This window comes from Vanellus vanellus, assembly GCF_965231255.1.
Source record: "Vanellus vanellus genome assembly, chromosome: 8".
Lineage (NCBI taxonomy): Eukaryota > Metazoa > Chordata > Aves > Charadriiformes > Charadriidae > Vanellus > Vanellus vanellus.
The window spans coordinates 28222387-28365076 of record NC_138913.1 but is presented as its reverse complement, the minus strand read 5'-3'; the positions used below and the strand labels follow the sequence as shown (position 1 = coordinate 28365076).

The following is a 142690-nucleotide window of genomic DNA, read 5'->3' as shown; positions in this document are numbered from 1 at the left end:
GGCACGGCTCTGCAGAAATCAATACGCCTACGCCAGCTTCTGCTGTTTGATGAGGTGGCCCAGGATCTCTGTATTGGTTTTACCGTCGTCTGCCATCACCTAGATCATCATCATCTACAGCTGCCTAGTTCCCATTGCGGGGCCTCTCACTGAAGTTTCTTTTTGTAAAGAAATTCAACCAGGAGGCACGTATTCAGGCTAAAAAAGCATAAATAGGGCTCAGAAGGAGGAGAAAAGAGAGCAGATGTGGTGAAGCGGAAGGCCGCTTTGGTGGACCCGCTTGGCGCTGAGCCTCGTGCCCAGTCCTCTGCTACCCACCCAGCGACACCCTCAGCATCCCCCGGGCTCTCGGGAGCCGGTCCAGCTCAGAGACATGGGATAACGGGGAGGCTTTGGGAAGCGATAACGAGGACTGAGCTGCTTGCGTAGGTCGAGCAGAGTTGAACCTGGTCGTATTGGGATGGGGCTGAGCGCACGTGAGAGGGCAGCTCCTGCGCTTGCAGCACACCAGGAGGACTTCTGCCCCGCACCATCGCAACGACGGCCCCGGCTCTACCCTTTCCTCCACGGATTAAAAAGCAAAATGCAGTTAATCCATCCATAATTGCTCTAAGCAAACCGCGAGGCTGAACTTTTAGTTAACGAGTTTTGAAAGATACTCGATTCTTTTGGTTTTCAGCTCATTTTAGTTTGGTTCGCAGTGTCCTGGGGAGAGGGTGAACGCCGCAAGCAAAAGAGCGGACCAGGACAGCTTTGCTCGTAACTGAGAAGTTCAGTTGCGTCCGCTGTCTCGGGGAGGGTTTGCTTTCTTTAGGTCTCCCAGCGCTTTGGAGATTCCTCCTTGTTTTCCTGGAGGTCCGACGCTTCCCCTTAATCCCTTCTAAAGAGGTGTCCAGATAAGGGATCGAGCATGGGACCAGCCTGAGATATGGTGGACCACGAGGTGTCCATGCTTTCCCACGTATGTACGGGGTGAAAAGACGTCTGCAAAAAAAAAAAAAAAAAACCAAAACAGGAGGAAAAAAGACCCCTTTATTAGAACAGCCCCTCGCAGAAAGTCAAAAGCAAAGTCATAACAGACATCATTTACAGAGGCAACTGCAGCCGGCAGGGTAAAAGAGAAGGCCACGCTCGGCCGCCGCAGTGGGACTGAACCAGTTTACGTGCTAATCCCAGTGTGAGCAACCAGAGCTGGCACCAGCCGGGGCCAGTTGCCTGACTTCAGCATTTGGCAGGGAGGGACGGATGAACAAAAATATGTAGCGCAGGCGCTGGCCGCCCCGAGCCACGGGTTGTTCGCTGTCAGCAAACGGAGCCAGATGGAAAAATAAATACGGAGAACATCTTGAATTTGGAGACCGATTCCTGCGCTGCTGTGGGGCTCAGCCATGCCCCTGCCTTGGTTTTTTGGTGCCTGCGGTGTGTTTTATGGCGTGGCCAAGGGCAGGGAGAAAGCTCCCATCCCCTCCAGCTCGCACGTGGTCGTGCGATGCCTCCAAGCTCAGGGATGTTTCAACATTTGCTATTTCTGAAAAAAAAAAAAAAAAAGAAGAAAGAAAACAAACCCCAAAACATAATTCTGAGGCCAGAGCAGAGGAGGAACGAGGGCAAAGAAGGGATTTTGGCAGGAGAGCGCCGGAGGATGATGCTGTGAAGGGTTTATATCCTAGGGGACAGTAGCCCGATGCTCCCATGGGGCAGCCAGTCTCGTCCTCGCTGACAGCCCAGGATCCAAGCGTCAGTCCCCACGGATGCTTTTGGAAACGCCACCTGTACACGTGCAACATCACGGTGCTCCGTGCCGCTGTGACAGGGCTGGCAGCGCAGAGGGCACCGAGGTGGCACGGGGAGGGAGGAAGGCATGCCAGACAGCGTGGAGAGCTAAATAAGGCCAACAGAGATAAGGGCAGGATCATTCCAAACAGTCAAAGTTTCATTTTAATGGGTACCACAAGGAGGGAAACACCCTTGATGGGCAAAGGGCAAAGCGTGTACTTTTCTTATTTTATCAGGACAGCCGGTTTTGCAGCCGGCCTCCCTGGGAAATGAAGCAGGTCCGCATCCATGCCCCCTCCCTCCCCACCCCACGATTTTACAACCTGTTGGGTAATTTTAGCCAGCTCGGAGCTGGGGGGGGGGGGGGTGTGTCTCAGGGGAATTCTGCTCCCACGCTTTCTAGGAAGCGGAGACAGCCAGGTCGCGGACAGCCCCGCTAACGAACCCTGCGGGGGAGATGCTGCGGGGCGGGGGGGGGGGGAGGGGGGGGTGTCTGCTACCCCAGGACACAAAGTGCCCTCATCCTCTGTGGCTAGTGGCTGCTCAGCACTTGTCCTTTATATACCCGTATCTATTTCAGGTTCGAAGGAAAACCAAGTAGAAATGGCTAAATACCAAACCTGCTCCCCCCTCCCAGCAAAGCCTCTCCCCGTGTGTTCCCCCCCCCCCGGGAATTAATTAAAAAAATTTCCGCTAATGCAGCAAAGTGGCCAAAGCCCAGCCAAGCGCATTGACTGCACTTCTGATTTGTATCTCAAATTCTACCATTAAGCTTGACCAGCCCAGATCTACAAGCATCTAGGTGTACTCCACCCTCCCCCCCAAAATTTATTATCATTAGCATTTCTGAGGCGGGATCAGACAACTACCTGCGGAAAATAATCAAGGCAGGAGCTGATGGTGCCTTGGCGCACCGGATGCCTCGTCCAGCCCTAGTTTTATGAGTCTGGGCTTTGCATCGGGGTAAACTCACTGCCACTAAAGCAGATTGGCTCAAGGACAGCTAATTAAATAAGGCTGAGCAAATCAGTCATTGGAAATAACAGCTCTAGTGAGCCTCGCATCTTTCTGCCCTTGTGAAGTGATTGTGAGCCGGTCCATTTTCCTCACACGTTCACCGGGAAAAAACAAAATATATTATTTCCCATGCCACAACCTGACCCCAAACCTTCCCCAAGCGTTTGCTGGCAAACCGTGGCTCTCGGCGCGTCTGCTCCAAAACCAGCCGGGAGAACTTTCCTCTTTTTAAAAGGACCCAGTTCAGAGGACGGAAGGGTTTTCTCGCTCCTTCTGAGGCTGGCAGGAGCCTGACACCACCCGCGGGCTCCAGCATCCCACGTTACCGGAGCGAGGAAGACGCGCATCCCTGCGGGGAGAGATGCCGGGTGAAACCCCTGCGTATCACTAAGCAGAACCACAGCAGCGATTGCTTCGTGGCTTGTTTTTTTTTTTTCCCTGGTCTTTTCCGAATCTTGTTTGGATTTGGGGCTGGAGGGGCCACAGCCCGGTCCAGCTCCTGTTGCAGTCCCACCGGCTCTCCCATGGTATGGGGGAATTAAAAATTAAACGTGGGCCAGGTAGGGAGTCGTGGGGCTGGAAGGCAGCTGTAATATTTCCCCTTTAAACGATGGGCAGGGCAGGCGCTGGAAGCTAAGTGGCAATTGATCTTTCTTCTGCAGAACAGCATCGCAAAGTAAATTATTAGGGATGAGGCGGTCATTGCCGTTTACATTTCACATGGCTGATGGCAGGATCCAACCGCCCCAGGGACAGGAGAAACAGCACAGCCCACCTCGCGAAACGCTGAGAGCACAGACGACCCCACCAGCAGTACGTTCGTGAAAGGAAAAAGACCCTTCCCAGGCACCCGGATAGAGCCTCTGCCCCGCCACAGCACCTCGTGGAAGCCTTCGGCAAAAAACAGCTCTAAGCCTCTTAACCGCTCCCTCCGCCACGACAGTGGATTTGCTCCAGCCTAAATTCAGCAGCCCCGGGGCCGGCTGCCGGCAAGAGCTGCAACATATCTGCAAGCGCCGTGGTGGCTCGGATGCCCACCGAGCCACCAGAGCCCTCACTAATATTACTAAACCTGGTGGCTAAGCCCATCACCGTGGCTTCTGACGCCATCCCAGGGTGAGGGTGGGAGTGCTGCTGCCAAAGCCGATGGGTCCCCAGCCATTAGGTGTATAGGATGCTCCCACCCCTCTGTATTTGGACACCAAGTGGAAACTCAGCTAGAAACCACCATGGTTTAAACCTGATGGATCCGAGCCCAGGCGTTGCCCTTCGTGCTTTTAACAGCCCGGCACCTCTCCGAGTGTCTGTGCACAAAGACAGGCAATGTCATCTTCCCGCGGCTCTCTTAACTGCTTATCGATCCCAAAGAGCCTTCGAATGGATTTCTCTGGCTAGCTATCATCCTCCATAGCCTGGGAGATCCCCTCTATATTATAGAGTAGACATCTCAGTTATAGCTTTATTTACTGCGAATGAGCAATTAAGCCATCCCAGTTCGATTTATGGCCAGCACAGATAACTCCTCTTAACACAAGCCAAGGCCAGTTTAACTTTTGAATGTTTTCCTCTTACCAGGTGGAAAAAAAAAAAAAAAAAAAAATCAGCTTCATTTGTGCATTTTTGAAGTCTCTAGCCCAAATTCCAACCTCATCTGTGCTCAGCCCGGCACGAGGTGGGAAATTATCCCCCACAAGTGCATTTAATAGATTTCCATTGCGCTCATTGCAGTCACGAAGTCAAACTTCAACTCACCCGGCTTTACTTTCTGAAAGCCACATCCTGAAGCTGGTATTTGGGATGCCGGTGCTTTCGGTACCCAAAGGGATTTCAACATACAGCTCTGCGTTCAGGACAGCGTGGCAAAAGCCACCAGGCTGTCGGGGACAGCAGGATCCCAGCATCCCAGCACGCAAAGCCCCTCGGCGGGTCTGAGCCTTAGCTGCTATTCCAACAGTTTTCGACGGATAATGTTCATACTTTACGGCTTTACGGGAAATCAACCTAGATTGGTACAGATCTGCACTTTATTAATTTTTCCAGCTACCAGCAGTGAGTTAATCCAGTTGGAGACTGATCTAACTTCCCAATAACGCCCAGATTTTCCACGTTATCAAATTCATTTCTCGTTAGGGCAGGGGGAGTTCGGGTAGCCGGGTGGATCACCTCGCTGTCGCTGCGTAATGCTCCTTCCAGACAGCCGAGCCGCCAAGAGCCCGCTGAGAATACGCCCCGCTGACGGCCGTCCTCTCCGGATCAAAGTCTGTGGTATTTAAAGAAAAACCTCTTTTTAACTAACTTCACGTCTTGGCAGGACAGAGCATTAAGACTGGGGCGAGCAGGGGGAAGCGCTCCCGTTTCTGACTCAAGGAGCTGCCGCACGGCACTGGTTTGTAACACACCTTGTAAGAGCTGCCGCCTTCGCTCTCAGACCTGGTTTGTAGGGTCAGAAACGGGTTTAGTTTTGCATTTCTCCAGCTGAGCTCTTCTGCATTTGGACCGGCAGCGCGTGCTGCCATCCCCGTCGTACCGGGATGTCACCTGCCTCGCCTGCAGCATCGCCCACACCACCTGGGAGCCGCGAGCTCTTGTGCCCAGACAGTTCTCTTCTACTAATTAATTTGACACCCAATTTCTGTCCCAGGCCTCGTTTGTGCCCTGGTGGGAGATGCTTCCCTGGCTGATGGCCTGGAGATCGCTTCTGATGGCCCTACGAGAACGACGCCGGCACCCGCTCAGCCGCTCGCACGCTGACCACCACCCGGCACCCACCAGAGCCCGGGGGGAACGGCGACCATCTCAAGATGCTGCTTTTTTTCTTCATCCCACACTTAGAAAGGTTCTAAATAATACATAAGTAAATAAAAGTACCAACAATTTGAGCTAACCCTTGCGAACACAGACGGGCTGCGCTCTGCGCGCCAGCCCCGCTGCGCCGGTGCTGCCTCCCGTCTCTGTTACCTGACTGAAGCGAGATTAATTTGGTTTTGGATCCGATCAGTGTTCCTGGAGCAGCAGGTCTGGGGTGTGTGCGTGGTGATCACCTGAGAGCGCTTTAAAGGCAGCCCCAGCCCATGTCGGTAAGGATCTCCTCCCTGCACAGCCGCAGGTGCCACCACCCAGCAAACTTACTTTCCCTTTTGCTTTCCATCCCGGCACCCTCCCGGGACAGCCGGGAAGAGGCAGGTAACCCACCCCACCTTGTTTCCCCAATGCCTCTCTGTGCCCTACAGCACCCGCGTGTATCGGCGTTTCCCGATGCGTTCACACATGAGCTTTCAGCCACATAAACCATCTCAGCCCGTGCGCTTGTACCGCACCCGGCCAGGGAAAGGCATCTGCTCCTTTGAGAGTCCACTGTCGCCGTGACTCACGGGTACAAAGATCATCCTCAGTGGGACTATGCTCTTCATCGTATTTCCTCCTTTTGCCGTAACTCATCCTATTTAAGGAAAGCACCGCTGCGACCTGTTTCACAGAGTCCCAGGAGCCCGGAGGTTTCGCTCGCATCCTCTCCCGCATGGGAAACATCAGAAGCTGCTGCATCACCTGGGCAAGGAGGTAATAACAAACCCAGCAGGCTCCTCGCCTGAGGGACCCATGACGTCTTAGCAGCCTTTTAGAAAATATTGCAGTATACATCGGCTCCCCAGAGAAGCGAGATGGGAGCGCTGGGACGGGAGGCGTGCCGGTAGAGGCTGGGAGCACTGGGACAGTCACCGCAATCCCTTGGTGGTGCGGCAGACTTATATGCCTGTTTGGCTGTTTGCTCTCAGACATCATGAAAAACGAGAGGGGAAAAAAGTAAAGATCTATCCCCCTTATATTTTTTCCCTTTCTAGCACTTTGGACAATGTCTGAATGTTAATTTAGCAACACCCAGGCGGGACAGTATCCTTATTTTAGTGTGTGGTGAGAAATTAATTTAGGAGAAAAAAAAAAAGAAAAAAAAACATTCAGCATCTGAGATATAGTATTATTTCCTGCAGCATTAATTGGTGGCATCAGCACTGTGTAATTTGTTACTGGTGGCATATTTCTGTATGGCTTCATTTCCTTAAAAGCATGGGAATTAATGAGGTGTTTGTGGCGGTAAGGGACTGGCAGGCACCAAGCGTAACGCGGCCGATCACCGGAGAGGCTTCCTGGCTGCACGCACGCATTAAAGGTTAGGAAACCGCTGCTGTAAATACCACAGCTCCCCTGATGTACGGGGGTTAATTTACCCCACCCAGGCAGATGCGTTCACGCCAGCTGCGCGCCCACCCCTCGATATTTAAGCGCAGAACAAGAATTCACCTCATCCCAGTAATATATGGCGACGTTTAATCACCGGTATTTGTTTCTAAGTAACTGAGTTACTGAGGGTGCCTTTTCCCAGCTAACTGATCCCCGCGGTAACTTCTGCTGCAAAGGAGGTCAATCAGGCAGCATCCAGCCCCGTGATGTCATTGGCCCCGGGATGTCATTGGCCTCATGAATCACAGCCTTTCTGCTACATCATAATTGTATTTCACCTCCTTTACTCTTATATGCTGAGTAACTCCGGGAAGGAAACCCCCATCCATTGTGAAAACGGTCCCCACGAAATGCTGCTAAGGGGAGAATTTGCTGCTGGGGGTTTGTGCCCCCGGCTCCAGAGGAGCATCACGTGCACTTGCAGGAGAGGAGAAGTGTCACCTCCACGGGCAGCACCGGGGTGACGGAGCAGCCCGAGACATGGCCCAGGCCACCTGCTCCATGGCAGGCTGGAGCCATTCCCAGGAAGGAGAAAGATGGGAGAGGGCTCGAGGAACGGCCAGAGATTGGTGGCCGGGGACGCCCATGCCCGGCCCCGGTGGCTGTGTCAGCCCCATGGTGCTGCATGACGGGCAGCCGCAGCACGGCATCACCACCCTCCCTGCGCGGGACGCCCGGAGCATCCATGGGCTGGAGAGCCGGGGCTTTCCGAGGAGGAGGTTGAGCTGTATCGGTGCTACGAGATGGATGAGGCCAGGGAGGGAGGATAAGATGATCCACGTGAAGCTTCATGCTTCACAAGTCAAAGAACGTTGCAGGGCTTTAAACAAAATGAGAACTGTGAAAAATTACAATAGTGCAATGATGGAGCGTGCCAACACCTACACGTATGCCCCTCTGCTCCGCTCTGGGGAGACCCTCCTGCAGTGCTGCCTCCAGCTCGAGGGGCCACCAACAGCAGAAGGACGTGGACCTGTTGGAGCAGGGCCAGAGGAGGCCCCAGAGATGCTGCGAGGGCTGGAGCCCCTCTGCTGGGAGGACAGACTGGGAGAGTTGGGGGTGTTCAGCCTGGAGAAGAGAAGGCTCCGGGGAGACCCTACAGTCTCTAAAGGGGCTCCAGGAAAAATGGAGAGGGACTCTTGATCAGCGAAGGAAGTGATAAGATGAGTGGGAACCATTTTAAGCTGGAAGAAGGGAGATTTAGATGAGATATCGGGAAGAAATTGTTGCCTGTGAGGGTGGTGAGCCCCTGGCGCAGGTCGCCCCGAGAAGCTGTGGCTGCCCCATCCCTGGAGGTGTTCAAGGCCAGGTTGGACGGGGCTTGGAGCAACCTGGGCTGGGGGGAGGTGTCCCTGCCCAGGGCAGGGGGTTGGAACGAGATGATCTTCAAGGTCCCTTCCAACCCAAACCATTCTATGATTCTATGATACATACACACACACACACACACACACACACAGAGGTCCATATGAAACAACCTAAAGGCAGAAAGCTCCTACCTGACAGCAGAGGTGCTGCACCGCCGGCAGGCTGCCTGCCCTGGTCCTTGACGTAGGGCCGGCGTGGGACATGGGGCCGGGAGGCCACGATGATGGGCACGGCCAGCCCTGCCATGGCTCCGGCAGCTGCACCGCCAGCGCTGTGGCAGAATCAACGCTGCCGGTTTGTTAGCCTAATTCAGAAATACGCTTGGCCTTTTTACTGGAAAAACAAAACTCCTGTTTCCGTCAGCTAAGATCCAGCAGAATTCCCGTGTCTTGGGCCTTTATTGTAAAGCACGGTCAATACTTCTTTACGGTGTCAAAATTAAAACCGACGACAGCTCTGATATCACCAGTGCAATGAGTTACAGCATTTCTTGATGACCCTGTAACCACCTTTTATCATTTTAAGCAGCGCAATATGCGATACAATAGGGCGGGAGTTTTGCTGGGAGCTCGGGAGCTTCTGCAGCGTGTGAGCATTGCTGGGGTCGCATAGCCCAAGGCACGGCTCAAGCACCAATTTCAACTCCTTTTTGACCTCTTGCTAGCAACACCTGGCCAGAAAAGCTTATAAATCAGAATATAGTGTGTCTGAGGGCCCTCTGACCTAGCATTAAAGTGGGTTACCCTAAGAAAACCTTCCCATGTTTTACAGTGGTTCAGAATTTATTCTAAAATGATATATTTTATACATCGGCATTATACATTTATACAAACTTGACCTTTTAAGAGCCGCCCCATGCACTTGTTCAGCGTTACATATAGACCAAATATGAAATATTTCAACCAACAGCTTCAGGATGACGTGTCGGTAAAATGCAGGGCTGGGGGAAGGAGAAAAGAGGCAGGCAAGCTCAGAAAATCAAGTAGTAAAGAGAATCATGCCTCTAACCTCACCTGTGCGGCAGGTTGATGAGATGCTTCACTCCCAGAACTCGGTCCTCACTCTCCGAGATGCAGGCAAGAGCTCAGATGACATCTTCGAGGTGTGCAGAGATCCCTGAGGACAAAAAAAAAACCCAATAGAGGTGCAATGGTGACTTTAGCTGCCCAAATTCTAAAAAAACTAAACACTTTTGGGGCTGGTCAGCATATAGCAGAAATGTTACAGCAATTAGGAAAAAAAATCTCCAGTTTCATACTTCCTCGTGGGCCTTGTCTAAAAAGACCTTTCCTGCAGGTAACTTGATAACTCTGCCATCAAACCGCTGTTGCAGCAGCTCAGAAACAGGCTGAGGCTTCACGTCACAGCTGATAACTAGTGGCAGTGAATTTCCCAACGCAGGGCTTGCGGTATTAATATTTAAAAAAAAAAAAAAAAAGAAATCACGAGACCCTCAAATATCATGACGCTAAGTCTCCTGACCTTTAAGTCAACTCGATTCAGGTTTCTTTTTCTTTGACTCTCGCTGTGCTTTTGGGGTGGAAATAAAAAGCCTCGTTAGGTTTAGGGAACATCACAGGGAGCCGCCATCACCCATTGCTTCCCAATTTTACATTTCTGGTCCCCTAAATTCAGTTTTCGCAAGCGCCGGTTTATTTTTAAGTAGTTCTTTTCAATGTTGACACGTTTTGATAATCCTTGTTTTTAAGCCAATTCGTGAAAGATTTTAAAGCTCGGTTGAAATTAATCTCCCTTTGAAGCTCAGCCTGACCAGAACCAGCATTAAGCAGGTCCTGAAGTTTGTCCAAGTTGGCTCACAAAGAAAATCTCTTTCCACCGAGCCGGGAACGGCCTTATGCGTTTTACAATTTACAAGGAAAGGAGAGGGCTGAGATTCAAAGACGGAATATTAGAAAATTCGCTAATACCGAGGTCCCAAAGCACAGCCCCGCGCTGCACCGTGTCCCCGGGGCACACAATACCCGAGCAGTCCGCATTCAATGCTTTGGCCGCGTTTCTGCCTTTGATAACACATTTTCCTGAAAAATCAAAACCGCGTTCAGCGAAAGCCGTGCGCCGGGCTGCGGTAATTTTGTCGGCTCAAATCAAAATGTAGAGTCAGGTGTTTGACGGCTGCTCTATACACTGAGCAAAAGCCCTGTCCTGCTTTTCTTCTGCACTGACCAGGTGTGCATTTTAGATAAAAGTCCCATTTCTGACCGAGGCACTCGCTGCAGTTCCCCGTAAGCGAGAGGACGGGGTGTGCTCCTGCTCTCCCCCTGCTTTCTCCCCATCACAATGTCCCTCGTGACCCCCAGCTGCCGTGAGCAGGTAGGGACACCCCCCCCCACATCCCCTTCTCCGGGTTGCAAACGGGCACCGAAAAACATCATATCCCGCTGCCCGCGTGTGGCAACCCCAACCTTCTGCCTCGCTGGCCGCTGGCCGCTGCCCTGCCAGCCCCTGGGCCGCTCCACGTCCCACCAAGGCTAGATGGAGCCCACACCGTGGGGACGCTGGCAGCCGGCTCCGGGTGGCCTGGCACAGCTTCGCGATGCCCAACAACCTCGGCCGGCGCTCTCTGTTCGTGCGTACAGATAAATATACACGAGGCAGAGCTGAAAAGACAGAGTCAGCTCCTCTCTGAAGCCCTTCAGCTCCTGTTACCGCCAGATCCCCGGCGCTCCGCGGCACGCACGCTCTTTACAGCAGCCGTCAGCCTGGCACGGCGCGCAGCAGATGGTCATAACGACTTGGCCCCGGGCCGCTGTCAGCCCCCCGGCTCTTTGCCTCACATGATGTCCACCGTGCCACCTGGGCCTCCTGCGCGCTGGGCAGGGCACCGCGCAACCGGGTGGCCAAGCCGGAGCAGTTGCTGGCGTGGCAGGGGTTAATGCCGAGCGCTCCCAAAAATCATGGTGCCCCGGCATCTCCGCCTGCCGCGGGTGACACTGCTCCCGCGCGAGCACCGGGCTGTGGGCAGAAGTCGGCAGGGAGAGGAGCCCCGAGCAAAGCTGAGGGGTGGCAGGGCTTGCAGCCGTAGGCAGGAGAGAAGCCACCTGCAGAGATTAGCAGTGTGCATCGCTCCGGTGTTTACCCCACAAATTTAGCGGTTTTGCACCATCACCCATATGCTGGTTTGGGGATTGGTTTGGTTTTTTTTTTGCTGAGAGCAACAGCCGCCCTGGGCAATTGCAGGAGATCCCCCGTGGCACCGGCACCGCAGGGGCTGGGCGATGCGTGGGTTTGGGAGCGTTGATAGAGCCGTGAGCACGTGAGAACCTGAAGTTCAGCCGGCGGAGCTCCGCGGGCTGCGCAGGTCCATGAGGAGGAGAGGCAGGGCAGGGGGACGGCAGGCAGCCCCGCTCCAACTTCCTGGTGCTCGGGGAATCTTCCCGGATCACGTTACCTTCATGTGTCCTTGGCTCATCTCCGTACAGTTGAAAAACACTGTAAGGGGAGCCAGTTAATTGAGACAGCTGGTCTCGCGGAGCAAAACCCAGGGAAAGAGTTCCTCCCCGTTGTGCTTAATTGGAGACCTGTTGCTTTAACCGAACCGGCCAATTTGCACAGCCCCGCTTTCCGGAGATGCTCTCCGGGTCTCCAGTCATGGTTAGAGGGGGCCGTGCTGCCCAACGAAGCTTCGCATTCGCTCTGCAACACAGCCCCGAGGAGCAGCCAGTTCCCCGTCATTTCGGCCCATCAAATTAACCAGAATCGAGGAAGGCATTAACGGCGGTGGCTGGATGCTCCCCCCACGCTGGCATCGGGGGGATGAGAGGGCGTTATTGCAATGGCACTCAGTATCTACTCCGCTGATGCATGTCACGACGTGTGCGGCGTGCGCATGAAAGGCTGCTGGTCCGCGGGGGGGATGTTCCTAGGCACTGCCACCATACAAATAAATAAGGATAATAATACTCGGGGGGGGGTGCCTGTCATCTGACCCAGCGCCGATGGAAAGAGCAGAGAGCTGGCTGCCCGCGGTGGCCGCCAGCGATTTGAATCCGCTGACATTTGGCGGCCGAGCGGGGAAGGCGCTGACAGTCGTTACGCGGGAGAGCGGCCGTGGGCAGCTCGACAGGGGAACCGCCGGTGACCGGGTGCGCCGCCACCGCCGCTGTCACCGCAAACCGGAGCTGTGCCGGCACCCACACAGCTCCAGGCTTTACTGGTGCAAAGCGTTCACGAGCTCCAAACACCATGCACAGCCCTCACGTGCAACGCCCAGGAGCCCGTATCTTACCTTTTTTATGGATGCTTCTTGAAGGGATGCTTTTAGAGAGATGAAGGTCCTTTGTCTCATCAGTAAAGTGTTTTCCTTCGTTGAACCTAATTTCCTCGGCTCTGCGGGAAGGGGGGGGGGGTGACAGGGGATGGGTCTTCTTTTGCTTGAATAACCCTAAAGTAGACAGGGACACAGGTTAGGAGAGCAAGATGGGCCCTCAGCCCAAAGGCACCGGCCCCTAACCCTAACGCAGCCCCAAGCCGCGGGGCCGGGAGAAGGCAGAAGATGCTGCCACGTGCGTGTCCCCAGTGGCTCCCCCGTGAGATAAACGGGATGAAAGAAGCAAAACACAGATTTGATGGAGAAATACTCGCTTCCAAGAGGGCAGCTTGGTCGCTCAAGACCTGCGAACTGACGGTCGTGTTATCCTTGCAGGCTCTGCTGGAGCTGTAGAAGAGAAGATGATGGCAAAGACGCTGACCTCAGTAAGTCAGTTGTGGGACCGGCACCAGCAGTCGATTAGGTGGCACTGGTGTCTAAAAAAGCAACCTGAAGTACAGCATGCTGGAAGGCTTTGTTCGTGGAGGACACCGCCGTACTCCTCCTGCTCTTCCACTTTCTGGGGGTCTTGCGAAAAATAAAATAGCTTTCACCGATCTTACCAAAAAGGAGGCATAAAGCCCAAGTGGCATTTTATCAGGGAGTGATACACAAACTACCAGTGTAACCTCCCTGGTTCCATAATTTCTAGGGAACTAATAAATAGCATGAATGATTTTAAAAGGTATTTGATTTGGAAGCGATGCTGTGGTACCGCAAAGCTTTGCCGCTTGCGTTCCAGTACAGCGTTGTAGCTCACTTCTGAATTGGCTCTTTTACCTCTCTAGAAGTACGTCGATATTTCATATGACATAGTAAAATATTTCTGGAAAGAAAAAGAAAAGGAAAAAAAAAAAGACTAAACTGGCTAGCAATGAAGTGACTGATACCCCTTCCCGCCCGGTTTGACTGCACTGAGCCTGAGCGCTATTGCCTTTAATCGTGATGCGTGCGCTTGGCTGGATTACCAGGGAAGGGAGGGTGGTTGGTAGTCACCAGCTCATCTTCGAAAGAACCAAATTACGGGCTTTGCTGAGCGCAGTGGCTGTTCCAGCGCTCTGGTAAGCCCGGGACTTCTCTGGGCAATCTGAAGGAGCCGGCAGGAGAGAGAAGGCAAAGCAGAGCATCGTTCCTGGGGTAACGGTCCGTGCACACTTCTCCTCCTCCCCCAAAGCTCAGGCTTAGCGGGAGCCTGCAGGAATTGAGCCCATCACGGCTCTGATAGGAAAGCTGAGCGAACAGCGCCGTCCTTGCAGCCGTCTCAATGACACCAATAATGTGCCGCAGAGCTGAGGGGGACAAATGGTAAATCTCCAGCTAAGAACAATGATAATGAAAGTACAGAAGTGAAAATTCATTACTTGAGTCTGCTCGGGAGCTATCCTGAGGGACCCTCTCTGGCTTTCTGGGTTGCTTTAACCCTTTGGGTCTGGCGCCGGTACTCAGGCCAATGTGCTGTGCCACTGACTGTGCTTTCCTCCCCCTTTCCCCACCCCCCAACCCCCCATTTCTTTATCAAAACAACTTTCTCCTTCTCTGAACAAAGCACCATGCGTCTCTCCAGACCTGCAGCGCGGTGCCATTCGGCGCCCAGCTTCCTGAAACTATGCAAGCAGAGAGAAAAGCATAATGTGATTTTTGGTCAGCTGCTCGAGGAAAAAGTCTAATAACCTTTTTTCCTATTTCCAACAGCTCATGTGGAGGTGGAAGCGGTGACCGGACAAACCAGACAGCCCAGCTCCACAGGTGAGCTCATTCCCTCCCGAGTGGAGGAGTCTTTCCTGAGTACTTTTTGGTCTCCTGGAGCAGAGGGGATCTGTTTCAGCGCTGCAAACGTTGCTTAGGATGCCCCGGCATCCTGCCAGGTCTCTGAAAAGTTAGAGATGCCCATCAGGCATCTCCATGGCAACCCCGGGATGCTCATTCCAGCCGGGGGCAGTGACCGTGTCGGAGCGGCAGGCTGTCAGGTTCATCTTCTACCACCTTTTGGAAGGGCAACGGGAAGCGAGAGGGTGTCTGGTTCCTCTCGAGGCACTCCCAGGCCGCTGGGGAAGCAGCACACCTGGGGGCTTCAAGCCAGGGAACCTGCCAGCTCTTCCAAGCTGGTAGCAAAATACCTGGCAAAGCGTGAAGGTTTGGCCGGTGCAAAAATGATCGGATGTTTTTGGACCGAATGGTGCGGGTGAGCAGCAGCGAGCGCGGGCAGCCCGTGGTTGGCAGGTGTAATGCAGGGAAGGTGTAACGCAAGGAAGGGGCAGCTCCAGGCAGCACTTACCTTCTGGTCCTTGGCCAAAAAATATGAGTTTATACATGGAAGAAACAGTCCTGCTTCCCTGTGGACGCATTCTTCCAGCCAGCTTCACCTGTTGTGAGGGACATAGCAGAACTCCTTCATGTCACTGCTAGTCCTGGGAACACATGGAGTCAGCAGCACACCAGGTTTGTAGCAAAACCAGGCCTGACTTGCCCTGAATTAAGTTTATCCATCTCCTATTGGCACCGTCACAACTCATTCCATCCTGACTAGCACCACATTCTTTGTCCAGGAGCACCTGCGATCACATTTTGGTAGACGTAGTTCAGAGAGGTACCCACTGAAACAGCAGCGTTACTCCTCCAGAGGTCTCACAGCAAATTTGAACTGTTCAGCCCTTCCTGCCGACACTGTGGTACGTCCTACCAGCAGCAGATATGCACAGACCATCTCAAAGACAAGAGATAGTTTCCTCAATAGCTTCTCCGACTCATCAGCGTCCTTGCTTCTGTTGCCACCGTTGTGTCGTCAGCTCATCCAATAGCTCAGGTGTCCGTCACCAGCATGTAGAGCACCCAGCTCCTTCCACGGCATCCCGGTTCCCTGGGTTAAGAAGAAATAACCCCAGTGAGAACTGTTTCATGACATTGTTTCCAAATGACTGTTCAGGTCCTTTAGCTCTATCTCCAGTTAAACACAACCAGGGAGCTTGCCCATCTGCAGACAAAGCTCCCAAGGAACAACAGCTCTTATGGTGTCTCAGGAGGGAAACTTTGGGGGTTTAGTCCCTCCACAGCCACTGTCACTCCGGAAGGGTTGAATACTACAATGTCTGCTTTCCCTCAAACATCGGTACTCTGATGGAGCTGCACGTATTTTTTCCCAAGCGTGCTTTCCATTTACATTTGTCGTTGCATTAGAAAATACCAGGTTGACTGGGCAGAGGACATAACTCATTTGTCTACCGGGTCAACAAGAAGGGCTTTACTCGTCACTGCAGCGGAGAGATGTTGATAAAATGCAAAAGACGATGCTTCGTCTCGCAAAGCACCTTCTGCATCTCCCAGGAAGTGACATGCTGCTTATTTAATTAGAAGGGGCAAGGCTCCCTCCTGAATGAACCAGAAATAGCCTTCCAGGGGAAAAATAAACCTGCCTGGGTATTCTGGAGGACTCTTGGAAAGAACAGCTCTGCAATCTCCACCAGACTTGCACAGTACAAGAGCCGGAATTTCAGAGGAGGGCTGTGTCGAGAAAGCCACTCCGCTCAGCGGGGAGAGACTCCCGACGTATTTAGTGCCGCTGTAAGTAGATACAGCGTGTTTCCTGCCCGCCCCCCTCGTTGCTTCACCTATGTCTCTTAAGCCATTTGTAACCGTGCTACCCGTCTCAGATGCATTGCGCATCGTTCATTAATCGAGCTTGTCTGAGGGCAATTTTATGGTAAGTGGTTAACAATAAAGCACGTCGCCCAAGGGCACGGCTAATGCATAATTCAGGTTACCGGGACACCTTAACAAAAGATCCCTAAACCCTCTGCAGGGTACCCAAAGACTAACACAGACTGTCCCTGGAAAAGGGGAACGAGCCCCTTTGAGAGCTGCTCTCGCGGTGGCTGGGAGAGGACAAAACCTCTTCCAGCCACGGGCAGAAGCCAGGAGAGCTCGCTGGCCTCCCAGCGAGGCCGGGGGGCAAGGGTCCATCGCACTTGCCCTCACCGCCTTCAAAGGATGAGTCATTTGAAGATTATAAAAGGATTAATGTCTTAATGACCGCACGAAGCCCGGCCAGAACCGCTCTCCTTGTCTAGAAAGGCCAGCAGCAAAACGTAAGCCAAGCAGCGCGCTGAAGGTCAGCAGATCCGTGCTCGGACAGACGAGGCAGCACAGCTCTCCAGCCTGGGCAACCTTTGGTGGCAAATGTCCTGCCAGCAGCCCCCCTGCCTCCCTCCCTCCAGCAGCCCTGCCTGCCGGGGACAGATGCTGCCAGTGCTGCAGGCAGAGCCTCATCCCGCTGCCACCATGCCAGAGGAGGAGGAGCGCCCCGCCAAAGGGACCCGAAGTCAACTGGGCGTCAACATCAGTATTTTTCATCTTTAAGAAACCTTAGCAAAACATCTGCTGAAGATTCAGTTGCCGGAAGCTTGCTCTTCAAGGAACAAAGAGCAGCCATCATCCACGGCAATGTTGTTTTTCACTGGGAAAAAAAAAAGGGAAAGTAGCAGAAACCCGCAGAAATATTTGCAGTCCTCTCTCTGAGCACAGAGATGTCACACTCCTCGTATTCCCTGAGCCACGGCGCTGCTCCTCATCCAACTCCGTACCCATTGTACGGCTGCTTCCAGCATCCCTGTGCAGGCAGCCAGGGCAAAGGGGGTCCACGTGCTCCCCCGTGGAAGGAGTGCTGTGCCGTATCACTAGCCAGGGGCCAGCCAGGCTTGGCTTTTATGGACCAGCAATCCCACCCGAGATGCATCACCTCCCGCCTGGGACGGGCTATGTCCCCAAGGCAGGTAGACTCCGGCTTCAAAGCATCACCCCCGCCGTGTCCCTTCCTGGGGGTTGTAGCACTCGACTCAGTTGGGCACCAGCCTTCATTGTCTCCCTGCGATCTAAATAAGTCCTGACCTCTCCTCGCAGGACTATCCCAGCCATCAATTAGCTTCCCGGTTGTGTGGATACCAGGAAACTGAATACACGGGTTTATAGTTCAGTGGAAAGTTCTGCTGCCGTCTTAAATCATAAAGCACAGCTGCTGACACAGCAGAAGCTGCGAAATGAACAGAGCCTCTGAGCAGCCTGTGGTTTGGAAGCTGCTGGGAGGAGAATAAGTGCAGCGTCTTGCAGCTCTGTTGGAGGGAGGAAGAAAGGACAGGCAGGCCAAAAGAGTAGATTAAAACTCATCAGAGTGCAATTGTAATGCGCTATACAACACGAACGCGTCCTGGCGCTCCAAAGTTAACTTGCAATTGAGAGGGAAAATGGCAGCTGAGATTAAACGTCTACAAATGCAAAGTAATGCCTGGGAAAAAAAAAAAAAAAACAACACAACGAACTCCAAATATATACGCACACGCACACAATAATGGGCTCTAATTGAGCAATTCTGAATCAGGAGACGGATCTTGGGAGTCTTTGTGGATAGTTCTGTGAAAACACCCGCTCTGTGGCGGGCGAACAAAGCAGAGCTAATGCTGAGATGGGACTTTAACGGGAAGGGCACGGAGAACAAGACAGAAATCATGGGTACGCCTGCACGTGGAGCAGCACGTCCGGCCCTGGTCCCCCATCTCAAAAGGTAGAGCTTACAAGGGTGCGGAGGAGGAGGAGGAGGAGGAGGAGGAACAAGCCCTGCACAAAGGCGCTAGAGCTTGGAAGGTGACTACTGCTAATGACTTCGTGGATGGCACAGGTGGGAGAAACAGAGATATTATTTCTCATAACACACGAAGCAGTAAGCATCGAATGACAGGCAAACGTTTTAAAGCAAGGAGTATTAGCCAATTACCAAATGTGTCATCAAGGGCATGTTAGTTCCGAGCTAAATTAAAGGGGCCGGCACTCATCTTTAGATGACATCGGCGGCGTCTCCACTGGAGTTACATGCCCAGGCTTCCTCTCCAGAGAGTGGAGAACCACCCCTGCCCCCGGGTGTGAGCCATCTCCCCCAGGGTGGACAGCTAGAGCAGGGCAGGAGAACACAGCCCATGTCTCTGCACCCAGGAGAAGAGCAGCCCTACCACTTTTTCCAGGCGCGGGCATCTACAACAATCATGAAAAAGCATTTGGGCACCCTCAGCCATGGTCCGAGCCAGGACGGACGTCTCCGGCAGCCACCCTTCGGCACGGAGGAGGCAGGGCATCTTCCCACCGCACCTTCTGCTGGAGCCTTTACGGACCGCAGCGAAGGCAAAACACCCGCAGAAGAGTTAAAACGCTTTCTCGGGGAACGCAGCCTGCAATTTTCCTTCCTACCCAATGGGATTGAAATAACCTAATTCTTGCTCTACATTTGTACGGTCGCTCTCTCCCCCGGATCACCCCCGGAGAAATGACAGCCATGTGGTAAATACATGTAATCATGCCACTCTGATAGCTTCTCTTGTTCTCTGGCCATTAATTCATCTCCCTGGGACTTAGGTGAACACTTTAAATCCTGCAGGAAATTCAAAGAGCTGCCTTTATTTTAAAATCAACACAGCAGCAAAAGGGTTTCTCCTTTCCCTCCTCAAAACGTAAAAAAAAATATATTTTTTTTTTAGCTTCAAAAATATCCTGGCGCACAGGCAGATGCTGCTGGTCGCCACCTTATCTCAGGCCAGCGACAGGCTCCCTGGGCACGAGAAATCGCACGGCTATAGAAACCTCTCCGACACGGAGGGCTCGCTGCTGCGGGAGGGGGTTAGCAGCACCCACCTCAAGCAAAGCCTTTGCCTTCGTGTTCATGGCACCGTCATCAAAACACGATCAGAAAATGTCCCTTTCCCCTCCGAAGGTGTGCTTATTATGGGGAAAAAAAAAATAGAAGGAAAGAAAATGCTGAAGAGCCCTCCAAAAACAACTCCCTTCTCCCTGAGGATCGTTATTTCCAGAGAAGCAGAAACTTCCCACAGGTGCTTTCATTGTGCTGGGAACGCATTTTGGTGGAACCCAGCTGAGGCCGTCTGAGGAAAGGCAGCCAGCTCACCCTTCAGAGAAATAAGATGAGATGCTACTAATTTTTACAGCCCGCCAGGAAGGAAAGCGCCAGCGACAACTGAAGCAGCGACCGCCACGTGCTCGGCGGCGCAGGCTCCAGCTCCGAGCTGCCAGGGGAGAAAGGCATCAGCTGAACATCAGCTGGTCACCACCACAACGTTCATTTGGGCGTCTGCGCCGAGGTCAGACCATGTCCCCCGTGGGACTTGGGTCGCACCACTGAAACCTCCATGTCCCCAGCCAGATTTTATTTTTTTTTCCCTTCTTGTTGTCACTGAGCCATCGCCGCTCTGGAGCTGCAGAGGAACGAGGTTAAGAGCAGACCTGGAGGAGGAGCGAGGCCAGGAGGCACAGGGAAATCACCCCTGATGGAAGGCAGCAGTGGAGTGAAGGGGTCGGTGGGAAGATGCATTGGCCGGAGCACAGTTTGGTGCAGGACCTGGACGGCACCAGGATGAGGATTCCGCTGTACCGATGAGTAATTCAGGAGATCAGAGCATCCCACCCAGGAAGATGAGGGAGAAGGGACCCACAGGAACAGGGGCTGCACCTCAGACGAGTGTTCGGGCAATGGGGAGGAAAGGGTGCTCCTCGCCCGCAGCACAGGCAGGAGCGGGCAGGAGCCGGCAGAAGCGTCAGGGCTGGGTGACAGGTGAGAGGGGGGTGCTAAAGGCCACCAGGCAGATGGCAAAACTGTGATTAGAAAGTCACTCCAGCCATAAATCTCAGGGACCTGAACCGGAGACGGGCAAGCCCCAGATGGCTTGGAAAGGCTGCCTGGCAGAGCTCAGCGCCTCTCAGCACGCATCCCTCCGTCCCTCCCTCCTCCTCCTCCTCGCCAGGTTCAACCACCTCCAGCTAGCTCCTTAAAACCAGAGCTGGACCGGGGACCCCGAGCCTGAACCCGCTCCCACACACAAGCTGAAGAGCAAAACCACCACCTGCACCCCAACGACAGCATTACCCATCCCCGGCATGGGACTTTGGCCATGTTACTGGGGGTTACACGCCACGTCCCATCCCTGATGCTCCCCTCTCGGCAGGGATGCTGCGGGCACCCCCCAGGGGGTGACGGACCATGCAAAGGCGTACCAGCAAAGCTGGGTGGAGGAAGGTTCCCCGCAGCCACGCACGCTATTTCTGGACCTGCTGAGGAGCTGCTTAGGGCTGGATTTGCAGGCAAGCACGGAGGCGTATCGGCTGTCTGGGCGTTGGAAGGGGCTCAGGAACAGCAAAGGGGCAGGAGATGAGGAGGGAACAGGATTTATATAGTGATCCACGGGGAAAACCCGTGTCTGCAAGCAGGAGTAACCCAACACCGGGCAGTAGTACCAGCTCCTGCCCACGGATTCGGGACACCAACTTCCCCAACCCGCATGCCAGCGGAGCCCAGCTCTCCCACACTCCTGCCCAAAAAGCGTTCCTGACACCCACAAAAAAAAAAAAAAAAAAAAAAAGGCACCTTGCCCGTGCCAAGCTGCCAAAACCAGTGCCTCCCGTGCCCCCGCAGCCCTTCCTAAGGCTGCCGGAGAGTCCTTCAGCCCACAGGTGCCATCGCTCCCCCGGGACCACTGGCCAAGCCGGCCGGGACGGGGGCCAGCGGTAAAATTAGCAAACGTCTCCCTGCCAGCCCTGTCTCCGAGCGGCAGGGACCAGCTGAGCCCAGCTGCTCACCCGCACTGTAACCCTTCTCATCCCCCATTTCGCAGCCCGGGAGAGTTTCTAGAAAGCCGGGGATCCGCACAGCTTGCCTGTTTGATTAGCGGTCTGCAGCCACCCCGGCGAGCCGGGCTCGCAGGCTGATGGGGGGCAGAGGGAGGGTGATTGTTTTAATTTTTTTTTTCCCCCCTTTTTTTTTTTTTTTGGCTCCTTTGGGGACAGCCGGGCTTGCACCCTGCCATCCCCTTCGCTGCTGTCGCTTTGCACGCCGGGCAGCCCTGCGACGGCCGATCCTCCCTGCTGCAAACGGCTGCTCCTGCCCCGTTTTTAGCCCCTTTCTCCCCTGCCGCAGCTCCTGCACCAGTTATTGTTATTATTTATACTCCTAAGCATCCTTTAAGTTTTTGCCGGGGGAGAGAGGATCAGGAGAGAAAGCCTTTTAAGGATTTCTGCCAGCACTGGGAAGCGAATCCCCCGTAGCAAAGAGTGCTGCCGGGGGGATTTGAGCGTAGACGAGCGCTTAAAACCCAAAAGGGCAGAGAGGTGGGAGGGGGAGCCGGGAGCACGCTCTGAAACCAGAACCACCACCGCCACCACCCCCCCGCCCTGCGTTGGCCGAAACGCAGCTCCTTCCTCTGCTTTGGGAAACGGATCCCTCCTGCGATTTCCTTTCAAAGGTGACTCGTAACCTCTTCATTAGGGTCGGCTTTGGCAGAGCGCTCACGGTGCAGTTGGCAGGGCCAGCCCGCCCGGTGCTGCGGCGTGGGGAAGGAAAGGGGGGGTGGGGGGGTTGTAAGCGCGTTTGCCTTTCCAAGGGTGGAAAATAAACACGGCAGCTCGCCGCCGCAGCAGCTCCGCGGGAGGAGCGGCGCCCCGGCCATGCTCTGATGGGTACCATGGACTTTAAAGCAGACCCCGGTGCCGTAACGATCAATTTGCTGCTTATCGTCCGCCCCGAGGAGGCGGCGAGCAAGCAGAAAGGGCAGAGAGGGAGGCAGACGGACGGCGGCCGAGGCGCAGGTAACGTCCCGTCCCTCCGTGCGAGGGAGGGGAGGGCTGCAGGTGCAGCTCCCGCTGCCCAAGAGATGGCCAAGCGATGCAGCATGGAGCATGGTTTGGGCTTTTCTTCCCCCCCCCCACCTCCCTCCCTTCCTTTCTCCTCTTTTCCTTTGCAGACGTGCTGCAAAACCCCAAACTTGAGGCTTTTTTGGGGGGGAAAAACCCAGCGCACCTTCGACGGTCCTCCTGGTGCAGGAGAGCCCTTGCTCCTGCAACGCTGCATGCTGCATGGTGCCTGGCGCTGGTGCATGCGCCCCAGGGTGCGGGAGGAGGTGACATACACACAGATACTGATCTGAGGACCGTGTTTGCACCGGGCTCTGTCCCGCGGTGGCTCTGAGACGCCTCCACGGGCTCTCCGGGTTGCGCAAGGGGAGCAGGGCGAGAGCTCGGCAGTTTCACCCCGGACCAGCGCCTACTACAACGGGGCGCAGGGGCAAAACTGTTTTGTTTGAAGCGTGTCTAGGCTTTGTCTCCAAGGATGACTACCCCGAGCCATTTATAGCTACAGTTTGGGACAGTCTCCCTGGCCGGGCTCCTATCCTTCAGGGGATATTCCAAAAAGCCAAGGCTGCGCTCTGTAACTGTAAGGGGACACTCCCTGCAGAATTAAAAGGAGGAAAAGGAGTATTCCTGCTCTAAAGCCTTTGGGGAAAAGCTAGATTTTCAGACAACCAGTTCCAGGCTAACGAGGGTAGGCAGAACTAACACAGAAGTGGTGTTCCTGCTTCATCTAACAGGGCATCCCTAATACAAGCAAGCCCTATGGAAGCAACTTGCAATAGTCCATGTCTGACTATTGCACTTTCTTCCTCCTGCTATTTTATGCTCTAGCAACATGGGCTGCAACAGGCGAGATGGAGAAGGTGGATCCCAATGACACCCAGGTTCAGCTGGAAGGATGGGTTACATGGAAGGCTTTGGGGTGGTTGGCCTCCGGGCAGTGCCGGGACCTCACGGGACAGCCTGCCAATCTCACGTTTATATTCCATAGGTTTGCAGGACGATGGGAACGGAAACAGCAGATCACAGCCACCTCAGGGGAGAGACCTTAACGGTATGTCATCTTCTCACTCCACCGATAAACTAACCACGGTACACAAAACCCATTTGCAAGCTTTTAGCACCCCGCTGTGCCTCTCGAGCAACACCCTGCTCGAAACAACCCATCCCTTTCCAGCGCTTTGCGGGGCTTCAGAAGGGACGTGCAGAGGCCATGTGCCACAGGAAGCGTCCCCTCCGTGCTCTCCTCTGCCCGGTGGCCGGGATGCACCTCGGTGGCACTGCAGAGCCCGCGCACAGCCATCGGCGGGGGACTCTCCTGCAAGCTGCCGTGGAGCTCGGTCATATTTCAGGTGCACCGAGAGCTCTTAACGTTTCACAGCCAGCTGAGGGCAGGGGAAATCCAGTGCCACAAATCGCTCCGGTTGCTGACAGAGCTTCCAGAGATTTCCCCAGCTCTCACACAGCTTCAGGGGAGGCTGGGGCGTGCAGGGAAACTTTGGGATTCCAACCTGTCCATCCACCAAGTCCTTTCTTCATCTCCCCCGCTCAGAGATTGCTGAGTGCAAGGCAGGTGTGATTGCTATGCGGGAACGAGGTGGTCGCTAGTCTTGAGTGTCCCCCTGCCGATTCCTCGCCCCTCTGCCCTGAATCCATTCAGAAGCGACATCTGAAGGGGTTACCAGCAGCCAGGCTGCAGGACTGCGATGCAACAGGACGGAGCAGTTCCCGGGGGAGGGAATCAGCCCATCCGACTTGTTTTCCCGGTAGTCTAAGCCTAACGTGGTGTCCAGCAGAGAAAGGCAAAGGAAAGCAAGACAACACGTAGTTCTCGTGGTACCAAATGGTGGATTCTAGTGACACCAGCCAGGAGCTTTGCCTCCACAGGGCAAGCGATAGCAGTATACAAAAGCCACTATGATGCTTGATAGAAGCCCCAATCCAAGCCCCTCTGAAATCAGTGGTGGCTGGATGGCGCTCTCAGGCTGTGAGCGAGCAATATTTCATGGCAAGATACAACTTTGGGGTGGTTTTGTTGGGTTTGTTTTGTTGGTTTTTTTTTTTTTTTCCACAAATCTGACTGTCCCAGACACCAGATAACATAAGCCTCTGCTCCGGGGAAGCAGATAAATATTCAACACTCTCTTGCTCCTCCATCATGCTCAAGAGGCTCTGCAACCGGAGCTGCAGAGCACAAGTCAGAGCCACCATTACGAGTGAGATGACGGTATCGATCATTTACCAGCCCGAACTAATGGCAAGAATATTTAGTATGCACATGGGAAACCTTTCCTTGCAGGCACAATTTAAATCCCCGTATGGATTACCAAGGAATTCAGCCACCAGAGGAGCAGGCAGAGCTCTCCCTCCTCTAGTGCCGCAGGGGTTAATGAATTCCCCTTTAATCAGCTGCGTTAGCATCTCGGCGAAGCCTCTGACACCAGCGAGCAGCTGGTGCGACCGCAATATTTACAAACTGAATTAGATAAGCCTCGCCCCAACCCCACCGAGGCAAACAGGCTGTGGCCCCATGCCGCGCCACGAAATCCCATCGTTCACGGGCCTGATCCTTGTCACAGCCACGAGGTACGACTGGTATCTGGCCCTGCAGGACGAGCCGTGAAAACCAGGTTCCTTGCGCCAGTCCCCGGTGGCTGGCAGGACTGTGAGCCCGTGACGCTTTGAAAAAAAATAGTGAGGGGTCGCCCTGGGCGTGCTGGCCAACGTCCACCCCGCTTCCAGCAAGGGTCGAGCATCCAAACCCAAGCCGCATGGGAGCTAGGGCTCAGCGTCGCCTGGCATTTGCTGACCGCCCTGGCTAACCATCAGCGCAGCCCCGGGGAGCGGATTTACGCTGCCGGCAATTCCCCGGGTGCTCCCCACGCCTCCCTCCGCCCCAAGGACCAGCGGCATCACCGAGAGAGACAGGGGGGTCCCAGAGCACAGAAGGGAGAGGTGGAGATAGGGACGAGATGCTGAGAACCTCACCACGCTCCCGCTGAGGGACCATATCTCCTCCAAGCTCCTCGCGCTGCCCCTCCCTCCCACCCACCTCTCCAAACACGCACCCGCTGGTCCAAGCACCTTAACCCCCACACCCTGAGCAGCAGCACCCGCTCCAGCCCTTCCCCAGGCTGCAGCATCCCTACGGAGCGGGGCCGAGTGCCCCTGGACTGCGAGAAACTGGGCATCCAAGCCAGAGAATGGGTTCAGGCTTCTTGTGTCATTACTTACTTCGCTGCCAAGCAAAGGCACAGATTTAATCCGCCTCCATGCCGGGCACCTCCACTCTTTTCAAAGCGCTGAGACGTTTTTCTTTGTTCAACCAGGCCGGCGAACCTCCAGGGAGTCCTGCAAGCAGACGCAAGCCGTTACTTCATACTCTAACGACGGTAAGAGGTGACCCAAGGGATAACGTTTTTCCAGAGCAGGGCTTCAGTGAGCTCCCACTCAAGCTTTTTTTGTAATAAAATGACCTCAGAACACCCCAAAAGAGCAAAAAAAAAGCCCCATCCTGCCCATTTGGTGATCTTGAGCATGAAGAATTAAAAATCCCAGGGGAGCCTGGAGAGTCCTTGGGTTTTCCAGCGTGAGTGCGTGGAGGTGGATCCTGGAGCATCTGGGTTCCCACCATCCCCCTGACCACCAGGACATAGCCCAGACGCAATCGGAAAGCGTGGTAGGAACATACTCCTGCTGCCGTCAGATATCCCAGTGCTGATGGAAGGGTGTGAGGGCTGGAAGAAATGATATTGGCAGGAGTTTAGCTTAAGACAGTTGGTTGCAGAAGTCCTTTCATTGGGTAGCTCCTTGGAAGGAGCCATCCCCGCACCGGAGCCAGGGCAGTGCCGGGCCAGCTGCGCCCCAAAGCACTCACTGGCCAAGGACTGGTCTGGCCACAGAGAACGAGCAAGCAGTTCTTTATGAAGGATGTCTTGATTAGGAATAGTTAAAAAAAAAGTCAGAAAAACATCAGTAACCATTTCATAACATCAGTTTTTAAAGCTTTGAAAAATTTCTGTGGAATTACGTTTCTTTCACTTGTTAAATGCCTTTTAGACTTACTGGCAGAAGGCATTCCTCATTAAATTTGTTTCTTGCAAATAAAGAATTTTAATTTATGGGGAGAAACTGAGGAAGTGGAAGTTGGCAAGGAAACTCACAACAACCCAAAGAGAAAAATAATCTTGAGAAATGAAAAAGGACCCCCTCACGGTTATAAAAATGGCATCCCTTGGAGAAACAACTTCATTTTACCTTCGAATTAACTGGCAAAATACACCAACCAGCTCTTGACAGCCTGATATCTGCAGTCATCCCAGAACTGGAGTCAAGTTCTAGGGGGAGTTTTTACAGTTTTTACAGCTTTTCTTACCTTCTGCTTTTGAGGCTTTGAAGGACATCAAACTTTTCTGCATAATCACAGGAGGTGAAAAACTTTTTTTAAAGTTAAGTGCTGAGGAAGAACTTATTCTTTGATGAACGTGCAGATTCCCAACTAATTAGCTGGTTCCAAGAGCTGGCTTTCAAGGAAAACCCCAAATGTCACGAGACTCTCGATAAAGCTGTCGGAGGTGGCACGTGCGGTTGGATGGCAGCCCTGAGGTACATTAACATTTTGACCTTCAGTCTCCAAACTAACCCGTCTGATGCGAAATGGGGAGCCCACAAGCGCGCTGAGGTCCTCCAGGGAACCTCGGTGGTTGCAAAACCTGAAATACTTGCCAAAAAAAAAAAATAAAAAAAATAATGCAGTGTCTTTCAAAAAGTTCAGGTAATTCTTGGAAGACCGTCCCTAACTTTTTTCCTTGTTCTTCCCTCTATGAAACTTTACACACAAGAGCCCCAGGTTTCCATCTGGGGTTGTTCTGGAGCATCACGGCGTGCAGAGGGGGCCAGGACCGCAGCCGGCTCTGCCAGGACGCTGCCTTTTACAGGCAACAGCCTTTGCCAAAGGCTTTATTATCACGAGTCAAACCATTTTCATAGCTCTGAGCCTTTTTCTGTTTGATTCCAAGAAAAATCAATGAAAGAAATTGATTCCCTGCTTACCGTATCTCCATCAAGAGCTATTTAATATGGTGATAAACCTTCTTTTTTTAAGCTGCCACATAATCTTCACTGAGGACCTCTGCTTTATTTATGCTCCGCTTTATCACCTGTTAGGCTATAACAGGCTGTCTTATTTTTTGAGAATTACAAATCCCACCAGAGGTGACCAGAGGCTTTCTGACCACGCAGTTTATCTTAAGGGTGCTTTGTTTCGCCCGAAACGCCATGTGTTTCCATACCTTTGCAATTGCCAGAGCTGCTGTTTCTTTCACAAAAGTTAAGGATTGCCGTCAGCGCTGCCTCGGCAGGCAATCCTGCCCTGCTCCTCTGCGTGCCACTTAGTTTTCCCGTTCTTAGGGAGTTTGTCATTATTTCTTGCAGGAACCCAAGTGACAGTGGAGGTTCATCCCAAGAACACCACCCCAAAACTCCTCAAGAAACTCTCCTTTGGAAAAGGTAAAGTGTCGTGGTTCAGGCTGGGCTGGCCACTAAAACGAATGAGAGATGCTCTGTTTTACCCCTGGCAGAGCAGGTCGAGGGTGGGAGGGAGGAGGGACCACATCCTTCCCTCCGCAGAAGTACGGAGGGCGAGAAACCCTCCAGGAGCTTGAGGAGCTGCTGCCCGCCTCGAGCCAGGGCAGGGGCTGTGATGATTGCACTAACCATGCTGGGCTTGTTGCAGGTCCTCAGAGGCTGCCCAGCCTGAGAGCTCAGTTCAACAAAGGTGAGGCTCTGCTCCACCACGCCGCGTGCCTCCAAGTGAGAACCTTGCCCCGGAGGTCGCTCCCAGGAGGACACAGCCTCCCTTCTCCAAACGGGGGGCTCGAGGCTCTTGAGAGGATCCCAACCCCTGTGCCCACTCGCCCTGCCAGGCAGATGCTGCTGGACCCCACCAGCACCTGGAGCAAGGGGGGGTCTCCTCCTCCACGGGCTCTGCGATAAGGCAGGTGGTGGCCGTCCGGGGGCTGCAGTGTCCCTCAGAAACTCTCCAGCTGCCACAGAGCTCTCCGGAGGGTTATCATTTAACAGCTTTGGAGCTCGGCTCTCCCTTCTTCCACGCCTGGGGGCTTTGGCCGGGTGGCGGGCAGGGGTTAGATGTCCCCAGCCCTCAGGGTAGAACAGGAGATGCCTGACTGCTGGGGAATGTGGCCTCCGCAGAGCCGCGGGACAGCAGGGAGGGGACACAGAGCACCCCGCGGTCCAGGCGGCTCGCTTCACCCCTCCGCAGGGTGCTGACATCCGTGTCCCAGCACACGGGAAGGGGCAAAGAAAAGCCTCAAATTCAATTTCCCCCCCCCCCACTCCTGCTCCCCAGAATCGCTTATTTCTCTTTGTCTTTATTTCTCCTGCCAACAACAGCTCACCTCACGCTCCCTCCCCCAATTTTCTAGGTTTCCAGGGGACTGAAGCCCCGCGGCCGCCAGAAGGAAAAGACCTGCACGGTAACTATCGCCTGTCCCCTCGCCCCAACGCCGGTGGCACGGCGGGACACAACGCAGGGCAGCCCCAGATAGGGAAGTCCTAGAAACAGGGTTTGCCCCACTCCAGGTCTAGACAAAAGGGCAGGGACAAGGGATTTAATTCCTATTACCACGAGTGACGTTCAGCTTCCCAACGCCCTGTTCATGGGGGCAGCAGACCGGGACTGCTTTGGGAATGCCACTCGCGCCCGAGACCTTCCCAAGGCTCCGTACCCGAGGCAGGCGACCCCGCAAACATGCGCCATGCACGCTCCCCAGCCGCCCAGGGCTACGTGAGATAGCGCGGGTCCCACATCGGCAGGGAGCTTTTGCAGCCACAACCTGACAAAGACAAAAAATGATAACCAATTTAAAAAAAATAAAAATAAAAATAAAAAAAATCCCCGTTCCCAAAAGGCAAAAAGTAATTTTCAGAGCTGGAGAGAGTGGGAACCTTGAAACGCGTAAATCTGCTTTATCTCTCTTTAGGTCAGCGTAATAGTCCTTTTCAGGGAAAAAACGAGATAAACAAACAAGACCGTTAAAGAAACAGATGCCGTGTGCCCACATGCTGATATTAGCAGACAGACGCCTGCCCAGCACAGGGATGTGCCTGCATCCCGCCTGGCAGCCTGCACCCTCACCGGGATGGGGGCTCATGCCCCATAACCCCTCCCTGTGGCAGAGGTTTCCAAGAAGAGCAGGGCTCACGTCAGCAAAACGCCTTTGCAAGTCAGGAATAGATCTTCTGGCCACCTCCCTGGCAGGCTGGAGCTGGTGGCAAAGGGGCCAGAGCACCGTTTGGGGGAGATGGAGAGGGAGAAGGTGATGAATACAGATTTCAGAAGCACTGCCGGCTTCTCAGCTGGGATAGGATGCTCTCGAGCATCCCAGCCCCACCAGCACTCGCTGAGCGGGCAGCGGAGGGGTGTCCCGCTTGCGTAGCAAGGGTCACGAATAAAGCAGAACACCACCAGCCAAAGCCTCTGTGCCCCCACGCGCAGCCCAAGGCAACGCACTCCTCCTTGTCACCTCTCTCCAGCCAAACAGCAGCTCTACAGCATCATTCCTTCACCTCTCCCTGCAACTGGGAGCCCCCACAACAGCATTTTCACTTTGTGATCTCTTTTAAATCCTTTTTTCCAGAGAAATAACAATCCCACAGAGATAGCTAGAAGAGTCTCTTTAGTCCTGAATGGCTTTGGCAGCACATGACAGGGGCAGAGATTGCTGTAGAGCTCAATTCTCCTCTCACCAGCTCAGAAGAAAAGGGAGGGCTGAGCAGACGGTGGTCCAGGGGAGATGTCCATCCGATCCGTCTGTGCACTGAGCTATAGCTGGATCACTCGGGTGGCTCACTGATGAGAGAGAACAGCGTCAGCTCATTCAGAGCCTGTTAAAAAATAAGTTATCTGATTAATTGGGGCACGTTATTAACCCTTTATTCACACTAAGTAGAACCAGGAGCCTAGAGCCTCCGAAGATGCAGGCAGAGGAGCAGGCACACCAGTTTCGGTCCAACCCCTCCCCACGTAATATTCCTCATGTGCTTGATTCGTGCAGAATCGTGGCCCTTGACCATGCAAAACTGTCATCACTTGCAGCAAAACTGCTGAAGAAATGCAGCTCTTTGCTGAGTTTTTAAAATAGTGTTTTCACCAGGGTTTCCACAGCACAGATTGTTCCCCGATACTCCCGTGTTATATCTCCTGCACATCCGTATAACATCCTGGGGTTTTTCTATGCTCTTGTACAGCGCTAAAGGGGCAGGAGCACCTCCCGCTCCAGCATTGCCCAAATTATACCAGACTAGACAGGATGGCTCCTGCTTTGAGCGCAGCTGGCAGGGACCTTCTGCGAGCGCCCTCATGTCCTCTGCTCCCTAAGCACCCGCTGATGGATGCCTCTGTGGGTCCAGCAGGAGCTCGGCAGTGTCCCCTCATTGGAGCGTACGGCCAGGAAAAATATCCCCTCCCTTCCCGAGACAATGACAACTACTCGTTTCTTCCCAGCATATCCATGGGACAAATCCTCTTTGAAATCCATGCCAGTAGATCTGCAGCAATTTGAGAAGCTGGATGCCTACGCATTAAAAGTAAGTCTTGCTTTTGCCCCTGTCCTCCTCCCAGCTCCCCTGCGGGGATGTTCCTTGCATCCTAGCTACCAGCACTAACACCAGCTGAGGCTGAGCTCTCGCAGCAAGCGCCTCAAAATCTCCCAAACAAGTGAAAAGCCATTTCCCTGCAAACATCAGCAACAGCAGTCCCACTCTAGGAGGGAAACTAGGACCAAAAATCCTTGCTCAAAACATGGAACTACAGCTTTGTATTTCTATTTTTAATGAAGCTCAAGTTGGAGCAGTATCCTGGCAGATGGGGTCTCACTAGCTTTAGAAGAACAAGGGAGTGGGGAGGAAGGGAGATCTACCATGGCAATTTCTTCACCACCATCTTGCAATGCTTCCTCCTCCTCCCAAACAGGTGAATGTCAAGAACAGCGTAGAGGAACTCGTTAAAGCCCTGCTTAAACAAGCCCAGACTGATCTGGAGAAAGTCCGAGCCATATGGATGTGGATATGCCATCACATAGGTAGGTTGAGATCTTCCATTGAGAAGATGAGGCTGGTGCTGTCACCCCTGTCACGTTGCCATTGCAGTTTACTATACATCTTGTGGGTTAGTTTCACGTGGTGGGTGGGAGGAAGGCTTTTTGGGTGCATTTACCCAGAAATGTATTCAGAGGTTCTCTCACCATCTCTGTTTCCATACTTGCTTCTCCTAGCACCCTACAAGGTCTGGGTATAAACGATTTCTTTCCCCATGATGAATCTGTAACTCCTACCTGACCTATTCGAAGGTGTAACCATACAAGTCCCAATCATCTAAGCAGCTGGAACATGAAGCCAGGCTACCAAGCACCAGCGGCTTGGTTGTCACATTCAGAGCCATCCAATGCCACCAGAACTTTCATCTCCACCACTGTCCTGAATCCCCACACCCCCCCTGCACCCCTTCCCAGCACACTGGTGCCTTTGCTCCGGGGGGGTCTCGGCACAGCATGGGTACCACCAGGAACCATTAAGCTGCCTTGCCCACCTCGGTGCCATCACAGCTGCTTCTATAGCTCCTCTGCTCTCCCTCTTTGGGCAGGTCCCTTGCAAGGAGCAGCCTGGACCCAGTGCTGAGCACAGCCAGTCCCCACTGAGGTGCCCTTGGACAGTCTCCTGGCTGGTTTCACGGCCAGCTTTGCCCCTCTGCATGGTGCATACATCCCGCATGCCAGTCTCTAGCTGGTACCTAACTGTGATTGTCCTACGGATACGTCCACCAGCCACACCAGCAGCTCACCAGAGCAGCCAGCTTTCACGAAACACGCTGGCACCTGCTCCATCGCCTTTCCTGCCTGTGCCTGCACCCTTCCAGCCTTCCTAAGAGCTGCAATCACCCCATTCCCCTGTCCCTTCCTACCCAACCCCAACCCAGGTGGCACCGGCGTTTTGGAAATAATCAAGAGATGCGAAGGGAGCAGGGAAGGAGGAGGAGGTGGCAGCATTTGTAGCCTCTCCAGTCTGCACACCAGAGAGGGTAAAAGGCTTCGTGCCACCCCAAGCTCCTTGGTGGGGGGAAAACTGGATGTGCAACGGGATTGCATTTTGCATAGCAGGTGGGAAAATGTTTCTTTCCCATTAACTCTTGGGGGTAGAGGGTAGAAGTAGAGCTATTTTTGCCCTCCCACTAGTGTCCTGACGGGCCCTAGTGCAGTTAGCCGGCTGAACGGGCCGGCTGTCAGAGAGGAGAAGAGCAATTTGGGAAGCACTGGCCTAATCTCACGCCCACGGAGATCAGCAGAGCTTTGCCAGCAACTGCATGGTTAGCAGAGTCAGGTCAACCCCAAGCAGCTTTAATCTTGCCCTGAAACATGCAGACTGCTGATTTCGCTGCATTTCCCGAAACTGAGCATTTGACTCATGCCAGCGCCGAGCTCCCGTCAGCCGCTGATCATTCAGTCTTTACGCTATTAACTCATTTCTGCCTGCCACTGCCCGGGCCAGATCCTGCTTGGGATGGCCGGTCTGGTTTGAGTCGGTCCATTTACCTTTTACACGCGTTCATGGGATGCCTCTGAGCCCCAACAGGTATGCTGCCATCTCCTCACCAGATTGGCCTTGGCCCCGGTCCTCCTTCCTTCCTGCAGAGACTGACCCTTATTTATATGCACAGGAAATAAAGACGGCACTAGGAATTTTAATTGGCTCCCAAAAATGCAGTGTATCTATCCTGGAAGAGCACTGGCGGTATAAACTCCTTCCTTGTTTGGATTTTAAGCGAGAGCACTGCTCCCTGGGTTATCTCTGCCCACCCAATTCAGCTCCCCGCCTGCGATGGACTTCTGCCTCCATGCAGCAGTAGTACTAAAAGAAGTCATTTTACCCATAATTTCTAGCATAAATAGAGAGCCACGTGCAGCCAGGTAGCCCCCCAAACCAGGTAGCCCCTCTCGAACCGGCCAGGTCAAGAAGCCAGCCCTTGCCTATGGCCCCCCGAGCCGAACCCGGGGCGCCCGTCAGCACAGCCCCCGAGAGGAAAGCCAAAGCGGCTGCAGCATTTCATCAAAGCCCAAATGCAGCACGTTGCCAGCTTTTTTCCCCCCTCTCCCGCAGCATTAAAGGGAGGATGAACCAGCTGATGCAGCATTCCTTAGAGCTTTGTCAGAAAAACGCGTTGGTATTTTAAGAAGAAGGTTACGGGCATGACCAAGGTTGGCCGGTATTGAATTAACCTTCCCAGACCAGTCCCTCTAGCTCTGTCTGAAGGGACCCTGCCGTGCCGCTTTTCTGCATTCATTCAAAGAAATTAAGATTTCCTTCGCTTCCAGGTATTAATAGACTCCCTTGCAACGAACCATTTCAGGTATTTCCCAACAAGCTACTTTCCAGATATTTTTAATACAAATTGCTTGTAAAGAGTGCAAAAAGCCCAACGATTTGCTTTGACAGTAACACGAGTCCAACTCCTTCAAATGCAGAGCCCTCTGGTTTTCACTGGGAGCTTGGGAGACTGCAGGTCCCCCTGCACAAGGCCCACCTTCTCTAAAACAGCAGATTTAGAGAAACATGACATCCTTGTGCAGCTCACGGCGTGGCTCGTTTCTCTTTGCTCGCGCTCGCGGAGATGCAAAGCAATCCAAGCGTCGCTCCCGCTGCCCGTCGATCCCGTTGCCTCAGGCTTTTGGATGAACTTTCGCCTGTGTTCCTTCCCGCAGAATACGACGTAGTGGGCTACCATAACAAAAGCCAGCTGTCCAGCAAACCCATAGATGTGCTTCAGACGGGGAAGAGCATTTGTGAGGGATACGCCGGGCTCTTTGAACAAATGTGCAGGTAAATTAAGCTCAGAAACATTCAATGCCAGGGAGAGTTAACGTTCATCGTCAGCTCTGTGCCTGTTCTGCCTGCCTTTGCGTTGACTGATGTGACTTTAAACAGGACGTGGAACTTTAGCTTTCGAACCACGCTGTGGAAAAACAGCTAGTCCTAGAAAGGTCAATTTTGCTTCCTCCTCCACCCCCTCCACCACCACCACCCCCCTCCCCAGCATAATTTACTTTGTGCCATCTGCTGAGCTTCGCATTGCATTAACATAATGGCAGATGAAAACACAGAGCTAATTTGGTTAGAAGAGGTTAGGTTTTTCCTTCGAGTATCTGCATGTGAAGGTTAAAAGCATGGCAAGACTTAAACAAGAAGGAGTGTTTTCTCCAACACACTCCCGTGCAAGAGGTAAGCACGGTCCCGGAAGGAGCTTTCCCAAAACCTTCTGGAGATGCCCTCTCCCCTCCGCTCCGCAATTACCAGAGGGACACTGCCTCACGTTTACCGCAGTCAATCTCAAAGCGCATCATCATTGAGGCCAAGACTGTCATCCCCATTTTATAGCTACGTCGGCATTCAATAACTAAAATCCATTCTCTGCCTACAAAACCTTGTTGACTTCACTGGGGATTAGTTGCACAAACGAGGGGGATTTCCCCCACGAAGCAGGGCTTTACAGTCACAGAGCCATCGCATAGAAGAGGCAGCCCCTTCCTTGGCAGGGAGCACAAGCACCTTGCATATGAAGGCGGCGCAAATCCCTTCTCCTTCCCATTTCTCCAACCCAGTGAAGGAAGGAGGTGGCCATTGTGCCAGGCAACCCTCAAGCACCACAGCAAGGAGCAGCATCTCGCCTCTCACGGCTGTACGCAACAGCTTGGCTTAGAATAGGGAAGGCAATGAAGGTGCCTGGTAGGTTTGGGACCAGCCTTACCTAGGAGGGTTGTCCAAGAGGAGAAAACTGGACCTGATGACTCAGGGACACAAAATTGGAAGGGGCTTCCGACCGCCAGAAAGCAACGGTGTGCTTTCCTAAGAGTGCGGGCTTGCCAAGGTGGCTCTCCCAGGGTGTACCTTCTCAGCGGAGCTGCTTCCATTTACAAGACAGCTTTGGAGAAAAAAATTAAAGACCAGTTATTAATTGGCATGCATAAGTAACAATTGGCTTTCCACACCATGCAAAAAGATTTGGGGCGGTTTTCACCGTGAAACAAACAAAATCTACAGGGAAAGGGACAGATTTTTTTTTTTTTTTTAATAATAATACTGTGCCAGATGCTAATGTGGTGCATGCTTCCAACCAATAGCATATCCCACGATATCTGATCTCGCTTTCTAAAGAGTAAAACGCAGAAATAGGATGATGAAGTATGAATTTATAACTGCATCTTATGGAACAGTTATTAGCAGTTAGAAGTGGGGGAAATTTGCATCTGTTCATTAAAAAGCATATGTTTAGTTCATTAAAACATTAATCTTTCCAAGCATATCTTTTACTATTTAAAGGCTCTGTTGATTTACTCTTAATTCCTCAGTTCCAGGCTGATTATTCATTTTGTGATTCAGGAGACCTCCCAGTCATCCAGCCTATTACTTCTGTCAAATATTAGCTAGATGTTTAGCTCCTTTCCTGAAAAACTATAACCAAAGACACCTCTTTCTTTTAAGGGGATCTCCTAATCACTGCTTCTTGTGTGTCATTCAAGTCTTATGCTGAGTCTAAGCATAAAGGCAAGAGGCAAAGAGCAGTCTTCTTATATCAAGGTTTTTCAGAGATAAGTTTCAGGGGGGAAAAAAGGTCTTTTAACATTCCTTTTTTCCCTTGCTCCCATTGAGGCAACTTTAACAACCCAATTTGCCAGTCACCAGGATTGCCCCCAAAGTTCCCGCTGAAGTCAACGGCTGACAGTGATTGAGTCCTGCTTGTCCCAGTGCCAGCAGAGAGAAGAGTTCCCGTTGCAGACGCAACACTGTCAGCTCCGACCACAGCTCTGGCAGCCAGGCTTCTTCCCAGTCGCTGAGACTCCCACATGTACCGGGAAGCTGGCCACAAAACATCAGTTTTCAAACATCAGGTGTAATAGCAATGAATATAAACAACGGCCTCTGACCAATATTTTAGCAGCATTTATCAAGAATTGGCTTGTCAGCTGACAACCAAACTCGAGGAGGTTGCGTGGCCAAGCGAATCGGGGGGTGTAAATTCATGAATTCAATTTAGGGCAAAACCTAGCAGTCCACACTTGGGGAGAAACTCCCTTACCAGGATTAACAATGAAGGCAAAACAACTATTTGCACTTGAGAGGTTTCAGCACCACATTTGGGAGCAAGGCTGACCACACTCCCTACAGTGGATCTGACCACTTAGCTGCTCCTTAGTCATACTTAGTCTGCAAATAATCCAGCTTTCACATCCTCTTGCTTTTTCCTGTTTTCTACAGTCAGTAGCTTTCCTTCTTTTCAGGCACAGGAGTATACACCCATCTACCACAAGTATAAATCATTCTGTCTCCCTCTGAAGGAGCCAGGTTTGCTTCTTTGTTAGATTAAATCATCAAAGTCAACCTGAAAACAAAGGGAATAATGTGCCATTGAATTCCAGCGACACCTGTAGAAAGATCTGGATTACTCTCCTACTCTTTTTGAAGCAGAACAGCAACTTAGCTTTTAATTTCCTTGCTGCACCAAGCAGATTTTGCCAACTGTTCCTTAATTCAGTCCTTCCAGTCCACCTTGTACTTAGGTCCTCTTCTGCCATCACACTGCCACTTCAAGCATTTCTGGAGATCTTCTCAATCTTCTCTCTGCTTGGTTAATTTATCTGTATAAAGGCATTTACACAAGAACAGAGACATGATCGCTCTTTTCACCAATATAGGATTGCTCTTTTACAGGATGTTTTAGCCTGGCTTTTTGTCTGTCCATTATTAGCGAGACCACTGCTTAAATGCTCTGACCTTTCTTTTGGGGACTTCGAATACATCCAAGCACAAATTCTTCTTGCTGCTCTTCTAATGTCCACCGTAAGTGAGAGCAGAGAGAGAACGAAGGGCAGAACTTGTCCCTTAATGTTCTCGCTGAATATCCCAGCTAACAAGGACGTCTAGAGAAGCCTAGAAGAATTAGGCGCCAATCCCCATGAAATTAGTGGGAATTTGGTACTTATCTCCTGTTAGGCCCCTTTGAAACTCCCAGGATCAAATCTTCCTGAAAGTTCCCGGGCCAGCTCCTAGTCTCAGTTACACCATGTAAATCCAAGCTCTCACCAGTCTTGTCAGTGGAGTTGCTCCAGATTTACTGCCCGGCTCCACGTTAGAAATTGGCTCACAGGCGACTGCGGGCTGGCAAAGGCTTTACAGGCCACCTGCGACACCAGGTTTCTCAAGGGCATTCCTTTCAGTCGTGCCATGTTCGCTCTGAATACCTCGTGTGACAGGCAGCGCCTCGCTATCACCGCATAAGAGCTCACACTAAATGAGAGCTGGCTTGCCTGCTCCCTTCCCCTCTTTGCTAGCCATCTTTAGTAGGACGGGGTACTGCCACGGTTCTCCTCTCCATATAACTTGGTCTTCTCTCTGCAGGCTACCCAATGTGAGCTCCCAGCTGGCTCTCAATCAGCCCTTTGCAGCTGTGATTTCTATTTTTCATACTCTTTCTTATAGAATTTAAGAAAGAATTTCATTTGATGCTCTTAAAGAAAGAGTATCAAATAACTACGTAACTCAAAGCCGTCCAGGTTTGAGTTCAGTAAGCCTGTACAAGAAGCTGAAGTGACCACCTCCCCTTTAAACCAGCATCACCTGCATGAAAAAAGCGCTCCTCCCTATCAGCACTACTGCACTGCCAATTACCAGCCAGGATCTGCTATCAGACCCCTACTTCTTAACAACCATGCTAATTATCTTCCCCATAAATATCGCTTCTCTTCTGAGTTAAACCCACATTATGCAGACAATCTTGCTCTCGAAGCATGCACAGTTTATTATTTAAGGTATCTGTTCCATTTAATGTACTTTTCAATGAAGAGGAAAAATGTCAGTACCATCCTACACAAAAGACAATCCTCTAAGTGAAGCAATTTTAGATCGATGCTGAAATAAGATGCCAATGTTAGAATCCACTGCTATCAACAGCAGAGAGCTTATTAACACAGTGCTTAATTAAATCTTATTTACACATCAACACAGGTACTCATTATTTCTTATAAAGAGACTAATCATTTGTACCCTGGACAAGCACAAGCTCACTCTTTAAGGCAACTAAAACAGCATCCACAATCCCGTGAGGTCTAAGATATCTTAGTTGGTGTCAAACACCGGTCCTACCATTGCAGAGAGAACACAAGCACGAACAGACACACTTTTAATTTATAATTACATGGGCTAATTGTGGACAGCATGAAAGGGATTCCACTGAGTAACAAGACAGAGAGCAATTATGCACGCTTCATCTTTGTCATCCTCCTCTAACAGTGTTTAATTGATGGTGCATCAGACAAAAAGAGAGGGCATATGCAAAAACTGGAAGAGAAAAGCCCCTTCCTGCAGTGGGATGCTCTCTCCAAGTGCCTGTGCAAAGGCTACAAGAAAAAACGGCCCCTACACCACACCTCGGGCATCACTACCTTGGGTTGCTCTCACATGCCCACCCCATATGAAGCCATTCACTAGCACAGCCCAGAAAAATACAGTCTCTACGTGAGGTCAGTGGTCAAAGGGGGGAACTTGCCCATCTCCAGATGTAATAACCTGGACATTTACCACAGCAGTCTGTCACCAGGTTGAGAGGTTCAAGTTTTCAAAGAGAGGTACACTTGCACACTTAGACATTTAAAACCCCTAACTCTACTGGGACTCAACTGCAAGGAGGCACCTAAGGAGCTGGTCCACAGGACTGAAGTTCTGCAGACATGCTGGACTTTGCTCCTCCTTTTGTCTTTCCGCAAAAGTATGCTGACTGGTTTAAAACAGAATTCTCCTGCTACGTCCTATTGTTTCCTTTCAGTATTGCAGGAATCCAGTGCATGAAGCTATCGGGATACTCTAAGGGGTACGGGTACAAGATGGGGCAGACTTTCACAGGGGACTCTGACCACGCCTGGAACGCTGTTTACCTTGATGGAAGGTGGCATTTACTCGATAGCACCTGGGGAAGTGGTACTGTTGACAATTCTTTCACAAAGTTTACCTTCAGGTAAAGAAACCATTCTCTATGTTAATAGATAAACCTGCCCCAAAGGTAGAAGAAAGCTGATGGGTGTGATAAGAAACACCAAACATGACAAATTGGAGGTCCCACAGCAAGACCCAAAGCCCTGAGCAAGGTATTTGGGCTGCCTAGACAAGGGGCAGAGCATGCACGCTGTAGAGGGCAACAGTCCTGAGCAGCCAGCCGCATAACTGCTAAAAGTGAACTTGTTTTGCTTATCACATCTTCAGTTTATGCAATACTACGTGACACGCGAGTCACAGCTTTCAGCTGCCTGAGAGGTGGTGCCTCCACACTTTCAAACAACGAGCAGTGCCTCCCCCTTTCTTAAGGAGCCCATGGTTGCAGGGGACAGCGCAAATACCCCGGTTTGATAAAATATCCCGATAAGGGTACTCATCAGCTCAGCGTTTGCCCTGGAAAAGGCAGACCAAAGCTCAGGTTCCTTCTCTGCCTGGAGAATTTTGTGCCCACCGACCTCAGTTTCTCAGCAGCCCAAAACACCCCGTCTTCCTCCTGCTGAAACCACCACCACTGTGCAGGGGAAGAATTAACTATTTCTAATTACTCATTTTCCTTTAATCTCTTCCTTCTTCTTCCAGGTACAATGAGTTTTATTTTCTGACTCACCCAGCTCTGTTCATTAACAATCACTTCCCAGATAACAGTAACTGGCAGCTTCTTAAACCAACCCTGACGCTGAAAGATTTTGAAAAGAACACGCTGCACAACAGTGATTTTTACATGTTGGGCCTGCTGACCGCACAGCCGGAGACAGCTGTCATCCAAACAGGTAACACCCCGGGGGGGGGGGGGGGGGGGGAAGCTGCAGAACATCTTTCCTTCTGCAGCCCTGCATCCCCCACACGCTGCCGTGCGTGTAGTGAATTACATTTCCAGCTTGGTTCTGGCAAGCAGAGTGCACTCAAAGCTCTCGGGGCAGAGAAGGGTCTTTTTTCTTTCTCTTCTTTTCTTTCTTTTTTATATTCAAGCTGTGAAAAAAAATTGTTGTAGAGGTCTAAACGAAAGCCTCAGTCAGAAGCTGAGGATGAGTTACTCCATCAGCCAGCATCCGTGGTGCAAAATTAGAAGTATAACTATATATTTATTAGCAACTTGTGGTTGAAAATGAGATTAACACCTTTTATGATGTTCCAAACATTTGACTTACTGAGTGATGGGCAAACAGGCACTTCTTTATGCAGTACTCAGCACCCCACGTAAGTCCAGCAGCTCTTTTAACACAAAACTCTTCAGGTAACACCACTGACCTACAGGGCCCACATTTAACATCACCTTCCTCAGATTTTAGAAGAGCTGCAGGTATTCAGCTAGATAGCTAACTTATGAACGCTAAGAACACAGAGTTAAAACTTAAAGGCAACAATAGTTTAGGACTTAATGTTGCCTCCAAGCTGTTTGGGAACACGCTTATAGAGAGGTAGATTATCTCACATCTACGTACTGGAGGGTTCCTGCACTTTTCTCTGGAGCTTCGTGGAACAGCTACCGGACTAGCAATCAGGTCTAATCACATCTAATTAAGCCTTTCTCGAGCACACGGGCTGACAGTCCTTTCAGTTATATTTCACACAGGCTTTCATGTTCTGTAGTACCACAGCTCCATTTCAGTGTATATGAAAATAGGATAAATGCACATCTCCAAAACAAAGGCCACTCTTCACCTCATTCTTTTTGAGGGACATTGGTCTAAGCAGACAGCTGACAAGCTGTGACCTGTCAATTGCAGCTCTTTGTTTTACTGTTAGAGAAGCAGCAATTTATTGGGACAGATTAGTCTTCCCAGAACAGGGTGTACATACAAAAAATGTACTGAAACTCCTATGCGGTTTCTTTCCTTTTGTATTTCATAGTAAATGGAAAAGCCTCGGTATCAGTGGATTGCCGTTCTGCCACATTATTTATGTTTAAGCTAAAGGGAACAGATGAGCACGGTTTAATGACTTTGAAAAAACACGGAATGAAGCTGGATATCTACCCACAGAAGACAGGGAGTCACAAGCTGCAGATCTTTGCCAAGCCCTCCAAAGCCTCAGAAGACATCTACAAATGCGTGTTAGAATATGTCGTAGAGTGCAAGTCTGTGGACAAGGCCATGCGCTTCCCAAAGGACCTGCATCAGCCTGTTGGACCAAGCTGGTTCACGGAGCGGAACGGGTTCCTGAGGCCATCACACCCCGACCCCATCATTCACACCAACGATGGGCGGTGTTCTGTCACCTTCACCCTGGGCAAAGACATAAGCGTCTTAGCCTCGCTGCACTCTGATAACAGCAGCCTGACAGAGGATATGAGAAGGCGGCACATCATGCAAATCCACCGTGGGAACCAAATTGAGTTGAAGATCCATCTCCCCCACGCAGGGAACTTTGTTCTGAAAATCTATGCCAAGAAGAAGTCAGATCCTGGCAGTTATGACTACATCTTCAACTACCTCATCACTTGCCTGAACACTGAAGTGAAGTGGCCAGCTTTCCCTCAGACTTACAGCAAGTGGGCGGAAGACTACGAAATACTGGAGCCGCTCTCCGGCTTGCTGCCGGCGAATCGCAACGTTCAGTTTAAACTCAAAATGCACGGGATAGCAAAGGTGCTAGTTCAAGCTGACAACACTGACCCCCTCACCCAGAACAGAGGCTACTGGGAGGGAACCTGCAACACTTCGGGATGCAGAGAGGTGTTTGTGATGGTGCAAGAGAATGCTAACCACTCCTATTACTCACACGTTCTGAAATACGAAGTTGAGACCCAGTAACACCCCTTCTTTGTTCTTTCACTCACCTGCATGAGCCAACCTTTCCAACGTGCCCAAAACCAATAGAGCTTTAGGAGGTCGCTCATTCTCTCGATTAGATCTGTTCTTTCAACAAACGCAGGACAACGCTTGCAGGCTTTTGCAAGACCAAGGGCTCAGAGAAGCAGAAAATCCTGTTATGAAGGGAGCAGCGGTGGAAGAAATGAAATAAACCCCTCACCTATGTTTCAGCAACACTGTCCAGACAAACATTTTGAAGAAAACAATGGACTGTCTGGCCGTAGGTCATTTGGTATCAGCAGCAATTGCTCATTTCCAAGTTATGGACCACAAGAAAAGTCTTACAATGGCTACTCCGAGAAGAACGCACCTAGTTATGGGGCAGGATGCAGAAAGTACACCCTGGTTTTGAGCAGCAATATTGGAAAACCGAGTTTCTGGGTATCATAAGTTGCAAAATACATCCCAGGAGAGAGAAGCGTTAGGAAGAAGAACGTGAAGTTTTCTTGTGCACTTGATTGTCTTACAAATTTACCTTTTACACTGATTCTTAAATACAATAAACAAAATCATTTTTACCTTTTTATATTAGAGTATTTGAATTGTAAACTCTTTTTCTGCAATATCTACATTGTAATCATATCTCAAGCATATAGGTGTTTCCATAACTAAAACCACAGTAAAATGAAGAGTAAAGTTCTCAAAAAAGCACTCCTTATTCCAACTTGTCTATGCGATACTGCAACTAAAGAACTGAAGGGGTTATGTGGAATAGCAGGCTGAGTGACATTACTATCATGTAAAAAACTATTTGGTGCTGTACTCTTGGAAAACCCCTACATGCACAAGGCAAAGGTGGTCTTCTAGTGATTCTCACAAATACACATCATAAGATGAACCAATATTTTCATAAATGATTCAGATGTCCATAAATGTTAGCATGACCCAAGAAGTATTATGTTTGAACTTGAATTTAAAATAAACCTGTTATGATTTTGCATTCTGTTTCATTGACAAACCATAAGAATCCCTATCGCAAAGCTGCTGTATTTTCCACACAAAATACATGGGTTGTTGCTACACTCCCGTCCTCCTCCGCGACCGGGTGGCAGAAGTTACACACGGTAGTGAAGGGCTGCCCATCTGCAGCAGGCTTGCTGCCTCCCATCCCTCCTACATTATTCCCTCTACCCCAGCAGCCAGGGTTAAGGCCCCATTTACAGCCAGTCGAGTGAGCACGCAGGTACCCGGAGCTGTATTCAAGTAGCAGAACTCTCAGCAAGGATGCAGGCTACTGCAGACAGCAGTTGCACATATAAACACAACGTGTAAGCTAACCAAGCTTACTTTAGGAGCACAACAATGCTTTGGGGTCCTTTTTGTACTTGGAGACAAGGAGGCTCCACACGTGACATCAAAGCAGGTTTTAAGTCCTCCTCCAAACTGTTAAGTGTTGCCCTCAAAAACTGGTAGCGGCAGCTCCTCCCTGCAGGAGGACTAACAAGCCTTGTAGCCCAGCAGGCATCCGCTCCCTGGACAGCAACGCGTACTGAACAGCACAGATGCAGATGCAAGAAAGACTCGAGGATTTTTTGATTGCCTAGGACATTGAAGGCTAAAGCACGCCTTGTCTGTAAGCACAGACAGCCCTGGTTTATTCTTGGTGCCTAGCAGAAGAATTCTTTTTTCTTAGATCCCATTTGTCAGATCAAGGAGGACACATTTCAGTAGCTTTCATGTTACAGGTCAAGCCAAGCCAGTCAAATACGTCACTTCTGCAATGGGAGGATAAGGAGGCATCCCAGGGAGCTTAGCAACTAAAGAAAACTACTTTTTTCTACATAACAGGGTCAAGGATACCAAACTACGCACACCCTTTGTGTAACCAAATACTGGCTGTTCACTTAGATACATACAAACAGGCACAACCCGTGGGCAGCCACGGTGAAGCCCCTTTTCACAGTGCTACGCAAGTATGAATGCGGTCCCTGCTCCTTGTCTCAAAGACTCCCTTTCACAAGGTCTCTCTCTAACCCCAGACGCTCTATTTCTGTCTCAAGATGGCAGGGGGAAAAAAAGTTATCCCAAGGGAGTAGAGAAGCCAGTTTATACACTCTTGCCCCCTACCTGGCAAGATCTCAGGGGACATTCCCTCCTCCCCCTGCACAACACTGCAAACCCCAGACACCCGCAGCTATACACATGTATACAGGCGCAAACTGACTCACTTAACCCCTCAAACTAAAGACTGACCAAAGGCACTGTCAAACCCACGGAAGAACATCTGTAGCACACTAAAGACAGGCAGAGCCTGAAACAGCTTTCCACTTTCAAGATGCTAGGCTGCTACAAACAGAAGCACTGCAAATAAATTTCCACATTTTTGTTTCAAACAGAAAACAAACATCTGGCTCTGCCCTGAAAATACGTAAGAAATTCTTTGGTGCTATCGAAGGCATGAGTTCAAAGACACAAAAAAAAAAAAAAAAAACCAAAAAAAAAAACAACACCTCTCTAGCTTCATTAATTATAAAGCTGCCAGGGCCAGGTGATTATTCCAAGGGATGTCTGACACTGCAAAGGCAAAGAAGAACGCCTGAGAAACCCTGCAGCCCCAGATAAAAGCACCTCAGAAATCTGTACTTGCTGTGACATCCCCCTCCAGGATAAACAAGTCTTTTTCTCCTCCCCCTCATAAAAAATGCACATTCTTCAGCACAGCCAAGAGTCTAACACCAGGAGAACATCTCTGGAACAGACTTCTCAGTTATCTCAGGACCACCAGCTCTCCCATTTCAGTCAGCATTCTCCCTTGGCAGGCCTTAGGACTGAACAGTTTTTGTAATCCCTACACCACCGAGAGGCACGATGACTTAGCACTATGAATTCAGATCACTCGGTTTTGCAAACACCTTGTTTCTCAGTGAAGGTAAATTAAACGTGTAGAACAAGTTTTTATCTCTGGCAAGTGCATCTCTGCGCTTCCATCTACTCACGAGCTAGCTTCCTCACCCATGCAACAAGTACCGTTAGTATACGATCAGATGCTCTGCTAGTTCCACACCGGCCGTGAGAAAGGCACGTGCTTAAAAAATGAGGAGTGAAGTGAGAGCAGGAAACTCATCATTCTGCCTTGTTCAGCCTCTGTCCTCCTCTCCTCTTGTCCGTGCACAGGCACACAAGACTCCGTGGCACTGTATGCCTGCAAAGGGAGAAGGTGGGAAAGACAGAGCACATACACCAGCACAGAGAAGTAACTCAGCAGTTCCCCTGTTGCAAATTTTCCTCTTTAGATCACTCTAGATCAAATTTTTACAGCCTACTCCCTGAATGAAGGTGCTTATTGCATGTATTAGAAATTGATAAATACTGTAGGATTATAGCTGCTAATTAAACAAATAGATCATCTTCAGTTTCACTCCTCACTTCTGCCAACATGAAGATTAACTGCCAAATATCACTGAAGGAAAGGGATATGGAGGCAAACATCACTAATGAGCCAAAATGTCTTCTGAACTTCTGAAAACACTTATTTAGTGCATGACGTAACTTAACAAGTCTTCAGGAAATATAAAATGGTTTTTAAAGTATCATTTAAAAAATGGTATTGCCGTTACCACTGAAGGACATGAGGAATCCCCAAGAGCTCTGGTATAGCACACAGTGGATCTATAGGTTCACGCAGGAAGGGAAAACAAGTTTGTTCTATTTAGCCATTAAGTTTTTGTCGAAATGCCCCATGACCAACAAGTCCTTACTTGAGATCTGGATAGTTCAGGTGGAAGTTCCAAAAATGCTCACCTACCTGCAGGCAGGAACCGAGACCAATGCTGACTATGTACAAAATGCACAACCACAGTTTATCACCAGCTGTGGGCCGTTCAACAGCTCATTACAAAGACTGCACAATAAGAATCCAGAATGGATTTAAAGGTTTAATCCTTGTTCAAAGAACTCCAGAAGAAAGCCCAAATAAAAGGACCTGTTGGTTCAAATGTTTTTCAACTCTGGAATGCTGAATTGCTTGACCAAGTGCAGTCCCATTTGATGGCATGTCAAAGAGGCCGCATTCTGCAGACAGGCATCGCCTTTGCTGAACTTATCTGCCTAATCTGTTGGTTGGGTTTTGCATGCCTATGTTGCTTTTGAATTCCTGTTTCTTGACAGCCTTAAGCTGCTCTAGCACAAGGTGAAGCTGGTGGAAAGGAACGGGAAGCTTACAGACACGGACAAGGGTTGCCTCCGTCCCTAGGTTTGCCTGTACAAAGGTTCTGAAGGCTCAGCCACAGGAAGAACTGCAGAATGCCCAAGGAAGAAAGGCAAGTCCATAGGAAACAGCTTCTGCTCACTCATTAGTAACTTACTTTCCTTAAGGTCAGACGGAATACATTCCTCAAAACAGGTCACAGATGTATTTGAATGCAGCAGTTCAACTGGACTGGACAGTGTGCGAGACTGCTTAGATTCAAAACAGGCTCATACCAGCTTACACAGCAGCTGCAATTACGTCTGCCGTACAGATCAATCTCACTTGTTTGTGGGTTCTCCTCCCATTCAATTTCCTTTCCAGTTCCAGCTACTCCCCTTTCTTTTGTAAGAGCTGTGACCACAATCAGGATTCAGCCATTCATTCCTCAGCTATTTTGCAGTACTTCAAGCAACAGTGCAAGGCAAGATAAAGACACCAGATACTATACAAACAGTAAAAGGCAGAAGTTGCAAGAACCAGGAAATATTAAGAAATTCCACTAAAGGGAAATTAACTGGAGAAAATACAGATAGCCTAAAGGAAAGAGGAATTACATTCCTTGTTCCTTGAAGAAGATAGCTACTCTGGGAGGGAAAGGATGTTGATCAAAGTTCCTGATGAGAAGGCAAGATAAACCACAAGAGATTTACTCTGCATATTTGTATGAACAAGAAGAGAGGCATTTTTCCATTCTGTTTTATTTTAGTGCTTTTACATGTATAAAATAATACTTAAAATACTTTACATTAAAATTAGCAAATGGCTTGCTTCTAAAAACAGCGTAATCTCTTTGTGAGTGCACAAACACACCTCTGATGCAGCTTTCTGACCTACAGCAAGCTGACTAAAGTGTTTGTGGTGTAACACCCTCCATCAGATCAAACATGTTAGAGAGGAGTTTCCTTTCCTCAATATCCATCCTGCTGATTCAGCTCAAAGTGGGAGATATGGACTCTCACTCAATGGCAATTCGTTTATAGGTACCTCCCCAGTCACAGTCTGGAATGACAGAAGGAAACCAGCATTCAAATTCAGTGAGAAACATTACTCCTGGTGTCCAAACTGTCTCACTATCTTGTCACTCTCTTTTTTCAGTTCCTCAATGTGAGCATTTAGGCACTCCAGGATGTGCTGGGATCTCAGTTCTTCTTCTTCCAGGTATCTTGCAGCTATCGATCCAACTGAAGCTGTAGGCAGTGGGCACTAAAGGGAAACAAAGGGATATTGGGCATTCTTTCATTCCAAGTTTCAGCCAGAAATACTACCAATCCGCAAACCACACAACTAAAGATGTTTCTAAAGGGCTCTTGTGTAATTTCTGTCCTACTGGACAGACTAAGCACTCAAGCTCTCATGCTCGTATCACAGGTAAATGTCCCTCCCAACAGCCTCCAATCAACAGTGAAAGCCTCCCAAGACTTTGCCAAAACCGCAGGGAGAAAAATCAGTACCTCAGCACATGCAACTTTTCCACTCCAGCAGTTCCCCTCCAAGGCACCGGAGGGCTAGCTCTGAACAGAAACAAGCTCTCCATGTGCCTACATAACTGTTGCACTTCACAGGCGGGAACCCTGACCCCAGAGGTATCAACAGGAATCAACTGTTTACTTCGGGGAACTGGAGTTTCATTTCAATTACCAGCCCTTCCACTTCAAATAATGAGAGGGAATGACATGGCATGTGCAATCATAGCATAAGTCTAGAGAAGGTCAATACCAAATACCAAGGGTTTTGTCCTGGGTGTGTTAGTGCAGCCTCACACTTAAGGTCTACATCTTGCTCCTTGTCTTCATAAAAATCACAGTGAGCAGTATCATCTCAGAATATGGGTTCCAGGGAAGGGAAAGAACTGCCAGACTGGACCAGCACTGGGGATATCTCTGCTTTCTTTTACATACCTCCTCTTCTTCCCTGAAATAATTGGTTCCTGCTACAGTCCCACAGGGGAAGCACAGACCCAACTCCCATCACAGCTCACTGAACACCACTTCAGTTCAGCTAGCAGTGGTCAATAAACTACCCCAGATTTTTACCTTTACAGTCAAAAACTATTCCTGTTACTCACATCACTTATCCACAAGTTCTTAACTTACAAAAAACATTGGAAACCACACTTAATTTACGAGTTGATGAAGAGAAGCTTCCTGCACAGGGGCTGGCAGGTGAATTATAAAGTTACTAAGGGGCTGCTTCCCATTACAGAAAACTTGCCTCGGTGTCTTGGCAAGAAAATGTAACTGGTTACTTCCAAATCCGGGAGTCTCGTGGTTTTCTGGTCTTCTATCAACAGCCGGGAACAAAGGGAAGCAGACAAAAGGCTGCAGATAACAAGCAAATCTCTCCTACCCTACTTCTGCCTACTGATGAGAATTCCCCTCTCTTAATCAGGAACTGATTTAAAGACACTGGAGCCTGACCATGAGCAGGAAGTCCCAGCCAACACCAGGAGAAATATTTGCATTTCCTTAAAAACATTATTTCAACCTCTCAGAAGAAAAAGCAGCACATTCTCTTCTACTAAACATCAAGCCCTAGAGCTTCTCAGACCCTGAAGTGGAACTGTTCACACTTCAGTTCCAACCCTGCAATCTGGAGTTTCCATTTAGAATATCACAGTTCCCTAAGCTCCTAACGTTTGTTTTCCGGACATGCCCACAAGCTACTTTAGTTTTGAAACAATCAAGACCTATTCTTGGTAGTAAACCTCACCAAGATGTACAAACCTGACGAGTCTCTGCTTATCCGTGCATCAGCCTTAGAGACTCTTCCCTGGGCTGCCCAAAAAATAAAAATAGCTGTTGTCACTGCTAACACACAACCAGAGGAGAAAATACTCTGAAGACCGCTAGTGGCAACACACCTGGAGCAAGGATCAGCACCCAGGACTCTCCCCTCCCTGAACTACTACAGCCCTGTCTGACCCAGGGTACAACAATTACTCTCAGTGTCCATCTTCTATTCCCCTCCCTGCTCAAGTCAGTCTACAGCCAGGTCATTACAGTGGGTACTGGGACATATGGTCTTAAATACCAAAGGAAGAAGTGATTGAGTCTGTTTCCTGTATCTTGGGCAAGTGGTCCAGCAGCTGAGCTGAGGTAAGAGGACAGAGAAGGTGCCAACAGGGCTTCCTACTAAAAAAGTGCGATCTAGGTAAAGCAACTAGGTAAAATAATAGCCTCCTCTGTGCACCGAAGCATCAATTTCAGGCTTTCCTATCAGCTATCACAAGTGGCTCTAAGTTCAGTATGCTGACTACTGCAGTCCCGTCCAGAGGGGTCAAACTCACCCTGTGCATTACAGTGAATGCAGATGTGCAGCACCAGCTTTCAGATTCACCCAGAAACTGTATGTTGAAATACTCATCGCTCTACATCCACTCTGAGTCTCTACTACAGACCCAACCCAAAAGCTGAAGCAGAATTCTGACATGACAGAAGCAGTTCACGGTACACACCAATGTATATCACCAGTATAGAGAGAACCACAAGCTTTTGGAATTAGCTTAGCATTTATACCAAACAAAGCCCTTCCCCAGAGAATTCTGAAGAATAACCACACAGCTCCCATCGTCCAAGTATTAACCATCCAGCAGGTTTTTTTCCTCCCTGTTTAACATTTGATGTATGCCTACATAATCACACACATACCAGTCAGATCATACATGCAAAAATCTGGCTCCTTTTTCCAGATGAGAACCCAGCTATATCCTCAGCTGTTGAATAGCAACCAGCTTCTATACAGCTGCTTACCAAAGGCACAGATTCTCTGTGATGATTTGAGATGGACTGCTTAGATGCTTCATCTGCAAAATCTTTGTTTACATCCAGCATATGGAGCAAAGAATCCGTTCCCAGTGAGGCAAGTGACTCCACAGAGTTCTTCCTGCTGGTCTGGGTGGGTAGCTCGCCCGTCTCAGGGGTCACAGTTCCTGTTTCAGCAGCCCCCCATCTCTGGGGCTCCCCTTGATGCTGCTGAACAGTCCCGTCAGGCTTGTGGTGTATTTTCTCTGCTTGTTCATCATGTTTGTGTTGTGTTTCCCGAGTTGTCCTGGAAGGCAGGTTTGAACACAAAACTCTTTGACAGTTTGCCTCTTAGCAGCTGAACTTCAGCAAAAACTTGCGCAGAGATAGCAATTAACATACAGGTCACTAATAGCCCTGGCAATCCAAACTGGTTCTTGTTTCCATAGGACTTCCAGATGCACATTCAGTCTCTAGGGAGTTCTCTCTCACTCTTCTGCTATTGCAGATACCAAAAACTACAGTCTGCACATCTTAGTACTGCAAAAGAAAGGAGCACAGCCACCTGGGCCAAATCTAATCCCTTCACTGAAAAGAGCACATACTGCTTCTCAATCAAAGAAGAAGGCAAAGGCAGTCAAGAGACAGTCAAATACTAGCTGGCTTTGCAGAACACAAACCAGCTGGGACTAAAAGCTACTGCACTACTTCAAACATAAAGACAGATTCCGAAACAGTCCTTGTGTACTCCCATACATACTATGTGCTGGAGATAAATAATATACATAAAGCATGTCATTAAAAGCCAACACCTCCCCACGTCTTCTGTTCCCCTTCATAATAAGGAAACAGCATCCTTGGGGTCACGCAACACTCACCTGTACTGCACATCCCTGGCCTCAGGCTCTTGGTCTTGCATCTGCTGAGCAGTGCCCTCGGGTTCATCCTGGCAGACCTGCTGGGTGAGCTCCAGTTTTGCTCTGGCCTCTGCTAGATCCTTCCGCAATTGCTGGTTCTCAGATTGTAGTTTATTTAGTTCAATAGCATAGTCTTCACTGAGTGCTCCTGGGGTGACATCTTTTCCCTAACAGACAGAAAAGGGCAGAAGTCAAAACTTCTGATTTGCAAGACACCATAGTCAAATCCAGAGCAAAGGCCAGCAAGCAATTCCTTGGGGCATATCCTCTGATCTCAATTTTGACTGGCAAAATTTTCAAGGCTTTCATAAAAGCAAATCAATTATCTATGCCTTATTGTGTCTGCATCCAGACAAGCTGTGCTGATCTGCCTAGGATATGAAGCCTCTCTCACCACTGGGTGCTTTTGAAAACAGTGAAATACAGACCAAGAATAGTTCAGATGTATCTGCCTCTGGCCTTGGGATAATGAGAAGGACTACATGACCTCGAGTTTTCCTCCAGCTGTATAATCTAGGTTTCCCTCACTTAGCTAAGATGCGAGCCTCTCAGCCAAAACTGGGAAGACTCAGGTGGCACCCCCATAAACTGTCTCAGCCTGAGCAACTCTCCAGGTATCAGAGCAGCAGGCTCTGACAGACACTTCCTACCCATGTGAAGAAACACATATCCTGCAGCTCAGCTGTTGATAAGAAGTAGCCATGCTCTGTGAGAAACCACCTTCCATGTGAGCTACCAGCAAAGCTGTTTGCAGGAACACTTCTACATCCCCTCACTCAAATTAGCAAAGGCCTATGGTAATAATTACAAATGGCTGTGCAAACACCTCCCCACCTGGCATGACCCATAGCCCTTTAGAAACTTTCACTGGTAAAAGTGAATTGTTTTTTTTTCTTTTTGTAACTCTGAATAACTTGCTTCTCCCCATCTTCTCCTCACTAGGTGGATAGAATTTCCAGTTTCCATTGTTTCTACTCCTGTGACATTCACACTTTCTTTTTGCCAATACTATTAAATTTAGATGCTTAATTCATTCTCATCACTGCTGTAACTAGGGACTTTCCAACTGCGCATTAGAAGAACCTGTCCAAGATTGGCAGCTTCTGTGCCATGGGGCTGTGGGGCTTTTTTTCTTTTTTTTTTTTTTAACCCAACATGCAACAGGTATCTTGCTTCACACTTTGCTATCAAGTTTTTGGTGAATCAGGCAGGCAGAAGCCCACCAGGCACTTCAAGCAGAAAGCAACGAGCCTTAAGTCATCTCAGTCTCAACTCAGCCCTCCAGAAAGCTTTGTTTTTTCTCCATCTCACCAGCCACAAGCTTCTGTTCAACACTTTCCAAAGAATTTGACATGTTTAATAATCACTCCAAACTAACATTAAGAACTGAGTATTTCCTTCCCACAGATCTGACAGGATAAAAGCTCTGATGATATATTCCCATCAGGTTTTCAGCTGTCTGAATCCAGTCCTTGCCCCTGTGAGGCATCCATTCTGGATTATGTGAGACAGAACTTGCAAACCAGCCATTTCTTCCTTCCTGCAAGCGCTAAAATCAACTACTTTTAAGGAATTATTCCCGCCAAGATTGCGCCTCTTCCATGCAGGCTCCCTTTCTCCCCTCTGGATGAGGTGGCCTCACCTAACCTCCAGAGTGCCACACTGGGCAGAGCCCACCAGACTGCCCCTTCCCAAGGTTGTCCCAAGGTGTCCAGCCCGTATCCCCAGGCTGCAACCTGCTCGCGGAGTGCAAGGGACAGCCCTGCTGAATGGCTCCTCACCAGGAGGGGAACGTGCTCTCACCCCAGAAATTGCAAGGACCAGAGTAGTTACAGCTCTGAAACAGGTCAAAAGGACATCACAGATTTAGAAGCAGAGGTTTGAGGTAAACTGGCATAAAACAGAAATGTAACAAAATGTACTAAAAACCGTGGGCCAGACCCCATGGAAAAGAAACTGAGATGAGGGCTGTTTCCGCCGTTCTCCACACTACCCTATGACTGAACAAGATGCTCAGTATTTCTGGGCCTGTTTCCTCACAAATTACCCCTTTTGCTTGGGTTTTAAGTTCACTCAACTCTAGCAAGCATTTTGAGAGGCCTGGGCAAAGACTACTACTGTTCCCAGGTAGGGGACACGCAACACTAGCCCCTTTCCATCTCTGGTCCCTAATGCATACCTCTAGCATACCGCACTCCATTTTTTCCAGCATCTCTGAGAGATGACGATTTTCCAGCCTCAAGGTTTCCAGCTGGACCAGAATTACCTGAAGAAACAGAGGCAAACAACAAGCTCAGAAAAAAGAACACGATGCAACACATGCCCACGATACCCTACAGGCATTTTCCACTCTCAATTCAAGCATGAGTACAAAGGAAGTCTTGAGCCGTTAGTTCTGCAGGGACCCTATAGAGAAGACCATACAAATAACCATGCACAGTCAGTGACTTTTTTTTTTTTTAAGATGTCATCATCCAGGCCTAGTTAGCATGAGTGATCTCAAAGAATTCTGTGGGACTGCCAGTTACAGGTTTGAAAAGAAGCAGCAAGACAAATTCAGTGAACACCATAAATTAGGTTTCATCAGAACATTCTCAAAGTCTTTGTTCAAAGGCTGAAGAGAGAAGGAAACTATTAACATAGCTAAAAACTAGGGTGGTAGTCCAAGCCTTCAGATCCCTTAAAGAGACAGCATAAGAGTCTTCTGCCTTTTTTACCCTGTGCTCCACCGCTTTCCTCTCTGCTCTTTCGATCTCTGTTCTCAGCCGTTGTTCTAGGTCTGATGTGGAGCCACTTGCAGATGCAATTGTGATGTCCCGCTGGTGTAACTCTTGCATCAACCTGGAGATTTCCCGTTTCATCCCTTCTAGCTCACTGCTGTGAGCTTGCTCAGCTTGAGAGAGCTGCTCTTTCAGCTGGAGGAAGATATGCACACATCACCCATGAGCTTTTAAAAGATGTTTCAGCAAAAAAGCACATGGTAATGTGACACCTAAGTACAGGAAAACAAAAAGCTTTGTGTAACAAGCCCTCTGTGCATGCTTGCCCCTCTTGATTGAAAACCACCTCATCCCAATCCTTTTCCACACCATAAACTGCCAACTGGGACAAGACATAAGTTACATGCTGTGGAGTACTCAAGACGACCCATAATTGATCAAATCAGTCTCTTTAGCTCACCATTGTACCTCTGTGGCCAACAACAGTTACCCAAGGTTTTACCATAACTAGGGAAGCACAGTAACACTTTCACAATATAACCTTGCCATTTGCCATTCTGCCTTTCTGAGGCAGAGATGGTATCTTTAAGTAGCTCTAGTCTGACTTTTCTTCCACGAATTTGTCCTAAGTCTTTTGAATCGATATTAGCTTGTAGCAACTAAAGCTACCCATGGCAAACTTCCACAAGCTAGCTATTCACAGGGTAAAAATATACCTCTTTGTTTTCATAACTCCATTTGATGACCACTAGTCCCTGCATTATGAGAGAATAATCATTCCCTATTTGCTTTCCACATGACAGGCATGATTTTATTTTTAGTACGGTCAATGTCATTTATCTCTTTTCCAGTTTGGTAAGTCCTATTCCATTCAGCTGTTCCTTGTATAAAAAAACACTCCATCCTGTTGGTCATCTTTTTCCATATCTCATCTTGTTTTATTCAATCCTTTTTGAGATGGCAGACCTGAACTGCATACAATATTCTGGTAGACACACTGTATATTTATTCAGTGACATAAGAGAACAACAACATAGCATAATTTCTTCCCTAGTACTCCATTCCATTAGCCAAAAATATTAACACCACCCACACCTCCAGGATTTTTCTGAGAATTACAAGCATTTTAGAAAACTGAACCAGATGATCTCTGCCTAGCCATGTAAATACCATACATATGGTGATTTATCTCCACGTCACCTCAATGCCTCCCAAGTATATAAAATAGAAACAACCATAATAAATCTTTCTTTCCTCCCCAGCAGCCTCTAGGAGACTCATTTATTGTGTGGCTGTTTAGATGTGTAACCAAGCACGCATCTCTGGCAAGATCTGCATTTCTGTACATTCAGAATAAAGGATGAAAGACTTTCATGGAGGCGAGGTTTTTCACTCAAGTCCAGTAAGGTTTCTACTCTAACCCATGCTCCAGTGAAAGCTCTCACACTAACTAATCTGGACGATTTATTAGAAGTCAAGCCTTTTGGAGGGCTTGCCTCCCTCAGGTGCACAGAGTACAAGGGTGAGGTCCTTGTGGCAGACAACCTACTCTGTTTCCTCCAGCCCCTGAGTTCATGTCTCGCTACCAAGTCTGAAACAAACCGCCTTACTCACCTACAGACTAGAACATATTTGAAGCCCTGTCTCAAGTGTGATAGGATATATTACAGCAAAACCCATTTCCTCCCTGTTCTTCATCCTGTTGGGAGCCTGCCCTAGGCTTAAGCTCAGGATTCCAGGCCTTAATTTCTTTGCATATTTGGCCCTCCGGCACTAATTCAGGTATCTCTACGCTGTAGAGAAGTCCTGCGTGCAGTGGGGGTAGGCCCAAGAGATGCTCACAAAGTAAACCACAGAGCCATGGACAGAAACCTCCAACCCACCCTCTCAACTCCTCCTTTGTCAGATCTGCTCCTTACCCTGCAGCACACTATTGCCTCCACAACGCTCCTGGCCTTTGATCCCACTTGGAGCTTTGCTAACTGTGCGCTGCAGCCTCCGCTGAGGCACATGACATGCACGGAACAGCTGACTCCACAAGTGCCTTTCCCACTCTCCAGGAACAAAGCAACATTACCTTTTTAATCTCTGCCTTTGACTCAGTATGGTGTTCTTCCATTGACTGCAACTCTTTGATATTCTCATCCAGCTCTTCACTCAGCTGTACACACCTTGCATTTGAAGACACCAGGCTGGGTGCCAAATGTAAAACTACAGATTAGAATACCCCAAGGAGGAGGACATGGTCAAAGAAACTTTGATCTTCCAAGCAGTCTCCTACATCCATCCTAACAGAAACCGGACTCTTAACTGAGAAGTTCCTTACCAATCCTTTGGTTTTGTTTACCAAAATAATTTCAAAAGAGATCAGGAAACTGATCTGACAGATAATAACTGTTTCTTGTTTGTTTCTTTACCATAGTAAGATTACAAACTTCCCATGCAAACATTAGTCTGAAAACCACAAACTCCCAGAGGAAGACTTGTTTATAATCCTTATTTCACAGTAAGGTCTAGATCTGGTTCTTACTAGGTGACCAACAAAGGCTCCTTAACCTATTACCAATGAAGGAGCTAAGCCTAAGCAAGTTAAAACACTGAAAACACCCACAGTGTGTGGTGAAAAGCAGCCAACCAATTAGCAAAACAGTCTCACTATTAAACTGCAAAATGAATAGCGTTTGATTTCTTCAGCCCTTTGATATTTAAAATAAGCCTACAAAAATCAGTGGGACTGGTTAACTTGGTGAATACAATATATTAGGTATTATATTATTTTCTGAGTTTCACTGCACATCCAGGGAAAGCAAGCAGTCAGCTACCTGTTCTCAAGATGAGTCACCTCTGACTGTAAGTGCTGTTCCTTCTTCTGAGCAACATCCAGCTGCAGTAGTATATGCTCCAGCTCTAGCCCCGGGGAAGACAACTGCTTCTCCTGCAAGCGTTCCTCCAAAGCCCTAAGCAGAAACATGAACTTTAATCTCAGTACAAAAAAGTCATGCCCAAGTTCACTAATACAGGAAACATAACCACCATTTTCTTGGAATTTTCTGAAAAATACATAAAACCCAACACTAGGCGACACCTGCGTGCATTGTGAATGCGCAAACATGCCAGCTGGATGACAGCCCCCCGTTTCAGCTCAGGCTGATTGGAAAAGACAACATCCTATTTTGCTGCTGCCCTCCCTGATCCAGTCTCTTTGTCATTAGCAGACATCCAGCTTGCAAGAAACGGTGTGGCTGTTAGGTAACATACGCGAAAACCTTTTGACATGGCCACCAGAACCCTATAGCTTTTGCACACTGACTGTGCAGCAGGGGAAGGCCAAGATGATTTTGTCACATACATAGTTACCTTACCAAGGTAACTCATTAAATCGGTGAGAACTTTCACCTACATTAATAAGCACATTATCAAATCCTGAAAGGCCTTCAGCATTTGACTGAAAATGCCTGGGGGAAAAGCAAAAAAGCCCCATACTGCCTCCAGAAACCTAGCTGAGTAGAAAGCTGATTCCTTCCACACTCTTCATCGAGCACCATTTGATTTCAAAAGCAATGCAATTCGGCAATTGGTTCAAGGAAGCACAGCACTTGTGAGAAACTACAGTGTACCATTCTATATATCAACCAATACAGATGCAGCTGGATGAAAATGCTTCTACCATCCTCAGTGGAAGAACCTGAAATATAGATCTGGATTCAAGGGCCTAAGCATCAGTGAGGCACAAATGCTACCTTATGAGGAGTTCTTTTGAGCGAAGAGTTTCAGTCACCCTGGCCAGCTCTCTCTGTAACTGTTCCTGGTGCAGCTTGGAGCTGTCAATGAAGTCTTCTTGAGACTGTAAGGTGGCTCTAAGTTCCATCTTTTCATCCTGCAGAACCTGCATGGGAGGGAGAAGGAATGACTGTTGCAAGATGGAAAAAATCGGTTTGTTGTAATGCCATGAGAGGTTGATCAGATTTCTAAGGCACCCTAGGAAGTACTGCAGAGCACCACATGGGTACAAATCCAGCTTTGAGGCCAACCAGGAACTTTACAATGGCTCTAGAAAGAGACAGGAGCTCTGGGATGAAGAGCCTTCCTCCTACTTCTCACAAGCACTGCTTTACATTCAGTTTCCAGCAGTTTCTCCACTGACCTCTAACATTTTCTTGGATTGCCTTAATTCTTCTTGCACTCTTTGCTGATCTTCCAGGATCATCCTGTTGTTTTCAGTCAGGTCGTCCACTCTCATGTTAAGCCTCTCCACCTCCAACTCGTTGGCACAGATAGCATCATTGGCCCTCTCCAGCTTACTGGTTAAGTGCTGGATTTCTGATCGGCTGGCCAGCTCCACGGACTCCAGAATCTGCTTCCGATTGGCAAGTTGAGTCTGCCAGGAGCAAGTGGTTTGCATTAAAGCTATATTATAGAAAACACAGTGTATCAAAACTACATTCAAAACAACTACTGATTTCTTAGCGTAACAAGCCACATTCTCAAAGTAAGCAACACTACCTTTCAGGAAATTATGGAAAGTATTGTTATTGTTCCATGTTCACACAATGGGTAAAACTTCTGAAGGAAAACAGAATAAAGAAAACCTGAGGGGGCCCTCTGATTCCAAAAGGGGTTCAAAGAGAATCTGAGAAAAGAGGATCTCAAACCACTCAAGTTGTCTGAGTATGAACTGTCTAACAAAGCTGCCTACTATTTTTTTGCTCATTAACCTAAGGCAAGACCACGAGAAATGGCAACATGTAAGAAGGTTTGCTATAACCAAGCTAGAGATTACCCAATTGTTAATTCCCCACCAGGACAGGTGTGGAAGCAGGTCGTGGTGCACAATGAAAAAAAATCACAACCACCAAGGAGATGAAAAAACAAACTGGATGTAAGAGACAATTATGTTTTGCTTTATGCAGTAAATATCTGGTTCTAACAGCTTGCAAGAATGCTCACTTTGAATGTTTCATTGTTTTAATGGCAGACAAAAAAAATTATAAGGAACATATGACTAACAAACAATACATGCTCTGTTATTTATAGGCACAATACTTTATTTCATAGCATTTCTTTCCACATAGCTAGCTGGTGAAATTCAACAAGCCAGCTCCCATATAAGCTTCTAAGAATATTCACTTCATGTATTCCCTTTTTGTATAGTACCTTGTAATTTTTAAAGGCTGAAACAAAATATTTGAGTAGTCCTTTACTCCCAATTTCTAAGAGTAGCAATTCCTGCCAGCTTCAGAATCACCACATGCCTTGATTTACTGCCTGACACATAATGCCTCATAACTGAGACAACTATAGGAACTGTGCATTTGGAAGACTATGGTATAATTTTGATTACAGCCTTTTCATTGTTTGAATAGTCATGACAGAAAACGTAATCAGGAGGGGCAAGAGTTTAAAGTACAGCCTTTCTCCACCCAAGAAATCGGAGTACCAGACTACCTGAATATTTGTTTCTGCATTAGGGAAGCATTTAAGCTATCTCTTATTTCCAGCCACAGAGCATGCAGGACAACACAGAATTCCAAGTTTCACTTGTTGAATTTAAAGGCTGCCAGCATTACAGGAAGGTGCTCATCACCAGGTAAGAATGCCAGGCTTCCCTAAGCTGCACTGAGAGATATGAGTGGAGGCCAGCTGAAAGAAGGGAAAAGGGAAGTACTCCGTGGTGACAGATCTCAGCTCGACCTTGTGCCAGAAAAACAACCAAGCATAAAAAAATGCATAGAAACATTCAAGGCAAAAATTTAGCCCTTTCACGCTGGGCTTTTCAAAGAAACTGAGGACTCAGGCAGTCTGTTCACAGTACCTATGCACCTAAGTCATCTCTACCGCTTAAGAAAAATTTCCCAAAATTCCTGTTTTTCTGCTGCACAGTAAGAAGAGTTCCTCTGCGCTCCAGTATACCAGCCTGCACTCCAAGGACACATCTGTTCTCAGACAATTGAGCTATCAATGATACAAAGACAGCAGAGCAGCAAGACCTTCTGCTCAATGGCGCTCTCTGCATTTGCAGATCTCCTAGTGTCAGCCTCTCACAAAGCCCCTGTCAGAGCCAGCTTCAATCCTGTCATCACAAACCTCCTCCTTGCAGGAGCTTCCACTCAAGAGCAACTCAGGAGCCCATTAAGTGCAAAGCCCCCAGCAAGAGCTTCTTATCAGTGTCTGCTGTGATTGTGTCAGTGTGACTTCACAGCTGCGCTCTAGGTCAATTCATCTTGCTCTGCTGCAGCACCACTAACTCACCGAGCGATTAGCTTTTCAGGAACAGCAGCCCCGCTACTTCTTGCCTTTAAGAGACTTTAACACAAAGAAGAGGGGGGCTGAAAACTCCTATTACTTCAGTAGTTTGCAGAAGTATCTGTCGTAGAGGAAGACTATTTTCCAACATCATCCCCTGAGCTGGACCTACAAGGTACATATTTAGCTACTGGCAGGTACGCAGCTTTGAACTAGACAACACGATGTAACAGCTATTTTAAAGCGTCATGTGCTGTGGTCTCTGCCTCCTAGGGAAAGCTTCATCCTACTATCTTCTCTACAAATGGGAGGGGTGGCAGGGAGAGCTGCTCGAGGTTTATCTAACCTCTGTTGACAGACTCCAGATCTTTTTTCCATACAGTACTTATACAAGTAAACCTTATTCCACCGGGACATTAAAAGCCATTTCAATGGCAACTTAAACTGGATTCAAGCCTGAGAGATTTCATTAGTCTCTCCCCCTTCTCCCCTCCCTCCCCCTCCCACCTGCTGCCACAAACAAAACAAAAACTTTCAGCACGTATTAATTGTACCTGAATGAGCTCAGACTGCTCAGCCAAAGCCTTCCTCTGTGCTTCCAGCGATGCCACCTGCTGCTGGTAAAGCAAGCGCTGCTTCTCCCAGTCAAGTGATTTTTGACGAAACTCCTGCAAGGACAGCAGGGGTGGCTTGGAGCAGCACATCCATGCAGTTGACAAGAAGGCCCCCTTCTAGTTCGTATCCATGTTTGCTTTCTCTCTCCACCATACCCTCATGCACCTTTCCCCACAGCAGGGAAACCATTAGCCAGTTATTTGATGCACCAACTCAGCAGTATAAAACCCCTCACATACTGTGCTTGCTGTATTTCGTTCCCTCCTGAGTTAAAACGTCAGTGTCAATTACTGCTGTTTACAAATGTTAAGTGCTAACAGATTCACGGCTAGTTTCATGGATTTGCTGTCAGAGGTTTAAGAATTCAGACTGTCTTTAGCTTCCAAAACATGCTGCTATTGAAATCACTAAGATGGCAAGTATGAACTACAGAATGTTAATGCTAATCTCTGCTCCAGAAATTGGACACTACATCAGTCAGATGTGTTTGTTAGCTACATCTTCAGGGTGCAGTAGAAGAAAATTGAGCGCGGTTGAGCTCAGCATAGCAGAAAGATTAAAAGATGAGACGGGGTTGAGAAGAAGTTTGACATGTAGCTCTCTCCTCCTGAAAGAAGTGAGGTGACAACCTCACCACACTGGAATTCATTCCATTCACATAATTAATTACCCTTCCAGCACCTTCTTCCTTTTATTTAGCCTAAGAATAAGAACAGCAGCATAGTTTATCCTGTGTACTCAGAGGTCCCATTGCAGGAAACTGCCTTTATTAAACAAGCAGTTGAGAAGAGCTACATCTGGAGAGTGGATGGAGAGTACTTTTTAAGCAGGATTCACAGTCCACTTCCTAGTTGACTATTCAGTCACCACTGAAGCCCAGAAAGTCAGTTAATACATACAAACTCCAGTTAGCACTTCCTTTTTTCACTATATACCTCCAGCTTCCTGGTCAGTCGGCTCATTTCAAACTGGTCCTCCCCTTGTCTCTTGTTAGCTTCTTCTCTAGTTTCTCTTAGTTGTTTCTTCTGCAGCTTCTCATAGCTCCTCCTCAGCCTGGACAACTGCAAGGAATTCAGTGAACAAGACAACTTTGTTCAAGCCCCACAGCAAGAATTAAACAGCACTTTGAAAGAAGGCACATAAAATGGCTTCACACAAACAATTCCCCTAATCAAGGCCACACAGCTTGCAAGTGAAGACTTCTATTTGTATAATGAGCCTATTATATAAACAGGATTGCAAAACATGCTGCATTGTATAAGATGCCACTGAAGTCGTGACATCAACAGCTCTAATTAGACCTCTGTCTTACCACTATTAAAACACGACTAAAATATTGATAAGATGGAGGTTTACATGTAGCCGTTAATGCAGCAAGAGCATGGCACTCCTCTCTACATCACACCACACACAGGGTGGGGGGTAATTCTACACAGAATTACAATTTCTTAAGTGATTAAAATACTCTCGTGAAGCTGAGGTGGGAACTGGAACTCTTCCGCTTAGTGGGAGAAGGAAGACTTGAGAATTGCCATTATACATAATATCAACACTACTTCATCTGTCATTTTCTGCTTAGATACGCTACGTATTTCACAATGAGTGGAGAATGCCAACAGAAAATATCACTCCTACGCCTACTGCTAGAATGCTAAAGTCGTATCGGAAGCAAGAATGAGGAAAAAACTCTTGACATTTAAATGACCCTCTGAGCAAATAATCTCTTGCAACTTGCACAGGATTTTCCACCTCATGAGCTCCCCCCCAACTCAGCTATTAAATATATTTAAGTATCCAAACGGCCACATGAATTTGAGAAGTCATCATTCCCATTTTACTGACAGAGAAAGCTAAGCCCATGGATGAACAGAAGACTGTGAGAAGAAAAAACATATGAATCAAGACCTCATGCGCTGGTCACAAAAGGTTCTCCAAAGCCCTGAGTCAGCAAAATACTTAGGCATGTTCAATGGGAATGGTCAGATGTACAGGCGTAGAGTTAATGTATGAACAGCTTTTGCCAAACACATCAGGAGATTACAGGTTTATTTTTTCAACAATCTCAGTGAGTTACACACCATACCTGCAATTTTACTGTTAACAGTGGTAAACCGAGACAGAAAGACTTTCCCCAAACAGTGCTAAGAACAGAAGACTGAGGAATATTGGAGCTTAATGTCATCTACCTTAATACTGCGTGGGTAAAATACCAACACATTGCAATTTTGGCCACAACACACACACTTTATTTTAGCCTTAGCAATTTAGGCAGATCTGCCAATGCACCCCAGCTTTGCTTTGCAGCTTATCCACAATTCCAGTGGGAACATCTAGTGAACGAAGACTGTTAGTCATACTGAATAGTAAGGGGTTTTAAATGAGGACAGATGCCTTCTGTCGTCAAAGCAGAGACTACCAAATTAATTTAACTTATGGCTTGCAGCGAGCATGAACTAGGCCCAAGCCTCCAGAGAAAACAGGTCAATGCTCTACTAGCATTGTTCGTGCCATTTAACCCACTGCTATTGACAAGCAAGTGGAGACAGGAAAAGAGTTAAGGCATAAACATGGAATGCTGTTATACCACCTGCAGGACATTCCACATGTACCACCTTGCGGTGAATAAGAAGCTTTTTGAGATGAAAGCCCTGCAATTATTTCAAAAAAATATTTTCTAAGTATACTTAGTTTTCATTAAGTGTATTAAGACTAATACACCTTGAGAGAACAAAATCCTTACCAACAAAATCAGAGTCAATGGAGGCAAAAAGAAGATGAGACTACATACCATTCTCATCTCTTGATCTCGTACGATCAAGGCCAGTTACACCACCACCCTTTTTTAATTTCACAAAATGCTGAAGGAGCAAACTGCTGCTGCCTATACCCATGGCAACTTCAGAATAAGCACTATGGTGACTGGGATGGGTGAACGCAGGACAATTTTGCAGTAAACTTCTGTAGATGTCTAACACATGAAAACTGCAACAATACATCTACTAGACATTTCTACTCCAAACAGTTTTCTGTTCGTTACCAAGTTCCTCCGAAGTGCAAAAAACAGGCCTAATGAAGCATAAAAATATTACTTTGTTTAGGCCCAATGCTGTTTTTTGTAAGAACATAAACATTAAAAGAATGGGGAGTTTTAAAAGCATGGCATTTAAACAAAAGCAATGACATGAAATATTTAACCTATCAGATCATATATAAAACTGGGAACTAAAACCCAATCTTCTCTTTTTGCAACTTACCTCCTCTTGAAATTTCTTCAGCTGTTGTTCATATTCTCTGACCATGTCCTGTTTGGCTTTTTCCATGTCTGCTACCTGGTGACGCAACATGCCAACCTGAATGAAGAGATAAAAAGCAAATAAATAAAACAATAGAAGTGGGCTTTATTGTCAGTAGGTACTGGGATTAGTTTTCATTTCATAAATATACATTATAGTGGGAGTGGTAAACGACCATTAAAAGATCCTAATTCTGTTAACAAACTGCATGTTTCAATGGGGTCATTCGCTATGAATGAGACTAAGCTTATCCCTAAATCTTTGGTAGGCTGAGGCCAGAACTGTTTCTGTTCTGGCTTCTTGTTTTGAGCCAGTTTCTGGCTTTCGTTTTTTCGGGATGAAACTGACAGTTTGGGCTTGTGTCAAAAGGCTATTTTTATCTGGTATTTTCATCAAATTCTTCATAAACACGCACTATGATTTCAAGCTATCTACCAAAAGAAAAGGTGGCCATGTCATTATCTTACTACACTCAGGTGAAGCACAGATTGAAAATAATGCATGGAGATGAGAGGGACAAAGAAAGAAATGGGGCTTTGAAACTTAAGGGGAAGACTTCCCTTACATTGATTCAACTTTTCCCATGACTGATTTTTGTCTTTCCTCTTTTTTTTTTTTTTTTTCCCACCTTTTTCCCACCCACAACCCCGAGTGGCCACCTCTGTGTTGGACAGCAAGCCAACAAATTAAAATTAAAAGAAATCACCACAGACAATTCATATGAGTAAACCAAAAGCATACAAAAGCAGTAGTGACTTTAACCACAGTTTACAGTTCAGTTTTGAAATCAACGTTCACTTTTGGTGGTAAGAAATATTTCAAAAGTGTCTTGAGAAAACACACACTAACGTATACGATAAAAATCACTGTTCTTGCAAATTAAAATCCTGTGGCGTGACTTCATATTTAATAACCCTGTAACAAAGACATTCATTCCAAAACTTGCCATGCGGACCAGTCGAAGCATCTGACCATATTAACAAGAAACTACAGAGTTCTTAACCCACCACTGCTACAACCTGTCACATTTCTCTTTCCACTAGATTCCACACAAAATTACTAAAAGCCACAGCAGTACTTGGGTAATTCTGAAGATGTAGTATATTTGCACCCAAAAAACCCAACTGCTTGTGCAGTTGTCAGCTGGCTTTCCACCCAAGAAGACAAAGCAACTTCCTCAGAAAGCTGCCAAAACACAACTTGCAGTAAAGAGTCTGCCGAAAGATAGAACACAGCAACTATAAATATAAGGACAAATTTTAAACACTTTCAGAAAAAGTTAGTGTGGCTAGATCTTAACATACAGCCACCCAGACTCCTACCAGTTTCCTCTGATCCAAGAAAAGACACATCAGTTCATTCGCACAAGAGAAAGTTTATGGTCCACATCCTATGCAAAAATTTCACTTACTGATACTTCTCCATCAATACAGATTTTTTTTGCACTTCCCCCAGGCCTTTAATTAAAGGCTACAAAACCTTGGCTGCATAAAACAGCCCTTGGAGAATCTCTCAGTAATATCTTGGTGTAGTTTTTTCTACAAATGTTCAAATGTTTTTTCTGCCAATGACTGGAGGTTGCTGGGCCGTCTACTGCTGTTGTATCCAGATTCAGTGTCTCTGGGCTCTCTCTAGAAACCCTGACAATTCAATCTGTGGTCTTCCACCAACCCTTAGAGAGTTGATCACTTGACTCTGATTGAATTACGAATCCAACAGGATCCTTTGTAAATTCTATTCCTGACTTCCAACTATGAGACAGGCTCCTGTTCTGCTTAGTACAGCTATTTACTAAAGTTAACCCCTTGCTTTGGCTTAGCATTTAAACATTTAAAAAAAAAAAATCAAAACTGATGAAACAATACCCAAAACACACATCCATGCAAAGTCAAACTCTGAAATTCAGGTTCAGTCTTTATATTATATTGTAACCTACAAAACACACAGGTCAACACCAATCAGAAAACAGTGTGAACCTGAGCTACCTCCTTATATTTCTCCTGCAGAGCAGCCTTGGCAGAGGAAAGTTCCTGCTCTCGAACACTCAGGCAAGCTTCCAAAGCCTGTGTCTGTCCTTCCCATTCAGATTTCTTGTGAGCCACCATAATGTCAATCTGCTTCATCAGCTCCTGCAGCTCAGCCTCACAGGAAGTCAAGAACCCACCGCTGGAAGGGAAAGACCTTGTAGTTACAAAGCAGGCACCACCCAACACAGGTACAGTGTCCCATACCAACACAGTCAGCAGAACAAACTGATTTGCACCAAGGGAACAACTCTGTACGTGCAATCTTTGAACTCTATGCAAATTAGCTTGTGGAGAAATATACTTAATACTTAATGCGTTTACCCCATTCTCTAATGCAATATCTCACAAGTGGTATGCTCGTATTATCACCAGGCAGAGACCTAAATTTGGCAATGACCAATGCAGAATACTTGTGAAATCCCAATGAGAACAAATGACCTACACACTTTAAATGCAGGGGGTTTGTCTTCTATTCAGAGAACCATTACAAGCACCTATAAACACACCCCTTTGTCTTGGTACAATGCATTATCTAAGTAAACTGGAGCATGTTTTATCCGTATTTTGTATTTGCCTTAATTGCTCTCCAGGCAGAAGCATTTTATACCAAGTTTCAGACACCAGAGAAATCTTACAGCCAAGCTATCAGCTCCTGAAAACAGAAGTTTATCACAAATGGAGACAAACCCCGAAGTAGAGGGGGTTGGATGACAACATGATAATGAATAATAAAACATTTGCAATCCATTGGGGAGAGCATGCTCCCTAGCGACGCTGCAATTTCTAATTTGGTGCAGTAATTATTGAAGCCAATTCAACTAACTCCTCTAAAACTTCACAAGCTGCTAAACCAGGGACAATATTAAGGCTTGCAAGATACAGCCCTAGAGGGCGGTGAACTCCATGATGATCTTTACCCCTTTAATTTGCCTGTCAAACAGGAAGCACTGAAAAGAAATGGAAATCAATAGGTTAAGGGATTGAAATTTCTCTGTTCCCCCAGAGCATATGCACACTTCACAACTTGGCAGTTTTTCTATAGGGAAAGAAATACTTCTTAAAGGAGCCAACATCAGTTAAATTTGAAGTTCACCCTGTCCTGCAAGTTAACCAAAAATTAGCAGCTATTACGCAAAGCAAGAACATTTCCTTCGCAGCATCTGCTAACATAAAGCTAAGTCTAAACTTGATTTCTGCAACCAGTTATCTGCAGAAGATATGGTATCAGTAAACTTGAGTCACATTCTCAAAGATGACTATGAAAATGGCATCAGGGACTTTTGCTTCATGCTTGTTTAACACATAAAACATTTTTTTTTCCATTATTGGCACTACAGTTTCTCCCTGGGATCCAAAAGTCTAGATACTTTCACCTAAGACAGAGCATTAAGGATTCTTCAGAAACGAATGGGACTCTGCAGTTTCAACAAGCAGGAAATAATCAGATGTTTTCAATAAAAACAGATAACAAAGTCATGTCTCATTAACCTTGCAAGGCTGTTACAAAAAAATATTTATTCACACTTTTAACTACTGCTCCTGATGTCAGAAGGCAAGAAGGGTTTACAACAACAACAACAACAAAAAAGAGGTAAGGTTTTCAGGAAGATGTAAAATTAAATTTCTAACAATTAAGACTATAATATCTGATAAGGGATTATTGCAAAGCCATCTTACCCAGTGACTTTGCTTCTACACCAGCTGAAGGCCACTGCACACTGTATTTCTCCACCAGCATGCGCTAGTGGACAAACTCCAAAGCCCTTATTTAAGCAATGCAAGCTTTGTCTGATACCAGAGGATTTGACTCTGAATGAGAGGGAAGGTTAATACTTAAATGATTTTGAATGACTGTTGTACACTGTGGCATACATACCTCCCCTGCCCATTTCTCTGCATTCCTTCCAGTAAAGCCTCCATCACCAAATCCTGGTGGCTTTAGCAGCTAGGAAAGTACACAAAAGCAGCGGTCACCCATAGCAATGTACAAACAAGGCTACTTCTCCATCCAACTGCAGAACAAGAAGTCTACTGAGGAAAGAAGTTAAAAAAATTACAATTAGCGCACAATTACAGGTGAGGAGAACAGTGATCACCTTCATGAACTTACAAGCCAAATATCTGCAAAATAAAGGAAAACAGATTTTACTACCACAGAAAAAAAAAAAAAAGAAAAAAGCCCCAATGCAACTATTCAGCACTACCAAATTGCAGTGATATAATCATGGGATCTAATGAATGGAATAACTCAAACAGCAGCACTAGTGAAAGAGAATCTGCACTTCAGCAAAGGGGCGAACTCAACACACTGGGAGTAGCAGATCCCCTGGCTCCTGTGTGCACCAAACTGTGGAACAGCAGTGACAATCGGGGACTTCCAAACAGGACAGCCCAAGATCCACCTCTGACAGAGGTATCTGTCACTTCAGAGGAAAAAAAACATAAGCACCCTGTATCAAGCAGCAGTAAGAATCTATCCATAAATCAGGTCTCTCCCAGGTCTCTGTTACAGCCTAGGTTAAACAGACTACACAGTTTACAACTGCATTCAAGACACATTGCTTGTTCATGTCGTTGTGAGAATTTTCTTTTAAGATAGAACTAACTTTAAAAACTCTTCTGGTGCCTTAAGCTATGAAAACACGTTGCAAAGGTTTACAGTAGCAGCAGTACATTGTCTTAGTTAAAAACGGCATCAAGTCATGAACGCATGTATGTATGCACACACATAGAAGTTTCATGTATTTGTGAAGCAAGAAAGGTTTACATTAAAAGCAAAAATAGTGAATGGAAAAAAAAAAGAGAAAGTTACCATGGAACCACACCCACAAGGCTAGAATTTATTTCAGTGCCTCTTCCATGAAACTGTGGCACTCTCACAGAAAAATGGTTAAACTCATTCTGAGGATACAAAACTACGTGTCAGTTTCACTCTTTGCAGGTATTTACACAATCTTCTGTTTCCAAAATATCTATACACTTTCACAAGTATTTAGAGAGGGCTCCTCACAACACCTTTCCTCAAAGATTACTATGGCATTAAGCAATCAACAGAAGGGGGAGCAGGTCACAGAAAGCTAGACTCTCAGAAACGCAGACTCAGCTTTGCCCTCTTTCACTTCCATCAGAGCTTCTATCCCACTCCTACAGCATTTTAAAACTCCATCCAGAGATTAAAGCCTGTCCTTGGGAATTCAGCTCTATTTTAAACCATGCACATACAAAAAATATGTATTTCACTGGGGGGGGGGGGGGGGGGGGAGCGGAAATCCTGTCCCTATTCTGATACAGTGTTTTGTTTCTCTTTGGTCCTGGCTGTGCTTAACAAAATTCAATCAGTATGCAGAACATCTTTGTTGTAGTGTTGATGGCAGAGTTGCTGAGGAGAGCAGATGAGCAAATCCCCAGAGCTGCTGACAGCACTCTGAGAGTTCTCTAGGTGGCAAGAGCGGACAGTAGCAGCTCTTCTGTTTCATTCTAATCACACTCACAGAATTGATTTTCAGTGGGTAGCAGAGAGATTTCATTGTCCACCACAGAGAACAGCTGCTACAGTTCACACAGAAAACCCCAAGAGCAATCCAGGCTTTTTATCAGCAGCTCCTTCCATGAGAAGTTGGGATCAGTTCAATGCTGAAGGGTCTAGTGCCATGAGGAGCCAGACAGCATCTAATCCTGCTTCTGTTAGGCTTTATGCAGGGCCCCCAAGGTAAGATGCCTGACTGCCAGCTTTGCATCCTTGCCAGCTTACCCCGGTTTGGGGGAAGAGCCTTCAGACACCTCTATTGATGCTACACCAGGTTTGTTGACTTAGTATTATATTTTAGCCTATCAAGCTTGCAACTCATAATGTGCAAGTTACAGGCAATGAGTAAAGATCCATAGGGACACAACAACAAGAAACAATCTCTGCCATTGACTACAGCTGAAGCAACCAGAGCTGGCCTGCTGCTTCTGAAATTGAAGAAAAATGAAGTATTTTTTTTAAGAGATAAAACATTTAAAAATCAACAAGGTTTTGCATCACAACTGAAGCCGTTAAGTCAAGTGGAGAAAATTTGACAACATGCAGGATTTAGGAACACTGCCCATGAGAAACGGCTAGGATTATTTAGCATGAAAACCCACAGCAGGATGTAAATTTCAAGTGCTGCTGGAAACAAGCTTACAACGGGCAGAAAAGCGGGACCCTCGCTGCAGCAAGAGCTCCCCAAACTATCGGCAAACAGGCCCCCAGCCGCCGGCAACGCACCTCCGACTGAGCAACACCGGGAAGCAGCGGGAGCTCCGCCGGGGCCAGGCGTGCCCCGGGGGTCCCCTCAGCACCCCCCGAAGGGCGGCGTGTCGGCCCCCAGCCCCGCTGCCTGGGGAGAAGCTCCCAATCCCGCCCCTACCGGGGCCGGTCTGCGCTCCGGGCTCCCCGCGCCGCCCCGGTCGGCCGTTACCGACGGTGGGTAGCGCCCCGGCCGGCAGCGAGCGAAGCCAGGCCGGGCCGGGCTTGGCTGGCCTCCCCGCAAACACCCCCGCCACCGATCGATCGGTCGGTCGGTCGGTCGGTTGTTCCACCCGTCCACCCCCCACCGTCGCCAACCTACGGACGGAACAACGCCGGTGCCGCCGCGGCGGGCGTCCGCTGCGCCTGCGCGGGGATTGCGCCTGCGCACTGCCGGCGCCGAGGCCGCCTCCCGGAGATGGGCAGGGTAGGGCGCGAGCAGGGGGCACTGGGAGGGACCGGGGGCCGCGTTTGTTCCGTTACCGGGGCTGGGATGCGCTTGGGTCCGTTCGCCGCTGGCCTGCGCCCCACGCCTCTGGGGGTAAAGGCGAGGCGCGTTGAAGGCGCAGCTCAGTAGTCAGGCGTGGCCAGCCGGTTACTGCGGCCTGCCGAGAGCCCCGAGCCCGGTTTGGTTGTCTCCAGCCCGGGCTGCCGTCCCGCTGGGGTGAGCTCCGAGGGGAGGCGTCAAGGAGGGCCGTGCTCACCAAACCGACCCCTTGCAATGGGTGTCGCGGCTTGAGGGTGGCAGGCAGGCCTTGCTTTTCTGCTGTGTTACCGGTTTCCTGGGCTTCGGGGTTTGGCAGCTCTTTGCGGGGTGTTCAGTGCTTGGTTCTGGCTCTCTCTGAGGCCGGTGCGGGCACGGTGCAGCACCCATCCGGTACCGAGATCCCGTAGGCAGCAAACAACCAGCAACGGGGCTGGGCAGAGTTGGAGGGGACGGAGGAGCCGTGGGTCACAAGCTCATCTAGACTTCTAAAGGTCAGTAGCTATAAACACACGTACATGTCTGCAATTAATAATAACAGGGTAGTTTTATATATTCATCAATCTGCAATTCTGCTTGGTAGTGTTCTTTTCAGGTGAAGTAGTTCTCCCTTTTTGAGTGGATTAGGAAAATCAAGGGTTTTCATAAAAGTTTTAGATTAATAGAAATTGGATCAAAACTGGAGCAAGCCTGTAGTCCAAACACCAGCCACATGTTTGGGGACACAGATGTGAGAAACAGCATCTGCTTTGTGTCACAGATTTAGCTGTACTTGCCTGCTACGAGGATGGACAGCGAAGTGCAAAGGGATGGCAGGATCCTGGATTTGATCGATGATGCATGGAGGGAAGATAAATTGCCGTACGAGGATGTGGCTATCCCTCTGGTAGGTGAATTGCTATTTATCAATCTGAGTTAAGACCGGTGTGTTTATCACAGCCCCTTCCACAAAACAGCAGAGCCTGTATTGCTTGTGGTGCAGTTCATGTGTACTAAAGGTTCCCGGGATTGAGCTGACTCGCTCTTTTTCTCTCCTATACGCCAGTCATTCCTGCGTGCATCCTGACGCAGATGTTTCTCTCCCCATTCCCCTGACCAGTTGCCAAATCTCCTTGGAACTGGAGTGTCCTTCCCATCACCCAGTTCTGGGTTTGGCATCAGGGAGAAGTATAATGGTCTGTGCTTTCCCTTCATGTTATTAGTGTTTGAGTGGCTTCCCAGTTAATTTGTAGAACAGAGAGCATCAGTCTTATGCTGACAGTTGCAGTCTTGGTGACACGTTATTTCCACTTTCTGAAATTCCCTTAAAAGAAGCTGAAATTTTTTCAAATGTCTTCCTAATCAGTCTTTTCTGAATACACTGTTGCCAGTTCAAGGATAGTAGTGAACTGGCATCTGCAGTGGGACTTTAGCTTGTAGCGCTGCGTCCAATGCGTGGCAGCTATCTTTCCATCCACTGTACAGCTTGTTGTACAGCCAAGAGGCCAGAGAGGTGCCGCTGGGGAAAAGCCACCCGCCAAGTCCAGAGCTGAAGCTTCAGATCTCCCACACTGACGCCTGCCTTAGCCATTTTGAAACTAGCAGGGAAGTGAGAGGTATCTGAGGATTTTCCCTTTCCTTGTTCTCTCTGGTACGCAAGCTTTACCCTGGCTAGCACTGACAAAGCAGTCGTGCTAAGATCATGGGGACTGATAGGCTGCCGGTTTCTTTTAGCACAGAGACGTTTCCAAATTGCGAGTGACGTGGCTCAAGCTTTATCCCTCACACCACTGTATTTTCAGAGAGGGCAAGGAGCAGCTACACACCTCCAAAATCCATATATATGGCACACAAGTTTTCCTGCCAAGATTTGGGGTTGAGGGAATGATCTTGCAGAACTGTGATCCTTTGATATGAGAGCCTAAACCCCACTTTGTTTGAGATAACCTTTATTAGGCAGGTCAAATATTATAAACTACTTCCTTGCTGACATTTGCCTTTACCCTGAGTCAAGTCAAGCAACATTACTGTTTCTTTCCTTACAGCCATCTCTTGAGCTACTTGCAGGCACATACAGATGGCAGCCTCAGAGCAGGAAGCCTCACCCAACTAACAAAAGAAAGAAAGGCCTGGCTGTGGATATAAAGGTCCCCAGAGATGGGATTGGCTCTGATCACATAGAAAAAACAGCACAAATTCACAGGAGGCTTATTCAGTGGGACTGTAAAGGAGCAACCGGAATGGCTGTACAGTGGTATTTGAGCCTGTCCTGAGCATCTGATCCAGTGCTCACTTGAGAGATTCCCATGAACTCAAATGGGCTCGAATCATATGCTGTTTTCAAAACTGAAACATTTAGCTCAGCTCATGCTGGGATTTCCAGAAATCTAGAACTCAGAATTCTTGCCCAAATGATACCTGGCAGAATAACGCACACGCTGTGCGACTGCACCAATGCAGCAATACAGAAAACAAATAATCTAAGGAGAGAAAATTAAATCCCAGTTAAACTATACTTCCTCCTTACTGTGTCATGAGCAGCTCTGTGTTGCACCTGGTAGGGGTTTCAGACTTCTGCTGTTGATAGAGCACAGCCACGCCTGAGTTCAGCATGTAGAAGGAGGAAGGATTTCTCCCCTGCCATAGGAAAGTAACATGTTACCCAACCAGTTGTCTTAATAACAGCTATAATAAATGCAGTGTCTGTATTCTTGGCAACAGCAAAAGAAACACATTGCAAACAAGCCATGGAATAATTGCACCGTACTATTATTTACTTATTTTGCTTTTGCTATATATTCTCCGTCTTCACTGCGTGTGCAGTCTGAGTGTATAGCAAGGCCCCAGGGTCCTGGAAAACCAATTTACCTTTCAGATTAAGCACCATATTCATGTGAAAAGAAGACTGTTCATAACAGGGCTTAGTAATATTTTTAAGTGGATCAGTATGTATGATACATATTGTACAGATGCACCCTCTGGTCTCCTTTGTGGTTTTTTGTATTTATCCATATGAAGTCTTAGTGACCTGCTCCTTTCAGGTAGCCTATTATGTGTGGAATGCATTGTACCTCTGTTTTGTTCTCAGAATGAGCTTCCTGAACCAGAGCAAGACAATGGTGGCACAACCGAGTCTGTTAAAGAGCAAGAAATGAAGTGGTCAGATTTGGCTCTCCAGTATCTCCATGAAAATGTTCCGCCCACGGGAAACTAGTGAATCAGTGAGATCTCATGCAGTGGATGCATGAATGCAATATAAAAAATATTTTTCAGCTGACCATCGTTGTCATAAGCTTCTCTAAGGAGAAAACAACTTTTCTGAAAAAGGCCTGGATTCAAACAATGGTTCTACTCCCAGTGACCAAATGCAGTATAATGAATGTGAAATAACAATGGCTATCTGACACCTCAGAGCTAATATCAGAATGTTTCTCTTGGGGAAAATTATTTCATACCTTCTGTTAAATTGTTCTTAAATTGGTACCAATTCTGATCTTAAATGTTTTCTACCTGTGATAAAAGAACTATTTTTTACTGTCTCAAGTTGTTATTGATTTCAAAGCTTATGATGGGATCATTTCTGACCCTGAAGGCTTATGTCCCAAGAAGTATTCCCGTGTTTTCTGTGGTTAGAGTTCAATATACATAAATCAAGTAACCCTAAGTCAATTGTTTAACTAGTGTGTGGCTGAGGAAGGTTGTGCGAGGCAGGCACAAAAGATTCATCAACAGGATTTAAGAGCTGGAAGTAATCTGTAAACACAGGGGGTTATTTGAATGCCTCATCTCAGGATTCAGTGGTGGCGGTGGACATTTCCAGTGCCGAAATCCTGGGTATGTTTGCCAATACACATACCATAAACAGACAGTCTAATTTATGGTAAAATGGTGGTTACTCAAAATCATTCTTTCCACGGGTGATTGAAAGTTACAAGGATGAGCCTGACAGTCCCCGTGTACCACCTGTTGAACTGATAGCTGCTTGGATGAGCTGTCTCAGATGGGAAATGGAAATCTGAGGAAAGTGATGGGGAAAAGAAACAAGCAGTGCTTAGCTTCAGGCAATAAACTGTTACTTCTTTTTATGCTGAGAAGAAAGGCAAGGCCCTTTGGATTTCTTTATCTCATTTTATCTCTGATTCTCAAATGTCTTTTGCAATAGGTAAAAGCCTTCTGTTCATCTTGCATGTTTCACTGTTGGACCGATTCCTTTGCACCATTGGCAGAACTTGCTAAGGAGAAAATATTTTGACAGAGTTTAGGATTACTGGTAGAGGTGAGAAAGGAACTGGAAGGAAAACAATGTTTCAAATTATTTTCTTTTCCCAGTGCATCAGAAAAAGCACTTTCCTGGAGCTTGCGGCTTCCAGGCTCCACAGAAGATTTTTGGTGTTTTTTCTCAATGCTTATCCTCTTCAAAATAACAAACCCCAACTTTTGCCTGTGTGATTACTGAATGGAATCACAGCGCGGCACATGTCCTGTGAGACTGTGATTGCTGAGCTGCATGAGGATGGAGAGCTCAAGGTGCTTGCGAAAAAAAAAACAGGTGTGTTGCTGGGTGCACTCCTCTGTCTGAGGTGTAAGCCCTGCCCACACCAGACAAGCAGCACGCACTTGTCTGAACAAGAAGGAGCTGCACACAGCCAGCAGGCAAGAGTTAAGGATTAACCCAAGAAGTAGCACAGTCGAAAAGCTTAATATGTACAGTATGGACCAGAGAAACAGCTATGCAGCTGGGAGCTGTAATAGTTCAGCTCCTCACTGGATCATCACCTAGGGGAAAAAACAGAGCCTGTACTTAATGAGGTGTTTCTGATCCTCCCCATGTTCCCTTTCCCTGACCTATGTTAGGGAATTTGCTAAGAAAACATTAGGCAAAGCTATGACACAGCTTCTATCCAGCAGCCATCCCTGTTGTCTTTTCCCCTCCCCTCTCTCATCCCTTTACAACCTTCCCATCACCCTCATCTTTCCAATTTTGCCACTAGATCTTCCAGCTCCAATTTCAGACTTCCTTTCCAGCCCCTCACAGTTGTCTTTGCATCTGCCATCTTCTTCCTCCTGTCTAGCAGGGAAAAAAAAAAAAAAGCCTTTTTACTTGAATTACAGCTGGATTCATGAGTTTCCAGCAGGGCTGCAATAAAATGTGGAGGGGATGCCAGATGTATGAGTCTCATCTAAAACAGCAGTTGCTTGGCAGCCTGATGGAGACCCAGATTGACTGGAACTGTTACGTTCCCTTTGCAACAACATAGCATTTGTGCATCCACTTCCTGCCTGAGATGACAAGGGTCATCAGGTTAGAAGGGATGCTGGACCACAGTTCTCAGGAGCGCTGAAGGGACATGGGAGAGTAGGGATTGTCATGAACGCTACCAATAGGTAAGGCCCTGTGAAACCAAGTGCTGGCCCTGCCCAGATGCTTATCAGACTTGCAGTGACACCTACGTTCTTTGCTGCCTTTTGACATTCTTTGTAAAAGACAAACAGACGTGCAAAAAATTCATTAGTTTCAACACGTGTAGTCAAATTGCTGCTTACAGCGTGATACCAAACCATTTGTGTCTTTGATTAGTCATTCCCCAGGGCAAGCTATATTTAAAATAAGGAAACCTAGTAGAATAGAAGGTGCCCCACCTTTTTAAGAAGAAGCTTTAGTTGTATAACTGAAGACTGGTCTTCATTTCTTAGCTAACTTCCTCCTTTCACCACACCTACTGTTACTGGCAGAAAAAGAGAGCAAACTCTTGTCAGAGACAGCAAACACATGCCAAAGAAATTGTGGGAACCTTAAAATCTTTTACCTGTAGAAGTTCCATGTGGAAGTCCATATGCTGCGGCTGTGTGTCGTGTTCGTCTACCTTTTGTATGGGGTGAAAACAGGTAAGAAATCAACCATTTGTTTTGAATGTTTTTGTCAAATGTAACACACTTTCTGTGCTTTGCAGAAACGTGAATATATCTACCCTCTGCCTTATAGTTACTGCGTAGGGTTTTTCACTAGCATTATTTATTTTGGCAAAGCAAATTACACTGGTTACATGAATATAGTCAGCTCTAAGAGTTCCAAATGCAAAACCAGAAGTCATTTTTATTATCTTTTCTTCACTTTGCAAACATTTCTCTTATATAAGTACTATCCATCGACACTGAAAATGTCATTCGAAATCTTCAGAGAAGAATGATTTCTTTTCAGCAGTGTCTTATATGACAGACGCGAACGATGAATTACCATTTATGAGCAATAAGCTTCATTTGATAGCCTCACAGCCCTATGAAGAATCAACCTGTGTAACAATAAACAAATGTACTGCCTTGTGTTAGCATACACATGGGAGCAAGTCAAGTTATAGCTCTCTGCCTTGTAGGGAAAACAAACAGGATTAAAAAAACCACAGTAGTAGTATAAATACTAACTTGTATTTCATAAGGTTCTCTGGAGTAATCTTGGGGTCGCATTTTGATTAATTTGTTAAATATGCTGTAGGAAATGTAGTCATAAGAAGTGGAAAAAGAGAATTGTGTGAAAGGGCACCAAGGAAGCCCAGTGAGATACTGAAGACCAGTTAAAGAGGTAGAGGGCACACTCTCTCTGTGGAAAAGTGATGGAAACATTCACTAATACTACTGAGATTTGCTGTATGGTAGTGAAGTGTGCTTAAAGCTGAAGACTCATTCTTAACGCATAAGACCAGTCTGTTGAAACACCCTAAAACGCCCAGGCAATGTGACAGTGTTTTGAGTGTCGGTGAAACTGCAGACACACAGAAACAGCAACATGCTTATCTGAGGTCCACACAAGGTGTTGACTGGGTGAGCAGCCCCTTTTATGGGCTCTGCGTGGCAAGAGTCTCCCAACGGCCACAGCTAGGACAACTACAAATCTGACCAACTGACCACTGACCCACTGAAGTGAAAATCTGTTGGAACTACACTTTGCAAGAGAACAGACTGGCAGAGTTAAAAAGTTCAGCATGACAGCCTCAAGATCACAGCCCCAAAATGCAACTACTGCAAACCCTGCCTGTCTATAGGATGAATATCCAGGAAGAAAAAGCCTCCAAACACTGTCTCCAAGAAAGGAATGAGAGAGACCAGGGGAATGCAGGCCTTAAGTAGCACTGATTACAGTAAATACCATGGAGTCTGCCTGGGATCATTCTCATGACCGCAACACTCCCACCTGGGAGTATATAACTTCAGAATGAATATATATACACACACACATATATATATGTAACTTTGGAACCAAGTTATTCTGAAAATGCTGCTCCTGCTGCAATAGCACCTCAGAGGCTGATCTCAAGCTCAAGACAAAAGATGTCCAGCACCCATGTAGGAAACAGATTGGTATGTCCCCTGCTACAGGTGCCAAGATGTCAGAGAACCTTGCCTGGGAAACTGCTGTTTGCTGTCCTATTTTACACATCAGGAAACTGAGCAGAGGGAGAAAAGTGAACGGCCCCAGACTGTTCAGCAAGCTAATGGCCAAGACAGGGGTGGGAGCAAGTTAATGGGACACTGGGTTAATTGCCACATTTATTCACCTTTCCTGGAGGGAAGTGGTCTGTTGGACACAGGTTAAGTACAGTGCTAGGCTGTGAGTTTCCACCTCGCTTATTTGCTTGCAGAGTTAATCTCAATAAGCCTCTTGCCCCATCAGAGAAATCTTGTTGGAGTTTCAAAGACACTTCCAGCCATTGGGGTAGGATTCACTGTGCTTACCAGAATGAAGAGCAAAGCCAGGATAACTGGCTGTCCTCATGTGTCAGCTTTTGTAACACATGGTGGATGAGTCTGGGATATGCACCAGCCTGCCAGAAGAGAAGCTGGCAGGTTTTCCCCCTGCTATTAGCACTGATTTGATTTTGTTAATCAAAATAGAACAAATCTAACAGACTTGGTGCAGCTATAACAACGCTTTTTAAACAGTTCCTCTGTTAGGTACTAGCAAATGGTGATCAGCTCTTTTAAAAGCTCTCCTTTACTGAAAGGTTTGGGCTGTTCTGGTGACAAACATAGTGCTCCTCTGGGCAAGTCTCAGCACAATGCAGAAGATACAGAAACAAATTAAGCAATCAGTGCAGACTTGCACCATATAGAAGTAATTCTTGCCTGGCATTTCTGCCTGAGTTATTACAGCTTCAGTGGCGGTAAAGATGATTAACAATACTATATAATAATACTTTACAATAACTAAAAAAATTTCGAGTTATTAGTAAAAATTAAATATAGTTGTATTTTTTTATGTTGCAGTAGCACCTAGAGGACAGTCATTGAGTATCACTGTGTACGCTGGTGTATACCAGCAAAAAAATGCTAACTTTTCTCCGCTTGTTACCTTGAGATCTCCACATGAGCAGTGTCATAGGAGAACTCTCGCTGCTGTTTCTCTGGAACATCTTGGCACTGTAAGAAGGAGGTGAGAGCAAGCTGGTCAGGAGACAGCCACCCAGGTGACCTTTACTCTTGCAAGCAGGGCCCAGAGTCACACTGCCCCTGGGAGCCCTGACTGAAGCATTACGGGGCAGAACACCCTCTATTCAAAGGCCACTGCTTTCAACTGATGTTCATTGGGCCTGCCTGAGGGCTCATTTTCCACCACTCCTGTCATGCTATTCATATTTTATCATAGGCTTTATACAGGAAGGACTCCCTGGATTTCAAATGTTAAAATTTATTTCTGAATTTATGGTAGCAATTTAAAATATCCAGTCGGACTTAACTGCAACATCCTTTTAGCCTATTAACTTTTATTTCTGGAGCTCCTGGGGCTTCTACAAAGTAATTAGCAGAGCTGTGGCAACTGAGCAGATCATTTTATGTGCTGGGCACACAGCATTTATTTCACTCTCATGCTCCTGATTTCCATAGGAGGAGAAAAGGGAAAGTTGCTCACAGAAACTGTGAGAGTTTCATCATTTAGAAATTAAAATGCAGAGTATTGGAGATGTGCTAAAGCACAATTAGCTTACAGTAGCTGCAGGTTTTCTAAACCATTCTACCTACTGCACAGCCCTTTAAGCAGCAAAGATCAGGAAGATTTCTCTAGCAACTGCAGCCTGAACAATTATTGCAGCCCAGGGCGTATGTGTGAGAGAGACACTCTCTCCCACAAGGTTCTTCAATAAGATTAAGGGGATTTGAGGAAAAAAGATTGTGAGCCAGCAAGAGGCTACAAAACCCGGGAGGGCCTTCATAAGCAGTGTCTGGAGACAGTTATTCCATTCCCTGCCAGTGGCCTGTTGGAGATTGTATTGGATTCTGAAGGCTCAGCTGGTGTTCTGCTGGAAAAGCAAGGAACAAAGACAGGCTTTCAAATGGCAGAGACTGCCCCATAAAGCAGCACTTACATAAAATTCAGTTACTCTTCAGCTGTGTATAAAGCCATATCAGTAATGTATCTCATGCAGTCAAAGGGTGTCCCATTTTGCAGTCTGAAATAGCAGGCTGCATCTGCAAATACAAATGAAGCACTGAGCTGACCCTCACAACAGCAAGAACCTCTGCAGCTTGTCAGCTTCAGACTGGAGTTACTAGCAAACCATGAGGGTATCTCTTTACCCTAGAACCTGTCCAGAACATCTGCATGTACTCTCAAACCAATACAGCGATCATCCTAGTTGTCAGTCTCTAATACTTTCCTCACACTAGTGGGATTTTTGGAGAAAGTCCATGCCACCTCCCAGCTGCTAGTGGAAGCAGGACTGTGCTGTTTCAGGGAATGCTGCTCCGCAAAGGTACATTTGCTGTCTTTGTTCTAACACGGCAAGAAAACCTAAGTTTCAGGGTAACTCCAGTCATGAACATGATGGGAAAGGAAAGGAGCAGCCCCGGCTCAGACAGCTCACAACGTTATGTACCTGTGCCTGGGCAGGGCTGGCAGGTAGACAAGGTCAAAGCAAACGCATTGGTACTAACCTCAGGATTGCCACACTGTGCTCTTTTCAGACCCTGGGGAGACATGCCCTGCATTCACAGCTCTCAGCTTCGGCAACGCTTTAATAGGGACAGACCTGAAAGTGAAGCTGCTGCTCTACACCAGACAGAACCCAAACTGTGCTGAAGAGCTCGATTCAACAGCTTCCAAGTATCTAGATGTGACCAAGAAAACTACCTTCATCATCCACGGATACCGACTCACAGGCTCTGCCCCAGTCTGGATGCCTGAGTTGGTAGATCTCCTGCTTACTGTAGAAGACATGAACGTCATCCTTGTGGACTGGAACCAGGGGGCAACAACTCTCATTTACAGTAATGCTTCCAGAAACTGCAAGAAAGTTGCTGAGATTCTGAAGAAACTTATTGATGAAATGTTGGTAAGTTGAACGCGCACACTAGGATATAGTCATTAACGTGCAGTATGTAAAGGGCACAAAGGAACTGTTTAAACACAGCAGGATGTATGGAAAAAAGGAACTCCTAAAAAGGAACGCATTCATTTTTGGAAGTGCAGCTATACTGCAGTGCCAAATTCTGCCCTTGGACTTGGTACAACAGAATTTTATTGCAATACTCAGTTTACACTCTAAGTCTCTACATTTCTGCATACAAAACTCTACAGATATGTTTTCCCATACACAGAAACTCCATTTCCACTTGCTGGATGTCCAAAAGTCAGCTTATGAGGATCAGCTACAGTTTGCAGCTCCTCTAAGCTGTTGCACAGGCACAGGCAATGATGATGCTAGAGCATGAGGATCACTGTGTCTGCTAATGCCTTGCAGGAACCACATGTGAGCAACTGGAGTTGTATTCACAGGGCCCATGAATACTTATTCCTACCCACACCTATAGTCACTGCCCCAGGAAAATACAACCATTGCCTGAACTGTTCTCATCACAGCTCTTAGATACGAGCCTCAAACATGAGTGCTGGTTGTACTGTGGGTCTACCAAAGGGTCTCCCAAATATTTACACAGAGTGGAACACATAAGGGGAAAAGTAGGGAGATGCATTTACGTTCCTCCTCCTGGTATTTTTATGCCTTTCCTGTACCTAAAATCTGTGATCACGAGTACTTTTAAATCTCAGGTTGATGGAGCATCACTTGACTCCTTGCACATGATAGGAGTGAGCCTGGGAGCACACATCTCTGGCTTTGTGGGACAGATGTTTGATGGTACACTTGGAAGAATCACAGGTAAGCCCTTCCTCCCATCAGTCCTTTAGCTTCAAGGCTAGCTGTCCACCATGAGTGGAGTGAGCTGCACAGCACTGAAGTGATGCCAAACACATGGATCTGTGTTGCAGGCCTTGACCCAGCAGGCCCCTTGTACAGAGGAAAGCCACCTAGTGAGAGGCTGGATCCTACAGACGCACAGTTTGTTGATGTCATTCATTCGGACACCGATGGTAGGTGCCATTTCTCCTCTTTTACCATTATGAAGAAACCTAGAGACTGATGGAAGAGTGGGGGCTCTGGTAGGCAGCAGTGCTGGGGGATCCTTGGTCCTTTGGCCCAGGAGAACAGCAGTCTCCTTCACTGGTGCTGTGAAGGATTCCATGGTGCTGTGTTGCCCCCACTGTGCTCAGCGCTCACTTGGGAGCTGCTATTTTATTTGCATTTCAAAACACGCTGCTGTTTTATAGCAATAATAGCCTGGTGGCCCATGAAGTACAAGGATGTAGGCACTGATGCAGGAGTGCCCTGTTGCTACCGCAGCACACAGTCCTGCCGGAGCAGTTCCACAGTAACGTCACACTGTGGGGTCAGGCTGCCACCAAGGTGCAGCATCTCAAAAGCTAGTCAATGCACAGCAGATCAGTTATCCCCAACCCCGTGGCTCCCTGCGTGATGCTTCCAGTCTTCATACCACCTCCCGTGGGCTAAACCTTCCTCTGGGGCAAATCTGACATCTCCCTTGGCCTTCTCCTTTCCCAGCCAGTGCACAGCACGGCTTCACGTCCCCCAGCCAGGCCAGCAGACTGATGCAAACCCTCCGCTCTGCTCCCACTGGCACCCTACCCCCAGTGCTTGGCTTTCCCACCTCATCGCTGCCTCTTGTCTTCTCACAGTCCCACCAAGAACTCAGACTTCAGCAGCACAGCAACACCCAGTGTTTCACACGCCTTTCCCTCTCCCGCAGGCAGCGACACAAAAAGCCAAATTTTGTACTGTCACACACACAGACTTATTTTAGGTATTTGATACCATTGCTAAAATGACACAGCTGGGTCACAACCAGTTGGCCTGCTGCCTAGAGATGAATGACATTAATATTCCTGCACAGGCAGGCATCCTAGAGCTAAGTAACAATTACTTTTTCAATTTAGTTATTATGTTTCCTTCTTCTGCCTTTTACGATTTAATATTCCCTCCCCTCACCCCCAATATTTCCTTTTGTCAGGACTAGGTTACACAGAAGCACTAGGCCACATAGACTTCTACCCCAACGGCGGGACCGACCAGCCTGGCTGTCCACTGACAATATTTTCTGGTAATTAATTCTGCCTTGAATTACACAAACACTGACAAAATTATTCCAAACAGAAAAGAGGAGAAGGCCAGAGAAACATCATCACCGCTTAGAACATACATGAAAAACATATTCTGGGAAAGCCATGACAGCAGTCTCTTCCCAGCACTGATGTGGCACACTGACGTAACAAGAGCTTAGCTGATGTGTACCAGGCAGACATGAGTCAGATGTGATCCTTCTGCTCTCTGTCACAAATGCAAATAGGATTGATTTTCCATGCCAAAAGTTATCAGGTAGATTTGCCCCTTCATTTTGTGCTACGTTTAGAAAACTCGTGGGATTTTTTTTTTTAATTACTTAGAACACTTAGAACACTCAAAACCCCAAGCACTAGCAATGGCAAGAACCTGTTCAGAAAACAGGTTCAAGATGAGAATGTGGGGTAGGCTGTTATACCGAATCCAATGCACCTTTCTTGCCAGTCTGGCAAATAGAGCCCTGGTCTTGAATGCAAGAAAACTTTTTTCCTTTCCAGTCCCGCAGCAGAATTGGTTTTGTGAAAGCTGGGTGAAGAAGAAAAAGAAAGGCAGTAATGTGAACTCAACCCACATCAGGCCCAAGAGAATCTATATAGGAAACCAGTCTGAAACAAAAATCCATAGGAAACAAGGCTTCACTCATTTTGCTGCTCATGCAACAACTCATTTTATTAGTTATGTCCTTCTAAAGAGTTTTTTACACCAAAATGGAAGGCCATGTGCAAAAAATATCCAGCTGTCGGACCTGAACTCAGAGAGAAGAGGAGAACACCTGAGACTGAGTAGGATCTATAGCTGGATCCTCTGGAACTGCAGGAGCAAAACAAACAAATATGTTTTAGCAAAACAAACAAATATGTTTTTAAAACCAAAAAAGACAAGAAGAAAAGTAAAGTAGACAGGCAGAGCTGAGCGCACACAGTAAGCGGGCACTAGCCTCTCCCTCCTCTGTTCAGCCACAGCCCCGTGCCACCCAGTGCAATCCGTAGTGTTCAGACTGGTCAGTGACTGTCCGCTGGTGTGTCCTTATTTGCTAGTGAATTAATGCTTTTTTCCTGAGAATGAGCATTGCTAACAAAATATTTCTTCCCTGTGTATGATTAAGGATTGCAGTATTTTAAATGTGACCACCAGAGGTCTGTTTTCCTGTTCCTGTCATCCCTGAAACAGAGCTGCAATATCACTGCATACCCGTGTGACTCCTACAGGAATTACAGGAATGGCAAATGTACAAGCTGTGAAACTTTTTGGCCTATGCCATGCCCCATCGTAGGTAAGGATCCAGGGAATGTAAATACATACTGAATACATATGTCTGACAGGGCTGCCCACCATTCCTCTAACTTGGTGTGTGATAAATGTTTTGCTAAAGGACTAACACAACACGGTGCTTTGCAAAAGCATGCCAGTTATTTCCACTGAGGTTTTTGAGATAGTCTCTTCTTGGCTTCTGATGAGGTACAAGCCTCTGCTGCAGGCAAAAGAGGGCTGAGAAATTTCCCTGCTCTTTGTACGGTCACATCACATTATGATCTAGAACGGAAATACACATGTAAAGGATCCAGAACTAGAAAAGCCAAAACAAGACTTGGGATCTTTACACTACAGTCACAGAAAGAATGAATTAAAGTCTGTTAGTTTCAGAGTTTGAGGGATAGGGTCACGTTCTTGCTAAACCAGAATCTTTTCTAAGAAATTTTCAGCACCGCAAACCCCTCTTGTCTCTAAAAGGAATGGCAGAGGGGTGAACAAAGGCTATTCTGTTTTTTTGTAACTGACCCACAGAGGTGTCCCAGCCTGGATGTGACAGCCCAGCTTCAAGCTGCCATTTCTGAAACATTGCTGCTAAAAAACCCAACACTTCCAGAACTTGCAAAGCTAAGGGGATGATTTCCATGCTGCGCTGCAAAATTAAATCCTTCTTGACCATGGATATCAGATGTGGAAAAAGATCAATCTTAAAATAAGCGCTGAACAGTAACCAGTCATATTTAGACACTCAGTTGGCTTCAGTTACACATGTAAAACTAAACCCTGGTGTAAGTCTACAGAGTATGGAAGGACGTGTCACAGTACTACCTTGCAGCTGGCAAGCAATATACTATTTCTTAAATACTTGGTTTGTTACTTTCAGCAACTTAGTTGCTTATATACCTGTGCAGTAACTCTCTGTTTCGTTTTCAAACTGTCACCTATAGGTTACTATGCCCATAAGTGGAAAAGCTATTTAACGCAACAGAGCCATCCAGTGACAAGTATGTTTTTTGATACAGCGGACAAAGAGCCATTTTGCAGTAAGTGACTACGATTTCCAAGATGATTTTTCTTTGTGTATTGCCTCTTTCAGCAACAGCCAAGCAGAGATGGTTAGCTGCTATTGGCATTGTAGCCAGCATTTTAGAAACAAAGCCAGTGGCTGCTGGATAGAATTGTGTCCATCTGCAGTCTTACATTCCTTAGCTGCAAAACTGCCTGGTGCTGTGAAAGTCAACTGCTTGCTAGAGATGTGCGAGAACAGGCTCATCTTGCTCACAGTGCTAGGAAATGTGTTGAGAACACGCAAACGAAACATGAAAGGGTAGTTCCCACATTGTGTTTCAAAACAACACACCACTGTTGTGTGCAAGTAAGAGGTATGTGGGAACAATGAGAGTCAAAGATGTGCTCTGAGCTGAAGAGGTGAAAAACCTACCCTGGACAAACGGGAAAGGCACAGGGAAAGGGTCCAGGCAAGGGGGAACTGGTGAAAAAAGGTTTCACCCTCATGATCACCACCACCATACCAAGCCATAGGCAGGGATTATGGCCTGTGGTCCAGTGCTAGTCAGCAAGTGAATTCAGTGAGTTACAGATCAGAGTAAAGAGCAGATGGTTCTGCTCTGTGACAGAGAAGACAAATGATAGATGCTGAGATCAGAAATGAAAGGGATCAGAGTCAGACAGCAGACAGAAAAGGCAATCCGAAAATGAACAGGGAAGACGGGGAGTGAAAGGCAGCATGCTGAAAGCCACACAGAGAGGCCATCTTGCATGCCACTTGTATAACTGTTGCTGTAGTGCTTTCCCAGACATCTCTTAATATTTCTGTTAGAAATCTCTGCAAAGGACAAAGAAAGAGTTTTTAGAGATAAACTGAATGGGTTGTGTCAGATAAGCAACTGGAGAAAGACATCCCCAACTTGCAGCTCAGCTCCCTGACAGGCATACAGCCGAGCTGGAAAGCAGAGTGTGCAGAGTCTAACAAACTCTCTCTCTCCCCCCTCAGTTTATCACTACTTTGTGGATATCATTACATGGAACACAGACACCAGAAGAGGCACCTTCAGCATTGTACTAGCCGACAAAACTGGGAAGAAGGCAGAATCTAAAGTTAATCCGTAAGTCTTACTGATCTGACCATCTGTAAATGTTGGCAAATCACTTGGTACAACTGCATCTGGGAGGAGGTAAGATTTCCTCCTCTAATTTCTCTGCTGACACTTGATAGTGTACATGCCTTAGGGCTTTCCTGGCACTATGCAATTTTCACAGGCTCCCCCGAGTGCACACCAGTTGACTGCTCAGCACTTTGGTTTGGGCCCTTCTCTGCCACCTTAAGGACTGAAGTGGACAATCTCAGCCAGCGGTACGGCTGTCCTAGGCTTGCACTAAAGCAGGAGGAAAAATGCATCCCCCCGTCTTCCCTTTTCTGGGAGTGTTCCAGGCCAGCTCCAGGTGCCCAAGACAATGATGAGAATTGTCCGAGGATGAACCTCGGACTGAATATGTAACATCCAAATCAATTCATTCCACTTGGAGAGGCAAAGTAATGACTGATGTTTATGTGGACATGCAAATTCCTGATTGATCTAAACACACTTCAGCCAAACAAGTCCTGCTCAACTAGTTCTCCCAAGCGTCTCTAACTGCGTATTCTCCCAGCCATATCTTCTTGCACAGCAGCAATCTGCATAGCTCCCTGGGGCTGCACAACAGGACCACCCCGCTCTGCCAAGCGCTTGACAGCCCACCAGGCAGCACACCTACACACACACATCATAAACACCTTTGACAGGTTAAAACTTGTCCTATTTGTCAGGCCTCCTACAGCTTCTAAACAAGGCCAGTCATTTTGAATGTTGCAACCAGGATACACTTCCAGTCACATCTGCGCACTTCACCTTCATAAGGGAAACCTTAAACCATAGCCATACAACCAGCTACATAAAGCATGTGTTGCGTGGCCACAGCGTTCTTGTAAGCAGCTCTGCTACTTTTGCCCCAAGACTGGTGCAGTTTTCACAGACATCTCAAAGCGGGACTGGCCATTCTGTCAAAAAGGACCGAGATCAAACCACAGCCCTGCAAGACTTCATGTCTCTGCTATTTTCCTATCCTGAGAAGCTGGATTACTCTCTGTTAATTGTGGTCAAGGTTTCATTGTTTCACAGATGCTTCTGCTGCATTTGCCAGAACAGAACTATCAGCAATTTAGTTTGGGGCCTTAATACCCCCAAGGTACAGTCTTCCGTTTGTAGAGCTACCTCAGCTATACAGCATTGTTACAGATTTTTATATACACCAACCTATTCTGTAGACTCCACGGATGACTCGGTGCTCAGGTCTGCACAGCCAGCCAGGTATGAACATCATTTGGGTCTAGTCCACACAAGTTCAAAGCAGAATCACAGTGAGGATTCTGCTTTGGGACCAGAATAAACAGCACCAGACCTCTGTGTCCCCACTCCCACACCAAATAACTGAGTACAAAAGTGGCTGAGGAGGTTCACACATGGAGACCTGAATCCATATCCATTTCCTGTAAATCAGAAACTAATTGTAAGTTCAGTCATCCTCCTCCTGTAGCACTGTTTCTAATATTACACTGAATATATTAAAAATGGTGCTATTCCCTTGGTGACTCTCTGACACGTTGTCTGCTTTATCTTTAGAGAAGCTGCAGCCTTTCAGCAGTACAACCAAATCACTTTGCTAATTGGATTCGACCAGGACTTTGAAAATGTAGAAAGAATTTCCTTGACATTTTCCACAGGATCTGTCATTGGCCCAAAATTCAAACTCAGAATTCTCCAAATGAGGTTCCGGTCACTTACAAATCCAGAAAGGTAAGCAGATATTTACAAACCATTTCTGTTGTTGCAAACTGGACAGAAGTAAATAAATGTCCCAGATGACTGACCTAGCTGACTTCATCCAGAAGAACTATATTTATTTCACATTTAATAAGTCTTGCACACATATCTTGGGAATAAATTCTGCCTTTAGTGCGTGCATACAAATCCCATAGCTGAACTAGAACACAGAGGTTGTCTTACTCTACTGAAAACATGTAATTAGCGGTCTGACTCTGACGTGGCCTGACATTCTAACCTTTGGTGAGGAAAATGACCTTTGAGTAGCTACAGAGAAGCTGCACAGGCCTGAACTCTGGGCTGAAAGTAAATGCGGCTCACAGGGAAATACAGATGTCCAGCCCCAAATACACATTTTATATCCCAGTCAATTTCTATGACCAGTCAAACTGGGAGATTCATTTACTCCTGGAATTCCAGTAACTGGGAGCTGCTGTGCCCCAAAGCACTGACTACTACCCCCAACATCATCAGGCACCTACCAGGTCATTTGCTGATGAGACTTCTACAGCTGCCTTAGTCACCTTGTTAACTTCTGTCTGCTCTATGGTCCTACCCTTAAACTTCCCTGATTTTTAGGGCACCTTTGGAGGAGGGGATCTCTGCCTGAGCCCAGCGATTAGAGAATCTCTTAGGTTGACCTTGTGTGCAAGGACAGCATGTGGACATCGAGCCACACATGCTTTAAATTTGGGTCAAAACAAGGATTGCACATCACAGAGTGAGAAGGGTGGAGCAACAACAACAACAACAAAAAAGATAGAGCTGCAGAACACGTTTCTTTGCAGTTCATGAAGGTCTGCTACCTTTACCTGAGTCTTAGAATAAGGAAAAGATTGTGCATGTCTAATAAGCAAAGTCCTTCTCCAGCTCCCCCTCACAGACACTCATTCCCCTTCTCCTGTCCTACATCTCCACAGTCACTTCCAGCCCCAGATCCACATTTAATCTTTTAAAAAGTAGATGCAAATGCCCAAACATTTCACCAGAGGTTGTCCACTCTCCCCTAGGAGGTGCTGCCACAGGCTTTGAGTCCAGTTTTATGACTATTTTAACACCATTAAATCATCAGTCAGTGCAACAGGGAGGGATGTCCTGCTCCCTCTCCTTCCCTGTGCCAGGGCTGATGCTCACGTGGCTGCAGGTGAAAGCCTGGTATTTCCTCTGTTTCTCGGCTGGGCTAGCTCTAAGCCAGCTCAACGCCTGGTCTCGGCTCAGAGTGGCGGCACACTCCCTAACGCCGACACCAGGGAATGGGCAGGAACTCGCAGGTGGGCAAGGGGAGATGGAAGGACGACCCCTTCAGTGGCCATGCCACTGCAAACGGGCTTAGAGGGAACCCTGAACTCTGTAGCCAACACCTCAGTTCGCTTGCTGTTTTGTTCTTCCATGAGGCCAAGCAGAAGATAATGTAAAACAGAATGAAAATACGCTCAAGGTATCTCTGACCTTGGTCAGGCTTGAAGGCCATCTCCTTTTAGGTGGACTTCAAACCAGTTGTCTTGAGAATGTGACTTATTTTACATAAGCTTCCCCACAGGCTGGGAGACTTACCCAGGGGACGATGCCAGAAGGGCCAATTTTTCACTTTTGGCTGGCATGGGCTGTGTTTGGTTTTTTGGTTTGTTTTTTTTTTTACACAGACCACAGCTGTGCAGATACGACCTCGTCCTGAGGGAGAACACCAAAAAAACCTTCAAGCCCATCCCGTGCTGGAGCAGGAGCTAAGGCCCGCAGGCACTATTACTTCTGAACCTTCTGCCTGAGCGTGGCGGACATTTCCACGGGGGACTCACCTGGAAGTTCCTCGGCCGCCTTCTGCCCGAGCCGCGGCGGGGCCCTTTTGTCAACGCAGAGATTTATAAACGGGGCTGCAGAAGTGACAAAGAAAGAAAGAAAGAAAGAAAAAAAAAAAAAAAGATAAAAACGATGGCGCTGTGTGGTTTTTGGGGGGCCGCCTGTGCGCTGAGGGGAGCGGCCTCGCGCGCCGCCCTACTCTCAGGGGCCGCGCGCACCGCCCTGAGGGCCGCGCCCCGCCCTCAGCACCGCTCCGCACATGCGCAGTCCGGCGGCGGCGGGACCCGGCGGCGGCGGAGCCCATCGCGGGATGTGGCGGCGGCTGGCGGGGCTGCTGCTCGCCTTCGCGGCCGCCACGGCCGCCCTGTGGCTGCTGTCGGCCCGGCTGAGCGCGGGGCAGGCGCGCAGGTGGGTACGGAGGGGGCGGTCGTGAGGCGGGGGTGAGGCGGGTGGATGCTCCGGTGCTCTCCGCGCGTTCTTCCCCTCCCTCCCCTCAGGCCGCTGCGGTTCCCGTCGGACCTGGAGGAGCTGCGGGAGCTGGCCGAGGCGCTGCGGGACTACGAGAGGCAGCACCGGGGCGCGGCGCTGGCCCTTTTCTGCGCCGCCTACCTCTACAAGCAGAGCTTCGCCATCCCCGGCTCCAGCCTGCTGGTACGGGGGGGCGGCGGGGCCGGGCCGGGGCCGGGGACAGGGCCGGAGTGGGGGGGGATGCGGGGCGGGAGCTGGTCGGAACCCCTCAGAGAGGCCCTTTGTCCCCGGTGCTGGCTGCTGGGACAAGGTGCAAGGTCGGTGCCTTGCTGGGTGAGTCACGGCTCCGCCGATCTGTCCGACGCCCTCGAAGCCAGAGCGACCGAGGCTGAAGGTAGCCGAGCTGAGGAGGCACGCGTGTCTGTGGGTGTGGGGGGGTGCGTGTGTGTGTGTGTGTCCCCTCACTCGGTGTTGTGCCCTGGCAGAACGTCCTGGCCGGAGCACTCTTTGGGCCGTGGACCGGGCTGGTGCTGTGCTCGGTCCTGACGTCGGTAGGAGCGACCTTCTGCTACCTGCTCTCGGGGGCGTTCGGAAAGCAGTTCGTCGTCTACTACTTCCCTGATAAAGTGGCTCTGCTGCAAAGAAAGGTAAGAACCGGCTTGGTTCTGCACACACCCAGAATGGCCCCTGGATGAAGCTGCTTTTTGGGTTGACTTAGTAAAAAAAAAGAATACGTGCAGGGGATGCATCAGGTCGGTTAAGGGCCTCCTCTGACACAATCTAGGAGCAGACTGGTCTGCTGGGAGAAAGCCTGTTTTCAAAGGGGGAGCATGGAAAATCCCCGATCCCAAGAAAAATCAGAAGTGAGATAATGGATTAATCGGGAAGCCCCAGAACTGCCTCCACCCATCCTGTGCTGTGTTGTACAGCTGGAGGTGCTCTGCTGTTGACTTCCCAATCTCTCATTCAGGTTAGATCCCATTTTCACCACTTGCATGAAAGGGGCTGGCTCACCATTAGTGTCCCATACATAAATAAGCTTGCCACTTGTCATCAGTTCTGAACTGATGTTACATTGCGGCATGTTAGAAAGAAACTTAAATTCACTTTAGTATTATGGACATTTCAGGTGTTAGTGCTGTCTGAAGAGCAGAAATAATTTGGAACGTTTCTCTTGGTAGGTAGAAGAGAACAGGAGCTGCTTATTTTTCTTCTTGTTGTTCCTGAGGCTGTTCCCCATGACACCAAACTGGTTTCTGAATCTCTCAGCTCCCATTTTAAACATCCCTGTGTCCCAGTTCTTCTTCTCCGTTCTCATCGGTAAGGCCTGGGAGACTGTCTGAGGGGGCAGCATGACATTGCCTTTCTGCTCAGCACCGAGCTTTGGGGTGGTATGCTGAGCTGGGGAAGGCAGAGTGGCAGGGTCATAGCTGTGATTCTGCCCCATTTAACTGTTTGCCTTTGTCCTACTCTTATACTCAGAAGTCTTGGAGCATTTTGCAAATATGTGTGCATCACCAATGCAGCAAAGTTTTGAATCACACCCCATTCTTTCTGTTATGAACACAGACCCCTGCGTCTGGACTTGGGCAAGGGCATGTTTGAGCTAATTTTACTTGGGGGGGATGCTAACAGGCTTTTCTTCTGCTCTGATTCTTTCAGGTCTTACACCATATAATTTCATCTGTGTGCAGACAGGAGCCATTCTCTCACAAATCACCTCTTTGGATGCCATTTTCTCCTGGGCCACACTGCTCAAACTGCTTGCGATGGCTGTGGTAGCATTGATACCAGGGACCCTCATCAAGAAATATAGCAGGAAGCACTTGAAACTGGACGAAGACAAGCATGCTCAGTTACTCAATGGCAAAAAGAGCTCATGATGGCGCAGGTGCCCCAGATGTCGGGGGGGCTGCCTCACAAAAGCTGCAGGCCTCTGTTCCTGTGGGTTATATTCTGCATGCACTGTGCCACCGTGGACCAAGGACAATTGCAGTTTTTAATCATTCCTCTCATCTAAGAGGAGGTGTAAGGTTTTTATTTTTAATGAATGTATAACTGTGCGTGTATCTGCACGGAGAGCGCTATACAGGGGCTTTGTGAACACTTGAAGTTAATGTACCTGTTTCCTTTAAATCAGCCTGTCTCCAGTGTGCCTGAGGGTGTTCCCAGCCCACTGTGAATGTATTAGCAATGGAAATAAAATATCTGGAGTATTAGCATCCCATGAGGAAGGCAAATCAGAGCCCCTTAGTCCCTCTCAGCTCTTGAACACAGGGGCCGAGCAGCGCACTCTCTCCCTGCCTGTGAAAATCACAGGCTTCCTTTAGGCTCCTGCATTTCCCACCCCAGTCCAGCTCTGTGAGCCCAGCTAGTCCTTGCTGGTCTAAGAGCTGCTGCCCGCTCAGAGAGGAAGGCAGGCTGGTTTTCTGCCCAGCCTCATCCTTGGCACTGAGAGTCTGCAGCAACAGCAGCTCTTGTTCACCACCACTCTAGGAACAGTGTTTCCCAGCTCTAAGCAGGCCCTCCTGCCCTCTCCAAACCCATATTTGTTTAGAATTTTTGGCCTAAAATGACAAACCATGCACTTCTGTGCTGTTAGGTACAGTAGTATAAGTACCAAGTTGAGAAAAAAGTAATGATGTTTTAGGGTCCCTGCCCCTTCTGTAGGAGAGCTTGCACAGACGTACAATACTCTTCCTCTGTCATTCAGATGTTAAGCTCATCCTGCAGCAAAATCGTTCAGGATTTGGGGCCAGCTATGAGCTGCCTGTTTGTGTCATTCATATGTCACAACATGCGAGATTGCTGCTACTCCCCACAAAGACTAAAGGGGGGGGGGGGGGGGAAGGAACAGACATGTCTGGCTTGTCCTTGAGAAGCACCATTAAACCTACACGTTTGCTCATGTGTAACTAAAAGGTTTCCAAATAAGCTGGTAGGCTCTGTCCCAGTTGCTGGAGAACAGTAGCCCCCAGGGATGACACCGTGCTCCTGGGTTTTTGGTACTTGCACCTCCTTGCTCTACTACCCTCAAGTGGAGGGATAACTCATGGAGAAAGTAAACTTTCTGGCATGGAAGGGGGCAGATGGGAGAGCCCAGAGCACTCGGGAAGCTGACACAGTGAATGCTTCATCCTTTTTAGCACCTTCCCTGCCAGCAGGGATGGAACTGAGTGGCACAGCAAGGTTCCCAGGACAAGAAGTCATGGTTGGAGCTATGCCCCAGCTCACAGTGCAAAAATCGCCCATTTGACAAGAGCAGAGACAGTTGGGTGCTTAGTGGGCTATGTGTGTCTGACCAAGCCTCTGCCCTGCTACTTGGAGCTCCCAGGAGTTGCAGTTTAGCTGTGTTCAGACACAGGGAAGAACAAGCTGCTCGCTAACATTGTGTTAGTTATTAAAAGGCTTCATGATGTTATCCCAGAGTACACAAGAAACCATTCCCAGATCACCAGACCAGCCTGAGAAGCATTGAAGTACACTGGCTTTTTATTCCATGCATTGTTTGCTTTGATAGTCATTCTTGTTTCCATCACTGTACACTGTTCAATACAAAAAAAAAAAAAAAATCAAGTTTGTATCAGGAATCCGCAGAGCAGGGAGGAGAGAGATGAACACTACTGGACAGGGCCAAGATGAAATGGTTACTTAACACGACAGTGGGGAAGGCAACATTCAGCTCTGGGAGAAAATCTAGGCTAGCGTTCAGGAGCTGTCAGCAGCCATGAGAACTGTATCGGGGTAGTGGGGATGCTGAAAAGGGAACCCACGGTTTACTTGTGTCCTGCAAACGCGGTGTTACTGCAGGGAGGAAGCGGGCCAATTTATGCCTCCCAGTCCCATACCCTGCGAGGAGACAAAGTGCAAGGAACCGCAGCAGAGGTGCCCATACAGCAACGTGGAGATCACCTCCCTGTGCAGTTCTGGGGAGGCTTCCCTATGGAAAACACCTGTATTGCCTCCTGCAGAACTGACAGCAACCGTGCCAGGAAGGCAGGGGGCTGCTGAGCCACCCATGCCCATAGGCAGGCAAGGGCAGGAGCTGTGTGGGCAGGGGGAGGCTGGGACTACATCTCCATAGGTACAGGGTGACGCGTTTAGGCAAGGCGGGGGCAGCCCTAGTGGCGGTCCCAGAGGTACACTGCGTAGTAGGTAGCAGTTAGGAGAAGCGATGCTGGACCATAACAGTGTATAGAAACTAGAACTAAGTGTGGCAGCAGGCAACCTACGTTGCATTACGGTTGGACTCAATGATCTTAAAGATCCCTTCCAACCTAGGCAATTCTATAACCTGAAGGGTTCAGCTCCGCTTTTCCAGGCTGCAGAATGGGCCAGTGCATCCCCAGGCAAGGACAGGGAGGAATCAGCAAACACCCAGGACAGCTGGCCCAGAAGGGTCTCAAAATCCCACACGTCAAAACTTCTACGCCTCTCTGCAAGCCCAGAGGAGCTTCATCACATGGTGGAGGAGCTCTAAGGCAGAGCGTCTCCAGAGGCGCAAGGCCTGGCATCTGCTGCTGGGGGGGACACTTGAGGGTAGTTCTCAACCTCTCTTTAGTTTAGTCTTCCTCTTTGCGTGCGTGTGTTATGTGCACACAGTTCTCCACTGCTAAATTCCTGCATCCCAGCCTCCAGCCTCCTGAGTAGCCATCTGTCCCACCTCTTCCACACCAAAACCCCTCTCACACCACACCAGCAAAGCCATCTCTGGCCCTGCCACCTCTTCCTGCCACTGGCCGAGAGACAGAGAACATTCGGGAGAAGAAATGAGGGATGGGAAGAGAGAAGAAACAAGAAAAAAAAGCCAGGAAAGAGCTTCACTCCCCACAGCATGCTGCCTCCACCCAGAGCTGAGCATTGGGGCTGCAGGCAGGGGTGAGCCGGTCGCTCCCTCTCCAGCAGCCTGTTTGGTCCTGCACGGGTGATCCACCATGTGGATCCACTGCTGGCCACCCCTGATCTCATACCTACTGCCCACAGCAACTGCCCTCCTCTCCGCTTGTCCTTTCTGGATGCTCTTGCCAGGGGATCTGGTGAGAGTTATTCCCTTTGTGATCAATTCAAAAGCCCCTCACTCCCAGATCACCATTCCCCACCAGCTGAAGGGCTGCCAACTCTACCGGCAACACAAGCAAATTGCAGCATTGACCACGAGGCATATCAACAGGGCCCACGGGGCTGACTGCCTCCATCCCTCTCAGACCAGTCTTGACAGGTTCTCTGCGCCGGTATAACAGCATCCTTGGAAATCACAAGAGGCAGCAACTACTGACAGCCACTGAGACCAGCTCGTCTCCCATCCCCACCAGCGACCGGGGAGAAGGTAACATCACACAAACAGATTACAATTGTGCTAGCGGTGAAGCCAACCTTCTGATCTACAGAAATGATAATAAATAATAAAATAACATCATAACTTAAGATCTGTGTGTAGTCCAGCTACAAAAATTTAAAAATATGGGATAATTTAACTCATACAATACTGCTCTCTGTATAAGTAAGACATTTTCCTTCATTTTGCCATGAGGCTATAAATTACCACAGTTAAATTCAAACCAATATTTTAACATAAAATGTAAACAAACAAAGCAACAGAAGTACCTGTCCACGGTGCATTCCTGCCATTCATCTCAGGCTGGCGTGCCAGGCTGCGGAGCAGCGCCCGGCGCCAGCCAGCACGCTAGGAAGGGCAGAGTGAAAGCTCTTGCAGGGGGACATCAACTAAGGGGCAGGGGGGAGGAGGAAACGAACGTGCTCTTATCGTTTTGTTCTCTTTAAATAGTGATTTAGAAGAGTAGTGTTTGAAGGGAAGGCACTATGAGTTCTATCAGAAAACAAATTTTTCTCATCTGCCAATGCCTCGGCCTGTCACGTACAAGGACTGTCCTCACTTGCACCTGCAGAGTTTCAGCTTGAGGGAGAGACAGAGGCCCCAGGGTACACCCGAGACACAGCTGTGCCACAGCCGCCACCAAGATTCCCTGTGCACCCTGGTTTGCACAAAGCCTGACATGAAGGGCAGGCAGCTGTTAATGCTTTCAAGAACGTACAGTGAATAAGGAGACAGAGCAGGGCTGATGCTCTTATCTAGGCCAGTGATTCCCAGTCTTCCCCCTCAACACACAGCTCTCTGCTGGTTATCGACGCTGTCGTGGGTGAGAGACTGCTGCTCCAAGTCCAGTACAGGCATCTCCAGTTTCCTCCCCAGAAGAGTGCTCGGGCTCTGCAGAATGTGCTTTCCACGGTTTGCAAGTTCTTGCTTTCCCAACACTGATTTGATTGATTTCTTTGACTGACTGAAACAGACAGGAGGTAAGAGGAGGAAATAAACTGGGAAATGGCACACTGCATCTGGAAGAGGTTTCCCTGCTCAACTGGAGATCGACACTGCCAGAGTGAAGCAAGGACGATGGTAAGAAGTGCTCTTATACCAATTCTCGAGAGGACGAGGTTAGAATACATTTGCAGGATCTCACAACAAAATGCTGATTAAAAAAAGAAACTAAAAATCCGTAAAATAAAACCCACTATTACATTCCTGGGGATGTATCGACTCAGAAGACCCTGGATGTTAGCACCTTGGTACCAATTTTCTCCAGGAACATGTCCACATTCTGATTAAAAATGACCCAGCTGGTTATACTGAATACGCTTTGTTCACAGGTTACCCTACAGTAAGGTCTTTTTACGCTTCCTCATTTGATAAGACTGAGTGGTTTAGTTTTCTTGATCTGTTCTCCAATCTTCAGGGCCACGAGGCCTGGTCCCCTGTGAAAGCAGCAAGAGAATCCCCCGGCGTCTGTACGCAAAGCTGTCCAGGCAGGACTCCCAGGATGTTTCTCTGTAATGTGCTTGCTTTCTGAACTTTTGTGGTTTTTTGCAACAAGTCTGTGTGTCTATAAATACAATCCACTCTTTACAGTAAAAAGTGTTAAAATGTCAAAAAAATAAATATCCATGTTACAGTAACTAGATTATTCAATAAAATACATCCCTGCCATTCTTGATTGAAATGCTCAAAGAGAATTAATTTCATTTGGACATTTTCCAGAGATTCGGGTTATTGCAAATCACTCCTGGGGTGGGAAGGAGAAGCATCTTCTCTTCCTGTAAAGTGTGATGAAGGGGAATGAAGTGGAATCTCAGGGAAATCAAAATGCCAGTACCAGGAAGCTTTGGGGGAGATCTGTATTACCAAGTAGCAGAGCTGCAGGGCTTATTGGTCCTGACCGTGGCATCAGAACACTCCCCTTCAGAAGAGTCACAGTCTGATTCTCCAAACTGTGCTGGGTTCTGCAAAGCAAAAGGAAAGGGGAAGACTTGAGCAACATTCCTGCACTGCAGATCAACCACACCATCCTAATCTGTAACAGCAGACAGGCAAAGGAGGAGAGACTGGCAGCACACAGGAGACAGCCACAACACCCAAGCACCCTACCAAAGGTCACGTCTCCCCTCAACAAGGGAACAGCAGAATAATATCTGGTCAGAGCACCACCAAACACAGACGGAGTTACAAGAAGGTGGTGCAGCAGGCTCTGCCCTACCCCTCCCAAACACTTGAAAGACAGTAAGAGGAAGAAAATCGTTCTAGCTTCGTCAGCAAGGCTGCCAATGCATAAGTTTCTGGCAGACAGTTTATAACCCTTCCGTTTCATTATCTACTTTACATGCTATTTTTTATCCCACTTAATGTAACTGAAAATCTGATGGCCTCCCAATATCACACTCATCTTGACCGGCAAATTATGTTCAGCTTTCTTTGCACTACTTTCCCCTGTCTACTAATACGGCCAAGCGTGAGAAAGACTGGGTATGGAAGCAGTTGCTTCGCTGTAGTACATCTACCACAGCATTTCCTATGCAGTCATCCAACTTTTTGGCCCTTGGATTCTTTTACATAACATTTTTTTTTTTTTTAACTCAAAAGGAGGGGGATTGCTGAACTTACAACTCACCTCACAGCTGTGTTCATCCGCACAAAGTTTGCCCAGAGACATCTGAGTCTTGACTCTCCGCACCGCACACTCTTTGTCTGAAAGCCCATCGGACTGGGTGGAGATTTCAATGGGGATCTCTGGCGTCTGGGACAACATGTCCTCCAGCTTCTCAGCCAGCTCATCTTCTAGTTTGGTGGCCAGCTCATCCGGGCTGTTCGAATGATCGCTTGTGTTCCCCTCCTCTCCGTCTGACACAGAGAAGTTTTCCGAGCTGAAGGTTGAGTAGGACTGGCAGCTACTAATGCAGCGGTGAGGTCTGCAAACCAGAATAGTAGTTCAGTTTTTATCACAGTGCCTCTCATTGCAGAGGAAAAGCAATTTCCTGGGTGCCGTGTTTGGCTACTCTGCTACAACTGGCCTCGACTCCGGGTGCCCACTCAGCCCTGGGTGAGCCTGTCCCCAGGAGCCCACTGCCAGCTAGAAAAGTTGCAGCTTCTCAGTGGACAGGTTTCTGCGCGTTCTCTCACTGCCCAGAGTAAGAACAAGCTGGCGAGCCAGCGCAGCGTTACAGTCTGAGCACAAGGAACTCTGTTTCTGACACACAGCAAGGGTACCAGGCAGCTTGCTTTGGAGACGTATACTACAATTCAAACATTAGTAGTGCAGTGAATGCCGAGCGGCTGCTATGCATCCTTACACAGGTTCCCCCGGCAAACCTCCCATCTTCCTTTGTGAAACGTGCCATGCAGAGCGGATTTTTCCACCTGCACTTTTAACTGGCACCTTCAGCACACCAAGAATAGAGCCCACTCACTGGAACAGGCAGCCCAGGGCGCTCAGTCCTGCTCTACCCAGCAGATACCGCTCAGACAGTGCACACAATACTGCCCGGCTGCTCCTTTGCACTGGGCTACAGGCTTGATCCTTCCAAAAATGTCTTTGGGCAAAACAGTTCCTTAGCCCTAGAAAAGGCTTTACATCAACTCTCCAAGAGCCTCTTCCCACAAGATGAACACATCTCCAGCTGAGTCACCACTGATCTGCAAGGCTGGCAGCAAGAGCTCTGCAAAGTGTCGGGCTGCCTTTCACACCTTGGAGCTATGGAAATCTACCACCTTTTAAATGATTTCGTTCAAGAGCCACATCTTTAAATTCATCTGTTCTTATTTGTTCTTGTCTGCTACATGTTCATAGTAGCTGATCTGCCCTGGAGCACATTTTTTCTCTAATAGTCCTTTTTCCTAAAGAAAGGCTGTACTGTAGGGTTCAAGCTAAATTCAGCTGGGAATATCTGCACTACCTGGCAGTGATCCCGACAGCCAAGCTAGAATTTAGGTACGTGAGCTCACGGTTACTTGAATGTGGAAATTGCCTCATGTCAGGATTCAACAGTAATGGTACAAAATACCAGTTGACTGAACATGCCAGGAGACCCACAACAGGTCATCACATCGAATTCAGGAAAGGCAATTTGTCTTCCAAGTTAGTATATCACAGAAGAAGCAACGATCACACAAGAACTGTTTAAGTCAGAAAACTTATATAGCCTAGTATTCCATCTCCAACCCAAGGCAGGAAGAAATAACCTGGGAAAAGTATGAGAACAGGGTGTGCAGGAAGAGCCTGCTTTCTCCTGGCATATCCTCCTGGTTTGTATCGTTCAGCAGATCACATTTCCAAGCTGAAGATCAAACGTGGCTGACAGTGCTTAACAGCCACTGATGGATCTATACACCATAAATTTAACACATACAACTTGTTTATGTTTTGATTTCCACAGCATACCTTGACAACGAGCTCCACATCTGAAAATGTTTCCAATGGAAAAAGCACTTCCTTCTGTTCATTTTAAACCCCGTTTGCTTCGCTAGGTGTCCCTAACACGAATGTGAGTAATCATTCCTTCTCTATTTTCTCCACATAACTCACAATTTCACACTCCTCCAGTACTGCTTCTCCTCCTGCTAGACAAAGATTTCTCATGGATTTAATCCCTTCTTCTATGGAAACCATCTCTAACCCTTCTCGTCACACTTCTCAGTACCTTTTCAAATCCTACCATGGTCTTTGAGCTGGGGCAATGAAGGCGGCATTTAGGATTCGAGCTGCAGGTGTGCTGTGGATGCATACAATGGCAGAGTAGCTTTTATTTTCTTCTCTGCTCCTTCCCTAACCACCCTTAGCCTATTTACCCACTGGATCACTGCTGCACTTCAAGCAGCTGCTTTCATAAAGCTACAGCACCAATTCCATGATCTCTTTCTCCAGGACTGTAAAGCCCACTATTACAGAGGCTTAGGTAGGAACGCCCCCTCAGGCTTATTTTACAGGCGACACCATGAAATTTGATGGACCGTATTATCACCTAGCTCTTCAATCCCATTTGAATTCCACTACAAAGATGCTGGAGTCAGCCCCACTGCAGCAACAGTTAATAAACAACATTTGAATGATTCCACCAAGGGTCCCAACATTCAGCAAGTCTGATTCTGGTGAAACAGATGCGGCAGCTTATTTTCATAGGCTGAATAATGTTATCAAGTGTGGTCAAGTTGTGCTACAAACAGCCTGCAGCAGAAAAGCTGTGCTGGAGAAAACATCTCCCAACAGGCTGAAAGCAGCGAGTGAACAACTGAGGGTGGATGGGACGCGCTGAATGCAATTCTGCTCTTTTGCCAGGACCTTCCACAGTTTCAATGCTGGCGTGCAGCTGCTATGACAGTTCTCCTCCTGAGTTTTGTCCCACCAAAGACAGATTAGAGTGAATTCACCTTTTACCTTTGTCTACGAGGAAACTCCACTTCACTGTCTACTTCGCCCTCTTCCTCTTCTGAAGAGTCATCACCGCTCTGGCAGAAAACAAGGACAAGAATGATATCGCATTTGTGAAAGAACAAACATGCAACTACACGGTTGCCCCTTGGCCCTCCAGGACAAAGTCACTGTGTCAACGGGCTGCAACAGTCTAAACAAGAAAATAATCTGCATATCAGTGAAAACTGACTCAGACATCTTCATATAATAAAATAATCATCAGATTATTTCAGGCAGTCTTAGTGCTGCCATTTCTGAATTTGAAGTGATTGACTTTGAAATACACTGGAGTACTTTAGCAGGCACTGAGTACATAACGTTCCAGATTTTTACAGAAGCAAATCAAGTAATTAGTATCACACTTAAATCCACATAAATTATTGAGCTGATCTGGCACTCTTGGCTTTACGACTTCAACCCTTTTCTATACGAGCTCATTATAGAGCAGGATGGGGGATGACACAGCCTTTGCTGGTGGGTTTCACCAACTAGAAAACTTGAGTTTTGTTCCATTATCTACTTCAGTGAGCACAGAACCTTTTATTCACCTTTTCCCATCCAAATCTACCTCCTGCACTCTTGTTTTTTTTCACAGCCTCCTCCTATCCTATCTAAACTGCCTTTATCTCATCCCATCCCCTTGTAATACGAGGTCCTCCTCCTCCCTTTGTTCTGGGCCCAAACCACACTCTTGGGTCTGGTACCCATCCTCTTTTCCTCCACTTTTCCACCCAGCCCCAGTTTTCCTGCTCTTTGAATTCCACTCAGACTGGTTTGTACTTCTCTCACCACCTGGATGGAAGCAGGAGAATAAAGAACAACTCCATTTCTGTACAACTGTGCTGTAACATCTTTTTGACTCTTGCAAAAGCTTCACAAAATACATGAGAACTACGACTTTTGGTCAAAAAGGGACAGTTTCTGGCAGGTACAGCAAAAGACCATGGCAAATGTTGAATTTCTGTTCCAAGACACAGAAGTGCTACAGACTCTCAGTGAATCTGATCCATGATATTTAACATCACCAAAAGAATGCTTTTACCCCTTCCTTTGTTTTGAGAAAGGCTTGAAAACATTGAGTCTGTTTCAACAACAAAAATTCAGTAGACCAAGTTTCAGCGCAAACAAAAACTGGCTAAATTGCACGTAACAGAGAACTAAGCCCTATGAAAACCACATGTGACAACCCTCGTTATTAGCAATATACTCTGATATGCCTACAGTACTTTGCTCTGAAACTGACTTTAAAAGTATGTCCAGATCACAAAGCAAAGTTCAGATAGGCCTGATTTCTTTAAGTTGAAGTTGTACACATAACTCTACCGCTATATGCATGGGAAACACAGCTTTGCTACTATCCTATATCCAGACACCAACCTATGCTCCACACCTTCTTTTGGTGGAGAGGGAAAAGAGGAGCAAGCTTTGGGTTTTTTGTCAAATTACTTTGCTTTTTCCGTACCTTTTGAAGGGGTCTCGCTTTGCAAGGCAGCACTGAGGAAGCCATGTGCTGGGGAGTGCCTCGGGCGGATGCTGACTGACAGTTGCTGAAGCCCTCTTCCTCCATCTTCTCGATGAACTGCGCGTTTTCATATAGGGAAACAGATGTTGGTGACTGAGAATGGCTCATCCCTGTTTCAACTGATGACATCTGTACCTGACCACTGTCCTCTTCCCTGCACTGAAGACAAGAATTATATGGATCTGTTTTGCAACACTCCCAATGATCAGCTTTGCTTTCTTTGCTCTCCAGGTTCCTTCGGCAATCTGCTTCCATGGCAGCGGAGATGAGATCGGGGCTGGAACCAGACATCCGCCTTTGCGCGTGGTTACTGAGAGGGCTCCGCAGCGCTGCTGCAGGGCCAAAGTACCTTAAGTTGTTTGCGCAGTTGGCAATATCTTGTCCGTGGGCGTGAAGGCGTGAGTGATGGCCGTGGGGATGGCTGTGGCCAGGTTGCTGCGGGAGGCCGGGATGATGAGAATGACTATGAGGTGGAGGTGGGGGTGCATCATCTTGCACTGGCTGGTTTTTCAAGATCCCTGCAAAATCATTGTAGCTGCCTTTGCTGTTCCCTCGGCGGTGACGTGGCTTACTGCGGTAGCGGCTTTTGCCACTCAGTGTTGACATTTTGGGACTTCCTGAGACTGGTGAGCCATTGGATGCTGCTTCTGTGCTGGGTATGCCCTCTGACTTCAGCAGATCTGGCCTGAAAGATAGTCAGCAGAAGTTACACATTAAACCACACACTAAGAAAAGACATCAGCTCAGAGCCAGGATGAAGAGGCAGCTGTAGCCATAAGCACACTCTGCTTTCTAAAACCTACAGGCTTCCCTTCCCTTCAGCTGTTTGACTTCTGCATTTAGTTTCCTTTGATTCTCTCCACTCAATGTCCTTTCCATTCAGCTCATCATGCTCTATGCTCCTTTCTTGCTGCTTTTTCCGATATCTGCCACATACTCTTCTTTTTCTGCTCTTATTTGGATGTTCTGCTCCCAAAATAGCTCCCTCCTAAGACCTTGGTGTAGGGCATGTCTCTCACTATGTGCATATACAATGCTCAGCACAATAGGCTCCCAATCTGCTGATGGCCATCAGGCTGCTTATTTCAGAAGCATATGTGGGTATTAATTTAGAAGTGATTATTCACTGTTAATCAGGGCTCTCTAACTCCTGGAAATCCCAGAAAAAGAATAAAATAGGCAGCGCCTCTGAAAAAAAAAAATAAGATCTCACTTTCTGAAAGTCATGCAGAAGAGCTGAAAGGACAGCACGAATTCCCAAATCTCAAATCCCAATTTAATTCCTCAACAGTGAATCCATCCTCCCTGAGGACTGGCTGATTTCCACAATCCCTCACCGTGCTTATTACCAATCAAGTCAAGGATGACCTAACTGCTCTCTGCTTGAACAGTTAGGAATTTGAGACAACACATTAGATATCTCATGTCAAAGCACCATCATCTCTGAAAAAAAACATATGGACCAAATGGTTCCAGAGAGCTACCGAGGTAGAAGGGATGGCAGAATTCATCCCTTTTACCTTAAGATAATTAAACTGTGGTTCTGAGGATCAGACCAGGCCCAAGAGTGAATACCCCTTTGTCCTGTCCTGTGATCAGACTCCAAGGGAAGCAAGCTGCCTGCTCGTCTCAATGGGGTTCTACTGCTGGATCTCGGCACAGAACTAGGTTGTTACTTCTTACCGTTTAGTCTGGCTGCCTGGTTTATGCGAGACCCCTTTCCTCTTCATCAGCTTCTCCACTGTATTAGGGTGGATTATTGGTCTGACTGGGTGGCGTTTGTAAGTCCCAGGATATTTCTTTTCCACTGCTTGTTCTCTCCTAAAACATTGGGGAAGAGAAAAACCAAACAGATCAGTTCTCTCTTTATCCAACTGCAGCTCCTGCTGGACAGAAACACAGTTTCACTGGGAGCACAGTGCGTGCCTGTTTCTCAGCCATGGCTGGGCGCAACACAACATGCTGTTCTGGGAAAAGACATAGTCATTTTCTAAATTCTCTCTGCAGAGATCAGGCAGTTGGAACAGGGCCCTGGCACGCATTCCAGAAACAGCACTGCTTTTTCTCTTTACAAAGGGGCCAAAGGATGCCAACATCGAGTGGGAAAGGTGCCTTTCTCCCAGTCAGTAAACACTGGGTAGAGATACGTGCACAAAGTGGTCCGCAGTAATCTATTCTTAAGGGGCCTCTCTCTGCTTGCCAGCTCTTTCTTTACTCTGAAATTCTGTTAGGGGACACTAAATCTACAAGTACCACTATGCAGTTTAGAAATGAAGCATTGGTTTTTTTCTTCTCCTGTACATACTGCCACGTGCATGGCACACCGTTATGTCCAGAGATACATACTTTATGAGCTCCTTCTCACGGACCTCCAGCTGCAGCATAATAGCACTGAGCTCCATGTATAAGTTATTGGCTCGTTCCAGCTTCCTCTCATAGTGTTCACGGATATCCAATGCATGTCTGAAAAACAGAAAAGTCATTATTCCACAATCTAATGTCGACAGACCAAGGGAGGAGAATAAGGAAAAGTACAGGCGCTTTAGGAAAAGGCCTTCTAAAAGTCAACTTTGCCAGCTGTGTTGCACTTAACCCCAAACAGAGCTAACAGTGAATGATGATTAAGAGCTTGATACAGCAAAGAATCATGACATGATTTAGAAAGCGTTTAAGAGTCTTGAAAGAGTGGCAATGCTTCTGACTAGCGAAGCTGCAAATGCCTCACAGGCATCCACAAGCCCTTTGGCCAAGCCCTGATGATCCTGTTTGCACAGAGAAGGGACTAAGTCACTAAGTCAGCTTCTAAAGAAACAGGGGAAGAAGTCATCTGTTTGTATTTCATAAAAAGCAATATGTGCCTATAGCTGCAGGATGGTTGCAGAAGACATTTTGAACCACAGCTGACTAATGTGACCATCAAAAGCTCCCTAGGGCTCGGGAACACTGATCGACAACTACATCAAACTGGCTGAACAAGGTTTCCTTTGGTTTTTCAGGTTTGACACAGAACTGCTACTTGCTGGTTTACGTTTCTCTGTCATAATTGTATTTGCAAATTTGTATCACAGAAGATAACACTTCCCTTTCTTAAACATTCTGCTTTCATTTTTAAGTTGGTCTAATGTTCAAAATTAATTTCAGCGGGCTGACAGGGCGTTCATTCCCAGTGGGCTGGGAGTGTGTTCGCTTCTCTGGAAACAACTAACCCAAAGAAAGTATCGGGGCAGAGAAAACTCACAGCAAACTGCAAGATGCATTTTCCACTGAGATGGATGTACCTGCTTCAGTGCTGTTACCACAAACACCAAAGCTCAGGCAGAAATACTCCCAGGTAAACACACAAGCCCTTGCCCCTCTTGCTTGGAGCAGACTGTTCAGAGCGCCCAAGAGCAGGGACAGTTTCCACTGTTTCTGTCTCTCTAGCTTTCCCCCAGCCAAGCAGTGCTCAAGGTGTAGGGCGTGCCTGTGGGAACTTCAGTTTCTGGACTCACAAGGAATTTAGGCTGCCCGAATTTATGCCACCAGGAATACCGAGCTCTGTTTTGGGGTCCTCAGTACAAGAGGAGCATGAAAACAGTCAAGGGCTGGAGCACATGCCCTGTGAAGAGAAGCTAAGGGAGCTGGGCTTATTTAGCTGGAGAAGTGAAGGCTGAATGGGAAAAGTGAGCAGTAAACATAAAAGACTGTCAACAGACCTCAGCTCTTCTCTTCGACGACGAATCAATTCTTCATCTAGCCGGTGGATACAAGTGCCTTCACTTTTAATTTTCTCAAAGTGTTTCTTCACTTCTTCTCTCCATTCAGCCTAGGGAAGCAATTTAATTTCAGGTATTTACAGAGGATTGGGATCCCTGGTTGTACCAAAGAAAAACTCTCGGGCAACGTTCTTTGCGTCTGCAGAAAATTATAGGTTTGGGTTGAAAACACGTTTCTGTCATCTGAATTATTTTGGGTAACAATATTGCAGCATGGTTGGTTTCAGCATTTTCAAATGGTATTTCCAATTCTGTGCTCCAATTAGATCATTTAAAACATATCTGCATTTTCTAAAAAATATTCTTAAAAATTCCTAGAGCTCTTTTCATCCTAAGACATTTTCTTCCCTTTTGGCATTTAAAGTAAACAGAAAGGCTTATGATTTGGAAACCTATATTCATGACAATGATGATTGTCACCAGGGTGATACTAACTCTATTTGCCCCTTGAAACCCTGGTTCTTGCAGCTTTAATAAACGCACCCACTTCCTCACATACACCCCAATACTGTATAGATCCTCTACACTGGAGGCAAGGTTTCATTCTCATTCCCTCCTGGGGAGCAGACAATAGCTCGCTGGGTAGGGCTCAGAGGAATCTCTAAGAACGTACTTTTAGCTCTTCCCTGAAAAAGTGAGTCCCTTTGCTGCCCTGCAATAGCTCTTTGTCTCACTGGCTGCCCTGCTCACCTTCACCATAAACACAGCCATTCCTCTCTCTGCAGTCTCATGCCCAGCTGTACAACAGTACTGGGAGAACAGCTGGGAGCAGAACATCTGAAGTCAGTAGCATGAGGGAGAAGTGAATGAGACAACGTTGAGTTTCTGACTAAAGTCTGCATATGTCTCAGTTTGTGAAAGCATGGGTAAAAGATTTTAAAATACCCATCAGTTTGCTTCTCCCCGGGAATCAAATTGAAATCACGGATCTGGGCTTCTGCTGTACTCAGTGCAACCTCTGAAATCAGATCCTTGGAGCTGACTCTAGGACTCATGGGCTACAGCCATCCTTCCGTTACCTGTGATTTGAAATAGGTTTCCTGAGGAGTAGCCAGCACGTCAGCAGATGCGATATCCAGGTGCATCAGCGTCTGCCGGAAGGAGGGACGGTTCCGGGGCTTGCTCTGCCTGCAGCAAAACAGATAAATACCCAAGCATGAGATGAGGTTAACATTGCTAGCTTCTCCTACCCTTCCAAAAGGCTTTCTCAATAGAACATATTCTCTGAATTGTGTAGCTGACAGATTAGAGCAAAGGAGCTTTTCTGGTTTTCTGTTTTGCCGAGTATGAGTTTATTGTGCTAGAGGTGTTGTGTGTTCAGCTTTTGGTTTGTGATGATCTACTCTGAAGAAACAAAAAGAGAGGAAAACCATTTAAAATAGGAAAATGTGATCACAAAGTGAAAGACAGAATACAAACTGAAACTGTTCCTAACTTGTTTGCCAAGAAGAAACAGATCTCAGTTCATTATCCCATTTATTTCCAAATTTTATAATGGGAATATTAAATCTAGTGGAAATGATAATTTACACTCAACAAAACAGGGTGTATATAAACACCAAGCGTATCTATATTGCCACATAGCACGTGCCTGAGCCTACACCGAATTGTAATGCACTGAACAGCTCTCAGGTCACATTCAAGTACAAAAACATTTGTATCTTTGAGAAAAGAGAGCAGCACTCGTGCTTCAGGACTGAACCCACCAGACTTGCTGCGTGAATGCAGCGCTCAGGACAAGAAACAACTTTCTGCAGCCACCTCTCCCCTACAAACCACTTATTTCCACTAGGTGGGGATACAAGTGTATGTACTGGGTGTTCAGAGCTGCGCAAACTGCCTTCTGCCTTTTGCAGCCAGGCAGAGGAGTGCAGACACTGCAACAACACGACCCGTTGCAGCTCAGGGTCAGGGGGGGTAAACGGCCACTTGAGAAAATCCACAGATGCTCTACCCTTTTTCTGCCTTTGCGCCATCAGGAGGATGGCTGGCAAAACTCATGGAGCAGGAAAACGCCGGAAGACCACTTACACTCTGTGTCAAGATCACAAAGATAAAGCATTAATGCATAACCCAAGACAAAGAACTGCAACTCTAATCTGGTGTGTGGAGGAAACTAAAAGAGTTTTCCATCTCTGTATCTGTAAAATCTTGGTTTTATACAGAAAGCTCGAATTTCTCTTTGTCTGGTTCAAAAGCCAGTCATTTACAAGGGGGTTTCAGAGTAAAAAATAATTTCCTTTCACTCTGGAGCCAGCCTCAAGAAACATTACCCCTACTTTCCTTCCAGCTCCTTTTCTCACAGAGCTACCTTTTATCACCTGCTTTGCTACAAAAAAACAACCACCTCTGTGAAGGCTACTGAAGATGACCTTCGTGCTGCCTGCTCCTGATTCACACTGAACTCACGGGTAACTGTCACCCTACTGGGGCTCCCATCAAGCTCTACTCCCCCACTTCTCTCCTGTTCAACTCCTTCCCCCCTCACTAGCCCGTCTCAACAGTCTGCCCACTCCCACCCTGCCCAGTCCACCCAGCTAAACCAGACAGGTCTCCTCCTACTTCCTCTAAGCTCCAAATGTCCTTCTGGGGCCCGAGGCCTCCTGCCACAAGGAAGCAGAATCCAAAACGTTAAAACTTATTGCTCTCTTGACAAGTGTGAGAGTGTTTAAGAGCCCTCTGCTCTGGGCTCAACACTCCCACCTTGAATTGGTTTTACTGGGCATCTGGCAAGAGCTGGGAGGCAGCCCGAGGTCTATGTGGGGTTCAGGCTCTTACCAGGTCTGCTTCATGAGGATTTTGAAGCCATCTGGGCACGTGGAAGGGACAGGAAGGTGCAGGCTGTTACTGCCCACTCCCCAAATGATGGCTGAAGAGTCCACGTCCTTGTAGGGAATCTCTCCTGTAAGCAGCTCCCACAAAACGACCCCAAATGACCTGATAAAAAAATAAAGCAGGAAAAAATCTTCTGTGAACAGAAACATCTGAAGCTTGGAAAAAAAAAAAAAATAAAATCACTGGTTTTGTCAGGTATGTCAGGAAATTGCAAGTAGGTGCAACAGTGTTTACATACTTGTTTTTAACCAAGAATAGCTATTTCATACATGAGGTAACTCTTCCTCCTCTGCCCCAGCACAGGGCTGAACACCAAGCCACCCTGGTTTTCACCCACCCTTTGCTGTTTCTTTGTGAGACTTAAAAAATCCTGAAAGCACATTAGAAGCTCTTCTGTACAGGTGAAATCTTACTCCTGTTAAATGAAGAAGATAGACAGTTTTCCTGAGACAGTAGATGATCTGTTCTTACCAACAAGAACAGTCAAAAGACTACAGGACAGACAGAACTGGTAAGTGTCTTAGAAACAACAGAACAAAGATTGTGTTTTGGTGGGCTTTTCACATTTCATTTAATTTTATTTTCTCCAGCCAAAAGCTCCCTCTCCTGTTATGTGTACTCCTAGGTAAGAGTTTCGTAGGTTTGAGGCTCATCGCTACAACTACCACAACATAGAAATGAAGAAACAAATGCAACGTGCGTAAGTGTCAGTATCAAAAGCACATGCAGTCTCATCTGATATTCCTTTTGTGCTGAAGAAAGGAAGGCAAAGGAAAGAAAAAATTCATTAAGAGAACTTTGCCTGGAAAAGAACTTCCTGTTACAAGAACTGAAAGATATAGGTAAGAAAACTCACTTTACTTATCTCCCTTATTGAAATGATCAGAGACGACCAAAACCTTAACTTGTAACAGCAAACAGTTATTTGTTTATTTACAGTCTTCACCCAATAAAACACCAAAGCAATAACAAACCAGTCAACACAGAGGTAAACAAAATGCTGCTGAGAACCAACACCGCTCTTACCGCACTCGAACAAGCAGGCTGCGATACGGGGTGAGGTACAACCATCTCAGTTTCAAACCCAGACGTATCACCTTACTCACATGCCCCATCCATCTGCGGGACGCCCACCCTGCCAAGCTCGCTGGCAAGCGAAACCAGGTGAAAAGTGAGAAGCGTGTTTCTGGCTTGTACTAATATCACGTTGCTTTTATTAAGTACAGAAGAACATCTAAGGAACAAACTGCCTGGGTCTGAACAAGCATCAGTCAGGAAACAAAATTCATGTGAAAACCATTGCCGTTTCAAAGCCCATTGGCTTCAAATCACAGAGCAGGAGGGGAGGGGGGAGCAGCATGTGAACATTTTTTCTCTCAATTTTTTTTTTCCGTGGGCTGCAGGAAAGCTGAGATCCAGGTGGTTCAACAAACTACGGGGAAACCCCATCTGGTTTCAGCTTTGTTATGATTAAGAACTGACAAAGGATTTTCAAGACTCCTGATAAGATTATAGATTTCTTTTTTTATTTTAGCATGCTGTTAAAGATGAGAGAGAGCAGACTTATAAGCAGCTTAGGAACTGTTCTCATTTGTTGTCGGCATTCACGAACATGGGTTTTACTCATCTTGGGGGAGGAACGGATGTCAAGGAGGAGTCTGAGCAATCACCACTGCAGCAGACTGAAGAAGAACTTGCACCAAAGGCACCTCTAGGTTTGCACTGAAGAGCAACACCTCTTGTCACTGGAGAAAGGAGTAAAGGAGTGCCCACAGTCCCCAGCAGAGCTAGCAGCTGGGGTTTATCGGACAGGGTGCTCCACACAAAAGAGTGGCTTCAGTTCGGGAATAAAGGACAGAAAGCTGAGGGTGGAAATCCAGCACCATTCCTCCTCGTGAACCTGTGACTCAAAGGGAAGAGCTCAGGACACAAGTAGTGAGAGTATTTTCTTTCCAAAACAATCCAAGAGTTTCTCCCAGAAGAGCTGTCTGTGCTACGGCCTGCTACATCCACACAAAATGAACACGCAAAACACTGCAGGCACAAGAGCAGCTGTATACCATGTGTTACAAGACCTTCCCTTTCCCTACAGGAAATCTTGACTTAAAGTCACAATCCAGCTCCGAGCTAAGACACGAGCAGCAGGCTGCTGTCTGACTCCACTTGCAGTACCAACCACCCGCAGCTTTGACTTTTGACTGCATAAGGGAGGTGACAGCATTCGAAGCTGAAAAACCACAAGAAGGAAAATTCATCCTGGCTGTAAGGCAGGGAGAAGGGCGTTTGTCCTGGTTCCTGACATTTAATATGCAGAAGTAACAAGGCAGAAACAGAGATGTCGTTCCCTAGAGGACCCTGGAACCTGTGGATAGGCATCCCAAAGGAGCTCCAAGGCTGAGCCCTCTCTCAAGGATTTCTAATAGCGTGGAGATCTGAATCTTTCCTTGTGTTCCTTTGGACACAGAGTATATCTCACATGAGATGGAAATAGGTGTTCAAAACTCTTACAACGTAGCCCGGTTTCCTCCCTCTTGGATCTGGGGTTAGATTCACTGGACTATAACCCTGTGGCTGCAGGTATAACAGCCAAGCCCAGTATGCAGAAAGCAGAAGCTGGTCAGACCCTCCAAGCCAGCAGAGTGGAGGCCTCCCTACAGCTCAAGCACGGAGCGCAGAAAGCAAGTGAAAAATGCGCTGGCTGAATAATGACACGGGGAAGAACCGCTGCATTTGCTTACTGCAAGACACAAATAGTCTGCACCAAGTCTCATTAGATACCTTCAGATATCAACACAGGGCTTTTACACATGTATGTCACTTCTCTTTCCATTATAGCCCAGTAACAAAGTTCAGGGCACTAGGCAGATGGAGAAAGGAATAGTCCACTACAGAGCAAACTATCCCCATGCCTAGAATGAGAAAAGAGTGCTAATTATGTCAAGTGTTGGGAAACCAAGTGGCTAAACAGAAGATGAAGATACTTAAACATTAAATAGTACTCACCAGATATCCACTTTTTCAGAGACGGGCTCATTGCGTATCACCTCGGGGGCCATCCAAGCTACAGTTCCCGCAAAAGACATTTTGGTACTTTTATCACTGAGCTCTTTAGATGTACCAAAATCTGAAATTTTTACCGCATCTGTGTGTGTAACTAAAACACTGGATGAAAAAAAAAAAAAAAGAAAAGAAAGAAATCAGCATTTGGCAGTTTTTCTTGTACAACAACAGCCACTGGGAGCAAATCCCTTCTTAACCAACACGACCGGTTGATGAGGCCATGCTGTTCACAATTGAAGTAGAAGCAAAAAGATTCTGCATTTTCACCACTGAAAGCACTCGCTTTCTTTGGGGTGGTTGTGTGTTGTGCCTCAAATGCACTTCTAAATGCTACCAGTCAAAAATCAATTTTGATAAAACTGGAAATGAACACGTCACTAATGATTCAATATATCTGGGGATGTTCCAAAGTTTTAATAAAGCTGTGCCTTAAACCATGCTGTGCCGTAAAAGTATTATCTTAATGTACTGTCACAGTCATGTCACAGGCTAAAAAAAGTTATAAACATCGAGGGAATGAGAATGTAAGCAGCCAGATAGTTTTAGTCAGAAAGCAACAGAGAAATGAGGAATATTGCATTTCAGAAAACAAGGGAAATAACAAAAGAACTAATAAGAAGGAAAAATAAAAAAGCAGAAGGCAACAGAATATCCCACTTTCAAAAAGGACCAGACATCATCAAATCATTCGAAATATTTCCTGACTTCTATTTATCATGTAAGATACTGGTAACGTTTCCAGTCTTGTTACACTGCAGCACAGGAGGGGAGCGCCAACAAGTTTCCTCAGTGTCATTCTCATTAGTTCTGAGGCAACATGGATAAAAAAATAATGGGGATTTTGATCTAATTTTAAACTACTCCTCAAGAGAAAAAAAAAAAAAAAAATGACAACCACAACTGGAGTACGTTTAAGTAGCCAGTGACTCACTTTGGTGACTTGAGGTCTCGATGGATGATTTTGTGAAGGTGCAGATAATTCATCCCACTTGCAATCCCCGTGGACCAATCCACAAGAAGCCGAGGGGTGACTTTCCGCCCTGCTCGCAGGACTTCGTAGAGCTGCCCATGTGCACAGTACTCCATGATAATACAGTAGCACGGGGCTTGAGTGCAAACTCCCCTGTCAAAGAAAACACACAGTTAGCGAGGATCAGTAGAGTAAAAGTCCCTGAGCAACTCTCAAAGGTGGCAACCAAGGGGCAGGAGAGTAACCTGTCTACTCTGCCTGGGCAAGCCTCTGCCAATACTGCCTTACAGAACAGGAAGGGGAGTGTTTCCTGCATCCTTTGTGCAGGAGGAACCCCACTGATGACAGGGGTGGGTTTCCTTCAACTTCCACACCTGCAGATTTGTAGGGTTCACAGCAGGTGTTTTGTGAGCCTGCGTGCAAAAAGCAGCATTGGGTGGGAATGGCATCCATAGCTTGGTTTTCACGAGAACGTACAATGGAAGGAGGACCACCTATTTTTTCATAGAGTTTACTCCCTGGATTTTTAAAAATGTGGCCAGCGTAGATATGCTAATGGGTCTTCCCTGGATAAAAGTGTGTTTCTAACAAGTTTCACAACCTACTTGAAAGCAATGATGTTAGGATGTTTGAGTTTCCGCAAGTGCTTGATATCCGTTTCGTTCTGATCTCTCACTTTCTTGATGGCCACCTCCTCCGCCCGGAATTTGCCAAGGAAGACGGCTCCCTGCGCACCACTGCCCAGCCACTGCAGCTCCGAGATCTCCTCGAATGGGACCTCCCAGGTATCTAGGCACAGACAAGCAAAGGAAACAACATAAGACTGAGACCACAAAAATGTTCTGCTGCAGGATCACACCAGGACACATCTCGAGGTGGATTTTTCTGGGGGTGGTAGATGGCATCTCTTCCCAAAAGAGGCGCAGCTGAGGCACATGCGGCATACGCTCAGCCCCAGCTTCCCTTTCATCCAGCTCCTCTCCCCCATCACAGTCGCCTCCAGCCTGCTCCTTCCCATCCTCCCAGCTGCTTTTTCAGCAGAGCTCACCACCACTGCTAACCACTCGGGTGAGCCACTTCAACTTGGCAGCCAGCAGTTTAACAAACCAGGGACACTGGATTGGCAATTTAGGGAGCAGGTCCTGTACTCCAAAACAGAACGATGACGGTATCTCTTACAAAGCACACAACTCCATTGAAATCATAGATGAGAAAAAAAAAAAAAAAAAAAAAACACACACACCCAAACATTTAACATTGACAACTGACCAAAAAACAAAATTGAATTTTTATTTTTTTTTCATCCCGGGAAAATGGCAAAAATAGGAAATTAAGGGCAAAGTCAGAGGTGGCAGGTTGTAAAATGCAGATCAGCAACCACCAAGTTACCCAACACAAAGCACATTAATCACCACCACCAGATACAGAAGCAGGTCCTTCCCACACTGACATTGTGTAAATCAGTGTCAAATGGGAAAAAAAAAAAATCTTATGTGATTCCTCCTTTTAGGTACCTGCGTGCATCTTGTAGGGATACTGCCAGAGTGGTCCAGTAGCACTGTATAAACTGTTTCAAGATGGTTGTACCCATCAGAACAGAAAGCCTTGCTGTCTGCAAGTCACCTTGAAATTACCTTAACATCCCACAAACAGCAAGATAAAAGGCAGGCAATAATTTATTTACTGTAACTCCATAAATGTGTAAGTTAGAGAATAAATTATTTAGCAGCAAAAACAACAAGTAACACACTGATTTCTGAAATAAAAGAAAGTCACGCCTATACAGATCCCTATTTCAGATCGCTACAAAGATGAGTCTTTTTCTTTCATCCAGTGTCTGAGCCATTGGGGTGTTCCGAGGGCTGCAACTGCGATTATGCGAAACTGTTTATTTTAGATACAGATACTGTCACCAGTGAAGGGAAACTTATACATCCGAAGTGTCTCTGGACTGATCCTCATCCAAATCTTTCCCTCGCATCATTCCTGCGGCAGTCGGACACTAGCTAGATGCCTCCTGCCGAATGACCACTCTCCAGGCATGGCCGAGGAAACCCAGCTCCCATCCCGAGCCAGACCCCGGCACTCATTCTGCTCACTCAACGAGGAAAAAAAAAAAACACCATCACCATTGTTAATCTACAGCAAAAATTTCCTTTAACTTGGCAGGGCAAAGTTGAACCTTCAGCACATGTTTCTTCACAGACATCAGTCTATTTTTCATACCGATATATCCGCTTGCAACCTTACACAAACACTAAGACAGCACATGGAGCTCTCAACTGAGCTGCACTATAACTAAACCACCCCAGTAACCACGGATTTGCAGCAGATGATCCCTACCCTCAATTTTCAAGAATGCCGTGACGCTGTGAAGGCAATATTGCCTACCAGAAAAAATGTCCTTTGGTACTGAAGCAAGAAATGCCTGTCCATGTAAGAACCTAACAGAAACTGAGGCACGAAATATGCTGTGACAACTATCTTGATCACAGGACATTCAAGTATTTTAAAACAATAAGTGGTCTTTACCCAATAACTTGAGCAATTTTTGTCACGATACTTACAATTGGTATTTAATTCTTTAGACATTCAAAGACAGTTCTTCAAATAAGGAAATGTCGTGGGTTAGGCCAAATCCGCTACTGGGGTCCGCTTCTCAGCCTTTTGGCTAAGATCAAGTTACTGAACAAAATTGGTCCTGTTTTACCTCAAACCAGGACAGGAAAATAAAAGAAAATAAGGAAATGCATAAATAAAATGAGAAGACCCGTGTTTCGATTTAATTCACAAATGCATTGCTTCTGAAAGAAGGTGACAAATACAGTTGATTTTTGAGTTTGTTGACGAACAGTATTTTTACGTGGGCAACACAAACTATTCTGTTGTACTGAAATAGCTGTTTCTTTAGATGTGAGAAGACTGCCTTTCCTGTGCAAGGCATCGTCGTTTCTTTCTCTGAAGCACCCTAAGTTTGTGAGCAGTAATGGGTATCAGCTCGGAGCTCTAATTTGCTCTTAATATTACCTATTAACCTCCACAATGGCAAAGGCAGAGAGTAAACAAAGTAAGCAAAAGTTTATGCACTTCCTCCTGCAAAGTCATCTCGTGTTTATTTGGTAAGATATATCCTTTCCCATATCCCACTTGCACCCTGATCACAAAGGACATGATTCAGGGAAGAATCAGTGCAGCAACAATCAGTGAACCATCCTACATATTTGGGAATTTCAAGAACAACAAAGAGCCAAACCACACATGCATAACGCAACAGTAAGACAAAAGTCAAAAAGACCCCTTTCACTGTACAGGGGCACGTTACTACATTTCAAGACAGCCAGCATCAGTGGTTCGTTTGGCTCCTATAACATCTCAAGCACTGAAAAGCTTCCCAAAGAACGTGATGCTGGTGGAGAAAAGCACTGGACTACATTCAACTGAAAACCAGAGTTTGCATTAGTGGTGCAAACCTGCAGTTTCTACTACAACCCAAACCTACCAGATTACAAAATACATCTAAATGACCCTGTGTATGTGCTCCCTGGGACCACCCTCATGGACAACAGGCTGACGTGGGACAGTACCACAAAGTTAGTGTCGTCAGCTCTGCAGAGGGGCTGCAATGGGCCAGGATGGAGAAGAGTGGACTCAACACACTGCCAGCTGAATACAGCTGAAAGTTGAGGCCACGTACATCACCCGGCAAGCAGGTTATAAAGCTCTCCCCACAGCCTTTACAGCCCCATCCTGAACAGCACACAGTACCTTGAAGCAAAGAAGGGTGAATTACGGCTGTCCCAGCTGCGACACTTCTACACTGCAGGTACAATGAGAAACACAGCGTGTGAAAGGTGATGCCCAGATCTCTGTCATCTCAATGAACATCTTGAAACGAAAAGGACTTCAATAAACCAGCTTCAAGAACTTGGGTACGTGGCTATGATGACTAACCATTGTCAAGGCAAAGCGCCTGTCCAGAAGAGTAACACCTTGGATGATCAGCAGGGTGGCCAGGGAGACACCTCTGGACACACTAATCAAGACTTGACTGTACCACCAGCCTTGTTAAAGAAGTCTGTTAACATTGCTTAGCTAAACGCCCTTTGAGATCACACAGACTTCAGGGCTTGCTACAGCTCTCCTAGTGCTCCCCCCTGCTCCAGCAGAAGAGAGGTGAGGATATCTCCTACCAGGATGGTGCAGTTCTTATTCCAGACTCTTCTGGTCCTGAAGAAACCTGTGGGATACATCCCCTAAATAAATTAAAGTGTAATAGCAGCAGGAATTACACAAGAGCTTGTGTTTCTAAGGTGATTAAGAACCATTTGAGCAGAATGATGGGAATCTGTTTCCCATGGGGAAGAAACGCAGGAGCAGCCTGAGCCATTGAGTCAATCTATTTGAAGCAAATTTTTGCCGTTTGCCAGTGCTGGCTGCTTGCCAGCTTTGGCATCATGACAAGAAGCATCTCTGGTTTACAAAAAACCCACAAACACAAGCACACTTCATAAAGCACCTTGCTCTCCAGGTTTACACAAAAAAATGCACACGATGACAGTAAACACATAACTTGTGAAAGGGAAGGTGAAAGCAACTCTTCAAGATAGATTCTTAATCCAAAGGAAATGACTCAGAAGTCTAATGAGTCTGTAGAAAACACAAACGAGTCTTACTATAAAGGGCTAGAGTCCCAACAATCCAAATTAAATAACCGGTAGACACAAATTAGAGAACTAAGTATATCTCCCTGAAAGCACTCACCAACAGCCTTTAGAAATCAGGGTAAACAACTGGAAAAACATAGTCAGGGGTGATTTTATGGGTCAAACCCAAAATACTTAAACCTCAGACAATCAACTGGCAGCCACTGAACAATGCAAAAGCCAACACTCCCTGAAGGAATGACAACTCACCAAGCAGGCAGAGCAATTAACGGCAGCAATTGGCATTGCTTAGTCAACCAGCAGACCACCTCGCAGCAACTTCCAGATGACCAAAGCTCTGCCCAGCATAGGTCCTCAAGGGACACACAGAAACGTGCTCCTCTTGATGACCATCTCAGATGCTGAGTAGGAAACTCAGAGTAATTTCAACAAGAAAATAACGTGCAATCGTGTAAAAACGGTTCTTATCTTTTCCCCCATTCACCACGTCAGGAGCCAAGCCTTCGCAGGCAGTCTGGGCTCAAGTATCACACATTTGCAAAGGGCTTGAAACCTATTTATATTTTACTGCTTGCAACCGCAACACCACCACCATGTCCTAGAGTTTGGGCCTGCAGGAGATCCAAAGCGGGCAAGCGGGGATGCTAATGAGCTGCAAAAAGTACTAGCAAGCACTGGCAGGCAACATGAAATGCCCCATGGCTGCAGGTTCAAACTGCGCTCCTACCCCAGTTGTTGATACAGCCCAACACAAAGGACTGCTCCTGGACCAGGCTTAAAGTAGCTGTTTCATGAAGAGGGGAGAAAAATCACCTGCACAGATCTATGGCACCAGCCCAAAGGTGTAAATAAGCTCCCAGGGGAAGGAAAGGCCACCGCAAGCCTCTCTTCACTGCTGGAAGGGCCAGAGACATTTCCCCAGCCTGTCTTCTCCAAATGCATAACACCTGCACAAACACAAGCCTTGCATTCCCTGCGCTCTTGCTAAAAGACTGCAAAAATAAAAGCAATCATGTACACCAGTTACTAAACTGCTGGCTTGTATGTAGCTGATGAAACGCACACAAAGAAGATTTCCTGGTGGCAAGAAGCAAGAATGAGATCATCTGGAAAAGAGAACATGAATATTCTGACAAAATCCTCAAGCTTTAGCACAGAAGCGGTTTTGAAAGGTTTATCCTTGGATAATAGAAGAGTACTACTACCAGAGATCTGTCTAACTGATCAGCTCCAGAGGAAAAAAAAAAAAAAATAAAAAAATCTTCCACTTCACTCCCATTTATGCCAGTGAAGACATTGAACATGCACCTGAACCGCACAGGCCACATACAGCATATCCCAATTAATCTTCAGCCTTACCACACCCGTACCCATTTCAAAGTTGCCCTTTTAGGAAGGGCCTAATGCCAACGGAAAACTGCAAAGCGTCCATGGATCTATGGCTCTGAACGTGCCCATGACACTGAGAACAGCAAGACACTTCTGTGCGTATGAAGAGGAGCACTACATGCACCCCGCAAACACAACAGTGCTCTCAGCTGCTCATTTCCATTAGTTAGCGCTTCAATCTTTTTTATTCATCACTTTCACACAAAAGAAAGTGTCCCCTGTGGGCCATCAAAGCACTGTGGTCTCCAATGCATCTGGTGTCCCAATTATATGAGGAATACGATCTCTTCGCCTCACAGGTAGCTCTCCTGAAGCTACAGGCACACACAAGCACGCGATGGCTCAGCAGCTCCCGGTGATGAGAGACGTCTAACCTGGCGAGACACCGCTTGTATGGGACAGTCACAGAATTGCTGAAAGCAGCCAATGTAACTGCATCCCCATCCTTTCCTTGGAAAGTTTCAGCTTCACTTAAAAACGCTGAGCATCCAAACCAAAGAGCAGCGGAACACAGACAGCCTGACACCATGCCTCCTCGGAATGTCATCCGACTGCTCCGTAGCTCCTTTCCCTTCGCAAGGGAGGCCCCCCAGCCAGACGCAGCCTCTTCCAAAACTCACCACATCCGATTTCACGTGTTGTGCAATCACCTCAATAGTGTTAATTCCCCAAGGAATTTTCAGACACTTTTTTTATTTATAGACTCAACCATGTGTGACATACTGAGTTTACAACATGCAGACAAAACTCAGAGCCAACTTTGCCAAAGGATTTCAAAACCAAGTAAACTCTTGCTGAGCACACAGGTCTGATAGACAAAAGGCTGCAGCTTCGGAGGCGCCTGCCATTCTGCAAGGCAGGGCTGGATTTCCCTGCTCAGAGTTATGAACTGGAAACAATTGACTCTATGAAGGAGTAAGTTTATTTCAAGTCAGATTCACCCAAAACATCATTTAACAGCTCTGTTCCTTCCTATTAGGAACTATTCCCCAACCCAGCTCTGGAGTTTAGATAGGAACCACTCGGATGGGTTTTCTGACCACGTATCTTACAATTTGTCTACGCCAGAAAACCATTTGATTAATACTGAGTCACGATCACAGCGATACAGGAGATTTCTACTGCACGGTACAGTACGGTGGCCAGGCTGTTCCCATTTTCGATAAGCCTCAACCATTTCAGCTCCTTAATTCTAATGACAGCTTGTTCTTTTCCCATCTGCCACTTCCCTCCCCCTGTGCTAGGGGAGAAACGAGACACCAAAGGCAGAGCACACTCTGCTCTTTAGCTTTCACTAACCCCCAAAGATAGATGTATGCAACTGATGGGGACATTACTTATTCCCCAACTACATATTTTTCTAATATATATTTATACTCACACACATATGCTTTTTATATATTTACACTTATACATTTATACATCTAAATGAAAAAGGCATAAACATTAGAGGACATATTTCTGGAAAGATAAGTACTGAATTGTATTTCAAAGAGTAAATTACTCCTGAACAAAAAGACATAGAAGTTCATGTAATATGCCCATAGAGAAGCAATACTTCTGTTATTTGGTGGTCAGCTGGAGACAACCTCGATATACAAGTGCAGGAGTAGAAATACCTATGTTTATCACCTGGCATGATGAAAATCCCTACGCCTGTGTTTTTCATCTGGCATGAAAAAAATGCAGAAATTAAGTTGTTGGTACAATCCCTGTGTTCAACACAATTCTTTCTGAGCCTCACTTACACAAATACACTTGGTTCAGATTCAGACCTTGTCACGACAGTCCAAGGCACGGGTCAGACAGGCAATTGTTTTTGACTCCATCACGAGCTGCCTTTGCTACAAATGATGGCTGTTGGCCGTACAGTGCAGGATTTCTCGTTGCAAACCCATAACAGGACTGTACAAGACAAAAACAGTCACATGGAAAGCTGGGAAAAATCCCCGGGTTGCTTTCCTCATCTTCACACATTGCCCCAGAAGCAATAAAGGTTTCCTTCTCTACTTACCTTGCTGCTGCAGTTTGTAGTCCGTGGAGTATGCCTTGCCTATGATGTTCCACACAGGCCTCAGACAACCAAAAAGTCCCTCAAGAAACCCACCGCTCCCGCTGCCTGATCTGTTGAACTGGACTTTAACATCATCCGCTCCACTGTTGCTCTCTCCGTCCATAGTGTTCCTGTTGCCCTGAGGAATGGCTGTTTCAGACTCATCCTGCTCTCGCAGCTGCAGCACACTGTTCTCAAATTGGTCCCTAGAGTCCTCGCTGATGCTGGTCAGCACTGCTGCAGTGACTGGGCTGCTCATGTTTTCGATGAGGTCTGCCTGCAGCAAGCCCTTCTCACGCACATCCTCTATGAGCTCGGGGGACGGGTGGTTTCCAGTAGGTGCATGTTCATCATGTAACCTACTAAAGTCTTTATCTTCACAGAAAGCTTTGCCGATCGAGTTTGGAGAGGAAGACATGCTCAGGCGCTCCTGAGTACTGGCCATGATGCCGTGAGTGTGCATCAAGGAGATGGTCTGAGTTGGTACTTAGAGAATCAGTACAACACAATTCAGATGTGACACATGGACCCAGTACCTGAAACGAGAGGAAAAAGAACAAATTTCAAATTTTTATTTAAATATTTTCACTACATGCACTTTTCACAGAGGCGAGCTAATAATTAACTAGACATTCCAGACAACTGCTGATACTTAGTAAATAATTACTGCCCTAAAAGAAGCAAATAAATTATTCCAACAGAAACTCCACTCACACAGTACTCTCGGTAACCTGCAGCAGGAATTGCCCAGTAAACAAACACCGCAAGTTTTAAATAAAAGCCTAAAGGTCAAAACCGTGGAAGACTCTCTGCAGCAAAGAGCTGTTTCTTCATGGTTACTATAGCATTTATCAGACCAAAGCTGTCCCCCAAGTGTTTCCCAGCTGAGGTAAGGTTTGAGTCCAGTCACCGTTTCTGGGTCCAGCACAGCCCACAAGCTCAGGATTCCTCTGCAAACCCTTGAGACAAGGCATTAGAGAAGCAAAGCATGTACCCTGAGTCCACCAAGGGATGGTTTGTAGCTGCTCCACCTAGTTACAACCATCCCGGTCCTTTAGTTTAATCCTGTTGAATGTGGCAAGATGATACATTACATTCTCAACTTGTACATGTCACCCTCATAAACAACTAAGACTTGGAGAGCTTCACGGCAATAGCATACCCTCCTCTCTGATCTCCCTCCTTCCGCAAGCCTGAAGAGCATCTCCTCCATCTGCTCTCTGCTTTCTCCCTGCATGAAGTTCCTGGTAGGTTGCATATAAATTCAGAGCTGGCGTTCCCTTTTAAGTTTCCCCATTTCTTGCTATGTGCTCCACCAAAAGACCCTTTTCCCCACAATCCAGCATAGTTCCACCTTCCTACAGAGCCGGGCCAATAGCGATGGGGGGGTCACACTGCGATAAACTACCAAAGCCCTTTGCTGGGGTAGAACCACTTCTGAAACACGAGTCTCTAAATTTGTGCCACAAGTCATTAAATACATTCAGCCTGTAACATGGAACAAAGTCCGATTTTGAATTCCTTATGAAGTTGAGAGGGGGTGAAAAAAATGGCATTAACAGAAACTATTTTGTTAAAAAGTAAGATCAGTTACAGTGGGTGCAAAGTCCCAGGCTCTGCAAACAGCCGCAGAAAGAAGTGGCCAGGTAGCACGCAGCCAATGGAAAGGGAACAGCTCAGTTCCATAACTTCTCAAGATGAGGTCATTACAGAGATGAGAGATAAGACCTTCAGCCTGCCCTATGAAAATCCCGTGCCCTGGGCTTCAGTGCCTCCCCAACAGCAGAAGCAGCAAATGGGAACAGCCAGGAGACAGTTTTATGTTCCCGTATTTCGCCTGATCACATGAGGTATGCATAGTGAGAAAAAAAAAAATGGCAGTACAGCCCATACCAGTAAAGGAGCTGGATTAGACTTGTCCAGGAAGCCCCAGAGCTGGTTATTCCTGACCTACCCGTGCCCAGCGTTACAAGGCCTGATGCCCCGACTGTGGGGTGCCTGCAGCAGTACGGTTACCGCCAGCAGGAGTAGTTACATGGTCAGAGATTGTGTTGTTGCTATAAAGAAGAAAAGGGAAATGCTTCAGACCTCAATGGAATCTCAGAAAAAATACCAAGATAACTCCAGTTCGGTGCTCCTGGGCACTGCCCCTGCTCATTTCCAAAAGCCTGAGAGAGACAAGTGATTCTTTAAGCAAAAGCGAAATGTGACCAGTGTTCCTACAGAGGAATCTGCTTTTCATAACACTGCAAATTAATCAGAGTCAGTAAAACATCAGTCAGTTTCCCCTGCAAGAAACCCCAGAGTAAGAGCCAAAACAAGAATTTGGGGTAACAGCATCCCAACAGTATCTTAAATTTAAACAGGGGGCTTGAAAAAGCCTTCAAGCCATCTCACATGCTGTTGTATCTACCTTCATGGGGAGAGTAGGCATGCAAAAGTTACAAAATTCTTTTCAAACTGGCATGATACATCCTTATTTAGGTACTTACATAAGCAGCCTGATTTTTCAGAGGTGTAGTGAACTCATTGTTTTGAGAGCACGAGACGGCAGCTTTTATTTTAAAACAACTTCGTATCAAGCCAACTTGAAGTAAAGTGGTCCAGATGCATCAGTGGGGGGTAGAAGGCAGTTTCTGCCACAATGCATCAATGCTGACTTGTTGGGGGAATGAATTTTTTTAATTATCTTATATTACAGCAAATTCTGCAATGTGCAACCTCTTTCCTTAGCAAAATTTGATTTAACAAAGACAAATTAGGTTGTCTTCAACCTTGCCATCTCTTCAAACAAGGGATGAGGAGCATTTTTCAAGCTTTATCGTCACGCCTCCACTATTCTTTCGATCAGAGTACCAAAGATATGGCTGAGATGGTTCGTGTCGAACTCTTCCCAATAAAAGAAATCTTAGTTTCATTCAATGCAAAGAAAAACATTTTCTTGAAAGTTTAAAGTTCCATTATACAGAGACTGTTTGCCATTTGGGATGTTTATGATCTGTATGTGCCTCCTTAACTTTTACAGTGAAGAGCATAGTCGAGCGTTGTTCTGTTTGTATCTTAGCCGTGCTTCTGCTGTAGCAGTCTTCAAGGCACAAGCTGAAAGCTCAGAGCGCGTAGGAGGATCGTGCGCATATTTAAGACACTCACATTTCATGAAGTGCTCCTGCAAAAGCAGACTTCAAGGTAGACCCTCTGATCTGAACTATTTTGATGAGTTCATGCACTCCACAGCTAACAAATTTATTTTACATCTATAAAGAAATCTGAGGCTCAGTGTAATTTTGTACGATCTCAACTTCTCGTAAATGATTCCATTTCCAGGCAAAGCATTCTTCCAGGCAAAAATCCCACCGTGCCCAGACAAAAGGAGCACAAAGCGCAGCCCTTCTGGGAAGAGCGAGACTACACCTCAACACACCAGGGAGCCCAAACTGCAGCTTGAAACTATTAGAAAAGCGACAGTTTACCTAAAGCAGCACCAGCGTGGGTGAATCAGTTATCACAAGGCATGTTCTCACGTTGCCTGATACTGTGTCTGCTCCTGGAAACATCCGTCTAGTAAGAGTTTACACACTCACACGGAGCAACCAAGGCACACGGCCGCCTGTAGGAGCCTGATATTTATGAGTGTCAAATCAACGGTCAGGTTTGAAGGCATGGCAGAGTTAAACAAATGCCTTGCACAGACCATAATGGAAGTTCCTCCTTTAAAGAGCTGCGCTAAAAATAGAGTAGGAAATCACAATTTCAGACACAGCACACCAACAAAATGTTAGTATGCTGTAAAGGTTGCGTAAGTACAAAGCAGTCACTGCTTGGTTTCCTGACAGCACAAATTGGTAGCAATATGAAGTTTGTTTCCTTGAAGCACTATTTCCTGCGTTACCTGCCCAAGCATACTCTATGCTCGCACTTCCAAGATACAAAGGAAATAAAAGCAACTGTCTGATCCACTTTCAAGGGCTGAAAAAAGTGCAGCCAGCAGAAACTAGCAGACTGATACATGGCAAATATCAGGGACAGAAGAGATTCCTGTCCATATCACTACTTGCATTCATGACTTGAAAAGTCACGGCAATCAGGTGATGTCCCCAGTGACCAGAAAAAGGGAAATATTGCATGCATTTTTAAAAAAGGGTAGAAGCGAGGACCCTGGGAACTACCGACTTGTCAGCCTTACCTCTATCCCTGGGAAGACTGTGGATCCTCCTACAAGCTATGCTAAAGCACATTGAGGACAGGGAGGTGATTCAAGACAGCCAGCATGGCTTCACCAAGGGCAAGTCCTGCCTGACCGACCTAGTGGCCTTCTATGATGAAGTGACTACAAGGGACAAAGGGAAAAGCTATAGATGTCATCTATCTGGACTTCTGTAAGGCCTTTGACACCGTTTCCCACAACATCCTTCTCTCTAAACTGCAGAGATATGGATTTGATGGGTGGACTGTTTGGTGGATGGCTCGATGTCCAGATGGAGATCAGTGACAAGTGGTGCCCCTCATGGGTCTGTATTGAGACCACTACTGTTCAATATCTTCATTGATGACATGGACAATGAGATTGAGTGCACCCTAAGCAAGTTTGCGGATGACACCAAGCTGAGTGGTGCAGTTGACACGCCTGAGGGATGAGATGCCATCCAGAGGGACCTGGACAAGCTCAAGAAGCAGGCCTGTGTGAACCTCGTGAGGTTCAACAAGGCCAAGTGCAGGGTCCTGCAACTCCCAGTATCAATACAGGCTGGGGGATGAAGGGATTGAGAGCAGCCCTGCCAAGAAGGACTTGGGAGTACTGGTAGATGAAAAGTTGGATGTGAGCCGACAATGTGCACTCACAGCCCGGAAAGCCAACCATATCCTGGTGTGGCCAGCAGAGCGAGGGAGGGGATTCTGCCCCTCTGCTCCACTCTGGGAGGACCCCCCTGCAGTGCTGCCTCCAGCTCAAGGGGTTCAGCACAAGAGACATGGACCTGTTGGAACGGGGCCAGAGGTGGCCACAGAGATGCTCCAAGGGCTGGAGCCCCTCTGCTGTGAAGACAGGCTGAGAGAGTTGGGGGTGTTCAGCCTGGAGAAGAGAAGGCTCCACCGGGGAGATCTTATTGTGGCCTTTCAGTACATAAAGTGGGCCTACAGGAAAGATGGGAACAAACTTTTTAGCAGGGCCTGTTGCAATAGGACAAGGGGTGATGGCTTTAAACTAAAAGACAGAAGATTTAGAATAGATACAAGGAAGAAATTTTTTTTTTTTTTTACAATGAGCGTGGTAAAACCCTGGCCCAGGTTGCCCAGAGAGGTGGTAGATGCCCCATCCCTGGAAACATTCCAGGTCAGGTTAGACAGGGCTCTGAGCAACCTGACCTAGTTGAAGATGTCCCTGCTCAGGGCAGGGGGGTTGGACTAGATGGCCTTTAAAGGTCCGTTCCAACCCAAACTATTCTATGATTCAAGCCCTGGAATTCCTTTGCTCTTTTCTGTGATTTCCTTCTGGCTACCTTAGGTACAGCAAGGTGGCTACACCTTTCTGCACTAACACAACTACATTTATGTATCATCTCAAGACTAGTGCAATCTCCTGCCTTGGGACAATACTTTAAAATTATCTAGGATCTAACAAAAATGCAAAAAGCATGCTTATAAAGCTCATTACCTCACTAAAACATATCTTGCAGCTGAGTTCTCCTGCCCCTTGTGATTATCTATTTCTACAAGGAATTTTTACAACAGGTTGATAAAGTCCTCTCCTATCTCTTGACCTTCCATATTGTGCAACTTTAGCACAGGAAAGAACTGAGAGTTGTTGAGCTGGCAAGTACCAGAGCTTTGGCTGTCAATTCTGACCCTTGGGGTTTGAAATCACATGATTTTATTTCACAGGATTCCAACAAACTTGTCCTTTTCCTGGTGTCTTGGTGAGGAAAGTGCAGTATGAGTGGATCAGACACTCCTCTTATGCTGCAATTTTATGGTTTTACAGTACTTGGAATATATGCTTGTGTTTTGCATGGTTGCTTTGAACATAAACTGTAATAGCAGGTTTATTAATAGAGAATGAGTTACACATCATCAAAATGCAACCTCTTTGTTTTCAGGGTTTTTGGTTTTGTTTTGGGTTGGGTTTTTTTAAGGTCACATTATTCAGAGGAAGGAGAAGCTTCACCCAGAATTGCTCTGCCTTCCTTTCCCTTCTCCTGGTAGGGAAAAAAAAAAAAAAAAAGCTCTATTTTGTTAGGTTTTCAAAAAAGAAAATACACTATTAAGCTAGCCCATATTAACTCGGTGCAGTCCAGCTCATGTTATGCGAAAATCTTTAAGCTAACTATGGAGAAGCCCAAGGCAAAAGCTTGGGTTTTTTTTTAGGCAATCAATCTCTCTCTTGAGCCACACCGCTCCTTCAAGGAAGGATGCTTCTTCCACATCACAACATACATCCCCGCTCACACCTACATCAGTGCTCGGCCATGATCCAGCCTTATTTTTAAATATTACAATTATGTCATTGCCAAAACATAATTAATTTCTGATAGAACAGTTGAAAATTCTTCATCTGACCTACTTGAGATTTTCTGACTGCCACTGCAACAGCTCTGAACACATTTATGCTTGTACCTAACTTAGTCTACAAGAAAACAGATTTATCTGGGAAAAAATGAAGTGTTGTAACACTGGCTTTTTTTTGTGCTTCACCCTGTTCTTTGCGGTTGTCAGATAAACACTACACTACTTCTGTACCTACTGCAGAATACCGACTAGAATATATACTTTTAATTCCTTTCTCCAGTAAATACTTGGATGCCACCTCAACATAACAACTAACTTCTGCAGACACCATAATCATTTTCTAAGCTATGGAGTAGCAATTGCTCAGGGTTTACAACTATTGTGATCATTCTAAAATGTTAACAAGTGATTTTAACACAGCCACAGGCATTAAGCATGCGAGACCACAGACACGTAACTACGTTGTATCTAGCTATGTCCACAACAGAAGCTTGAGTTCATGTGTCTGCTGACTTAAGTTAGCCTTTATTCAATATAGTCAGGCTATCCTAAAACAGGGACGCATCATTTTTAGCAAAAGTGATTTTACAGTTCCAATATACTTTTGTCTGTCACTGTATGGGTGAGGAAGAGAACTCTGTCTAGCTTTCTGGTCTGAACCCTTTCTGACAATGACAAAAATAGGACAGTATACCAGCCAAGAAATATTCATAATGGCTGAATTCAAGTTCTGTGCACAGAGCCAGCTGGAGGTTTGCTATGCACCTTATACATTCCAACTGAGCCTGTCAGAGTAGAAATAAGTGGCACCTAGACTACAGCGTACGAAGAAACCATACCACACCAGAATGACAAGTTCATCTATCCTCATTTCCTGCCTCCAAAAGGGATCTGCAGACAGCAAAACCTCCGTGGGGCAGTCCCACCCAGTTCCCCAGGACTCACCGACTCTCTCCATCAGCAGCACACAGTGGTATTTTTCTATTCTATAGCCCACAACTATATTTTTCCTGTGCAAATGTGTCAAAGAATTTGTTTTAACCAGAACACTTTGGCAACTACTATGCTATGGCAAGGAGTTTTGTAGCTTAACTGCATGTTGCATAGGGTAACACCAACTGTTCTTCACTTTGCATCTCTCATCTAATTCCACCCTTTGAACAACCAATTTCAATGACACCTGAACTCTATTTATCTCCTTACTGCCAGCTGTGATTTTTATCCTCCCCTCCGACATCTTTTTTTCAAGTCTAAAAATTCCCACACTACCTACTCATTCACCCTAGGAAAGCTGCTCTGCACCTTTGATCACCTCTCTACACCTTTTCCATTTCTCCTACACCATCTAAGAAACAGGGGAGTAAGACCACAGACAGAACCCCTGATGTGGGCCCACCACAGAAATGCACACTGGCATAATGACCTTTTTTGTTCTTCGTTTCTTTCCTAACTATTCCTTTAACGCTACTCGACATCTAAGTGTGCTTCAGGATGCTGAGCTAACTTCCATAGGTCTCTTACAGCCTTAAGATCTCATTCTTGAGCAGTAACAGCTAATTCAGACCCTAATTCTTATGTACAGGATGTTAAGATTAAATCGGATTTAATCAATGCTAAATTTGACTGATATTTTATTACCCAAGTTCACCAGAGCCTTCTAATACTCTCGTCAATCAGCCTACGTGTTTATTATCCTGAACGCCTTACTTCCGTGGTCTCACAGCCTAAGTGCTCTTGCTTCAGCATGTTCCTAAATGATCGGGATAAGGAAAGAAAAGGTGGAAAGAGCAGAGCAGTGCAACCTCCAAAGCAGAGCCATATGACAACGCCTTTTAGAGAAAAGTGTTTCAACATCGCTATTTATCCCTACTCTTATTTCATATCGTTTCACCAATCATTCGTCTGTTAGAAGGGTATCCCTGTTATTTTATAGCTGTTTAGTTTCTTTAAGAGTCTCTGGTAAGTATTCTTGCCAAAAATCCCAACAGATTGTATCAACCAGATCTCCTTTTCTCACATGCTCTTGACTCCTCCAAAGAAATTTAATAGATTCCCAAGGCGTTACTTCACCTTAAAAGAACTGTGTCGACTCTTATTCCCAGATGAGATTTGTGCATCTGCCCTGGCTCTCTGCACAGGAACGAATTTCTACCTCCACAAACACCAGACAAATATTTAACCAGGAACTCCTTCAACATCAGGTCACAGATTTGCGGGGGGTGGAGAAGTGGTGCTTGATTTGGAAAAAGAAATCAAGCATCTGTTTTCTTTTTTTTTTTTGCAGGAGGAACAAACAAAGCAAAAAAAAAAAAATCATCTTTGCAGACAAAGAGGCAATCCACCCTCCCTTGTATGGAGGGAGACCTCTTCAGCTGATGCCAATGAAAGCGAGATTGATTCCCACTTCACCTGCTAGCCAGCTTTGCAAAGCCCAGTTTGTGAAATAAGCAGCTTACATAACTGTGTATTTTCAGCACTACATACATAAATGCTTCCTCTATCCTGTATAAGGTATTTTTGGATCTGCTAAAATGCTACTGTGTTCTTCCAGGGCTTTGCATTCTTCTGCTCAGAAATTGCATAATCTGATGCCATAGGAAAGAAGTGATGTTGCATAATGACTCCCATAGTCACTGCAGGATTTCGGTACTCCGTGTTTCTGGTGCAGAGCAGCCCTTCTCCGTGTTTCTGAGCGGAGGGCCTCGGGTTTTGAAGAAAGGATAATCTATCGGCCACCCGCCTTTGGGGGGTAGGGGTAACAAACCAAGGGCTGTCTTGTACTATACCGTTCCAAGAATTCCACTTCACAAAAATGGGTTTAACTTTGCATGCCCATTTGCTACTTGTGTTTTCCCTCCCTCCCTCTGGTTGTTTGCCTGCCTTGAGCTATGTGCACACCCCGAACACCACAAGTTTCACACGTGATGTTCTGACATCTAATTGACCATTGATACCCTCCATCACAGGCTCATCAATGCTATCGTAAAACATTTAGCTGGTATAAAAGACAGGCTAAACGCTGATTAGCTTTTTATACTACTGAATTACTACTGGAATCTGTCTTAGATCAAAATTTAGAAATTACCGTAAATTACGCTCTTCTCTTTCATCTTTCCAGCTGTCTTCATAGTACAAAACAAGTTTCAAAACCAGAGAGTCCAGGCTCTGCTCAGCTCCTTTTCTCTCCTCCTCCTTCAGAATTCTGCACTTTTTTCTTACCTCATTAAAGACCCGTGTTATATTACTAAATGGTAGTAACAGATTAAAGGATTTAAATTCAAATATTTTACAACTACAAAACCCAGGAAAATCTCAAAGTTAGGTTCACAGACACCTTAACAGCTTTTTTGACATTGCCACACGAAGCCATTAAAATGTCCCAGTATTACCAACGAACAGTATCTTGTAATTTCCCTCACTCAGAGAACTGAAACATCATATTTTCCTCCAAGGAGCAGTGTTAAGATTAATTAATGTCTGAAAGATCTTTGAGGATGAAGATCAATATCAAAGTGCTATTTTCAGGAATCCAGTGAATGAATCAAACTCTCACTTTAATTCATGTGAGGCATCAAACTGGTCTCAGGTAAACTCACTCACATGCTTGTTCTTATTTTTGTAGTAGACATGAATTATTCAATATTTGCAAAGCGCAGTTGACATGTAAAAGCTATACACACAAACTTCTCAGCACTAAGAGCTTACATGCTTCATGCCCAATATTAAAGTAACTAAACAACTATTCAGGAAAGTGCAAAAATTACTGGGGTATGTGCAATGCTTTGGCCTCTACCAACACTGCAGTAGGAGCAATGTTACGCTGGAGTATGTGCACCTGATGGGAAGGGACACTTGAAATCCAGCTGGCAGATCTCACAGATGAGAAATGACAGTAGTACTAAGTTGCATTTAGTAAGCACCGTAACACTTCCAGGAGCAAAGAGGATTACTCCTTGATAGAGAAGCAAGCACAATGACTTGCTCAGGAGCCTCGATTAAGGCCGTATTACCAACACAGCACAAGGGGTTAGAGCAACATCTGAGAGGCGTGATCCTATTCTTAGGCTACTAGAGCTTTACGTGATGGTAACGTGATCAAGACAGCACACACAACTCTCAGTCACAGACCAAAGAACGGTGGAGGAGCCTCCAGGGGTCTGACATAACACGTGCCATGTGACACCCTGCAGAGACCTTCCAAGGCAGCACCCAGCCCCTTGGTTCATCCCCACTAGACCATTTTTTGGCTAGGGTTGATAAACCAACATTTGAGAATCTCCTCAGCCACAAAAAGACGATGAGGTTAGATTTTCTGTGTTTCAGCAGAAGAGTCATAGCTGTACAGCTGCATTTCTGGTTCTGGTGTCCTCCAGAAGGTAGTAACGGAGTAATGGGCTGGGGACGGGAAAAGACAAACATCCTAGGGAATGAAGAAAATGTCCACACAGAGAGACCTCCATTCCTCAAGCCCACTACACTGGAAAAAGTCCACCCACACCCTACTAGGACCTTCTTCTTCCTTCCCCTACAGCACCCCTCACGCTGAGCTGGTGACTGCTCCAGGAGAAACAGCACAAATGTTTACAGGTTCACTGGAGGATCATAAAACCCACGTACTTCACACAGGAAAAAAAGAAAAAAAACCACCACCTATTCTTCACCCTGGCCCACACCCAATTGTTGCTAATGCCTTTGAACCTGCTCCAACGGCCGTCTTTTCGGTTGGAGTTGTAAACAGGGAAAGAGGAGAGAGGTCAAAACACAAGCTGAGTATTTATAGGGGGTGGGAGTAGTGCACACAGTGTTTCTGCTCCCGGCCCACCTCGGTATTTCTGCTGCAGCTGCCAACTGTGCTATTCAATCCACAGCAGTGTGTGTTTTAGGTGAAATATTTACCCCCTCTTCCGCAAGAAGCAGGAGCGATTTGCTGTAAGGTCACAAAACCAGCAGTCTATGAAAGGCTAAAGCCCGTGCACGGGATATATTTGCCAAGGAGGGATTAAAAAAGGGAAGTCCCATAAACTGGCTGGGGCTTGCAGAGGTGCCAAACCCCTGAGACCTTCAGCCTCTGCTGCAGATGCAGAGGTAACATTTACCTCAGTTGACTCATTTTGATTCAGTTATGGCCAAGAAACTCACTGGAAGTTGTAAAAGCAGTAATTCTGCTGCTGTCTTCCTCCAAACACGGGATCTCAGGCGAGAGCTTGGCGAAAACGCTCTATGCAGGGCAAGGTTTGGGCATCTTCCCCTGTCTACCCCAGCCCCAGGGACTGCAGCTGAAGAGAAATCTGCATCAATTTTAAATCTGTTCATATCACCAATGTCACACTTCTTTTGTTTTTATGTATGAAAGCTTTATTTAAAGACTCTGCCATTTTGAGAAGTCCTATTATTCAAAATCCACTCCACACATCTCAACTGCAGAAAGCCAGGAACAGGTACCAGATACGAACAACTCCAGTCTAGATCAGTCACCATCTCACATTTGCTGTAAAAAAGTCATAAGAAAACAGGAAATACTGTAAAACCTTTTTTATCCTGCCTCTGCTTAGAGCAGAACCATATATTAATAACCACCAATTGAAACTGCTTACCAATGAAGAGATTTTCAGATAAATCACTACTCAATTTTCTGATCCACTGGAGATAAGCCACTTACCAACTCTTTACAATCGGGGACAAAAGAGGAAGGTTAGTAATGCAACTAGAAAAAAAAAAAAAAAGCCACAAACAGCCACCCACACATTTTTAAACACAAGTTCACGTATAGCTAAGAAGCAGTAAGAGTCCCTGCCATATATTCTGTGTTAGAAGTTATTTGCCAATTCCAGGCATAGGGGTGACAATGAATGCCAGCTATAAATTTAACTCTCAGGCAGCAGGGGACAAAGACAAATCTGAATGACAGGGCCATTCGAGACCAAAGAATCAGACTGGAGGCCCCAAATACAGGAAACAAAACTAGTGTTAAAGCAAAAACAAACAAACCAACCAACCAACCTGCTACATCAAAATCATGATTTATTTGGTTTTTGCAGCCAAAGTCTGTTACAGAAACAGAGGTTCAAAGGGTTGTCTCTCTCCAGAAACAAAAACCCACATACATTTGGGGACACAACAAAAAGGATAGTAACAAAAACTTTGACACCAAGGACCGCTTTAACCCCCCCATTCTAGGATATCCCGAGATGTCTGTGGCTACACATGCAGCAGTTACTGTGAAACGTGCCCACATTTGCAAGTCTGACCGGCTGAATCTCTCTCTCATTTCCCGCATCCATGTGGTTTTTATTTCAAATATTTTCATATTTTCTCCCTCAAAATCACCGACCAAAATACATTCCTTCAGTATCTTCTATTGAACAGACTGCCTATTTATAAAATCAGTATATCCAACCACATGGGCCTGATGTCATCTTTCTCCAGATCAACTTAAAATACCCAATTTTTCATTTACTTGAGAGACACGTGGCTTGATATGATTAAGCTATTGCAGTAACTAAACCACCTCCCCAAAACAAAAATAAAGAGCAGCTCCACTCATTTCATTGGGAGAAAACATGACATCATGCCCCATTCAGGTAAGCAAGCATATGACAAATCTTGCCCCAGTGAACAGTATCGTTAACTGCAATGGTACTCCTAGCTTCCCCATCTATTAGGAAAACGAGGGGTAAAAATCATGCCTTCAGCCCAACAGAGACAGCTCTAACTGCTATTTTCAATAATAAAGGAACAAATTCCTACCCGGCTGATAGAGAGAAAACACACATCTCCTCTTCATCTCAAAAATAAAATTAAATTATTTATTACCGTAACACAACAGAAGAATTGATTGATTAGCCTACAAGGGAAAAAAAAAATTACAATTGCCTACACGTCAAAAAAATACAATTCTGCTTCTTTATACTATCTCTAGCAATTCTTATGTCAGTCTCTGTATATTTCATATATATCCATTCTTCATTGCCATTCCCTTCCCCTTTAAAAGGGAGGCAGAAGATAACGTGCAAAATTGCAACTGAAAAATGTCTAGCACACCGACAAGCAAAAGGACAGGCCAGCTATCAGATTTATATGCAGTGATGGATAAATTAAGGTTTCACGTTTCCTCTTCCCTTCTCTCAGCATCATTTTTTCAGCCCTTTCACATCACAAATGCAACATCCATCTGTCCTTCTGAAATAAATGGCGAAAGGGTAACACTGACCGTTAAACGCACACACACACACGCTTCAAAAAAAAAAAAAAAAAAAGACATTTTCATCTAAATACTTACAAGGATTAAGATTTCCTATGTGATGCTCCATTTTCTTGTTTTAAAAAGATGGAAGGCAAAAAAAAAAGGAAGTGTTGCAAAATAAAAGGAAATTCCACCCACACAATCCTGCAGCCTGCTGCAAAGAAGCACAGAAGCGTGCTGACGTCACGGATTCATGAATGGATGTAAATCGGGCTGTTTCGAGATTCGGCAGCGCTGGCTGGGGCTGCGCACCGGGAGAGGGAGAGGGGAGCAGGGGGGCAGCCAATCCGCGCCGTCACCGCCAGCCGCCTTCTGCCAACAAAAATCTGGGCACCCAACAGCCTGAACACCCCCCCCCCCATCCCCCCCGCCGAGCCACCCCGAAACGCCGGGCTCCCCCGCCGGCCAAGAGGGCTGCGCGCCTCTGTACTATGTGGGCAAGGGGAGGAGGCGGAGAGAGGACACTGAAAACAATTTGTTGGTAAGTGAAGTGAAGCCGTTGGGTAAAATGGCATCACTGCTGCCATTCCACGGAGAGGACCCGGCGAGGACATCCTCTAATGCCTTCAAGTCATTGCTCTGGCGAGTTTCAGCCTCTCCGCACAGCTTGGGTAACAACAGCATATCAAATAACAGCCATCTGTTATATTAATCAAATGTATTTAGTAATCAGAAAAGGAGTTTATCATCTCACCGGCTTCTTTCAGGATTACAAACCCTGGGTATTATTATTAAAATAACTAAATATAAGCATGTACTGGAAGGAAGCTGCAGGGAGAACAATAGGAGGCTTGTATTTGATTAGTGATGCAAAAGCACCAACAAAATAAAAATAGGAGCACTAACAAAATCACGCATTCAGCTCTCAAACGTTCCCAACAGCGGGCAGACAAGCTCACAACGTCAGAAACATTCAAAAAGAAAAAACTCGGAGCAGGCATAGTTTCACACTTGCAGCTACGTAACGAATGGTGGGCACAACGTCCGCATGTCACAGCCCACCAGCCATTTTCATTTCATTTTCAATTCCATGCCAATGAATATATTTGATTCCGCATACTGGATGCAAGGGCACACAATGTCACTTTGGGTGCACAAATAGATGGCAGCGACCCAGTGAACGCATGCAGAGCAGCTATGATTAACTTGGATCCCGACAGGGGAAGAGCACAAGTTTTGCCTTACTTTTGTATCTTTGAAATATGAGGGAAGGAGTGGAGGGATGAGCATATAACCAGGAATGAAGGTCGAGGTTTGAAGGGAAACTGAGGCTGTAAGCTATGAAATTACACCATCTCAGGGTTTATCAGAATTCATCAATTTGGTCTGTAAAACTCCTTCTAAATAAATTGCAGCCTCCAAATTATTAAAAGCCAGAACTTCCATAAATTCACCACCCCTTTTCTGAGCAAGTAGGAAGCAACCATCTCAAAACAGAATGTCCTCAAACTTACTGTGGTGGAGCACATCTTAAGTGAACGTCTGAGAGAATCCCACCATTCCTTATGGAAACCAGGTAACATCCCAAAATAAACCAGGACTGTATGTAACAACAATGTGCATCTGGGTTTAGAAAGCAAAGATTTTCTGCTACTTGATGTGACGTGAGCCAGCACTGATACCAGCTTGTGTGGAGGGAGAAGGGCAGGATGCAAAAGCCATCCTGGAGGCAAATACAGCCACAACTATAGAGACAATACTTACCTAAAAAATGCACTTACATGAGGGGATAGGTAGGTGTTTGTATGTATTAAGACAGTAGTTTATTTTTCCATGCATCTTTGACATGGAGCAAGGAACGGAGAGCCAGAGCAGTACAGCCAGTTCTTCTCCAGTTCTCTTACGCCAAAAGACGCCGTTTGGGAGTCACTGGACTCCCACATCTGCTTCTCAGCACATCTTCGTCTTAGTTGTACCATAGCTTATTATTAGATACTACCACTCCAAAGAGTTGCAATGATAGGAATGTGAATTCAGCAGCGGCCACAGTAAGTTGAGCTTTGATTTTGGACTTTGTTTTTTGAATTGGGCTTTATAAAGCTGGCCACAGAAAATTAAAATTAATGCAAATTTCTTGTTACCCACTTTCAAGACAAAAGAAAGCACAAGTCAGCCTTTGCTGAAGACATAGCTATTCTTTAACAGATACGAGTCGCAAAACACAAAGCATGAGACTTCTACCCATGCAATGCAACCGCTCCAGATTGAGCGCTGCTACACACAAGAGAAGCAGGAGCGGAAGTATGGTGAGAGACAGCTCTTCTTCACAGGGATCACTTCGTCTCACGACTTCAAACCCCAACTGCATCAGGTTACTCAGTACTGAGACCTGCTCTGCCTTCCCTTCCCCATCAGAGCCCAACGCTCTGCCTTACAGCCGACCTCACCACCACGGTACAAAAACAACAGCTACCAGATTTCCCTGGCATTTTCAAAACAGAAACTAGAAATGGTAATTTACTCTCTTACCCTAAAGCAAAAAGGGATAAATTCAGGAACTAAAAGGGGGAGTACAGTAACGTGTGCAAGAAGTGGAAGAAAAGGAGAAATACTGCTATAGAACAAGGAAAGTCAGAATAAAAATAGAAAGGAAAATAATTTTCAGAGGTTTCCAAGGGTTAATTGAAGTGACATTTAAAAAAAACACACCCATCAGGGAAAATAAGTAGGAACAAAACCCCAGGAAGGCTCCAGTAGAGGAAAAGAGCTTGCACATAAGATTTTCTTCTCCATGGTGACTTGGTTCGGCATACCAGCACTCAATTTCATCCATGTCTCAACAGCTCAGGTTCCAATTTTCAGACACAAAGGTCCCGAATTTAATGCAAGATAGTTACTTTAACTCATTAAAGAAAAAAAAAAACAAAACAAACCACCACAAACAATTACTGGCCTAAAATTGATGGCTGTTACCAGATTATGTTGGTAGCCAAACAACAGCATCAGAAACCAGGACATTTGCAACCAGATATGCACTTCAATAGTACAGATTACATACTTTCCATTGATGCATGGAAAGAGCTAACTAAGTTGATCAAAATTACAAAGAGAAATTATTTTCCTCCTTATTCAGACAAAAACATTGGTAAAAGCAGGGAACTCTGAAGTATTACATGCCCAAACACGACTCTACAGATAAGTTTAGTTCAGTATTAACATGAAAATAGAAACAAAAATGTACAAAGTACAACAAGGTTGTAAGATATTAAAAAAAAAAAAAAACTAAGTTCATAAGGGAGCATACTAGTGAAAAGTTCACAGGCAGCAGGATTTCTGAAAGAATATATGAGTAAGTAACTAGACCGCTGGGAGACATAGCAGGCAAAACTGGTGGTAATGGGTGCAAAAAGGAAAGCTAGAAGTACTTAAAAAATATCTGTTCACCATATTTGAAAAAGATAATTAAGCACTTTCAAGCCAATTACTAACTAATAGGAATGTTATACAGCATCTGCTAGGCGTAACATTTCAAGTTGGCACATCATATTAATTTGAGCCCAGTCCTAAATTAATCATTTAACAAGTTCTTCAATCCTGTGACCTTCAATTTTAAAAAATTGGAAAACTACTAAAATTGCAGAAGACTGAGAATAACAATATTATGCCAATAATCAAAAAATAGCATACGTTTGCTATTTATAGGTCTGGGTAACTCGATGCTGATCTTGGGCAAAAATCTTAATACAACCTTTGATTGGAAAGGATGGTTCTGCGGCATCACAGCAAAGGCCCACTCATCCCAGTGTCCTGTCTCTGACAGTGGCCAGTAACAGACACACGGGGAAGCAGAAAATCAAAGCAAATGCCTAACACTTCTTGTGGTGCATTCCACTAACAAAAGAAAAAAAAAAACAGACAAGAGATGAAAGTGACTCAAACGCTAATTTCATAGTTATACATCAATAAGGCTGTTTATAAAGCTCCTGGGCACACACCAGGAGGCACACTCCACTATGAAAACTTTCTACCCAGATGAATAAATAGGTGAAGTGAAAGAGCAAATGATTCTCTAACAGGAGAAAGCCTAGGTAAATATTTGCATAGATAAGGTGGTTAGAGGGACATTTTACTGTCAAGTTCTAAAATCTGTGAAATCTTTGATTGACTTTTCCAACCCTGTAGGCATGCATTCCTCTTCTGAGTGTCCTCATCTTCAGCAGTGGGGTGGGTGACAGCAAGGAAGGAACACAAATCATACTTCAGCCATCAGATCGTCAGGCCTTTAACCAGAATCTCCCCAGACCTGAGACTTTGAGAATTCCTCCCTGCATAGGCAGGGGAATGGGACTGCAATTATACAGGACCAGCGCCAAGAGCTAGGAGTTCTTCAGCGAACCACAGTGAGAAGTTTAGCTCTGCTTAAAAATCAAAGCAGAGCTGGAGATGGCTACAAACCCATAGATACACAACACCTTGAGAGAAAGCTACCCACATTGTCAAGCGTCTACCCAAAAGCTACTCAAACTAACTCACAGACACTTGTATCACCACTGTACAGTCTTCAAATAAAAGTGCTACCAACTTCTGTTATCAAAGTGAAGCTTCTTACAGCAAAATCACCTTCCATATAGTGGCCAGCTGGTTTTTTTGACTGCGTGTGCTCTGCAAGATACGATGGGTAGGAGTACATAAGCCTATATGATGACTTCCTTTAACCTTGTATTGCCTTTAGCAACACTCCAGGAACTATTAAAAAAAAAAAAAAAAAAAAAGACACTGAAGGCACTAAAAGACAATGACAAGACAAAATGCATTTTGTCTTCCCTTGCTTAAACCTGAGGCTGTCATGGATTCTTTTTTAAGGAGTTTCTCGGTGGTTTTCCCAGCAAGCCTACTCTTTCCAGACGAGCTCTGCCATTCAGGCTCCTCACCACGACAAAAGTCTGTGTAATTTTAGGAGAAGGCATGCCACTATAACATTAAGAACATGCACTGATGAGGCTGGGCAAGTCCAAAAGACTACCTTTGCAGATTTTTGTCTTCCTGAAGGAAGACGGCGCAGCTCCTCAGACATAAGGAGAAACTCTAGAACTCCATCGGGAAAGAAAACACTGCTACCTAAGAGACACTGGAGCCCATTTCCTTGCTGCTAAAAAGGCAGTCAATGCAGCAAGTGAACAGTCTTCCCAGATTTACAGTCATCGTGGCCAGCTGGCTGGAAGCACAGAGGAGACACGTGAAGTAGAACGTGCACGTAGAACTCCCCCCTTGTGTCTGGGGAAGCTGCTAACGAAGGTCTTCCTCCTTGGGGGAACTCTCTGACACCTGAAACTGCATGGACTCAGACCACATCCTTTCCCTTTATCAGGGGTATTTGAGGGCACTCAGGTTTATCTCTTTCCAAGCTGCCCATTTGCTTGGACAAAACCTGTAGGAATTTCGTTATCTTAAAACCTCCATCTCTAACACATGGTTGAAATCAGACAATGGGTTAGTAACATTATCAAGAAGAGGATGAACAATCAGGAAGCCAGCCTAAATGCAGATAGTCAGGAGTAGGATAATACAACTAAACAGATGAAAATCTATTTAGTTGCTGTTTTTTCCCCTCTAGAAATCATTTGCAGAAACCCTCAGCAGAGGCCCTGCGAGACAAGCAGATCTATTTGTTCAGGGAAACAGTCACAAAATAATGCTCCTCACAGAGAACATGCCAAAATGAAGTCCTCCATAACAACAATTAACTCTAATAGAATCGCCAGCAGTGAGAAATACTGCAAAAGTAGTAAAAATACCTATGTGTAATTAGCAATTATAAGAAACGCTTTTAAAGGCAACTGAGCTACAGCCACCTTTCCCCTCCCAGGTTAGGAGCCTGCAAAAGAAATGAGAGACCTGACAATAAAGCCTCAGTATTAGTGCCATGTGGAAAGAAAAGTATAACGCAATTGATGTTATTCCCACAAAAAGACAGATTCCCACAAAAAATGCATGCATAAATAGGAAGCTATTGGGGCAAGGAATTAATGAAACTGGAGAAGTGATTAAAAAATGCTGTACAATTCCCCAAGGTCAAGTTTTGTTCAGGGGGAAAAAAAAAAAAAAAAAAAAAAAATCACCTGCACAAATATAGAAACAACTGCTGAGCAGCTGTTTTGTAGCTAAGGATTCGGGCACAGGGGATCACAGACTGACCACAAATTATAAATATCAAGTTGTCACAAACAAGGCAACCTCTATGCATTGACAGGAGCACAAATTCCCCATCTGCTCAGTTTTGATAAAGCCTTTGGTAAAGTCCATTTTTAGGTCAGGCTTTTCAAGAAAGAGAGAAACAACAACAGAACTACAAGACAAGACAGACAGTTTATAAGGTGAGCTACGAGGGATGAGTGAGCTAACTCATTGAATTGTTCAATCTGAACAGAGTAAAAACAAAAGCTAAGATTGAGATATGATATATTTCTATTATATATAGAAACAGTTTCTGCAAAGAGGAAACCTACCCTCCACATCTATGGTGAGTAGAAAAAGTAATGGGCTCAAACTACAAGAAAAATTTACTTAGGCCATTAGAAGAACTTTTCTAAGTGGTAAACATAGTGAGCACCAACCTAAGATATTCATGTTGTCTCCTTTATTAGGAGGTAAAGGGGAAAAAAAAAAAAAAATCATGACACAAGAAATGTCCAGCAATAGTTATAATAGTTATGACGCTTTGCTGCAAAGGGTGAAGACGATCTTTTGGAACCTTTCAGTCGTCCTCTCCTATGAAGATATCAAAGTACTGAAAGCTCTGCAGCAAGACCAGCAGCTAAAAAATTAATCTGATCTTTTGCAGTGCAAGGTCTTGACAAAGGAAATCTTTCCATCCTTGCTACTGTTACACAACCTCTCTGAGGAATATTATTCAGATTTCTACCAAATAAAACCTACACAAACTGCTGAAAGCCCATTAAGACAGCAGAATTCAAGCATTTATAAGTTGGAGACTGCCAGAATAAGGCACTATATTTAGTACCAAGTTTTCTCTGTAGTACTGTGATAAAGTTTCTTCAAGAACAGTGGATCAGCCCTATGTAAATATTCTCAAGACAAATAAAGCCTGCTTAGCATCTTCCTCCCAGACTAGCGTCACTCATGAAGCTATCAGTACTTTAGCTTCAGAGTTTACTGCTTTTTTCCCCCCCCTTTCCCCCAAGAGACTACTTCTATTCCCCCGCTGCTAAATGCAGACCCTAGAAAGTCCTCTTGATCTGTCTGAGGTATCACGACACAGAATTACTCATTTCATGAAGAGTTATGACAACACTTCAAATAGTTACAATCATGAGTA

General features: G+C 46.7%; 6 protein-coding genes across 8 annotated transcripts; 4 read left to right on the top strand and 2 right to left on the bottom strand.

The window, feature by feature from the left end:
- Nucleotides 1-22221: 22221 nt before the first annotated feature.
- On the top strand, nucleotides 22222-42501 carry KY (kyphoscoliosis peptidase; the record flags this gene model as incomplete). The annotated part of the gene is made up of 12 exons (XM_082486864.1): nucleotides 22222-22354; nucleotides 23388-23450; nucleotides 25726-25788; nucleotides 27830-27904; nucleotides 28131-28172; nucleotides 28840-28890; nucleotides 30921-31003; nucleotides 31389-31497; nucleotides 34171-34288; nucleotides 39285-39473; nucleotides 40091-40281; nucleotides 41363-42501. The coding sequence occupies 12 exons, from the start codon at nucleotides 22222-22224 to the stop codon at nucleotides 42262-42264; spliced, it is 2019 nt and encodes a 672-aa protein (XP_082342990.1). The 3' UTR covers nucleotides 42265-42501.
- Nucleotides 42502-47212: 4711 nt separating this feature from the next.
- Nucleotides 47213-67991, bottom strand: CEP63 (centrosomal protein 63). Its single transcript, XM_082487163.1, has 14 exons — nucleotides 67945-67991; nucleotides 66027-66207; nucleotides 64003-64098; nucleotides 61684-61809; nucleotides 60688-60801; nucleotides 58035-58268; nucleotides 57631-57776; nucleotides 56713-56847; nucleotides 55968-56082; nucleotides 53888-54085; nucleotides 53350-53436; nucleotides 51132-51337; nucleotides 50263-50560; nucleotides 47213-47716 (listed from the first exon to the last, which is right to left on the bottom strand). Exons 1-14 carry the CDS (start codon nucleotides 67986-67988, stop codon nucleotides 47558-47560), a joined length of 2139 nt encoding a protein of 712 aa, XP_082343289.1. The 5' UTR covers nucleotides 67989-67991; the 3' UTR covers nucleotides 47213-47557.
- Nucleotides 67992-70739: 2748 nt separating this feature from the next.
- On the top strand, nucleotides 70740-74343 carry ANAPC13 (anaphase promoting complex subunit 13). 2 transcript variants are annotated; one of them, XM_082487102.1, is made up of 4 exons: nucleotides 70740-70768; nucleotides 71188-71319; nucleotides 71586-71711; nucleotides 73893-74343. In XM_082487102.1, exons 3-4 carry the CDS (start codon nucleotides 71613-71615, stop codon nucleotides 74016-74018), a joined length of 225 nt encoding a protein of 74 aa, XP_082343228.1. In that variant the 5' UTR covers nucleotides 70740-70768; nucleotides 71188-71319; nucleotides 71586-71612; the 3' UTR covers nucleotides 74019-74343. The 2 variants fall into 2 exon arrangements, with proteins under 2 accessions (XP_082343228.1, XP_082343229.1); XM_082487103.1 differs by lacking the exon at nucleotides 71188-71319 and having other exon boundaries at nucleotides 70743-70768.
- Nucleotides 74344-76638: 2295 nt separating this feature from the next.
- LIPH (lipase H) lies at nucleotides 76639-90332 on the top strand (the record flags this gene model as incomplete). The annotated part of the gene is made up of 10 exons (XM_082486938.1): nucleotides 76639-76690; nucleotides 80759-81126; nucleotides 81843-81951; nucleotides 82062-82163; nucleotides 83159-83248; nucleotides 84374-84541; nucleotides 85467-85562; nucleotides 86534-86645; nucleotides 88200-88373; nucleotides 90044-90332. 10 exons carry the CDS (start codon nucleotides 76639-76641, stop codon nucleotides 90126-90128), a joined length of 1356 nt encoding a protein of 451 aa, XP_082343064.1. The 3' UTR covers nucleotides 90129-90332.
- A 304-nt stretch (nucleotides 90333-90636) lies between these two features.
- Nucleotides 90637-92887, top strand: TMEM41A (transmembrane protein 41A). The gene is made up of 4 exons (XM_082487291.1): nucleotides 90637-90848; nucleotides 91151-91312; nucleotides 91847-91985; nucleotides 92328-92887. The coding sequence occupies exons 1-4, from the start codon at nucleotides 90651-90653 to the stop codon at nucleotides 92546-92548; spliced, it is 720 nt and encodes a 239-aa protein (XP_082343417.1). The 5' UTR covers nucleotides 90637-90650; the 3' UTR covers nucleotides 92549-92887.
- Nucleotides 92888-96774: 3887 nt separating this feature from the next.
- MAP3K13 (mitogen-activated protein kinase kinase kinase 13) lies at nucleotides 96775-122133 on the bottom strand (the record flags this gene model as incomplete). 2 transcript variants are annotated; one of them, XM_082487322.1, is made up of 14 exons in its annotated part: nucleotides 96775-96964; nucleotides 97864-97961; nucleotides 98627-98924; nucleotides 101387-101457; nucleotides 102885-103629; nucleotides 104628-104765; nucleotides 105291-105407; nucleotides 106640-106749; nucleotides 107719-107827; nucleotides 109478-109636; nucleotides 112538-112696; nucleotides 113526-113717; nucleotides 114170-114353; nucleotides 121632-122133. In XM_082487322.1, the coding sequence occupies 14 exons, from the start codon at nucleotides 122131-122133 to the stop codon at nucleotides 96784-96786; spliced, it is 3063 nt and encodes a 1020-aa protein (XP_082343448.1). The 2 variants fall into 2 exon arrangements, with proteins under 2 accessions (XP_082343448.1, XP_082343449.1); XM_082487323.1 differs by lacking the exon at nucleotides 96775-96964 and adding an exon at nucleotides 97739-97775.
- Between the last annotated feature and the right edge of the window lie 20557 nt (nucleotides 122134-142690).

Coding starts and splice junctions, on each gene's coding strand:
- CEP63 (XM_082487163.1), bottom strand. CDS start 67,988: ATGGAGGCTTTACTGGAAGGAATGCAGAGAAATGGGCAGGGGAG. Junction 66,208..67,944: donor CAGAGAAATGGGCAGGGGAG/GTATGTATGCCA, acceptor TTTCCCTTCCAG/CGGTGGGTTCTTGACTTCCT. Junction 54,086..55,967: donor CAAAGGCAGAGATTAAAAAG/GTAATGTTGCTT, acceptor ATCTTCCTCCAG/CTGAAAGAGCAGCTCTCTCA.
- ANAPC13 (XM_082487102.1), top strand. CDS start 71,613: ATGGACAGCGAAGTGCAAAGGGATGGCAGGATCCTGGATTTGATCGAT. Junction 71,712..73,892: donor AGGATGTGGCTATCCCTCTG/GTAGGTGAATTG, acceptor TTTTGTTCTCAG/AATGAGCTTCCTGAACCAGA.
- TMEM41A (XM_082487291.1), top strand. CDS start 90,651: ATGCTCCGGTGCTCTCCGCGCGTTCTTCCCCTCCCTCCCCTCAGGCCG. Junction 90,849..91,150: donor TCCCCGGCTCCAGCCTGCTG/GTACGGGGGGGC, acceptor GTGCCCTGGCAG/AACGTCCTGGCCGGAGCACT. Junction 91,986..92,327: donor CTTCTTCTCCGTTCTCATCG/GTAAGGCCTGGG, acceptor TGATTCTTTCAG/GTCTTACACCATATAATTTC.